The following is a 135,104-nucleotide window of genomic DNA, read 5'->3' on the forward strand; positions in this document are numbered from 1 at the left end:
AAAGCCCCTACCACTTAAACACAGTGTCAGTAATGTTAATCCATTATAGTTTGTTTCAAATTCAGTGCATACTTTCTCATAGTCTTGCTGTCCATTCTGTGTGCAAAAAAACAACCCACTGTTCATCCACAGCCCGGATCTTTAGGCTGTCTTTTGGTGTACAGCGAGCCCTTTCTTCATTGCATTGGACAAGCATTAGATTGAATTCTGCTGCTGAGTAGGAGACTGTAGAGGACCCACTTAGAACAAGGACAGCAGTTGTTTGTGCCCTCTGTTCCTGTACAAGCGCACTGAGGATTTTCCACATTCAAGCTACTCTTCAAGTCATTAATTTCATATATACTGTGGTCAAGTCCTGATGTGATTCACAAAAAAAAAAAAAAAACCTCTCTGCAGAATTGTTTCTTGTACTTCTACTTCGTACACTGTTCCAGGGTCGCTCTTGTGAGTATTTCCTAACATGTACTTCACATAGATTGTCTGATAACATGAGTTTTTAGGCCAAACTACATTATATTACGGAAACTGAACCAATTTCTAAAACCAGTTTTATTCACAACAAACTTACAAGCGGAGTGCTCTTACCCAAGACCTGCTCTGATAACTTGTGTATTGGAAAAGCAAATAAAAAACAGCTGCTGATTCTATGATTCTTTGTCATTTTTAATATTTTATGTTTTTGAACAATACTCAAGACAAGTACCCTATATCACCTATATTCTGTATCTATACCTAATTATGTGGTTAAAAAAGGGGGTTAACAAAGCACAACAGGAAGGTCCTTGGTGTTATATATTATATATGTTTCTTGAAATGGTTTTTAGTTTGCCTTTGGGTGTTGTCAGAAGTTAATTGGTTGTTACTTGCCTTCTTGTTGGTATGCAACAAACAGTCATAACTACTAATTCATAATGTCAAGATGCACAGAATTTCTTGACCAAGCTTTATTTTATTGTCATTTTTTTCTATTTTAATGTTATATTACTGTTAAATGCACAACATGGGTCAAAAACATACTGCATGTATTCTTGGTGGACTTTGAGCTTCAGGAGAAAGCAAGTGGACTTCTGTTGTTGTTGTTTTTTGGGGGTTTTTTTGGTCCTTGGACCAACCTCTCATCCAAAAGGGAACGCCTATGTGTTTATTCTTACCCTCAAATCAAGAGGCGAATGGCCTGCTGACAACACAACTCCTGAAGCTGGGAATGTTTGTGAAACCCCCTGGTGATGGATGACTTGAGGTGCTAATGGCGGCGAAACCGCCTGGGGAGCGACGTCAAGACCGCATCATAAATACCTGATTCGTGGTGTTGCACAGACTCTCTGTTTAAAGATGGCTGTTTAACACTGAAGGCTTGTTTGAGTGTTTTTCTACCTTAATGGCACTCAAAACGCTATACAGTGTTTCTCATTCAGCGGTAGCCATGGAGCTCCCACGCAAGGTTCTCTCTTGCCATTGTCACTTTAGTGTCTTGTGTAAGGAGGTTTTGCCATGTGGGGGTGCCGGAACCTTGGAATTACGGTGTCGACAAAACTATCTTCACAGCTTTGCACTAGAAGAGTTAATTGATAAGATTTTTTGGCGTTCATTTGAGCTGACAGAAAGTCCCATATTATCTAAGGGTGGACTTTGAAGGGCAAGGTTGAGGAGTTTCAGTGCAGGCTGATGTCCTCAGACCTGGAGAGCGAAGTCTCACCTGCTCAGACTGTCATGGGAGCAAATACAGTCTTTGAAGTGTTTGAAGAGCGTCTGGTATTGATCACTGTGTGCTGAGATTGCTTCTGTATGGTTTCAACAACAGGCTTTGTCTTTGTCGCATCAACACGGGGACTATACAGTTTGTCAAAAAATCCAATAAAGGCACTTTTTTTTTCTTAAGTATTCACCGAAGAGGCCTCACGTGTCGACATGCGTCAACACCAGAGGGCTGGCAGCTCCTGAAGAATCCCATCGTCATGCCTCGGCGGCCCCTTTACTGCCTTTATGTATCTGTTTGCTACCCCGAGGCGACAGGAATCGTCTGCGCTTAAACACAGAAGAAGAGAGGAGTCCTCGCCGTCTCAGATCCCTCCTCCCCGCCATCCCCTCGTCTCCGTCTCTCCGCATGCGGTTACTGCCACTGTTTGTCTAAATCATCAGAGGCGAGCTTGTCCTCTGTGAAGTATTAAACGCCACACTTCTTGCCCTCATCTTGTGGTGCTGCTGTTAAGTCTTACGGTTCTGACAGTCTCTTCATTCTGCAAGAGCGCACTCGGCCACACACTCCACCCATCCATGCACATGCAATCCACTGCTGGATTTACACTGGGCTTTAGTTCCCATAGTGGCAGGTGACTGTAAAATGCATGTTTCCTTATTTTTTTGTTAACTTGTAACTTCTAATTATTCCTAATGATGTTGTCGTGAAGATGGGGGTTAATTCAAGCTTTAGCCCATTTGACAAACTGAATAAATGGAGGCTGGTGTTTAACAGTCAAGGACTCCCAAGGACTTGAGATTTAAAGTTGTGTATAAAAGCCTCTAATGCTGGTTTTGACCACTCATTGTTTTCAACATTGGTGCTAACCAAACAAGTATACATTTCTCAACTAATTGGCCCCAAATGGCCCTGTACAATATCAATAAAATGTCAAATGATTCAAACCTACACGTTATCACCTTACAGTAACGCGATTGCTTCTAATCTAAAAGTAGAACATGTGTCTTTTGGTAAAACTAGATTTATTATATTAAATAACAGGCCCCACAGTCGGAAATCAATCTAACAGAGGTCGCACATCTTCCCTTACTGAGATTCCTGACTGAGTTCTACTTTTCTGTCTAAAATACCCTTTCAGGTGTTTGATTGGATTGAAGTCAGCTGACAGTCTTGGCAAAATCATCTTTTTTTTCTTCTTTAGTAACTCCTTTGTGATTTTGCCAGTCTGCTTTGGATCGCTATTCTGCTGCAGTTTTCTTCTGCCGCCAAGCTTCTGCAGACTGGGAGTCATCTTGTCAGCCAGTATTTTGGTGCATCCACAGACGTTCACGGTGCATCGATAAATTTCTTCTCCTCAACACCTTTTACACTCATGCAGCTACGTATCATCACCTCTGCAGGACGATGCGTTCACTGTGGTAGCCATGTTCATACCAAACATGCTGGACTCTGTATGTATCTTCGTTTTACAGAACCAAACTATGTGCTCCCATTGTTCATCTTTTTTTTCATGCTCTTTAGAAAAGTTTTAGCTTGCAGTTTTGTTCCAAAGCACAAACAAGGAGTTTTCTCTTGGGTGCCATCCATAGACGCTGACATCATGCATTGTCATTTACACTGCCACAGAAACTTTGATTTCCATTGATAACTCCCGTGCCAAGTCTGGAGCATTTGGCCATCTGTTTTTCAGAGCTACATTGTGCAAGTCTGTGGTGTCCGTTTAGGGCGACCACTTCAGTTCTAACGCAGGGGAAAAACTCAGGAGAACAGGTTGTCAACATGAGGGAAGTTAAACTGGGTGAGGAACAGGAGGGCAAACAGGCAACAAAGCAGGCAGGTATTCAGTAAGCTGAGTCACAAAAACAAACAGGAAGCACTGGGAAGATCAAGAGTATTTATACTCACCGGTGCTGGGAGGACAATCACACACAGGTGGAGCACATCAGGTGATCACACAGGTGGGAAAGCAGACAAAAACCAGGGAGTTTAAAGACGCCTTTAACGAGACAAGAGTACAACACACAACAGGAAATGCCAAAATAAAACAGGAAACAGCTTAAACAAGAGCATTAGCTTGACATCTGTAGACGTTCTTCAGTGTTGATCATGCTGTCTAAGCTGTCACAGACAATCCGGTTTCAACTGAAGCACTTGACCGAGCTAGATTGTGCAATTGTCACGCCGTCTGCGGCTTTATTTTAGGACAATGACCGATGATTAGTAGCGCTATGGCTCGTTCTATACCTCCTGATTACTGCTGTAAGCGTGTTTCAGCGGTTACAGATTTTCTAACTTGTAAATGTCAAAGGTGCATTCATTTCTGTTGCATTGAGTTTCTACTTTGGGGTCTGAATACAGCGTTTCTAAAGTTTTTGATGATTATTGTTCATAGGAGGAAATACCCTGCTGTTTAATTTAGGAAAAACATAATGCAATTAGTGAAAGGTGATAATGGAATTTTCAGAGAATATAATAGTTTTGCAAATTAGGAGACATTTAGACAACTATAGCATAAGCTTTTGCCATATTCAAGTGAAATTAATATAACAAACAATGAAATAGGATGGAGAATTATCAGTGAAATATTTATTCAACACTTTAAATGTCAGTAGAGGTACTGAAATAGTTCAGGAAGTGATAACGAGACTATTATTTTTGTCTGACCTGAAAATGACCTGAAACTTATAATTACACTGAATTTTCCATTTCACAAATTGTTCCCAAAATTGCGTTATTTGGACATTTTAATACATTTAATACCAATTATCTGGAATACAATTTGAGCAGAATCATACTTCTTATCTAAAGCCTCCAGACTGGCCGTGGTCCGGATGAAGAAATGACCAGCGACAGTGTCCGACATGTAGCACGCATGCTAATTCTGGAGGCCATGTGTGTCACATTGAGACGGCCACAGGTTGCAGGTGGAGCTGTAATCCCGCTGAACATTTGATTTGGCTTCACTCGGGCTGCGGTGACGTCCCCTCATCAGTCTCATGAAAGTCACCGAGTCAATCTGGGCCAAGCCACTGACTGAAGCTGATATATACTTCAGAGGTGTGGAGGATACCCCCGACCGCTGAGGGTTATGATGTGGGGAGAGGGAATAAATGATGACGATATCAAAGGGAGGCCTGTCTTCTGTGCAGCTCTCAGCCTGCCTCGTCCTCTGGCTCTGACTCCGCCGTTCGGTCCGGGTGCTGGCCGGCTTTCACTGACACGATGATGAGAAACACTGATTAAATTCATGCTGATTTAAAATGAACTTGACCTTGGTATCACAGAGCAGAAAGCTTTAATATCCATTTTTAGGCTTTTATAAATATCTACAATTAAATGTACACCCTTCAAGGAAAGCGACATCATCAGTCGATGACAAAATATGCTCGTCCTTGCTTTGCTGTGATCAAATACGACTTGCTTGTGAACTGCATGTATGCCTATACTTAGAATGATGCAAGGAAACGTTGAGGTAATTAAAAGGGGCGAGGAAAGATGAAGGTTAGGAGAAAATCTTTCATTTCGTGAATGCTGAGTAGGGTTGCAAGGTGGCGCAGTTAGTAGCATTGTTGCCTCGCAGCAAGAAGGTCACCGGTTTGCATCCCTGTGGGGGAGTTTGCATGTTCTCCCCGTGCAGCGTGGGTTCTCTCCGGGTTCTCCGGCTTCCTCCCACAAGTCCAAAAACATGTTGAGGTTAATTGGTGGTTCTAAACTGTCTGTAGGTGTGTAGGTTGTCTGTCTAAAAGTGTGGCCCTGCAATAGACTGGTGACCTGTCCAGGGTGTCCCCTGCCTTCACCCTAAGTCGGCTGGGATAGACTCCAGCCCCCCGCGACCCTAATGAGGATTAAGCGGTGTATAGAAAATGGATGGATGGATGGATGCAATGTTAAGTAAAATAATGTCCTTTATTTAACCACTGAGCATACTAATGTCCTAGAACCTCAATTAGACACTGATTTGATGCTTACATGGATGCAGTTTTACAGACAAGCATGTAAAAAAACAGCAGTATTGGTTGTTTCTTTTAAAAAAATACCCACTTTTTTTCTGTAATTACAGCTTGTAGAATCAAATGAGAAACTACACTGACTTTGGTGTGGCACCAAAAAAAGCTCAAAGTGAGGAGGTCAGGGTGGATGATTGGGTGCACAAAGCGTTGACAGGACAACAAATCCTCCAAAATTCAACAGTCAAATCTGTTCTCTGAAATACACAGAAGATCCACGAGAACCTCTTGCATATTTTATTGTCAGCCTATGAACTACTGCCTTCAGGTAGAAGTTACAGAGCCTGTAAATACGAGACCTGACGACTCAAACAACAGCTTAATCCAACCTCTTGACCTTATCATAAATGTGTTCATCATGCGTTTTGGGATCGTTTTTATCATCATGGTTAAAGTTTATTTTGATTGACATTAAAGCACATAGTTTGGAAACTATAATAAGAAGCCACCAGTAACTGTTAGCAGGAGAATTAGAACAAACTGAAAAGCATCACCCTGGTACTCTATTCAACAGCCCCAACCACCTACCTAAGGCCGTTTTATCACTCTTGAGCTGAATGGTGTTGATGAACACTGAACACGATTTTGAACTGATAAACTCCTGCAGTGCTGTAGAAATGGTGAAACACAACAGATTTCATTTGTTCACACACATAAGTGGGCGTTACAGTTCAGACACATATGAGAACCAGCAGAAAACTCTTTTGAGTGCAGATGCGAACTCATGGGGTCTTCAGCCGTTTATGATATATTTTCCATAAAAAAACATAAATATTGGTGCATGAACATTGTCGTAAAACATTTAAAGCCAATTTGTTGAAAAGATGAGGGTCCAATTTGATTTCATTCTAGATGAAGTGAGGAAAAACGACATCTCGTGTCAAGATCATGAATAGGTTTGACAGTAAGCGAACACTTTTTTTTCCCACTTTGGTGAAGGCAGCAAACTGTGGATAATCTTGAAATCAAATGACTTGTTGTGGAATTCCAACAAAAGTCCAAAAAGCAAGTTTACTAGTCCTTTAGCATTCTGCGTCTGACGTCCATATTTCTCATTGTTTTCAGCTGCAACTCAACAACTGGTTAAAGTGAATACTTATGTTGAAAAACTTCAAGCTGACTTTCCTTTAAATTAAGTTGCTTATTTGAGATGAGTGAAATGGTTTAAATTAGTGGCATTAATAAATTTATTGGTTATATTAATTTGGATAAACTTCATTCAGATACATGTTACATTTTGAAGCGATTCATCTGAATTGGTCGAACGATTCTCTTTATTTCAGTACAATTCTGTACCTAGCAGGTAGTCAGTGCATGTCAGCTAGTTCAGGTGCAGTAGTTTTCTACTTTCTGTTACCATTTCCTCTTTCCTTCTTTCCCCTCATCCCCTCTTTGTTTTTGAATAATGGGTGCCCGGGGGTCCCACAGCTCGCCCTTGAGGCTCCACATTGGATTAATCCGGCCCTGACAGGTCAGCTCCTGCCAACATTTGTCACCAGAAAGGCAGCATTTCAGCGTCCTGCAATGCAATCAAAGTAAGATTTTGCACAGCGGAGCTACAGGACTTTTGGTCTGTGAAGAGCAGGGCTTGCTGGTGCCACGTTCCACGCTTCCATGCCAGAGCTGCCACAACACAGCGGCTGGTTAAGGGTGATGGAGAGAATGCGGCAATCCATTGGCTGCAGGCTTAGTAAATTTCAGTCGGTGTAGTCCAATGGCAAGCAAGGGAGAGAGAGAGAGAGAGAGAGAGAGAGAGAGAGAGAGAGAGACCTGGTTTCTCTATCACTAATCTTGTCCGCGCAATACACTCGCTCTATGAGAGCAATTAGATTCAGCACCGTTTCCAGTGCCTCTGCAATGACTCATTGAAACATCTTCTGTGCTGATAAAGCCGCATCTCTATTCTCCCCCCACTGCTCACACACACACACACGCACGCACACACACACACGCACACACATCCGCTGGCAAACACACACAGAGCAGGACGTATAGTTGGAGCACGCAGGGACCCGACTGGCGCGTCTGACTTTGGATTTTGCGGAGCAGCACGCTGGACTTTATTGTGTTTTTTCCTATGTGGCGTGCGTTTCGCCTGAAGTCGGGACTTTACATTAAAGAGTCAGACGGTGGAGACACAGGCTGAGGTAAGTGCCGGCTGGATGCTGAGCCTTACAGCTTTTCCCCTCAAGCGAGAGAGAGAAAAAAAAAAATCTAAATTTATAGACAAGCGGCTGAATTTCTGTGCGTTTTTCAGGCGCTGACCCCCCTCCTCCTCCTCCTTTCCCTCCTCCTCCTCTTCCTCTTTTTTTGACGGCTTGTCCGGACGCGCTTCTGTCTTGCAACAGATCATAATCCACTGAGAATTCATCCACCAGACCATTAACCTAAACTGAATCAGAGCCATTTTGACAAAACACTTGCAAGCAGGAGGAGGTTTGGAGCTGAAAAGCTCCGCAGCAGCAGCAGCAGAGGCTTATTCTTGCGCACTTTCATCCATCTCCAGTTGAGATTTTGTGAATATTGATGCAAAAATAATCTGACGAAACAAGTGCAGTCACCAAAACAAGCAGTGGTGGTGATTATTTTTCTGTGCGTAATTCGGTGTTGGAGTGCGCAAACACAGGATGGTGCTTTAACCAAACTCGGTGCCAAAGCAACAGCTCGGTTAACTTTAATGCGTCAGGGAGGCAGAGAGGGAGAGAGGGAGAGAGAGAGAGGGAGAGGTGGTTGTCATCCAAACAGCACAAAGCACCTTTCCCCCCCTCCTGAAATCCAAAAGAAAGAAAAAAAAAGAAAAGAAAAAAAAACACATTTCACACATGCGTTTTCCCTCAACTCTTCCTCTGTGTGAGGTGCAGCAGGCATCTTCCAGCTGCACCTCTCTGCGCGCATCTCTAATCCAAGCAGCCACAAGATGGTGGTGTGGATATCTGGATGTGGGATTTTGCAAAAAAAAAAAAAGCAAAAAAAAAAGCAACGAGGTTGGAGGTAGTGGAGCGGAGGGCTGAGTGGGTTTCTTTTTTTTTTTTTAAATTTATTTGTACCTTGCATGAATTTTTACAGCTAAACCGCAGCTAATGTTGTGATTTTGCAGCTTGCATTCAGGCTGGGTGGCATTCAGACTCTCTCTGCAACAGAGGTTGGACTGCAGCTTCACACAGGCAACATGGGATGACCTTGTGTGGGTTGTCGTGCACGTATCACCTCCGAAATCTACCATCCAGAGTGGCTTGTGAGGGTTTTGGAACCCTTGAAGTTGGTGCAAATGGGCCCACGAGGCATGTCTTCACCTGAAAATAGCAGATCTATTAATATATTTGCAGGCGAGATGGGGGTGTTTGGAAGAAGAGTAGGTGCAGACTATAACACCTGATAGTCTTTTCCTAAAGAGCTAACCCTCCAGTTCAGCTGAGCTCACTCTGGGGTAAAGCAAAAGATGCCTTCCTTAGCCATCTTTAGCAGAGAGAGAGAGAGAGAGAGAAAAAAAAAAAGACCAGGCAGGTGCAAATTGTGGCAACACGTCTGAAGATTATAGTAAATCTCACCGACTTGCTGTCTGACAGTGATTGAGAGAGCTGGACAACTTCTAGGAACGGGCATGTTATTGGTTAAAGAAGCAGAATGCTCATGTATGACCGTCCAATCAAACAGTCATCCCCTTTCAATCATGTTTTCCCTCCCGGCTTGTGATTGTCCTGCAAGATTTTGCTTCCAATTTCCAGCTGCCCTGCTCATCCTGGATGAAACCTGATCTGGAAATGAAAGTCAAACATTAAAAACATGCACACGACATCGCTCCATAATCCACTCCTCCTGCATGCTCCGAATAATATCACAAATTCTTGCAAAAACAAAGAGAGGAGAAAAAAAATCATGTCAGGGGACTAATGCAGGAGATTGGTTTTATTCTTTTGTCGGAGAATAATCCGTGGGTGCCTTTTAAAAAATACAGTTTTGCCTCTCTTTTATTGTTTTCCTTTTTGATCTCATGCATGTTAATGCTGGCCCCAGTCTCCCCTGCTGTTTTTTTTTTTTTCTTCTTCTTTTTTTTTGGAGTGCACAAAAGGAAATTATTCAGTGGAGAAATAACAAATTGGAGCAAATGTTGGCGTATTAATGCATCACAACGAGAGGCATCTGTCCTTCTGCGCTGTGCTTTGCCTCCACAACGTTCCACTACGGCTCCTCATGTTGTGTTGCATCAACATGTTCACCTGACAGGCTGCTGTTTGCTGATCTGTCTAAACCATACGGACACATGACTTGCAGGTAGAAGCAGCAGGAGTTGTGCTGTGTGTGTGTAAGGTGGCGTTTAAATGAGGCTGACAAGATCCTTTTTAACTCAACGATTAGTTACCAGGTTTGTTAAATCACACAAGTGTTCAGCAGGTTTGCAGAAATGCTTTCAGAACGGTAATTCAGGGAACGTGTGTCGCCCACCCCTCAATTAATTGCAAGGTTGCACGGTGGAAAATCCAATTCACTGATTTTGTTAAACCTTTTAACATTGTTTTGATGGAAGGACGTGATTCAATAATGTTGGTAATTGCCTCAACTTACAATCGTGTGTAATTTAAACTCAAGTGTCTCTGGTGGTTGATTTAAAACTAAATTCCAGTTGAGGTTACTTATTGGAATTAGCTTGACAAGTTTTTTTTGGGGGGGAGGGGCATTTGAAGTCTCCTCCTTTATCTTAACATGACTGCACAGTTAAAACTGATAATTAAAAACGATAGAAGAAGAAAAGCAGGAAGAAAAATTCCCCAAACTCAGTGTAGTTTGTTGGTTGAACATAATTTCATTTGAAGTTGTCATAACTCAAAAAGAACGATGCAAATAGCCATGTTTACCCCCACTGGCTTGCTTTGTAGTTTCAGCTTTCATAATGTGCAGGTAGCACTGACTGATTAAATGCTTTTTCTTTATGACGTAAACATGTGCAAAAGATGACCTGAAATGCAATGAATGAGATTTTTTGCCTTGCATTCTCATCCAACATGCAAACATTTGTGCAGCGAGCTGTCAGCTGCCCTCAGATTAACTGGTGCTGATTTGGTGGAGACTGCAAGCTTACCCAGCATAATGTAGGAAAAGACATGTTTTTGTTAAGTTTAGAAGAATTTTTTGAATAGGACAATTAATAATACTTTGTTCAACCCTCTGAACCCCAAAGCTGTGGACTGTCAAATGGCTCTTTTAAAAAGTCCATTATTTATCAAAGCCAAAACTGTCAATACAGCAAAGATTGCTGGATTTTCAACTTTCCAACAGTCCTTGAACTACTCACTGGTGGTGCTTTGTTACACTGGAAAATTTAACCAACGTTAAAATCGTGATACGCCAAAATAATCACTTTATTCGAAGTCACTCATTTGAACATTTTCCCGATCCTGTAAATAGCTAAAGATGGATTTCTCTCGGCTGATCTGCAGACGGTGTTTACAGCAGATCGGAGACGAGCATTTGAAAGTAAAAATGTAGGCAGTCGAGGTGCAATAACATGTAGAGTTAACATTTTCTTTCCCAGTGTTGGTAACACTTGTACATGGCAATTCCACTTCTTTTCAGCTTTTGAAGAAGAAATTCAAACTAATTTTTCTTTTTCATGATTCAAGGCATTATAGACGTGACATACAGAACAGAAGACATTAGCAGGACTTCTTATTGCACTAAAGAGATGCAGATGAACAGCAGAGCAAATGCACTGCAATATTCATTCATCCCAAGTTATATTCTCGCACGATAATGTCGTGAACAACGTTATAGCACATCACAGATTCTCCTCTAATCGTGCAGGCCCAGCAGCCAAACTGAAAAGGAGGCACCTCTTCTGGAGGTCAAAATAACAGACTCAAGCAAACCTGACCGGCTTATGGTAAAACCGCCTCCACACAAACTGCTTTCGGACACATTTGTCCAAGCTTCTCGCGCGACGCTTCCTGCGGTTTAGGTTCCTGTTCAGACCAGAGGCTGGACCAGAGGTGAGCTTTGGCTGCTGTGACATTAAGGACAAACACAGTGTCCCATTACCTTCATGTTCTCACACGCTGCTACAGGGAGGCAACTTCTCCTCCGACGCTCACAGCGCATCGTTTAAATGCTCACAACTCAACTGGCACGGAGCGAGGAAGTTTGCTACTCCAGGGAAATGCTTCCAAGAAATGTTTCTTTCCACTTCAATTCATGGTAGATTGCTAAGAATTAGAAAGCTTTTCAAGTTCAGATTTCAGATTTTAGAATCAATCCCAGAGGTAGTGTTTGCCACTGGGCATTGGCGGGCCAACAGAAAATAACATTGACCCGCAACATGTGGAGAGTGTGATAGAATTGACACGCTGTTTGGTGAATGTGACTGCATTGGGCTGCATGACATTATAAATAACTGACATTGCGATGCTTTGTTTTTCTGCGATATATATCGTAGATAAAGGTATTGATATTCTAGAAGCATTGGGGTGCCGTAGGAAAGAGAACAGAAGATCAAAAATAATATAAGCAAAAATGACTTTCGGATGGCATTCAGATCTGGCTTTGTGGCATCCAGTTGGCAACACTTGCACAAATCTACTGACGGAGAACCTGGTTTTAGTCATCATCCTTTAAGTAGTCAGAATATTTCCATACAACTGATATGAGCTGCATGATTGTGGCCAAAAAGTCAATACTGAGGTCATGATTAGCCTTTTTTATCTCAAGTATTTATTGACTTTAGAGACAAATTGTACACACCTGCATCAAAATGAGACTTCGCCTGAAGTCAGAGCATCTCCTTGTGGCCAAATGTAAAGAAAATTGTGCACAAAACTCCTCACTTTTTGCACACCTGCTTATCAGAAGACACCGTAATGTACAGATGGTCTCCACAGGCTATCGTAGGCTCGGTTGCTTTGCACAGAGAAGCCTCTAGTCTCCACTCGGTAATGGAGCTCACACCAAAAATTGGTTTGAAAAAAAGTAAAATACGGCATTCTAATGTCACATTTGCCCAAGTTGAAATCAAGTGATTTCATCTACATGGACTGTTTTCTATGAGCAGAGTATTTAAAACATAAACTCATCATGTATCATATGTGAAGTCAAAAGTGTGCCGCCCTCCAACTGACCTTGCGTTGCTTTTTTTTTTCCCAGCCACGTCTTCATTTTCAGTGTTTGTCTCCCGTTTCATTCCGCTGTGCACATGTGGAGCCTGCAGGTCAACCAACTCAGTGTCTTGTAAATAATTTTAGGAAAAAAAAGAAGCTCTAAAACCAGAGTAAATAATGTTCTATTTTGTGAGATTTCATTTTGTTTGTGTTTGACTTCATTTGGCTTCACCCTTACTGTGTTTTTATGATATCGCAGCATCAGATTTCTACATAATGAAAACCTACGCTGTCCAATTTCAGCAGTCCTATAACGCAGAAAGCTCATTTTCATAAATTGCCATTTGTTATTAGTGCTGAATTGCAGGAGAAGAAACTCAACTTGGCTTTGCAGGGATTCTCTTCGAGTCTTTTCTCACCAGCTGGATAACAACTGTCCGTTGTTAATTATGCATCAAAGTTTCGCTGTGCCAAAAAACAAACAAACAAAATCATACATGCTTGGGATGATGTGCACGGACAGAAGTGAAGTTTTTATTACCTCGTTCCAGATCTTCGAACCTTAAAGGTTGGGAAAACAGCTGAGCCAATCAGACAGGTTCTTGCAAGTGCAGGAATAAGAGTAATTTAAACCAAAGTTGGCTTTTTGAGCAGATCGCAGCTCTCATTCGCGAGCTTTAGTGTTACGATACAAGTTGGTATTATCCACCTACATAGTCCTCAGCGAGCAGCTGTCTAATACCGAACATATCTGCAAGTGAACAGATGGAATGTTGCGTCACGTGAGATCAATTAGGGCAAAATGTAATATGGGCCGATATGAACATGATGTTTTCATCGGGAGAAAATGAAACGACGTCTCACGAAGAGAGTTAGAAATGCATTCAAATGGCTGCTGAAGAGGGAGTGAAGGGAGTGAATCTCATCAACAGTGGTGAAGGACGTCTCAGTCAAGAGAGACTCTGCATCTTAACTCATTCGTCGTGTTTGTGTAATACGTCAAAAGAGAAAGTGAGGACATTAGAGATGCTTTCAGATGGGAGCATAAGCCTGGTATTGATTTTTTTCCTCATGGCATCAATGCAGAAATGTTTTTTTTTTGGCTCTTTGTGTTGCATTGTTTGATCCAAATGATGCTTCTTGCCAAATAAAAGAGCACATAAACATGGAGTGTTGGAACATGCAAACAAAATGCATCATGTATGTTTCATGCATTTGCAGCTAATTATCAGCCGCAGCGGTTCAAAATGTCCGTGACATTTTATATTTAGGAGGACAAGGTGCCGCCGACGGGATCATTTTAGAGTGATTGAAATGCAAATGACAGCGAGCGCCTTCATTGACATTCATAAGACTTATCTCATATAATCATTAGGAGCGAGAACAATGTTCACAATCTCCCGTGTGCCTCTGCCAAGGAGAGCCTCATTCGCTGCATTCGGGCCGAGCGGTCTGAAGGACGGTTAATCATAAAGCGTCACATTATCGCAAACACTGTGCACTTTGTCGATTTATCACAGAAACATTTACAAGCGCATAACCTCAGTTAACAATGAGCAACAATTTCATTTCATTTCTCTGCATTCACCGCTTTTACTGCTTGATGATTTCTGTGCTTCCATGCGAGGCGGCTCCATTCTCCATATTGTAGTAAATTATATAACCACACTTGTAGGCAAACAATCAATGATGAACAGTGTGTGGCTGGACTCAAATATTTGCCTGCTAAAAAGCAAAATATTTGCTGTTAGTTCTATTAGAATTAGTGGAAATATACTTCCATTCTCATAGAGTCAAAGGTAAAAGACTACAAGGTGTTCCTCTATGATTGCTATAATATAATAAACATACATGAAGCTATGTAATAAATTAGTAACCATGTAATTCTTTCTTGTGTTCTTAGGACCTTTGTGATATTAACATGAACTCAAAGCGCTTAGAAGTTAATGTAGTTTCAAGAAAATCAGTTTTTCTTATTAATATGCAAATAAGCATAATGTAATCAGTGCAAAGAGGAGACGCTGAGGGTACATATGAGGATTTATTGTTCTTTTCTTCGGTTCCTGTGTTCAGTAACCCATGGCCATAATAACACTTTATAGAGACATTAGTAATATAGACTTACTGCAGGCTCATGGGGGCTGAAGAACAGGATTTCTTGCGTATTGGGGTGTTTATAACCAAATGGTGGTTTAAATTCTGCGATTAAAGGAGAAGTAAAGCTTGATTCTGTCAACAAATGCAATCGCCCAAATCAAATATATTTGTCCGTCCCAAAGCCATTCTTTAGTAATGAGGATGTAAATCTATGAAACAGCTCACATTTCAAATACGAGAAAATAGTCCATTTGTTGGGGACTATTTTCAAGGGCAGAGTAACCGACATTTTTAAAAACTGGAAAAATAAAGTATTTTATGGACTGATTCCAGTATTTCTGGTAGGGAGGCTGGCTCAAACTGGTCACACTGCCCCCAACCCTCAAGGATCCTAAAGGCTCCAAAGTCCACCATGCAATTAGTTTGTGGTATTTAATTAATTAAATGCGTTTCTGTATGCATCAATAAACACTCCCAACATTCTAAATTGAAATGACAGAGACCTAAGGGCATTTGTCATTTTACTATATGTGGTACTATGCTTATATGGTGCATTTTGCTTCATTCATTTGGGCTAAATAAAGTTACCAAACACACAAAACAAAATAATTACTTCCTTGCTGCAGGAGATTGTAAAGCCTCTGCTACTCATGAGTACCTCAGGGATCAGTCCTTGGTCCTTTATGGATCTGTATCTTTTCATTTGCCTCAATTTGAAAATTTGTTTTTGTTTTTATGCAGATGATTCCAAATTGTACTTTTCTGTTTCGATTGTCAGGCATCAAGGTCATGGTCAGTTCTTAGGAAGCCTCTTGTATGAGAAGTAAAACATCTTCAAGAGCAAAATAAAACAGTTGCTTTTACTACAGGAACATTGAAGAATGTCAAGTAAATGTGTAAAATATGTGTCTGCCTTGCAGGTGAATTAGAACTTTCCATTCCAAGAAGTGTTGTGCTAACTTTGCGGCTCTTCCTCATAATTATCGAGACTCGGGGGAAACAGCATTTAGCATTTGCTCCCTACAGTTTTCCAAAGAAAGCAGATTTTTACATGGACCCTTTTAATTTGTTTCCAGTCTGACCAAATAGAAACACAGTAATTGGCTTCCTGAAAAAGGATATTTTTCTGCTTTGGAAATAATTGTTGAACCAACCGTTGCTTCCTTACAAAGTCAACACAATAGGCCGTCGGCACTAATAATTTACTCGGAATTTTATTATAGTGGATGATTCATGCAAGAATCAGCTTTCTGTAGGAAGCTGTTCACAAGCTTCAAACTTTTTTTTAACCTGTTTTCCTGATTTTTCACAATGTCAGTTTAATAGTGTAAAGTTAACAGCCACATGAATGGAAAATATGCCAGGTTATAATGAATCGCCTTTAATCAGAGGTTTTCTTATCTTCCAATGTAAAGTCTCCTTGTAGAAATCGCTGTCGAACCTTTAATCCTAAGCATCACTTTTATTGTGCCTCTTCTTTCTTTGTAAAATTTTAAAAATTTGATTCTTTTATCTGCAAAAACCTTTGACGACTGCAATGAGAGAAATCGTCTATAGACTAAAGATATTTATGAGATAGGGAGTTCAACAGGAGAACTTACAATCTCAGTGTTTCTTCACTCACAATACAGCCCTGTTGGAGACTCCCAGCGTATCATCACCAAATCACTACAAATACCCTTAAAAGTGTCTTTTTTTTCATGTCCATGGTCAAATTCCGGAGCGTGATGTTCACTTCACAGTCAGTTTAATCAATACTTGAACAACTCTGTCCCAGAGCTGGTGACGCTTTGCGGAGCCGCTTCATTAGCAGTGTATCAGACCGTGACTTGGTGGACTCCCGACCATGTTTGTTGAGTTTCCACAACCCAGAAGGTTTCATTCACTGGATCGGGACGTGCGTTTACTGTATCATCTGTGAAACGTTCTCTGGGTTTTGCCACAGCGTCCGCGGAGACACTCGCTGACAAACCATGAACGTGTTACAGAATGTAGCCCTGACTTGGCTGTCGGTAGGTAATTTGAGCCACGTGTCATGTTCACGCCACACAACAGTGACACATTTTGTATGTATTGCACTCTACAGCTACAACACATCTCCTGTTGAATGTGACCTTACATGCTGAGGATTAAGTTGTTTTATTACATTGTAGTTTTTAACAGCGTGACTGAGAAAAATAAAACAGTGAATTTGTTGGAAACTGTTGCCAGCAGGACTGTTTATATCATACTGAGTCAAAATAAACTCAAGTTTATGTTCATAGCAATAAAAGACCATGTCACCCAGTGCAACATTGTGACTCACAGATGTGTATTTAATAGCTTTTGGACACCATTGGAGCTCTATGGCACAGAGGAGGAAGATCATTGTTGGTTTGGCTCTTCAGATGACATTTGCTGGCTAAATAAATAGACAATATAACCAGACTCTTTGCTGCAAATAATTTGGTCAACAAGTCCTTATGTAACAAAGCCCCCAAAGTTTTTATCAGCTTCTGTGAAGCCTGAAACATCAAGTGAAATTCATTTCCTTTTGTGTTGACAAAATAGAAACAAATTTAATCATTTTGACATGTGATTGTGTTTTACGTCATATTTGAAAAATCTGGCATTTACGGCAATTAAATAATCATGTTTGTTTTAGGAAAACAGACAAGCACATGTATCACATTTGGAACAACTCTAGGCAACCTGATTAATGCATCTATGTACAATGTATGAGAGCCAAGAAGTTGTCTGCATGAAAACTGATGAGAAAAACTCAATTATTAGCAGATAAACTGTTGAAACTTCCAAGGAATCATCATGAGAGCGCTTTGCATGTATGAATACGAATAAAACACACACATAAATCTGTCAGTTTCCATTTTAAATGCAGCATAAAGCACAAATGCATGCGTGCCGTCACTCAAATGTCAAATGATTCACTTTACGGTAATTGCATTACTTCTAAGTTGAGCAGGAGGGTATTTCCATTTAGATTTACTGTACTAAAAATTATTTATTTTAAAGATTCCTACGAGGAAATACCCGACAGTTCAGCTTAACAACAATGTAAAGGTGACGCAATTGAGAAACGTTTGACATTTAAGTGGTATTTCACAGAGGTTTACTCATTTCTGTTGCACACTGTTTATCTTAAGGTGACATTTAAATCTTAAATGCTGCTGCATCATATTTGATCCACATGTTTGCAAAACTATTTGACAATAATATAAGATGTGAAATTTTATCTCAACAGAAGTTGCTCCAACATGACCAATATTGAAATCCTAGTAATACTTCAAATGCTAAAGGTTCAAGGGGAGATGTTCCACCAGAGGGTTGAAGACGTGTTAGATTTTACACAGCAAGTTATTTTTAAGAAAGTGTTGATCATGTTGTTGACGTACAATTCTCGGAAACTCATGCATCAAATGCGATACAACTGATGAAGGGTTAAAATGAAACTGCAAAAATCACGTCAGCGCTTGCTTCTTCATGTTTATGTGCTTTCTTTTGCACAAAATGCAAACAAAACTGGACCCTGCTCAGGAAAACACCGCTCTGTGGTGCCAGTAGTACTTCTACATTGTCATATAATAATGCTTTAGTGACATATACAGCATTTTATTGATGTCGCATTATGTGTTGTACATCAATGATCAGGATCCTGCAATGCTTCCTAACAAATAGTAAGACTTTTTTTTTTCTGTGGACTCAACCAGTTCCTGCAGGTCACCACCTTAATACCTGATACAGTGTTAGGGTGGATTTTCAGCTGTGTGTCTGTACAGCCATTTTCTTGTCTCCGAGCTGATGTTTTCCCAGGCAGACAGGCCTACATGACAGATCCCTGCAGCTGCAGCCGCTAACAGCTTCCTCCTCTCTGTTCTATTTCACTAATCCTTGTTGGAAAGCTGTTTAGTTTAAAAATCTTACTTGCAAAGATTGGCGTGTACTTTGACTCTATTACCAGACTTCCACTCATTTATTCATGCGGTCTTTTCATTTATATTTGATATCAGAAAGGAGTCAGTGCTGGTCAGCATGAGATTTAATAATTGATTTGGCCTGACTTTCAGTGGCACCCAGTGCTATTTGAGTGAGAGGGTAATTAATCAACATTTTTGGATTGGAGCAGTCAGGCATGAGATTTTCTTCAACCAAACCACTTAAAATATGAAAAATACATAGTTAAAAATATCTCAAGACCTGAGGGCAGTGGAATGAGGCAGGAGCTCCAACAGGAAATTGAATTAACAAGTTGAATGCCATCTGGTTTTGACACAAATGTCCATGAGACGCCTCCAAACCCACAGAGATTTCTAATTCAGAGGGCTTTTCAAGACTGCAGAATGAACTTATTTCAACCCACCTCAATCCTCCACAGGCCTCCAATGTTGTCTGAGAGATTTTTTTTTTTCCTCCCCCTAGAACTCTACAAAACCTCTGATATTTAATCATGGTGCAAATTAGGAGATAATTCACTTGTTTTTCTGTGGCTTCAGCATTTAACTTGTAAGAATGGATTGTGAGCACCGGGTTGCCTTCAAAAACTCTTTAAAGAAACTCAGTCTGCAGCCAGGCGAGTGGTTCAGTGCACTTAGAGTACTCCTTTGAGCTAAATGCTGATGGCAGTAAGCCAACATGCCCACAGTGCTGATGTATAACAGGTGTACTGTTTAGCATATTAACTAAAGCAGTGGGCAAATGAATTTTAAGGAATCTGTACGATTATTTTTAGTCATAATGTGGGTGTCATGCTGTTACTTTTTTTAAACTAAAGTAAAAATACAATTTGAAAAAATGACTCACAATTTCTTCAAAGTAATCTGAATGCAGCCCACACAGACTTTTAATAAATGCTAGAGTAAAATTAACTTTAAGCAGTGACTCTTGAGAAAGTTCATTCCCAAATGTGTGATATAACTGGAAGTAGAAAAATCAGACTATCAACACATCCTTGGGGACTAGTGGTCTGGAGACAACGAAAGTCAAACGTTTCATGACAGTTCATCCATTAAAAACCGTATGTCAGTCTTGGGCTACCACTCAGTTATAAGTTAGAGGAACGCCAGAGTACATGGTCTTCATCTTAGGACCATGAATGTGCGTATAAAATGTATTAGCAATCCAGTATTTGCAATTATTCAGGTTGAATCAGAGAGGTGGACCAGTGAGTCCCCATGAACAGAGCTACAAACAATCTAGACATTCATGATTTCATAGTAATCGTGGTTGGATCAAATCCTGGATAGACAGCTAACAAAATGATTAAATCTGGTGTCAAACTACTGTGGAACATCTTGCATGTTGATAAATGGATTAACATACTTCCATCCATCCATTAGCTTTACCTGCCTTACCTTGTAGAGGGTCATATGAGGCGAGAGTCCACCCAAGCTGACATTGGGCGAACAGCAGGGTTGCCACCCCAATGCAGAGCTATAGCTTACCAAATAAATAGTAAGTGTGATACACTGGATAAACTCTGATCTGTTTTTGTTCTTCTTTTAGGATATCCCATCAAGCTGGATTCCAGATAACCTGAGCGTATCAGGTCTTCTGTTGGACAGGAGAGTGGTACAGCAGCCACCGATCTCCATGCAGGCTCTCGAGATGGGGAGCTCTGGGAAAGCTGCTTTGTTTGGCTGGTGCTCCTTTGCTCAGCTCGCAGCCTGAGGAGAAGCAGGAAGCGTCTTGGTGGAGGGGCGGGGAGGGGGGCGCCGAGGACCCGGTGGACGATAACCACAACCTGCCAAGCTCAGGCTTAGCACAGCAGGAGCATGTCAGTGCCCGGAGGCCCTTCATGGATGTGTCACTCCATGGCCAAGGCCAGCCTTCTGCTGTGGATGGGGCTGGTTTCCATCTGTGTGGCTGCTGTTCAAGCCCAGCAGTACCCGGTAGTCACCACCAATTATGGAAAATTGCGGGGAGTGAAAGTTACATTACCCAATGAGATACTTGGACCGGTGGAGCAGTATTTGGGAATCCCATATGCATTGTCCCCAACGGGGGAGCGGAGGTTCCAGCCTCCAGAGCCGCCCATGTCCTGGCCGGGCATCAGGAATGCTACTCAGTTTGCGCCAGTTTGTCCTCAGTTCTTAGAGGACCGCTTTTTACTCAATGATATGCTCCCTGTGTGGTTCACCGCCAACTTGGATACAGTGGTAACCTATGTGCAGGATCAGAGCGAGGACTGCCTTTACCTGAACATCTACGTCCCAACAGAGGACGGTAAGTCCAATGAGTCTATACCTTGTCTGCTTTTTGTCTTGTCTTCCGATATGTCTTTGTAATCCTCCCTCTTGTATTTCACTTTTTGCTTGTGGAAGTATTGCTTCGACGGTAGAAGTTTTAGGAGTGAAACTATGTAAAGAAAAAACAAAGAACTGGGACATAACTAGTGAAAAACAGTATTTGTGATTTCCAGTATGTGAACTTTTGCTCCCTCCGACTTCCACCGAAGAGTATTGATAGAATGATGACTGAACTCAACTCTGAGTTTCCTACTTCGCAGCAGTGTTCCAGCCGGCTCTGGCAGATTAGCAGGTCAGAGCTTTGCTCAGCTTTGACCGCACAGAAGTCGTCAACCAGTCAACCAGAAGAAACACACTTTGTTCATTCACTGTATTTAGTGCATTATCTCACCACCACACAACAAACCGCTCAGATCAATGTGTGTTTGTTTTCTGCACTGAAAATAGGACATCACATGTTTTTATGGAGGGTGACTGCAGGGGAAATTTTGTTGAACTAAATGCAGTGTGACCAAACATTCAAAGAAGAGAAAGTCAGAGCAGCAGCGGAGCGGTTAGTTAGGCATGACTCGGTTCCTGTGCTCGTGAAATGAGCGTCTGCAGGGCGTCAAAAGTTTCGAACAAACATTGAATTCAATCATAAAAGAGCCTTAAAAGATATTTTTTAATAGTCTTAAAAATTTCAGGTTCTTGAAGATGTTTCATCTTTCATCAGAGGCTCCTCCAGAGCTGAAGTTTCACCTCTTTTCACCTCTCATCCAAGAGGCTTTTTTGAACTGAAAAAGTTTCCTGGATGAGAAGTGAGACATCTTTAAGAACCTTAAGAGATTCTTCTTTACTGCTCCTATAGATTACCATGACCTGGATGACTGAGAATCTCCACAGTAGTCCTAAAAATGTTCTCTTGTCTGTTGTAGACGGTAACATAAATGTACCATCATTAGACCTGCAGCAAAAACTGCATGCTGCTGCAAGCTTTTCCGATTAGTATGGATTGGATTGGATTGGAGTATCAATTTAGCCAAAAAGAAAAAATCCATTTCTCAGTTGTGCTAATCAAATTAATTCTATGATTTGCAATGATTGTTACATACTGCTGAGAACTACTAAAAAAATACAATCTCCTTCAGTATCACAGCATTACCAACTCTTGTGATCCAATGTCAGACATCAGACAAATGTAGAATACCGCCGTTCTTCTTCGACTTTATTAAACAGCTGTAACATCACGCAGCAGGAGGATCGATACCATCTCCAAATTGAGAGGAGGGGCTGCGTGCACTTTACACTGGCGGCACAGCAGGTGACTTCCCTGATTGTTTCAATCATCTGATGCATCATTGTCATCATACGGAGGCTTATTAACCTAAATGCTTTTCAACAAGCCAGCAGCTGCAGACTCGTCTCTACAGTGAAATCACAGGGTGAATCCAGCACCATCAGTGCCGTTCTTATGCTTTTATTTGCAGCAAATGTTGTTTCTTCTGGACTTTTTTTTTTTCCTCTTGGCATATGAGGTGGATAATTGCAGGGCGTTTTCAATTTTGCTGCTTAAATGCAAGAATATTTGCAGTGGTGGCATTGCTGCATGCACCTATCTAATCACATAAGTGCATCAAAAATAGGGCAGCCTATGAAACACAACTTGTTCTATGCAGCCTAGAACCTAGTATAGATATGTTGAGACACCTGACTCTGAATTTCCACCAATGGAGTCAGTTAAATTTAGTTTCTGGCACAACTGAGTAGAACTACTTTCTATAAAAGAAATCTTGCTTTCTCACAAGTCCCAATATAACCTCTTGTGATAAATAATTCCAATCCATTTCATCACCACTCGTTTCCCATCATACTTTGGGCAGTATCCTTATAAGACTGATGTAAATTTTTTGCGACGTGGTATTAAAAGGGTTTAACTTGGTGAACCCTGCAGAAACCCTGGAAGGATATTCTAAGGGTTTTTTTTCTCAGGGAACAGTTAGAAATGAAGGAAACGTGAAGGTAGTGTTAACAACAACTTAAAGCAAGATCTGAAAACGAGAAGGCTTCATTGCAAAGTCTGACAAAACATACTTGCAAAAACAGGACAATTTATGCTCCGGACTGTATGTGTGCATAGCAAGGACAATATTTGCTGCAAATAATTCAAAAATAGGATGATGATAATTTGTCTGCATCTAAAATCTGTGTTGTTGGCTTACGAAAGAGTGAAAACTGATGAAACTGGGAATGTCTTCATCAAGATTTTTTTACTTTAGCACTTGTCAATCAAGTCTTTTAATATTCAGTATCTGCCAACAACGATCTGATACCATTTTTCTCAACAAGCATTGCAGATTCGTTGGTTGCTCCTCGAGGAGGTGGTCACTAGGACTATGGGCAAGCAAAGAGCATTGTGGGGATTTAGCCAGTAAAGGGCCACCATGACAGAGATATCTGTGACACTTAAGGACCTCCAGCCAGAGCTCATGTGTTTAATCGAAGTGGGGATGGACTAATTGTTAAGGCACTGTGCTTAATTTGTGTTACTAGCTCATCATAGCTTAGAATATTGGGGAAAAAATTCTAACTTTGCATCTCAAGTTATGCTTCTGTGTGACAGTGGATGCAAACAAAATATCCAACTTGGGTTCATGCTGATACAAATCAGTTAAGAAATGCCTTGATTGACCCCCAGTCCAGATCGTCAACATCTGCTCGACGCGTCCCGAGATGACATTTCAACTAATCTGCTGTCTGCTGATGGAAATCAAAACCCTGTCACTGACCCAGTGGTCTGGTCAGAACAGTGGGGTCCTTGTTAAAGTCACCCACAGCTCCACATCTAAAATTTTGACCGCATGAGCTAACCGACAGGGATTTTGTAGTAGCGATTATAGTAAACATGCAGGATGGTGTTGCAAAATAGCACCAGTTTCTGGGTCTGTGGGCTGTCATGTGTTGTCTGCTGTGTACTCTGCAGCAGATGGGCACATTAGATGCAACAGCAAACCTACAGAATGCAAAAGGAGTGAGCGCACCAATAGTGGTCAACATTTGAGATTTTCACCAGGTTCAGGCCTGCTGCTAAAACTGTTAAAGAGACATTGTTATGCACTGGATTGGCTAATTAATCAATCAACATTGAGATTATATTGAAAATGTGCTTAGAAATGATGCTGATGACAGCAGCTGGCATACTTCTGGTCAGATTTGTGTCAGATACTCCTTAATTGAAGTCCATATGAAAGTCAGTGGCAGTTTTTTTTTTCTCTTTCCATTTGTTCATATGTGCTCTAAATCATATAATGCTTGTGCCTCCTATCTTCGATTGACAGAACAGTGTTTTGTCAAGTTACAGCAAACACCAACACACCACTTGAAAAGCTGCAAGAAAAAGGAATATTTCTGACATTTCCCCAAAGTGCTTTTGTACATCGTTCTTTTTATTAATAAGGAAAAAAAACAAACAAAACAAAACATGGCAACATGAAAGAGCTCCTTTTATTTCAGATTTTGGTTGGACTTCATTAGACATAGTAGCTTTATACTGAAACACAAAAGCTGAGAAATTATTGGATTTATCAAGGAACAAACTGAAAATGTTTTTTTGTGGTGCAGTTTTATTTTCTTTTTTCAGTGCGTAATATGACACAAATAAAGTTGTTTCCTTGCGCAGTAATTACCTGGCAGCTCTTCAAAGATCCCTTGATTTTGCCATCAGTGAACAATGGTTTGTCCAAAAGAGAGCCTCTTGTCAAATCGCTGAGAGCTGTTCCAGTCGGCGCCCGCTTTGTGCTACAACTGATAAGAGCACTGTTAACCAAGAGTGATGTAAGATTAAAATCAAAGAAAGCACAGAATGTAAGGTTTTGTATTGCTCTTGGGCAAAAAGCTCATTTATAATGACTTGTTTTCCACACTCCCCTTTTATGAGTGAGCACTTGTGACTTGAAGTGGGTGTGAAACTTGTACCAGCCGAGCACTTAACCCATCCAGGTTCTGCAGCAGCTGCCACGGCCGCGACTCAATGCGTGTTCTTGTAAAAAGCACAGTGTGTTGGACGTAACCCGGAGTGGCTGGGGGTCACGACGGCTGAGCTGTTTGGGAGCGGGACGAACGCTGGAAGGACGGGGAGGCACATTAACGTGTGTGTCTGGCTGAGATCTTTGACAGCTCCGTGCTAAATTTAGTCTGAGCTCTTGAGTACATGGTAGATTAAAAAGTGCAGGAGAGGGATAATCTCACAATCCTGTGTCGGTGCACAGTTGGGAGCTTTTGTCAAATGATTCAGTATCTCTGACAAAAAAAAACAAAAAAAAAAGTTATTGTACTTAAATAGGACTGCATGAAGCACAATAAATCTGTGCACCCCAAATGTATAATACAGTTTGTTTTTGTGCCTTTTTTTATGTGCATTTGTCTCCCCTGTGTTGCACAGCTGTGGGTTTGCCTGATGACTCGAGAGAAAACTCGGCTTATAAAAGTCTGTCTGTCTTGATATAGTAGAGTCTTTTACCGGAATCGACTTTATTTGACAGTTAACTGAGGATTTCACTCATTTTAGAGCTGTGTCAAATTCTGTGGCATCAGTTTTAAATATGGCACAAAGAAGACCCTCTGCCTTTATTTTTTTGCTTTTGTTCAGTTAGTTTTGGGTTCAGACAGAAAAACAGCCTCTAGAAGTGGCATTTTTAATCTTAGAGGCAGGAATCCAAACACCCAACACCCGTTCCATGTTCGTCAGCTTTTTTGGAAAAAAAAATTTAAAAATTAAATTGTGCCGCAGAAAGTTTTTTGACACTGCCTTCTGTTTTTTTTGCTGTGAGTGCTTGCTTGTTGCAAATGAATGGGTCGAATTGTTGGTGTACTGTGGTGGAAGATGCATTGTTTGTATAGTTTCATTGCATTTTCATTCCTTTCATCTGTAAAGCACTTTGTGTTACATTTCATTCGTATGAAAAGTGCTATATAATCAAAATCTGACAGGCTGATTGATTGAAATATTAGATTCACCTGTACGCAGATGACACTACTTTATATGTGTGTTTTGCATTCAGGCTTTTTAAATCGTACATGTTGATTTTGTGCTGTGCAGGAAACTTAACTGATCTTAAATTACAGTTAAGACAGTAGCCTCTTAAAAAATGTTTGGTTTCTGGGATAATGATAAACTCTGCCATAGAAGAAACATATTAATGAGCTGAATTAAAAGCAAAAGTGGATTTTTAATAGAAATATAGGCATGCTCCTGCAACTACACATAAACCTCTTCATGCCATCTGTCATTCTGCCCTTAGATTCTAAGGGCAGATTCGCCAGTCTTTATGAGAAAGTTGTTGTTGGCAGTGTGAAGAAACATTATTTAAATGCATAGCACCTATTGCCAAACCTCCTGGTTATCTGACATGAACTTTTAGCTATAAATTGGTTTCACACAACAATGGTTCCCAGAATTGTGTCCTTGAAAATCATCATGTCCATGGTAAGGCTGGGAAACTGGCTTTTAATTATTTTAAGTTCAACATAAGTGGATGTGCAGAAGCTCTTAAAATTAGATAAACTATTACTTTTTAATTAATCTAAATCCACTTTAATTGAAATGGAAGAGTGTGAATACGTGTTTTCTTTGGATTGTAGGCGTCCTTTATGTCAATGTCCTTGGTTGGTTTTTCGTGTAATTTATAGATGAATGTGGTTGTTTTGTGCTTTATTTGGTTTATAAAGTGCGGTCAGAGCGTTTTTGATTCACAGGCTCTTTCTTTCAGAGTCAGAGAAGTGAAAAAGAAAGGTTGTTGAAGTAAGTAATGCTATGTAGGTGAGAAAAAAACCCTTTTAGCTGCTAGGAAACGAGGCATGAAACAATTCTGCATAAGTTCAAAATGCGTTGGACTGAAGCGGATCGAAACTCAGCCTCCTGATTTCCAAATTTTCTCTGTCTCCGTCAGCGTGACATCTCGCGATGAACAAACAAAACGTGGAAATGTCACCTTTGTTTCAACAGCTGTAGCATCAGACAGCACTGCCATCCACGCTGTCTCCAAACTGAGAGGGGTTCTGTGCACAACTTACGCAGGTGGCACAGCAGCGGTAACTTCATTACTTATTTATGTCTTCTGACGTGTCGCTGTGATCGTAGCCAACTTGAATGCTTTTGTGCACATCGAATGGCTGAGGTGTTGTTCTACAGTGAAATAATTGGAAAACAAAGCCAGCTTTTTAGTGATATTCAGCAAAAGTCCAAATAACCATTTCCTCTTGAGAATCCCAACATTTTTTAATTTAGTTTTTGGGCATATTAGTTGAATTATTACAGAATGTTTTATAGGTAACTTTGAGTTTTGCTGCTTAAATGCTGTCTTATTAGCAGGGGTGGTATTACTGCAAGAATGAAACCTATCGGATGGCCGCTAATAAATACAGCAACAGACAAATGACTTAATAATGACAATATACAGTTATGCTTCTACGGATACCTTACACACTCATTCATTATCGGAACACCGGCCCAAACCTTTTAGCCTTTCTGGCTCCATTGTGGACTCATGAGGTAATAATTTTAAGCTTCAACCACGATTTATTTCTGATCGCTTTAAACCAACGTCAAATGGTAGCTAGTGGATGTTTTATGAGCATGTAGGAAGGATACCAGACGAAACCAAGATAGATGCTGCGCTGCTGTATGTTGTGTCGGCCTCTGTGGTAAATTTTAGTTGGTGATGATGTTTAAAAGGGGAAGACTGATATTTGAACTAGACATCAAAAAAAAGAAGAAAAAATATGTTGCTTTTTGTTGTTGTCTTCTTTGAGTTTAACCAATCAGGAGCAGTTCCCCCCAAAATGTACCCGCAACCCCCTGCAGTAAAAAAAAAAAGCAAAAAAAACAAGGGTTGATTTGCCCCTTCCTGCTGTTAATTGGTACCTCGCTTTACAATGCAGCAACATCCCATCACCTTGTGAAAAAAAATGAGGGCAAACAATGTGCCAAGCTCCTTGGCTCGTTCCTGTGCATTTTTAATGAAATGCTGTACTATTCATTAAAGGGTTGTTGTTGAAAACATTGTACAGTGTGTCCTAAATACCAACTGTCCAACAACAAATGTGATTTTTTTTTCTTCTTCCATTTATCCAGCAGAGTTTTGAAAGGTTTTCATCGGACCAGATATTGTGGAACATGACACACTACATTAGTCCAGGCAGCGCTGTATCTCTGAGCTATTTTTTAATGGAATTTTGAAAGCAGTGGGAGCCAGCGTGCACTTGGAGATGAACTGAACTTGTTGGAAAATAGTGGCTTTAAACCACCTGATGTGGACTTCTGTTGTTGTCGTGTGAACTTAACACGCAACGCGAGGCTTACTCAACATCCTCGGCCTGGCAAATGGACCAAGCGGTACTTTGCCATCACATTATGTCCTGTTTTTGCAAATATAGAAACAAAAGTGTGGGGAGCAACGGATAAAAGAGTCATAATAATGTGCCTCCGCAGTCTAAGCTCAGCAGGCAGTGACATGTCTATCCCAGTTAGAGCTCCCCTCGCTGCCCATCATCTTTTTATCCCCCGAGTTGGCCTTTTCAGAAATCCAGTGTAATGTCAAAATATCCTGCCAGCTGAGGATCAGGGTAGGATTTATAGTTTTACTGCACCTCAAGTGGGTTGACACATTAAGCGACGGCTATTCTTTGTCATCTGATTTGAAGTTGAAAGAGGAAAATCCACTGCGGCCTGCGCTGAGCACGCTCAAACGACTGTATTGTCGTCGCCTTTTTAAGTTTCTCGCTAAATCCATTGGCCAAGCAGACAAGGTGCTGGCTGTCTGCAGCTGAAATGCCCCCAAAAGCTCTTTTCATTTGTGTGCATAAAGAGAAGGAAGAGGCTATGAGGGATATGGATGTAGCGTGGAAGAAAAAGAAAGAGAGGCTAGTTCGGTGTGTGTATGTGCGAGTGTTAAAGGCAGTAAAGCTGGCTTTATCTGCCTCTGCAGAAGACCGGGGAGGTGGCGTGCAGCTGTAGTGAATTAATCAGAGTAAAGATGTTTCCTCAGGGGGCTTTTCTCATAGAGCTAGACAATAGCACGACCGCCTCACCTCCATTTTTTAATTGTCGAAATCTTCCCCGCATTGGTTCCGTTTTACTGCTCAACACTCGGCTCGAATGTAAGACACGCCGTTAAAGGTTCCCTTCGTATGCCCTTCCACAGGCAACAGCTCAGTGTGTCAGCAGCAAGCCGTGATTTATTCCAAACTCTAAAGCCAAGGCATTTCTCAGCTTTTTTTCCTTTTTTTTTTTTGTGCTGTATCGGAGCAAGCTGTTCCTTAAATTAAAATACTCTTTGCGGCACTTTAAGCGCCGAAGATAAAATGAGATAAACTGGAGAGAAAATGGCTCTAAAGACGGCATTTTCCAAGCGGCTGCAGTTCAGTTTTATTTACTTGCATCTCAATGCCAAACTCATGAAGGGATGATGTAATTTTGCCGGGTGTAAAGTCAGCACTTCTGCTTTATTTGGTGGAGCCTGAGGTCCAATTCTGAGCTGCACTATGCATACTGACTGCTGCGTTTCGGGGAAATAAAATCAACTAACATAAGCTTTGCGAAGTTCTGCTGTTTAGTTATTTGTGGATGTTTTGTTGCTGTAAAAATGCTCATCAATTACAGGAAAAAGCAATCTAAAGTTCCCGTTTTCAGCATCAATCAGCTTCACTAGTACAAACTAATAAATTCACTTTACAAATAACTCTGACAAGGAAGTGAAGTGAGATACTTGAATTAACACTTCATCTGTTTACTGTTGTAACTGAAAGAAAAAAAAAATCTATTTTTAAAAGGACCGTTGCTTAGTTTTTACGTATGTGACATGAACTTTCCACAGTTTGTGAAAATATACTGATACTAATTAACAAAACCTGTAAGTGCTGTCATATAATTTCCAGTATTCATTTTCTTTATTTAGCTGCATGAAAAGATTACAGAAGGTCAGTAGCCACCGTTGAGAACACCACGTTTTTTCATTTACTTTTTGACATTTGTGTGCATTTCAAATCTTATATACCACCTATTGCAGCAAAATAGCATGTAAAATACTTAGAGTTCCACTGCAATGTTCAGTAGCCACAATCATTGCCTGGTTGCCATGCAGGATCCCATTATTAATGTAAATAAGACGAGATAAACACCCAATTCGAAAAGCCTGGAATCCCATAAACCAAACGTGGGATATCTCATCTTGTTGGTATCATTCATTAAACTGTTCATCACCATCACTTTAATCTCCTGGACGAGGCTATTAAGAGGGAGCAGAGGTGAGCAGCTCAGCATTGGTCACTTAGTAAATGGCAGGAATACTGGTATTTATTTATTTTATAATAATTTATTCCAGTGCAGGTCTGTAGCTCCAGGCTAATCATCTAAGATTGGAGACCGATGGGCTCTTGAGCTGCTCTTCAGCCTGCTGTAATCAAAAGTCTACACCAGCCATCTCCCCACATAGACGCCACAAAAGATCCACCAGAAAACAAGCACCAGGCCGCCACCAGGGGCCGTAACATCCCCTCAAGTAACAAATCCCATATCTTGTCCTCACATAATTACTTTGTTTAACATGATTAACTGTATTCCAGTTTCAAATAAGTCATAACTGAATAAATGCTCCTGGCTATGATGGTGTTGTTCTCGCTGCCAGTGCAACTCGGGCAGCTCGAGTGATGGTGGTTACATACTTAATCTGACAATCCCTTCACACCGGTTAGAATTATACAGCGATCCAGGCAAACAGTGTTATTGTAACGATGGCGAGGCTTAATCCCCCCGAGAAATCCAATCAAAGGTCAGGCTGCAGGTCGTCAATCTTTCCAACGCTGACCATGTAATCACCAAACAGTCAGCCGAGGATGGGAAATCCAGGATTCCAACACTGGTTGTAGAACTCTTATAATCCCACTGCCAAGGCAGAATAAGTAAACAAGTTATATACACTAAACAGACATAACCCTGTAATATTAGAAATCAGGGGACATTTAATTTGATACCATTCATTTCCACTGTCGAATGAAGGAACTGTAGCTTCGGCTCTTTGGCTACGGTCGTCTCCCATTATACTTTTGGAAACTCTAGGGACCTTAAATAACCCTGAACTCTGATAGCGAAGGACTCTAATGGGACAATATGGTTCTAAGAGGTCTGAAAGACACAATGGAGCTGGATAATTAAAGGCTTTTTATGTGAGGAGAAGTATGTTAAATTCTGGGAGTAGTATGATCTTGTTAGTTCCTGTTTTTTGAGAATGTCACTGCAATTATCCTGATAATATGGAATAAAAATAGTGCTGTCTAGTAAATGCATGGACTGGAAGTTTCTGATTTTAATATTATTGCGTTGATGAAAGAAGACGGTTCTACAGACTTGTTTTATGTGTGACTGAAAGGACATATCCTGGTCAAAAAAACTACAAGATTCCTCCCGATAGTGTTGAAGCCAAGATAATGCCATCCAGAGTGACTACATGGTTACGTAGTCAGTTTCTGTTTTGTTTTGTTTTATTTTAGGGTGTTTAGAACCAATTTTTATAACTTAAGTTGTATAAGTTGTCATCCAGGCCTTTGTGTCTTTAAGACATGCCTGAAGTTTGACTAATTGATTTGTTGCATCAGATAAATATAGCTGGGTGTCATCTGCATAGAAACGAATGCAGTGTAATAATATTGTCTAAGGGGTTTCCTATTTAACAAGATATTTTAAAATGCTTTAAATATGTCAGTCTTGGTTAAAAAGAATTTAGTAGAGGGAGCAGTAGTATGTAAATGTGTCCATGGATTTCATGTTTCAACCTTTTTCCTACCGTTTATTCATATGCAAGGCTTTCATTTGTTAATTTATTCATTGCATGTCGCTGAAAAAAAAGGTGGTTTTCAAGCTATTCAGAGAACGAAAGTGGCTGTTTTGCGACTCTACCCATCCGAGGCATTAATGCTAAAGGCAGCATTTACAAATACAAGAAATGTGGCCCTCTTTTCAGCTCTAAATGGATTTCCGGCGTTCAAAGTGCCTCTGCAAGGCAGATGGGGTTATGACAGGCTGTCATACGCAGGGAAAGGTGGAAGGAAATCACTTCAGGCTGGGTCACGGCAGACAGACAAAGAAGTGGTGTCTGTGTCGTAAACTCCTCTTCTCTCGGTGTGCTCAGTGTTGCATCAAAGGCGACAGATAAAACAACAGTCAGGAGGTGACATTTGGAGTCTGTGATCTTGTGACATGCAGCACTTGGTTGCCATCAAGCTGTCTTTAAGGTAATGCCGGAGACATACACAGCAGCAGTGAGTGATACGAATCAACATGGAAGCTGTGTGGGCGCGTTTTCATTTGGTTGTTTTTTGGGTTTGTTTGGGTTTTTTTTTTTTTTGCTCCACTTAACTCAAAACCCATTCCATCCATAAATCAGTACGTGCATAATTTGATATGTTTTCCTAATTGTGCTTCTCTAAGACTTTTTCTCTTGCACACTTCTCCCAGCTGTTATCATTAGCCATTTATTTTGTGCATTACTTTTACGCAGTTGCATTTCCATTTTTGTAGAAGATTGGGTTTATTAGTGCGATAGCTGTCAGTGTAAATCATTCTTAATTTTTTATTTTTATTATTGCACATTTCCACCAATAATTGAGAGCCCCCTTTATCTTGTTTTGCTCAATTAAAAACGGTTAACTGTTTCTGCTCTGGAGGTGCCTGTGCTGGGAAGAGGAAGTTATTAAAACACAAACTGCTGTCATTATTAGATGGTTGCAGAAGCTGCTTCAGGCTAAACTGGATGCAGCAGTGGAAAAACTGTAGCTACGAGTTCATTTTTTTCTTTTTTGGGGTACCAGACATGCTTGTAAATGCTGTCAGAAGTAGTCCCGCTCAGTCTTCTTGCATGCTTTTAAGTTCGACACAGCTATAATGTCATTAATCTGATTTCCTTGATTATTTATTTCACAATAATAGACATGAAATCAACACACAAAACATTGTTCAGAGTGCAAGAGGTGTTAGTAATACTGGAAAAATAATGACTCTACATACTATGGATATATTACTAGTTACATTTTTATCATGTTTCCATACTTGTCTTTGTACAGCCTGCAGTTCAGCCTACAAGTCCTGAAAAATGTTGTGTTTATGAATAGGGCCTGGTGCAACTGTATACTTTTGGCAAACTGTATGACTTTAAAAAGATTATTAAATGAAAGTGATTTTCATAAAGTATCACAATTTAAGCTTGGATTTATTTGAGTCCTCTGATGGAATGGCTCTTAGGAGATGACCATTTCAAAGACCGTCAGAAAGTTCAACATTTTCTGTTTCTGGCTGGTCAATGGTGAAGTTTTGATGATATTTGGTGAATTTTCATTCAATAATTCCTTGATTTAGTCAGTTAAGGAAATATTTTTTAAAAGAAAAAAAGTTACATAAATTTCTGATGTCCTCTTCTCAGTATTAATTGCCTACTGAGATAATTTATATTTTATACATACATGGTGTGTATTTTTTTGCCCATGGCTGTAACAGCTTTTCAAATCAATAACACACTTTGAGTTGCAAAGTTTTAGAAGCAGTCTATGTAGGTATCTAATAGGACAAGCTAAATTTAAATGTCAATATCTGCAGTATTGTGCACTTGTCAGTGGCTAATTTTTGTGGCTCATCCTGCTTTTCAGTTATTTTTAGTCACACATCACATTCATAGACTGTATAAAAGATGGACGTAGCAACTGCCGCTGAAAAATGAAGCCAACCCGGAAGTGTCAAAAACCTGCAATATCACTACGTCCACTAGCTGCTGGCTCCAAAAAACCCCGGCTCCCATAGACTGGAACTGGAAAAGAAGTGATCACAGATCATGAAATACCGCATTCCTCCAGCTCAGGATTGTTTTCTTATTAGTTTTCATAGTCAAATCCAGAGATCAGGTGGCCAATCTGGAAATAAATCAATACTGAATTTTTAAAAAATCCTCAACATTTTGCGGGGAAAGGGGCGTGGCTTGATTGACAGTCGGCAGCGACGATACAGACGAAGCGAGCAGAAGGTGGTAAATGTGGGCGGGGCAGAGAGGGCCCGCCTCTCAATCTGTCTGACCAATCGCTGCTCCTATGGCTCCGCCTCCCTCTGACGATTTTTGCGTCACTGGCTCCAAAAATCCAAGATGTCAACCAGGAAGTAGCAAAACCCTGGCTTCATTTTCTCAGTGCAGAAACCAACAAGTAGCTACATTTTTACAGTCAAGGATCATATTAAACTTAGAGGTACATTCAGTCTAGTTGTCTTTATAATTGTGTACCTGCCACTGACCTGCTCTCATGCTCACTGATGACAACATTTGTGGTTTTCCTATTCGAAAGCCATCACTGACTCACACTGCATCTCTACAGCGTCTCAGCCAATACATTAGGTTCAATGAGTTGCACGTCGAAGCTCTGACAAGCATCCGTGTGGTTTCTCTGGGCTGGCTCATGCTAGAACCACTGAGAAATATTGATTTCAGGAGGCTGGGGGGTGGGGGTGCATATTTATCCCCGTGTATGATTTATTGAGGATGTTTGTTGCGTGTACATCTGTGTGTGTGTGTGTGCGACCGGCCCGAGCAGATGTGGGTGTTCACGCTCGGCCGGGTTACACTAACATGGCACTAGCCCGTGTTTGTGCAGCTTGCTCTCGCAGTGAGCAGCTTTAATGTGCAAACACTGCACCATCCCGTCCATGCTGCTGCGTTATGGGCCTGTTGAGAGCGATTCTCCACTATTTGCTGATCAGAGGAGGCTTGCGTCGCGGAGGTGGCGGCGCGAGGAGACGCATATATAGCGGGCGACATTCTGAGCAGCGTAACAGCTCAAGGGCCGTTGGGCGGCATCCGTAATGGGCCTCGTTTTTTTTCCATTTGTATCGAGTCTGCCACTTGTGGTAATAACATCTTATTATTTCTCCCATTTTGAAGATACACTCTCTGGTTTAGTGAAAGCGCACAAAGTCATTTTCCGCAAGCTTATTGTTAATGTCGCGTAGCTTAGCACAGTTCACAGATTTGAGTTTGAAGACAACACTCAGTTACATGAGAGGAAACATGAGGATGGGTCAGAAATGGCATTTTGGCTCATTTATTTGCCTCAGAAAGCGACATTTTTGCTCACTGTGGACTAATTTTCACTGCGATATAAAGTCCTGCACCTCTATGGAAGCAGCACAACCAGGACTGGAGGCAGAAAGAGGTGAAAATGACTTTTTTTTTAGAATTGAGACCTTTATAATGTCAGAAATCCTAAAAAAAAATGAAGGCTGAATTTCTTTGATTATTTATTTTATTTTTTAAATAAACATTCAAACCTGGAATCATCTGCATCTGTGCAGCATTTTCCAAAGTAAAGTCAGTGTTACCTGTAATGGGGAAAAAAATAGTGGTTCTATATATTATCGATGTGTTGCTCGTTGTTTCCTGTCTGCTCTGTTTAAACACAGCCTGCAGTTCAACCCAGACGTTTCAGATTTTTTTCTCCTTGGCTGCAACAGAGGACAGTTTATTTGACTTCTTAGTTTTGTTTTCTGACAGAATCTGGTGGATATGTTTCATTTTTTTTCCTTTTTTTTTTTTTTATTTTTTGAATAACCACATAGAACAAAGTGATGAAATATCTTAATTTAATATTTTGACTTTTGGAATGGCACAGATGAGTAGTTCAAGGACCATTGCTAAAGTTTAAAAAAAAGGCAATGATTCTTTCTGTTTTTACAGTTTCTGGCTGATAAATAGTATATTTTTGTGATTTTGTAAGGATAACTTGACTTTCAAACCTACTTCAGGGTTTTGTGGTTTCGCTGGTTAACTTGTATCTTTATTGTTTAGTCTGTGCACAAAGTAGAAACGGCAGTTTGTAGTTTGAAGAGGAATTCTGGGACTACATCTTAGTGAAGCATAGTGGCTGATGCAGCTTCCTCATGCTTTTATGTTATGGTTGTCAGGTTTGGTAGTACTGTTCCACTACGGAGACCAAAACTAAAAGCTGTGGTCACTGATTGTATTTCTCTACCAACATTAATACTGCATTGTGGATGACTGTATGTAAGAAATCTGACTGGGAAATTCAGTCAAGCTTCAGACTCTAAAGATCAAACACTGCAACAGATACGTCCAACACCCAGCTTCTTTAAACACCACATATGGTGTGTAGGGAATGAATTCAGCGACAGTGTTCATCATGTCTAACTCCGTCCTGCAGAATGGACAACATCAGAAACACTTTTTAACTGATCATAAATGTGCGACTGAATTTGATTTGTTTGCAGCAGATGGAACTGTTGGGTCACAAACTGCTGTTCTGACCGTCCCAGGACGCTGTCGTTCATCACCTGGACCCTCTTGTTTTTCTCAAACAGCACCCCGAACCGTTTTTAATGCATATTTTTTTTCAGTCTTTTTGCTTTTTGACTGAAAAAAAACAAAACAGATGATCTTTTTTCTCCTCCTCTTTCTTTTAAATGTTTCCCCTCATTCTACTTTTCTCCTCAACACCAGGGACCAACACAAACAGACAAGGCGCAGATTTCAGCAGTAAAGGTGGCACTGAAACAGGTATTTTTCTATCTTTTTCCCCTCTTTTTGACCAACTAAATAAAAGCCTGACACTTGTGCATGACGGCAAACCTGTAGACCTTTTTTTTTTTGAAAGTCAGCCTCATTTGACTCCCCCTCCCTCACCCTCTCTTTTTTTGGGAGAGTCTCGGCAGACAGCTGCAAGGAGACGATCACATGACTGACGGAGGTTTAGTCTTTATTACAGCTGTGTTGCTGAGTTTTGGCAGCACAGATGCTCGCACGACAAACATTATTAAAAGGTAGAAAAGAAGACAACACATTACTTATGAAATCAATTTATTATTATTTTGTTGTGACTAGTAGATTGTTTGGTTACCTTAAGTTGTGTGGGCCTGTATTTTACTCATTAAAATTGTATATTGTTATTCAGTAGTTTCAAATCTTTACAGAAAAATTACAATTTTATGTTGTCATGTTTTAATTTTTATTTTTTTTACCAGCTCTTATTGCATTTTAATAGTACCTTAAAAAGGCAATTTGAAGAGGTGACTTTGTGGTGAATTTAGAAATATATATTATTAATATTTGTGGAGACACAGAGCACAAAAATTTACATAAATTCTATTTTAACGAAAATTTATAATTTTTTTGTTTTGTTTTGTTGACATTTACATACAGATGATCTGTTTTTGTTGTTGTAGTTTAGCAGTAAAAGATGTATTTGATAGCATTATATTTAAAAGAGCTAAAATCCAAGAATTTTTCAATTTCTTTTTTATTTTTTTTTTGCTTCTTTTAGCAATATAAAGTCCTGAATCTCTATGGAAACAACACAACCATGCTTAGAAATGGAACAGAACGATTGGTTTTGTGCAGTATACCAAGATTATGTGCCATAAATCCAAAGAAAAACTAATTTTTGATTATTTATTTTACAAAAAATGAAAAGAAAATGACCTGTTTTACTATTTTCCCAAGGTCCCACTATACCAATACTGGAAAAATAAAGAGAGAGAGAGCTCTACATGGAGATATTTTACTACTCAAATTATTAATTTGTTTCCGTACGCTCTGTGTAAACACTGCCTGCAGTCCAACTGAAAAAGTTTCAGAATTTTTGACTGTTAGTCGCAGGTGAGTTACTAATGGCATCCTCAGTCGCGTTGGCAAAGTGAGAATTTTTTGTCTTTAACAGAATTGAGTCAGCGCGAACAATTTATATATTAATTTTATTTAAACAAGATGATTTTGATGTAATTTCACAGATGTAAGGTTTCAGATGGACGTCGCAGACAAGTAGTCGGAAAGTCGACGACGAACATTTTCTTTCTGTCTTTAATATTTCTGGCTAATAAATGGAGTAAATTTGCTGATGTTTTTTTTAGGCAACATGTCCGTTGAACCTATGGAAGTAGAATTTATGTATAAGATTACTAACAAACTCTCAGCAGAAGGGAACAGTAATGTACCTAAAACAGCAATTGCTATTAACATTTTTAAAAAGCTCAACTCAGCTGCCTCCGGTCATGTGACCTCACTCCTACAAATCATAGCTGTTCGTTGAGAGTCTGCCTCCTTTTTTTTTTTTTTTGTACCCCCTCTTGAAGTGCACCTGAGCTCCTCTCAGCTCTTCATTTTTTGTGATTAACCTCTTTCCTCTTTGGAGCCGACGCGCTGTAAATCAGAGGACGTTTTTGGAGGGCACCTCTAAACAGGAACGAGGTCCCCGCAGTCCTTTCCTCACCTGTTTTTGCCAACTCCAGTGTGATCTGAAGTCAGCTCTGCATGTTATTTCGCCTCCTCTGATGAGCTAAAATTTTTAAACATGCCCCTGCCTTCCCCCTCTCTCTCTCTACATTTTTTTTTCCTTCCTCCATTGCTCGGTGAAGCATGAGCACTAACCCATGTTGTTTTGACAGTGGAAATTTGTTCATCAGTGGCTCAGAGAAAATGTCTGCCACGTCTTTTTTTCTCCTCCTCTTTCTTCTATTAACACCTCGCTCTTCTGCATGATAATAACCAAACGGCGCTGTGTTTTTTTTCCCCCCCTCACTGTGTTGGGGAATCTGTGGGGACCAGCGGATGGCTGGAGGTGGAAAAGCCATAGGAGGCGTTTTAGTAAAAGGGCACCGTTTGTTTTCTCGGCGAGAGACACGCGAGGGCCAGGAAAAGCAGTGACATTTCTGAATCGCATTATTATGGGCAGATTTTCCGTTTTTACAGTGTTGCTCAGAGAGTGATATCGGACACGACCCTCACCGTGCATCCTTTTGTGATTTACTGTCGCCGTGGCGGCTCTGTGCTGAGTGTTAACCGGAAAGCAGCCGTTAAGCTGAGGATTCATGCGCTGTTTGTGTGTTTTAATCATACAGTTTACAGTTCTGCTTCTTGATGTACGATTCAGTGTTTGACAGAACTTACTTCAGAGCTAAAAGAGGCAGCTATGTTGATTCCAGCAGCAACACAATATAAATGCAGCATACATTTGGAATAGGATGAAGTTCCATCCCCAATAAAATTCCAAATAGGGAAGTTTGTAAACTGGCTCTCACATACAAATACAGAAAAAGTGTTCCAGTTAATGCACTGTACAATACAGTTGCTTCAGAAAGCAGAAAACCTTCAATTTTTTGCATGTAATCTGTCTTGTTGATTCTTTTCCATCCATCCATCCATTATCTATACACTGCTTAATCTTCACCTATCCCAGCTGACTTAGGGTGAAGGCAGTGGACACCCTGGACAGGTCACCAGTCTATCACAGGGCTACACTTAGAGACAGACAACCAAGCACACTCACATTCACACCTACGGACAATTTAGAATCACCAATTAACCTCAGCATGTTTTTGGACTGTGTGAGGAAGCAGGAGAACCCGGAGAGAACCCACGCTGCACGGGGAGAACATGGAGACTCCACACAGAAAGATTCCGCACCGGGACGCGAACCGGCAACCGTCTTGCTGCGAGGCAACAGTGCTACCAACTGCACCACCCTGCAGCCCTTGATTCTTTTCTTAAAGGATAATATGGACTTTTTCCCCCATGTATACACTCAATAACCAGTAGCACCCATAGTAACAAAATGAAAACAAGTTTTTAAGTTTTTTTTTTTGCCCAATTATTAAACATCAAAAACCAGAATCTCTCAGAAGCAGAAGTATTCAAACCTTGAGCGCTTGGAAGCATTTAGGCTTCAAGTCGCTTTAACAAATCTGAGCAGACTGTTCTCAGTTTTCTGTCAGTATTTGGGAAATTTTGTGAGGAATTTACAATCTGCAACTAAAGCAGTGAAAATCTAACGTATCTGAGCTGAAATGAAAAGTTTAAGGTTTTAAAACGAAGACAATAGCTTTTTGCAAAAAATACAAGTGAGCTTCAGTACAATTTTTGTAAACTAAAAGATAGATTTTGTGGTTTCCCTCCATATGAACAAAAACCATAACAGCACAAACGTCTTTATTGGTTTGTTTCAGTCAAAATACCTAAAAAAAAAAAAAAAAATCTTAATTTTTGCAACATGTTCCTGGCACTCTGCATCTTATTAAATGCTTGCATCAGCCTCATGCTCAGCTGTGTTCTGCACGTCACCAGCCCGGAGAACCTCTCCACTCGTGCATTCGACTTCAAGAAGACGACAAGATGCGACGAAGTGATGCGAGCTGAGCGTGGCTCCGCGCTCGTTTGCGGAATTAAGCAACGTTGATGCAATTTGCAGGAGACAGTTTGACATCAACAAAAATAAATAAATAAAATTCTCCGCAAATGCAAGTCGCACTGGTGCTTTAAAATTTATGGTGTGATGAGGAGATGAAACTTTAATGAATCGTGATTGCAGGAATGACAGCAGACGAAGAGTAAACAGGACTGGAGAGAAAAATTTTTTTTATTTTTTTGGCTTTAAAATATAAATATATATAAATTAAAAACAGCTTTTTAGATAGAATCAGGATTAATAAATGAAGATATCAGATTTAAATAAAAAAGCAAACAGGGAGGGAACAGGGAGTTGAGGTTTTGTGTTCATTAAGCTTGAATTTGATGTGCAATGAAGTGGTAAACCATGAAAAGCAACATACTCTGATATTCCACTGACCCATCTGTGTATATATTATAGTCAGTGTTTTAATATTAGGTCCACAGATTTGATTATTTCACCATCTGATGAGTGTAAAACCTCTGATTCCTCGCCTTCAGTTTCTTCACCGAGTATAACTTTGCAGCAGTTTATGACCGTTTCTATTCGGTTCTCGATGATCTCACATAAATCCTGCGCTAAACTGCTTCGACTCTCGAAGTAATGAGCTGCTGTTGTGGTAGATCAGGTGCTAATTACATGCAAATTGAGAGCACGAATTTGAAAGAAAGACGTGGTGCAAATTTGCTCGGCGCCGTTATGTGGCTCGGGGCGATTTTCTTGCCATGTTGAAAATTGATGCCAATAGTGTGAGGCTATGCTATATTTTAGTTATTAACACCAAATGTACTGATCAGACTAGAGATATAAAAACACTCTGGTAGTTTTACATCACGATGCTTTCCTTCCCGACTCTTGGGGACTACTTTTATTGGTCGACACTTGGTGTGATAGTGGAGCTCAATGGCACACAGGAATAAGATAAAGGCTTTGATACAGACATTACTTGATCCATTTATTTCAGTTTTGAAGATAAAAATATAGACAATCACTTGACTTGTTCTTTAAGGTTTAATGGACACCAGGTTGTAACTATACTTTGTGCTAATAAATGTGTTGTTTCGTCTTGTTGTTGTTCTCAATACGTGATCATCAGTGATTGGATTGAATGATGAACATAAATAGGACAAACAACAAATATGAAAAAAATTACTCTACAAAATCCATAGCTGCATTCATGTTTTGTTTTTTGCTACTTGGGGATACATTACATGCAGATTTATTATTATAGCCTCATAAAACCAGGTGACATTTTCATATTTTTATATTTAGTAGATACAAAAAAAAATGGTAATTTTGGGGGAATATCATGATGGCAATTCATTTCTATCGTGTGTTGTAGATATTTAAATAAAAGCTGCTATTCCCTAATCAATAGCTGCCGACCATAGACGCAGAGAGAGTCTGCTTCCTGAAGGGGGGCTGGAACAACAGCAGCTCATTGGTTGAAATGAACCGCCTTTGCAGTATTTTGAGCAGAAAAACTGTAAGGGCATGTGAGACTTTGATTCATTTTGCTAAAAGGGCCACGATATGGAATTTTTAATCTACCTCAGAGATTGTTTTGTTGTTTAAATGTGAACCAAATTCGGTCTCCATCAGGAAATGACCCAGAAACCAGTTGGATACAGTGGAAACCATAATTTGTTTAGCCATGTACTGTGGTCACACTGGATAGGAAACACCAACATACGGTATATATGATTGGTAGACGGCACTGTGATGTTAAAATGTACTAAAAGCAGGTGTGGGAAAAAAGAGAATGTCCCCACTGGAATTGCAAAACAAATGCATTTGATTAGATATATTCTTACTGAGAGTGTGTAAGAAACACAGATACACAACAGAACATAAAGACTAACATGTGCACACTTAGAGAAAACGATTCTTCACGGTGAAAGGTCTGGATAAAGAGCATCTCCAGGCTCTACCTTGGTTTGCCTGTGTTTTCAAGGAAAGCACGCAGGATCGATGCACTCTGACTGTTTGAATATCTGCAGTGGCAATGAATTACTCGTGTAGCTCCCCCGTGGTTCCACCTATACCTCAGTGGCTGCTGCAGAGAAACCTCCCAGCACTGCAGACAACCTCTCAGACCTTATGTGCTGCTGCAACTCTCCCACATCACTTTATCGAGAAGTTTGCTCTCCGCCGCGAAATGAGCTTTCGCCATAAGTGCTGCCTTAAGAGAACTCTTCAAATCAAACATTCGCTCAATTGTAATTATTCAATTATGTCCCCAGAACAAGGAGTGTTACATCAGTGCTGGAGTAGCTTTTTATGATTTTACTGTAATTACCTTCCTCTTTTGAAGAGACACTAAAAAAGAACATTAGGGTGTGTTCAAAGCACAAGAGCTGCTTGTCTGCAGTAGTCTGTGTACGTAAAAGTTGAAGGAAAAACTAACATAAAGTATCTCAGAAAGCCTCCATGTTTCTTGTGTTGATTCTCTGGAGCTCTGCTGGGATGTTGAACACCATTCTTCCAAACGATATTCCCTCATTTTGATAATGGTGATGGAGAATCTCTAATAGATGTTCTACTAGATTAAAATCAGCAACCCCTTGTGCCCTGTGGATGGGGGAATTGTTGAAGACACCACTCCCATCAGGATAGAAATATTCCAACATAAGACAAAGTTAACCACTCAGAACATCTTTGTATTGATTTGGAGTGACCTTTCCCTCTAAGGGGTCAAGTGGATCCAAACCATGCCAGGAAAAATGCCTTAACAGAGTCATTACCTGTCTCTGTAGAGGTCAAGGGGTCAGGCTTTTCTTTTAATATAAACCCCTAAGAGATGAAGTTGATTGGTTGTCTTGTTACTGGGCCACGTTCTGCTTGGTTTTCTGCAGTAGTCTTGGCATTCATGTGGATGTTACTGTGACAACGAGTGAAACATTACCGCAAAAACTGCTCAAGAACACCTTGAGAAACTCAACAAAGATCCCAAACTGATGGAGCGTCTATGTGGGGAACAAATGGGGTCCAAGGAGGCTCCAACCCGCAACCCAAAGGACCTAAAGGATCTACTGGGATCTGTGGTTTCAATGCTGTAGGTGATCTTTGTGTGCAATATGCCAGATATTTAGAGGGCATAAAATGTGGTACTGGTAAGTCACATGTATGTACATATATCTTATATACCACATATACGCCTTCTATTCAGAGAAACTAAATTACAATGCAGATGATTATGGGTGATTATTCTGCCTTTGGCCTCCATCACATCATACCAAGCTCAGTTCTGATTGGATGGCAGATATGCATGTTATTCTAATGACAGAACACTATAATGGGACTCCTCCATGACCTAAATTAGCATGACATTAGTACACTGGTTGGGCAGAAACAGTTTAACAACTTAAAACTGGGGTTATATGTGCAACCTAAATTAATAAATCAATAACAGCACCTCCGTGAGAACCATGCAGCAAATGTAATCTCACACATGTTTGATAGTTTCTTGAATTTAGTCGTAGGAAGCAGATGAAAGAGAGCAGAGGAAAATGAAAGGGATGTTACTCAGAGCTAATTTTAGCTTCAATTAAGCTTTTCGTATGTGGGTCTGGGGGAAGTGTTCAGCGTGAAGATGAAGACCAAACCTGAACACAAAATGTCGAGATGTAAAGACTGGAGACATACATTTAGCAGAAAGCAGTGCGTTGCTCTGTTTGCGTAGGCTGAGCGAGTTCATGATTCAGTCTATATGTGTGACACAACTGACACTAATTTGTCTGAATTTAAATCTCCATGAACTACTTCTTCTAAGAATAGCCTGGCAATAGGAGCAGCAGGAACCCTATTTCATCATATTTAAAGCTAAAATTGACTCCATAAGCCTATTTTTTGGCAACTGGCCATGGTATAGTACCATCCAAATGCGATGTTTTTTAGTGGGAAAATGGCACCAAATGCAAAGTTTGTTCCATAATTTATATTATAAACACACTAGGTTAACTGGAGACATATTTTTAAAACAGATATGTACAAAATGAACACTTCTTCTTCTATGTCACATGTAGGAAAAGCTGACACTGTCCAAAATATTCATGTATTTCCTGATACGTTCACACAAGTTTTTTTTATGGAATATTTATACAGTAGTTGTTTAGCAGTTCTTGACAGGTTTGTGTTTGGCCCTGAGCCAGATAATGACTTTCTGCGAGTGTGCAGAGAGCAGGCTGGCTGTATTTTGGCATGTCAGTAGAACTGTATTGAACTGGAAGTCGTTTGCTGTCAGCGGTGATGGCGTTGATGGCGGCGGGGGCAGAGGCTGCGACGGGGATGCACTTTACGCCGCCTCCATTAACTGCCATTTGTATTTGTCTCGCTAACGTTCGCCGAGAGGCAATGGGGAAATTCAGACAGACCCCCTCGAACAAGCGCCCCGCTTCACCCTCCTGCACCATCCTCCCCCCCCACCAACCGCCCTCCTCACCCATATAAAGATGAGTAATGTGTTCAACGCAAGCAGCCAGTGGAAGAATATATTATCCCCCCGGCCCGGGTGGCAGTGATGAATGTCCAGGACGAACTCTGCTGCATACTCACCCAGGCAGCTCCACGGGCCCGAGAGAGCACAATGAGTGAGAGACACCCAGATAGTAAGAGAGAGAGAGAGAGAGAGAAGAGCACTTGAAGCAGTTTGATTTCTTTAGTTTTAAGTGCACTCCACACTGACAGGACTGGGACATGGTGCCCCGAGACCACCCTCTCTTTCCCCAGCTATAAAACATGGCTCTAAATCTGCAGGGGGTTCTCTCTGTTGGATCAAAGTGCCCTGAGTGGACTCCCCCCCCCCACTCCTCTCTCCTGACTTCTGACTCCACTACACCAAAAGAGATGGGTAGTAGCAGTCAATTTCCCTGTTTATTTGATGGAGAGCCAGCCGAATAGTTTTGTCTGAGCCCACAGAGGCCTGCAGCGACCATCAGATGCCTATCAGTTAGAGACTATGACAACTTAATGGCAGCGCTCTTGTTTTATGTGCATCTGCCTCTTCAAGGTTGTTTCCGCCGCCCACACTGTTCCACCGGGCCTCGGCTAATGTGGAACCGAATGACAAACAGGAACTTATTGACACCACCCCGCCGTCCTGCCTCCGCAATTAGCCGCCCCGTATTTAAGCCCAGCAAATCTGTCCGAGACGCGTCCGCCCCGTCCTCCCCATGGCTCGCCATCCAGACCCCTTCACCCGGCTCTTTTGCAGGTGAGGAGTTGTGAAATAGATGCAGAGGCATTAGCAAAAACCCGAGGCACCCACTCAGAGCGCGGCAGAGATTAATAACCTCTCACTGTGGGTTGCTTTCGAACTCCTTTGCCTCACTGTTTTCTTTTGCGGAGGAGGAGAATGATACACTCCTCCTGCCTCGCCTGCCCGGCTGTGCTGCTTTGTGCCAAGCCTACTGAGGTGAAACATATATAGTACAGTCGGCGCTCCATTTGTGCACCGCAGCCTACAGCAACTGGAAGAGAAACTAATAATTGGAACGGGCACCGGGCATCCTCTTTTAAACAAATTACACAGCACAGATTGGAGCTCTTTAAATAGTTTTTACCTGCACTGGAAGGTGTAGCTTCTGCTGTTTTCAAGAAACATTAACTTAATTCCCTCATCAGAGCTGGTGTTCAAATAATAGCAATTACTCAATTAAAGAGCTCGGTGGAATTACTTGCATTTAAAGGGATAATTTTGTTATTTTATACCTGGTTATATTTCCCTTTAATATAGCTAATGTGGCTCTGTGGGTCAAGCTGACTTTGCACAGAGACTTGGGGGAAGTGCACAAATTGAGAAAGAGCTCCCTGCAGCTTTGCAAAGATTGGGTTTTTTTTTTCATGAAATATTTTAACTGTTTGTTTTTGAGTCTGGCTAAAACACATACCTGAGCTGCCTGGAACAGCTGTCTTGCTAACTGCATTAGGGATTTCCATCCAGGGGGGTAGTTGCAGTCAGACCTAATCACCTGCATCCTTCAGTTTGAGGTTGTGGATAGTGTTCTGTTCAACATGTGGGGAAAGAAAAACAAGATACCCAGCAGATAATATTACTTGTAAAAACTTATCTTTGCAGCTGAAGTTTTCCAGACTGGAGATCCCCTTATATGTTGATTTTCGATAAGACTCGAAAAACAATTTTTCGGTGGCCTCAAGCAAAAAAAATAAAATGTTTTAGAAAGCTGCAGAGAGCTTTTTGTCCAGGTTCTTTTGTGCTGCTTTTCTTTGGCAATGGAGCAGGAGTGCAAAGTTAGTATAAGCTGTCAACACTGAGTCCAATTCTGTTTTAAGGGAAACACAACTTGTGTATTTTCCCACCTATGATGTCGTAGGTAAGGTTTCCACTTTTGAAGAGCCATGTGAGGATGAAAGTATAATTCATTGGTTGGACTTTCATCCAGGAGATGGGAACTTGGATCCTGTAAGGGACCATTAGTCTTAGTTTTGTTTGGTTTTCTGGTTTAGTTAATCCCCCAAACTATATGGTTTTGGATAATATTGATTTTTGGTTAATGCCTTAACAATAACAACATTTTAGAAGCTTGGTTAAATAAAGATATCGAAATAACTTCATCAGAAAAATATGCCTCCCTCGAAAGGAAATTAAGAACGAAGTTTAGTTGTGTAGTAATATAATGTTTATGGAGACAGGGTTCAAACCGTACGGCCACAATAGCTAATTTGTTGCAATCCTGCAATGTTGAAATGAACCAGAGTTGTTCTCTATCATTGTGGGAACAGCTCATTTCCTTTTTCTTACAGTCTGACGTTTTTCTGCACAGTAAAACATTAACACCTTTACCAGAGTTCAAAGGGGTTCAATCCATTAAATTACTATGGCGACAGTGACACATAATCAATGTGGCTATGCATGTAAAACAGAAGAAATTAAACTTGATGTGAAAACGGACCACTGGTTGCGAAACATTATGCGTCGTATGAACACATATTGATGTAAAAATGTGTATTTGAACCGACAAAGACATGAGATTACGTGCCCAGGTCATTTATTTAAGAAGGATGATCTTCGTAGCAGGTTTTATGTTTGTTCACAAAGATAGAAAAAAGCAAAAATCGGTGAATGAAAGCAGTAATTATACCCATGAGTCACAAGAAGCAAATGACGATAATTATGATAATGGCCACTGGCACATGCTAAGGTCTGGAATATGTTAGAAGCTAAGAGGACAGGTGGTTCTCAACATGTTGGACGTGGAGGAAATGGGCAGGTGTAAAGACCTTATGGCCATAGGAATTGGAGTGGAGCATCTCGACAAGGACAACAACAGCGTTGAGTCTGTGGTGTCCCACGCCTGAGCAGGTCAGAGGTGGATGGTTGTCTCATTACTAAGTTAGTGTTACCACCCAGCTGACTAGAGGGACTAAGGCTGAAGGGTGCTACTTGAATAGAATAAATAAACAGAACCAAAAAAGGACTTCTTCTTGAAGCTTCTTTAAATCTAACAACAAACATATCTTCAAAACCAAAAACCTTATTGCACTAACTGGAATACAGAGGAAGACGCACCCCTATCTATGACTTCCTAACAAAAAGATTTCAACGGTCAAATTGTCAAAGAGTCTTAACTAAATCCTGAACAAGACATCAGACTCAAGAGACACATGGATGAGCTGAACATCACACAAACGCTGCCCCAGGATCTTTTAAAGCCAGGTGTGGAGGCTGACAGGAGTATGGTCCAATCAGCTGTTAGCTCCAGAGAGGGGTAGGCGGGACGTTGAAGGCAGAACAACCAATGGGGCGCAGGATCTGGTGTACGAGGCTGTAGGTCATTACTGAGTGCAAGGAACACACAGGAGCTAAGTGTAGAGTTTTGCTGAACAAATGGAATCTGTGTTTAGTTCTCATAAACCGAAAAACAAAGTGAGAACAGATCAAAAAAAAAAAGAACAGGGTGGCCTCTCACGAATTTGTTATTAAAAATGACTTTATGTCTTGAATATAAGCTAGTTTAACTGAAGGCCTGGATCTCTGCAGTTGTACTAAATAAAGACAATTATAGCACAATGACTTTGCATTTCTCATACTGGCAGTAAAAATTGGCTACCTCTCCTTTCCGTTTGATATTTTTCTTTCTTTCCAGATTTCAAATGACATTTGAGAGACATCCAGGCACACTGGTTGCAATAATGGCTTCATTCAGCTGTTGGTTCCAGGCATCCAAAAACTGCAGGAGATGCTGTGGCTGAGTGAGGCCAGCACTGATACTGCCTTTAAGAGGTTTTTTAAAACTGAAAGGAGAAAAAAAAGAAAAAAATGACACCACGAAAAGTATCTGTGAGTCGGTCTCGGTAGAGTGCTCCGGAGAGTTTCATGTTCGAGACAGCTGAGGGCTCCAGATGATGAAGATGCTGCCGGCTGATTCATTGTGAACCTTGTTCATTCCGGGGATTTACATCGTCTCCTTCTCTCTTCTTTCATGCAAAGGACCCACTCCTAATTTATAATCACCTCCTACGCATGTACTAATCATCCCGCTTAATCACAACTGGAGAGCTTCATAAACAAGGTATTCATCTGGCCTAATTGCCATGATTCCTGTGCAAAGAACAAATGGAGGAGGCGGGAGAGAAGACAGATGTAGAGATTACAGGGTTAAAGCCATGAAATTCCAATCAGGGTCTGCTGGAGAATGTCAAACCATATCTCACCAACGCCAACAATCCTTCTTATGTGCTGTAGCATAGCAATAATGAATGCTAAATTAAGAAAAAAAAAATAAAAGGTCAGCCTAATTTCCCTGCTGTGCAGACACTAATGGTGTTTGCTTGTTGATTACATTGAGAGCAAATGTTGTCCGTCTGTTCTGAGTGTTCATGACGTTACTACTGCTCTTTACATTGATGAATTAGTGTAAGACAGTGATGGACGAATCTGTTAATGTCTACATTCAGTAATTCTAAGTGTAAAATCTTGTTGTATATAATGTACAACAGGAATTGGTACACTATTGTGCAAAACCATTCAAAGTGATTTCAAATTTCATCACCTCACTATAGTTGTATTATTTCTAAACTGAGCAGTCCCTCAATTGAAAAGCAACACTTTGTAAAGATGATGCTGAAAATAAAGACTGCAACACAAGTATGATAACTGACACTAAACTGACTACACATGTGATTTCCAGTCAGATTAATTGCATGAACATGGTTCCAAAATGACCTGTGAACTTCCTCACTGTTTGTCTTCATCATGGCGCCACGTGATATTTTCATGAACCGAAAAATCAGATTATAAAGGATAGATTGGAAGCTTGGGGAGCAACTTGAACTCGTTCTATGGCACTTATCCAAATTGTTTTCTCCTGACTAGATCCTTGCTAGTGTTGTATCCGCTCTCACATGTACGTCACTGTGGATAAAAGCGTCTCCAAAATGAAATTGCAGACTAAAAATCTGTCAAACAAAAGCTGCAGCAGTAATCAGGAGGTACAGAACGAACCATAGTACGTCCTAAAATAAATACTAAGAAATGAAAAGCACATTCTTTGGTCAAACGAGACCAAGGTACATTTATTCGGCTCAGATGGGATCCAGCATGTTTGGCATTAACCTGCTGAGAACTACCACAGTGAATGCATAGTCCTGGCAGTGAGGCAAAGAGGTGAGAGTGTGATATGAGATGCAAAAGTGCAAAAACTAGACTGTGAATACCTGTGGATACACCAAAACACCGGCAGCCAACTCAGCAGAAAAGGAATTTCCCTGCGTGACAACCATCCGAAGCATCCTGTCAACATCACACAAGACTTTTAAAGTGAAGAAAAGCAGGGGGGGTGTTACCAAGCTGAATTTAAGAGATTTTTTTTAATGAAATGTGTTTATTTGGAGCAGCAGATGTCTCATATCTCTACCAACAAAAATAAACATTTTAGAGAAAAACACCATTAAAGTGAAATGTTTTGACAATTTTCATATTTTCATGTCAGGAAAGTGTTTTGTAGGAAAGCTGAGGGTTTAATTACATAGATGCTTACTTAATGTCATTTTAAGGGTGATGTTTTAGACGTTCATTGAGGAGATTATTCAGATCTCACAAAGTTTAGTTTTCTTTCGAGTAATGCATCTTTACATCTCATTGATAACACCGTCATCTACCCAGCATCCTCATCCCTGCCTCATCAACCACAGCTTAGTTTCTTTAACCGTGTTCTCACCCCTGAACGCTGTCTGACCCAAATACAGGCCAAGAAAAAAAAACTGTGCCAGCGTATTTATTACGCTTCATCCTTGTACGCCACCATATTTCAGGCAGGAACATGTACTTTCTACTCCACTACATATATCTGCCAGATTTAGTTGCTTTTAAGATGGAGATTTTACATAATGGATAATACAACAAGCTTTTAAAACACAATGCAATGTTCAAGATTAAAGCAGCCAACCTTTTTGTCAGTGTGTAGCTTGGGTTCACATTTCAGATTCCAAATAGTGATTTTAGGCTTCTAATGCTGTTTTTTGTACTTTATTTTTGCAACAAATGTTCAAATAGTCTAATATATCAGCAAAACTTGCACATTTTTCACAGGTGACGAGTCCTTAGATTTATCTGTGGACCCATTTAAAGTAGTTTAAATGATCTCCACCTGCAGCAGCTAAAACAGCAACAGACACACTAATGCTTCACTAATAATAATCCAATGGTGTCATATTTAATAATATATCATCAGAAGGATCAAACCACAACTTTCACTTGCATACTTTAACTCAAGTGAGATTTCTCATGCAGAACTTTTACATGAAATGTAATACTCTTAAATTGCTGTCCTGGTGTTTTTACTTAAGCAAACCATCTGAATACTTCTTTTGCTGTAGTTCACTTTTGTTATTTACGCGTTAGAGTTTTTGTGCCACCTTTTAAATGTCTCATTCTCAAACAAAGAATGTTGATCGTATGACTGCAAGAGTGAACACAACATGCATTCATGCACTTCCAGCATCTGAGGAGCTGTAATGCTGTGGAACAATTTAAACCAATTATTGTGTTTTCAAAATCAGCAATTGGTGATCACTGATAGCACAAATGTGAAAACTAAATAGCTGCGATCAGGGATACACAATATTGGACGTCTGCTAATATCTGATGATTTGATATTTTTTCAACATCAGTTACTGATGCTGATACAGACACATGCATATATTTTTCCACATAATTGCAGGTCACTCTTCTACTTGTATTAGCATGTCATCATGGCTATTCTTAGAGCGATGAATCACTGGCAGATGCAGGCCTAAAAAAAACAGAGCTTTTTCACATTCACTTGGCAAAATAGAAAAGCTTCTTCAGCTTAGATGTGAAACATGTTTGTGACATTTTCGTTGTTTGGCCTGATGTTTCATTTTCAACTATTCATTCTCAGATGCAGACAACATGCTGGTATCATTGTGCATCCCAACTGCATGAAAACACTGTGTAACATAGACTTCTGCAGGAGTCTGATTCTGGTTCTGGTTGACTTCACAGGTTTGTTAAAAGTGAACAGCTATTACAGCGCCACACCTATGCCCACAGAATCAGGCGTTGTGGTACATAATCAATGTTCTCAGCACACTGGGCTGGTCAGGATAGGAGCTTTTAAAAGGGAAAGGGGAAATGGGTGCTGCAGCAGTGCACAGTGTCAGAATAGTAATGTGTTTGTTGAGCATTAAAGCGTGTAAAGCCATTCGGGTATACCCCAAACAAAATTATGAACCTGTAAATGAGCATTATATAGGCTCCTTAACCTGCCCATTCCGCTGCAGCAGGCTTCACACCATTAGTGAGCCGTGATTGAATTCATTAATAACATGTTTTATCTGTGCAACCTATTATTTTGTCCATAAAACCATTATACAAACGTACTTTGGTACTTCATGTACCTTGGGCCATGTTGTTTTTAATTTAAAAGACTGACATGTTCAATTGAGCCATTGTTGTTATATCCATTGTGGTGTGGGTCAACATTGGTTGAATATGTTTAGAATCAGTTTAATTTCCAAAAACAAGACTTTAGTTTGGTCAATGTAACAACAAGGCAAGTACTACTGTCAGTTTTGATCCAAAGACCAACCATGTGACAGTTTTTTGTTGGTTTAGGCATTAAAAAATGACGAGTATCCAAATTATTGAGGGTTCACCCGTCCAATTTGACCGAAATCCAAAAGGACGACTGAGGAAGCAAAACTAGACCAGGACACTGGCAGTGCAGGGACTCACAATCCAAATGTAGGAGACTTAAAAAATCTGTTTATCTCATGCTTTGGTGGTGTGTAATGCAAAACAAATGCGCAGTTAATTGAATGGCCACACAGTAAGCCTTTGGCCCTCGGGGCTCTCTTTCAGTTTACTTTACTAATCTGTGAATGAATCTGCCTGGTGCTTCATTTTTACAGCTTTTCCTGCAAGGACTTAGTGAAATTTATCATATTATGTATCTTATTTTATAATATAAATGCATCCCTACACTGTAAAAACCCAACATTTTTAAACACATTTAAATAACGTAGTGATTCAACAGATTTTTGATGTTTTGTTAAATTGTAGACAGTAAGTAGTAAAATCACAGTAAAAAGTAATGATTTACATGTGATTTAATTAATTTCTTTACCAATATGTGACCATTAATTTATTCTTTCTAACTGTATTTAAACAGTTTAGTTATCTTTCACCACTGACCTCAGACAAAAGAAAAAATCCAGATATTTTCCTGACTTATTTTCTTATCAAACCCAACATTAAAGTAGAGATATGGCACCAAAAATATTGTTTTTCCGTGCCCCATATTCCTGTCAAAATCCCAACTTGCGCTGAGTTCAATCTCACGACGCTTGACTCTTTACATCTCGTGCTCATTCGTCCGTCTTCTCTGCAGACATCCACGATGAGAACGGGCTGAAGCCGGTCATGGTTTACATCCACGGAGGCTCCTACATGGAGGGAACCGGCAACATGATCGACGGCAGCATCCTGGCCAGCTACGGGAACGTCATCGTCATCACAATCAACTACCGGCTCGGAGTTCTGGGTGAGTCCGTCGATCTGGGCCTTTGATTGGCTTCAGCGGCAGAAAGTGATTGATTTCATAACTGATTAGCTCTCATCGCTTGGAACAACATGTTTGGCATTGCGAGGTGGACAGCGGAAACCTTCTGAAGCTCTTTTTTATTACATTTTTGAATCTTTAAAGCCTTTAATTAAACTGCACTTAAAGTCTGAAGGCTACAACGGATTTTTGAACAGGATATTGTAGCAGAGCAAATACACAGAGAAACTAACCAGGCAGGTTAATCCATTTGCACTCATATTCTCACTTAGATATTTGATGCACCATTCTTGATTGCATGCATGGCTTGTGGGGTTTTTCCGCCTCCAGCTATCGTGCTTTTTGTTTTTCCTCTTTACAATCAGCCGCTAATGACCGCGTAGGAGGTATTTTACATTTTCTTGCATTCTTCTCTTTATGGCTGTGTTTCACTGCAGCCTTAAATGACCTCCGCAGCATAAGACAAGCGCATGCAAATTAAACAAAGATTTATTTATTTATAACACTTGTAGCCTTTTCAATTACTTTAATCATTGTGGAGAATCAAACATCAAGCAGCATCGGGGGGAAAAAAAATTAATAAATAAATAAAAACTCCTTGGAAAATTGATCCGTTGTGATCTGCGCCGGTATCTACTCCACAGGGCTGTGCATCATATTTTGTTCCCCCTCTGTAAGATGAAAGTAGTTTCTGGCTCACACAGGGATACTTTATCTCGTCTTTGACATAAAAGTTTGGCTTCTGAATGTCTGTTGCCCAAGAAAATGTCTGAGAGGAGGCTGATAGCATCGAATGTTTTGAGGGAAAGAGTTTTGAAATGTTAGCCACTCTATATTGAAATCCTTCTACAGGGAGCGCAGCTGTGGCCATTTTCTATCAGAACATTTCGGTGTGGCGGAAATGGTGGCTGAAAAGCACTTGTCGTGTTTCTCCGACAGCCTGTTTTGCCAACAGTTACCCCTAACTTGGCATGAAACAAAGCCACGTCTTTCTCTTCATAAAATCTCACATTAATGAACTGCCTGTGATGCCTAAATGGTGACTGCAAGTGAAGTTCGTCCCCTCGGGGGCAGATTCACTGAGCCGGAGCCAGAGCTGCGGATTTTTTTTGCATGAATATGGCGGGATATTTATGAACACAGGTGACATAAATGGGCGAAGATGCTGCTGAATTTATGAGCTGCTGAAAATTACGATCTGGTGCTGGACTGTTTAAGAGGACTCTTGTGCAAGCTTGAAAAGTGAAACCGTTTTTTCTCACATTTGCAAGATGAAAAGATAATATGTGGAAAGTATCGACCAAAAAATAAAGTCTACAGTCTAGCAGCAAATAAACCTCCAAGTCAGGTATGGTTAGTTTGAGGTGACCTTCTTTGTGAACTTTGTGGTTCCAACAAAATCACGTAATTTATCAGCAAAATTGCTCCATCCAGGAAAGAACTTCAAGTAATGCTGTTGTACTGTTTTGGGTGTTTTAATGTTGTGCAATGCTGCTTTTCTGTTCTTTCATACACACCTTGTATCTGGCCAGTCTGATTATGTTCTATAATCTATTGTGTCAGCCTCTAGCAGAGCACTTTCATGTGGTACCCATAATAATACAGGCGATTGGGATGCTGAAGGTTTGAAGGTTGAAAGTTTGAAAAGTCCTTTCTTTCTCTTTTAAATCTCCAAAATGGCACCATTTTCAGAGCCAGAAATGGTACAAAACAGAAAAAATAGTCTGGTTTCCAACTTTCCAATTCCCTTTGGATGGATCAAGCATAGCAGGCGATTTCTGTCGTGAAAATTGACCCCCAAAAATTACAAAAAAAGTAACCATTTGCACCAAAACCAAAGAATTCCGAGTGCAACCAAGAAGCTATGACAAAAAACAGGTGAATATTCAACTGAACTGCAGCCTGTGTAGGCCTGATGTAGTTAATTTTGCACAGTAATCGCAGTTATACAGTATATTATCCATGTCACCCGTCTACTGTGGTGACGCCTGGCAAGACATGGGTGGCAGTGACTGTAAATATATGTCATACTTTATAAGGTGTGTCCTGCCGTACACTCCGTAATTTATCTTACAATGTTTGGAAGACTTACAGGAGACAATAAATATGACAGAAAGGGGAGTAGCATTTATAGGCCGGGATATGAATGTTGTTGGCAGCAAAAAGGACCAGAGCCAACCATTCATAAAGTAATGTAGTCAATCCAAAATGGCTGCCACAAATCAGTTTATAGAGACACTGATGCAAAAATATGTCGATATAAAATGCTGCTTTATGGATATGTACCGCTAGACAAACTCGGCTCAATTTTGATTGATCCTTTTGCTGTTTTTGCTATTTTGGTGAAAAAGGCAGTTTTTATCATGAGGACCAAAGTAAACAGCACAAATTGAATAATACTTAAAAGGTGAATAAGCCTGTTTAAGTATTCAATCCTCAGCCAAAAGATGCATTTAAATTGGCTTTAAACAAATGGATGCTGATTGAGTTCGAGGCGAGAATGCCAGAATATTAGTCTGCAGAAGGTTTTTCTTCAGTTCATTAAAAACCTGAAGAGAAACTAAAGGATTTCTTTAATTTTAGAATGTCAGCGCCATTATGTTTGACCGTCCACTATGTTTACCCGTAAAACATCATGTGTAAAGAGCACCAAGCTGCCACGCCACACGCCTCAATCTGCTCCTTTATACGCTAAATACTGCAGCAACTTCCATTTTAGCACAGGCAGCATTTCATGTTTTATGTCTGGAATGCATCATGGGGCAAACACTGCTGTGTCACATTTTACGGTACGACCATTTATGACCCGACATACAGCCGAATATACTACACAAAGCTGCATAAATGACCTCGTCGGCATGTTTGATTATTTATTTTCATCACTTCATGCCTTTCTCCATTTGTTGGTAACTGACTTATCATTTCTTCCACCCCTCCACCCTCCAACTCACTTCATCCGACAGCATCCACGTGTTCTGCTCTGGACAGTAGCGGTTCTCGATGTCTCGGCACGGAAAAACAAGATCATTTTTAAGGCATTTTATTAATTTATTATTTGATGTGGGGAAAGAGAGTGCTGGAATGACTTGCTGCTCATGTGGTATGCACCGCAACCGCTCAACTATCAGATCACCCCAGACATGAACGTTATCTAATCATAGCTACAATGTGTGAATATGTCCATTGCTGATTAGCCTGTTGATTATTTTCTTCACTGATAAACTAGCTGTTTGCTCTAAAATGTCAGCAAATGATGAATCTCTCAAATTTCTTGTTTTATTCCACAACAGATAATCACTTTACCGTCATAGAGGATGAAAGAACACAAGTTATACAATAGTTGAGAACTAATTGCTAAAATCACTGTTGCAGCCATAGGCAAAATACATTTGTCTTCATCTCAGTGGAACTATTCTCATAATAATTTCAACATCAGCCTTGTTACAGAGCGACAGCAGAGATTCTGGTGTTAGATTTCTTTTCATGTCCATTGTTTGCAGCTTTAAAATCGGACGTGTGCTGCTTCCGTGTGGTTCACTGTCTGCTGAAGTGAAGCCACGCTAAGATCCTCTTGCACATGCTACCGCCGCTCTCTCTGCTCTCTCTCTGCTCGGCTGTGTGCTGCTGTGCTCTGCTTACCATTTGTTATAAGGCCGAGCTGTCTGCACCAGTCACTATATTTAGTTGCCTGAGAGCCGGGGGGAAAAGGTGTTCTGGAAAAGTGTGCACTGCGGAGAGGAAAAGAGAGATGAGCAGCGAGACAGAGTGAGAGAGAGAATGCAGATGAGGATACAGATAAAGACAACAGAGGAAGGAGGGTAGAACAGGAAGGGAATAAAACAGACTGGCAATGTAGACACGGAGATGTTATTAGGCTGCGGATTTTGATGTTAAAAAAAAACAAAAAAAAAACAACAACACACACTCGTCCCCAAATTACAATGTGTGTGTAGCTCTGACAGAAAAGACTGCTCCATCTCCGGTAATTGACACACTGTAGTTGCACCCTGTGAGCTCATATTGGATTCTTTTGTCATGCTCATCTCAGGGGTGAAGTCATCTGTGCCAGAAAAGTAAGAGAAAACTTAACGGCATTGAGCAGTGCAAATCCAACACTGGTGTCATTCTGGTCCTTTTGTTCTCATTAGGGGTGTAGTGCTAAAAGTGTGGACATGTGTTTTGACTGTTAATTTTATAGATTTCACATACAAAGAGTTCTTATTTCTGTATTCTGCTTGCCATCATTTCTGTGCTCACCACAGTGATCTGAATCCACAGCAAAACAACAGGCCTACCTTGATGACATGCTGAAGAGGTGCTGGTTGACATAAACCTCATTGACTCAATCGCCCTACAATCAGACTGGATTACCTTCTTGGCAAAATATGTCACTTTGCAATTGTGGCCTGAAGAGGACACATTTCTAAATAGAACTGAGCAGATGGGTCAGTAGGGGTCAACAGGAAACTTGGCGTCATAGGTCATTTAACTGCCAACATATTTTCAAAAGCTCAGCAACAAGCACATGGCATATCCTATACTGCCGATGCTTGACAGTGCAACCCTTCCGTTGGTTCCCCGGTGGAGGGCTTTTAATGTGAAAGTGCAGTTTAGAACACATTGCTCTAGAAATGTGTTCATTAAGTGCTGAAACTGATATGTCTGCGAGATGAAAACAAGAGGAAGTGGCGTGGGAGTGAAAAACAGTCGGTGAGCAGCGCTGAGCTAATCACAGCGAGGCATTTAAGACCAGAGATTTCTCTGTCGTTGCCTGCAGTCATGTTGATCCAGCTGTTTTACTGTCACACTTCGCTTTGGTTCGAGGGACAAGATCCGTCTACGTTGGCTGTGATCAGCCAAGTCAATATAACGAAGGTTAAGGATGACAACAATAATTTAACCAATTCAAAAAATATTAAGTGATAAGGCAGGCATGTCAGGAAATGTATTGCACATTAGCTGCAGTACCTAATTGTGCACCAAGAGGAGTATTTTACCATTGAATGAGACAGATTACAGCAGTTTGTAGTGAATCGGTGGTTACTTAGACTATGGGCAGTTCAGTGTTGGCAAGCAGAGAGCATTGTGGGGGTTTAACAAGCACCATGACAAAGACTTCTGTGGCGGTTAATGGGCTCCGACCAGAACTTAGGTATTCAAGATGAACCAAAGTCTACTATGACAGCAATTACATCTAACGTCCAATGATTTAAATAACTTAATTTGCATACAGAATAGTATCAACTGGACTTCCTTTTGTTTTTAACACATACATGGATATGGATTGATGCTAACTATCAGTTGAGAAAATAGTTTAAAATTTGCATTTCTATCCTTCATGCACAGCAGCATGGAGCCCAAGATTTGTGACCGTGAGGACTGTTTTCGCAGCAACAATCCTACAAGTGCTCAGAACATGTACATAGAACCAAATGCACATGTATAGAATGAACTCCCCCAAGTGGATCCAGTAGATAGAAAATCACAACAAAAGCTGTTTGACTGTATTATCCACTGCTGCCCATTTGCACATTTGCAGGGGAGTATTATCAACTCCTGGCTATTCCAAAAATGATCAAAGAGCTGAAGTGTGAGTGCAGCTAAGGTGGGAAATGCAAAAGTCTTTTTTTTTTTTTTGACCTGAATGTCTATTTCCAACCAGACTGCTCATGTTTCTTGACCAGATTTTTACTGAATGTTACATTGCCATGTTTCACATCTCAGCAATGACTCTACAATGATATCATAAATGATAGAGATCATGGTTAAAACATTTAAAAAAGAATCAGGACAGAATTCTTTCACACTAGGGGTGAGAGTTGAAGAAAAAAGCTTCTTACTAATATATTCAGAAAATGTCCATTCATCCTATAATGACCATTTCTGGCACAAGAACATCCAATGAGAATACAATGAGGATGGATGGGTTTGACAGAGCGAGAATGGCCTGCTAAATGTCCATAAACACAGCAGTCCCCTCATCACAGAATTCCTGGGTGTTGCACTTCAGATGATTCAAGCTGATATCTCCAGCTGCTGTTGGGGAGGTGCTAATGTGCGACGCTGCCCGGCACAGTAAGTGTGCGAACAGTGTGACACTGGGCTGAAGCGAGGCACTTTGTGTGAAGGGACAGTGCGCTCTGCAGGCCGAGCGGCCTCCAGTGGGGCCTGTGCCGGCAGGCTGATTGGAGAGGAGTGTGAGAAGTCATCAGACACTCATCAGCCCTCACCATTTTAACCTCACACACCCTGCTGGACAGCTGTCAGTGGCTGTATCGCTTACACTGTTTCCCTCAGCTCACATTGCTCTGGTTGAGTGAAAGGTACAACAGTAGCGCTGCATCCAGTACATTCACAGAGTGATACAGTGCAGATAAAACCAGCTAAACTTACTTTCTCTTTCTTGTTATTCGCAGAACAGTGTGTACCATCTCTCTGTGGCAAACATTAAACTGCAGCTGGAGACTGGCTTGTCCTGTTCAAAAGGCTGCATGACTCAGCTCAGACTGTAAAGAATAAGTCTGGCACCAGCATAGGGGCTTTTTATTTATTCAACCAACGGCAAGATGGATGTGGGAGTTGCTGGTGTTCTTAATAACAGGAAGATGAATTACTTACAAGTTACATTTTATTCAAGGTTAGCGAGAAATGTTTTTATCCCGAGATTTGTTTTAAAGTTTGAGCTTCCCCCAGGTAGGCCGAAAAATCTATTACAAGTTTAATTAAAAACATAATCTTTCAGTAAAAATGAAGTGTCTCTCCGGTCATTGATTAAACCCCCAAAACTCATCACTTTCCATCAAAGTTATATATTTCCCGTCTTCACCATGAGAATAAACCGTTCATGCTTTAAAATGGCTTCGATGTAACTGTAAACCATTGTCCCCGTCGCTCGCTCCACCCTCGTCTCCACTTCTAAAGAAAAACAACAATGTATAATAATATTGATACATGATGAAGCTCCAACTTGCAATTTGATAAGATTGATTGCTTCAGGGTTGCAAGGTAGCTCGGTGGTTAGCAACCGGTTCATGTCCCGGTGAGGACACCCGGGATCTTTCTGCATGGAGTTTGCATGTTCTCCCCGTGCAGCGTGGGTTCTCTCCGGGTTCTCCAGCTTCCTCCCACAATGTCCAAAAACATGTTGAGGTCAATTGGTGATTATAAATTGTCCGTAGGTGTGAATGTGAGTGTGCTTGGTTGTCTGTCTCTAAGTGTAGCCCTGTGATAGACTGGTGACCTGTCCAGGGTGTCCCCTGCCTTCACCCTGAGTCAGCTGGGATAGACTCCAGCCCCTCCGTGACCCTAGTGAGGATTAAGCGGTGTGTAGATAATGGATGGATGGATGGATGATTCCTTCGGGTTGTTATGTATGAAACCCAGCAAGTGGGAATGCTCAGGAATGGCTACTTGTTTAATAGATGTTATGTCCCCTATAAAAAACACAATAGAATGATTAAAAGCAACTATCCGCTTTGTTTCTAAGCCCAATCTTTTATTTAAATCAGCTGCTTAAAACATTCCAGCTCTTGCCACAGAGCATTTAGCATCACAGATGTCTCTGTCATGGTGCTTGTTGTGAGCCAAACTACAACAATTATATATATATTTTTGTGGTCTTTTAGAGCAGATACAGGAATGCATTTTATTTTCTTAATGCACTGCAGAGCTAAAGCATATACTCTGGGTTGATTTTAATAACTTTAATATATATTTCTTGGAAAACAGTATTTGGATTTCAGACTCAGCAGATACTAAATATTAAATGTCTGATTGAATTGGGGAACAAAAAACTTGCTACATCTCCATCTGAAACATTGATTTTAATTAGACAGGCTTTTGTTGCCTAAAAAACTAGGAACATGGACGTCATGGGCTTTGTGCATCCACCTCAACAGCCTCCCTATAACCTGTGTGTGGTCGTAAACAAAGCCTTTAACGCAGAGGTCATTGTCTACCTCCCCAGTTCAGGTTGGAAGTGGAACACTTTGGATGCAAGACGGCCTTAGTATGTTTCTGCAAGGACAGTATTAGAGAAGGACAGCAGTGTCAAAAATAGGCTCATTTGCTCTGCAGGATGGCCCACAGGTTGTATGTTGCACCGGAGCTGCAGAGGGTCATCAGTGAGTAAAGATCCTGGTTCCAGCAGTGGGGCGCTGGAGGTGCCAGGGTGAGGCCTGTTGGATAACACTGAGTGCTGTTTGGCCTCAGGAAGCTGTCACATGAGCCAGAGTGACAGTCAGCTTTCTTACTCTACACTGGGTTCTGTCAGAGGCACATGGCCCTCTCCATTTTCTCTCCTCCTCACCCCCCGCTGCCCATTGTGGCCGGACGTGAGGCGACTAGTGATGGCCGCCTGATGGAGATGTGTTGCTGCATTGCTCTCTGTTTGCTACGAGAGGGGGAAACAAACTGGTTTGACTCAGCTTACCCACCCTTTTAATCACATTATTGGTTCATTACAAACATGTGATTTTTGGATAATTAAAAAATTAAAATAATTAAATATATTCAGACAATTTGACATGAAAAAGTCTTTTTGGGGTAAATTCTTGTTTAAAAAGCAAAATTAAACTGTAGCTTTTCATACATCTTTACATCACAAGGTAGAAAAAGATGCAAAACCGCATTTAAAAATAAAGAGGAGAGTAGATTTATAGTGTTGAAGTGGAGTTAAAGGTGAGGTTCCAGCAGAGCCATTTTAGGAAATAAAGGATTGACAGATTCATCAGTGACTTTAAGATTCTGATTAGTAAGATTCATTCAGAAAGTCACAACTCTTTTTCATCTTTTCAGGATTGTTGAAAGATCATTTAGTTTAATGTTGCACAAAATCATAGTGACTCAAACATTTTTGGCTGTATGATGTGAATTTTGACGTTTTTACAGCATCAATGCAAGTTATTTTTTTAAAAAAGATCTTGTATCTATTGATTTATAACAGTACTTTTTCAGTCTTTTAGAAGATGCTGTAATTATTTTGCCACTATGACAAAATTCAAGCTAAATTATTGATGCTGAAGGCCTGTTGTGTAGCTTTACCTGATGAAAGTTTTGGTTGCCAGAGATAAAGACATGACACAGTAACAAAACAAAAACACACACACACACACACAACACAGTCTAAATTCTATAGATTGTATTTAAGGGATGGACATATCCTCCAGACAAGAAAAGTGGAACCAATGGCAACCTCTAATCAACCCCTTGACTCTCCTAAAACAGCATTTTTGTTAAAAGACAAATTTATATCATCCTTTTAAAGATCATTTGGTCCCTTTCTTTCTGAAGAATCGTATTTTCTATATCACTTCCAGGCTGTCACAGCCTGATAGGAAAAATACGACATCCTCCTCTGACACTGACACAGTAAAACTGCTTACTTTGGATGAGTCAGTGACCCTGAGAGGGAAATCTCTCACAAATGAGACAGATGTGAAGAAGATCTGAGAGAGAGGATGTCAGACTGCAGCTCACCAATCAGCTGGAATCACCTGGACTCGCCCTAACCTGTGAGATTATTAAATAAAAAAAAAGAAGACATCTTCTGGAAAACACGGGCATCTGCTCACTAACCTTGTCCTTCAAAGCAGTTGATAGATATCACAGTTATTCATAACGGGGGACAGCTTCAGGGAAGGGTGGAAGATACTGGCAGTAAAACTAAGACAAAGTGACATTGCATCACATTCATGGCTTTATCTCTGAATTAGATACATAAATATTGTATGCAATAGCAGCAAATACTGTAGACTTTCTTGTAACAACTGCATATATCAAGGTTTGGTATATGTTCTTTTGAGTATAAGATGAAACTGCAAGATTTTGATAACTTCAGAGAGCTTGTAGGGTCCATGCCTCAGTGGTTTGGAGCAGTTTTGGCAGCATGCAAAGTCTAAATAGTATATTATGAAGGAATAATGTGTTGGCTATGTGTTGTATAATAGTTCAAGTAGAAAAGAGTCAACACAGTGTGCCGGCGTACTAATCAATAGTCTTTTCAACAGCTGGAATTAGCCGACATGAAGTAGTGATACCAGCGTAAATAAGATTGCAAAAGCAAACCCTCTGGGCGTGCTGAATCAATGAAATGTTTGAATTTGGTGTTTATTTTGTATGAGGAGGAATGTGTTATTGCTTCTTTCGAAGTCTTGTTTAAGAATGACTTGGAGGAAGATATTTTTGCTGGAATCGCATGCTATTAGTGGAATACACAAGTAGCATGTTCCAGTGAACTCATAGACATTTATCAGCGGTTTTGAGAGACACAGTCCAACATTTCAGCAGTTGAAGACAGATGTTTTCCTCAGGAGTTAGTGGAGACCAAACCACAGTTAAAATGCAGTTGCACATGTAGGTAAGCGACTTTTCAGCCTGTAAGCTTGTAAGGTGGAAATATCTAAATGTTGTGCTCACAGCTTGTTTCTGCGGCTGCCTAGGAACCAAAAACAAATTGTCCTTATCTTGTCATGATTGACATTAGTTTCTTCTCCATTGGTTTTTGGTACAAAGGGTTAGTCGAGGACATTTCTAGCCCATCCATCCATCCATCCATCCATCCATCCATCCATCCATCCATCCATCCATTAAATCCATCCATTAAATCCATCCATCCATTCATCCATCCATCCATCCATCCATCCATCCATCCTCTTCTGCTCATCTGGGGTTGGGTTGCAGTGGCATCAGGCCAAGCAGCTCATTTTTAAGCTCCTCCTGGGGAATCCCAAGGTGTTCTCAGGCCAGGTGAGATATATACAATTCCTCTAGCAAATCCTGGCACTACCCTAAGGTCTCCACCCACTTGGACGTGCCTGGAGAGCCTTTAAAGAAAGGCGCTCTGAAGGCATCTAAAAAGGATGCTTGAATCACCTCAGCTGGCTTCAGCAACTCCACTCCAAGTTCTAAGGCTGTATCTGCATTCTTATGTCGAAAGCTGAGCCCATTCTACCCTACAGAGGAAACTCATTTTGGCTGCTTATAGCCAAGATCTTATTCTCTTCGTCACTACCCAGAGCTCCTGACCATAGATGAGGGTTAGAACGTGGATCGACTAGTAAATTTAGAACTTGGCTTTCCGGCCCAGCTCCCTCTTCATTCAGATGGCGCTGTGCAACACCCGCAATACTGCTGACGTCGTTCCAAACCATCTGTCCATCTTGAGCCATTTTACCCTCGCTCGTGAACTAGATCTCGAGACACCTCAACTCCTGCACTTGGGGCAGCAACTCACCAACCCAGAGGGAGCAATCCACCAGTTTCTGGCAGAGAACCACGGCCTCAGACTTGGAGGTGCTGACTCTCATCCCAGCTGCTTAGCATTACAAACCGCCCCAGTGTTTGCTGAAGGTCACATCCCGATGAAGCCAACAGAACCACATGATCTGTTAAAAAGCAGAAATGCAACTCAGAGGTTCCCCAACCAGACTCCCTTCTCACCCTTGTTCACGAATTTTACAAAAAGCGTTTTATGTCGGATAACTCTCATCTGACCTCTGTTATTATTTTCCTTTCTAGTGTTCCCTCATTTCCTTCTGCATTATTCTTTTCTATTTTGGTCTCTTAGCAGCCTCTCTAGTAGCCAGAGGGAAGGTACTCGGCTGCCCAGCAGCCTCCTCTTCCTCCTTCTTTATAACTCCTCCATCTCTGCAAGGACAGCCATGACTGTGAGGAGGTCATTACCACTCCAAAATCCACCCCACCCCCCGGTTGCGACAGCACGTGAGGCACGGGAGAGAAATGTGCCGTCACCATGGCCATCTCACGACAGTGGTCAGCAGTGGATATCCACTCCGGTCATGAGTCAGAGGATGACATGATGTCTTGTGACATGACACAGAAAGGCAGAGGGCTGCAGCTGCAGTTCAGATCCTGCTGCAAGTCGGAGAGAGAGAAAAAAATGCTTTGCAAAACATGCTTTTCGTCTTGGCCAGTATACATGATGAGGGTGAGGGGAGGAGGGTGAGTGGAGTCATCTGTCGCTTTGGCAAAACACTCATTTACATGACAAATGGTACTCTGTGTGTGTTTTTGACAATGTGTGCCACTGCCATGGTCCTGACTAATCAGTGGTGTACACCAGCTCTCATTTCATCCTCTCGATTTCACGTTACAGTGTCCTTCACACTGATTCAGGTCAGTAGGTTTGAGAAGAAGATCAACATTTTAGGGAAACACTCTTATTTGCTTTGTTTCTAACAGTGTGATGAAAAGATCAACAGTGTGTTTGTGCTGCAGTGCGGAGATGGAGTTGATTAGAACTACAGGCAGGAAGAAACAAAGAAAAACACCTGTAAACCTCATATTATATTTGATTTGTAAAAAGCTGAGACTCCAAATAGCCCATTTACAGCTACACTGGAAAAAAGGCAGGTTTTAAGATTTTTAGATGCATCTGATTAAAAGATTAAAAGAACCGAACCCAAGTCTAAAATCGTAAAATTTCATCCAGATCACATTATTCCTCGTTTAAAGAAATCACAAAAAATAAACCATTTGATGTAATCAGTTTGGATAAAAATAAATAAATTCAGCATTCGTTGCTGCAACTGATAATTCTGCTGTCAGATAAGACAAACAGTCCAGTAGCAAACTTCATAGCTGAACTGCAGGCTGTGTTTAAACAGCAGATGGCATGCAAAGTGTACATGTATATAAAATAAAGAATGAAAACAGTTCAATTTTTCTTTTTCTTCATTGATGTTGCACCCTTCTAAGCATGTCATACTACATTTAAGACATTTTACTTTCTTCCAGATATGGTCGGTCTGTTTTCATAAATGTCCAAGACTTTATTTTGAGTGAAAAATTAGCCCACAGTGAGTAAAAAAAAACACCTAGAGACTTCTTAAAATGTGAGTTGCTACATGACTTGAAGAATCACCTGAACAGGAGGAAAGTTTCAGCCCAGTTTGACCAGTTCATATGACATTTGTTTTTTAAGTGAAAGTTTCACTGCAAAATGTTGCTGAAATTTGAGATTTTAAACGACGTCAAGAACCATCAGATTTGACCTTTTTCACAGCATGGCCAGCTGATTCCTTAAATCGTCACAGTGACGTTGACCTTCGTGCCTGTAAACGGACTAAATCCAATCACGCCTGATATCAGTGGTGCTACACAGAAATACTCACACACACACACACAGGTACCAAACACACCGACGTGTCTGTTAATCTCTCTCCCTGAAAGGCAGCAAATTTCCCAAAATGGAGAACTTATTCATTGGCGCCTCTGTGAAGCCACTGACCCTCATTGCTTTGCAGGGGAGCACGTCTGTTTCTCTCTATGGAGCCATCTCTTACTTCACTCCATTTGCTTTTATAACTTTGTGGAAAGTTTCTTATATAACCTGAGCCGTCGTGTTTTCTAACCAAACCTGGCTTTTTAAAGGTCAGTGTTTGCTCAGCCCTTTGCTCAGCCTTCATTGTGATTCCAGACAAAAAGCAAACTATATTGATATTCATGTTGAAGTTGCGGATTCTCTCCCAAACTCCGCCGTCTGAACTAACCGGACGGAATAGGAAAATGTTGCGGCTAAATGTTGCTCCGAGGAGTCATTGACGGCTGAGGGAACATTTCAATTTTATTAGCTTTGGGAGCTGCTCTCCATACGGACTGTCAGCTACAGAATGCAACAGATGCACTGGAGGGATTTGGGAAGCATGAAAAAAAAAAAACCTCCAGATGGTTTTTCCCTGGGAGGAGATGGGCGTCTCAACCTGCACATGGACGCGGCTCTGCCTCGGCTAATAACAGCTGATAAAATGAGTGAAAGCAGGATGGTGTTAATGTTTTTTTTTTTCGGTCAGCAGTAGAGTAAATCTCCATGATCCGAGGCCGTGTTGTTTTCAATCTCTCTGGCCGGCCTTCTGATGACAGATGATGGGTGCAGCAGCAGAAACAGCCTCCCTCTGCCCTGCTTTCTCAGAGAATGTGTTAGATGAGTGTGATATACTTTGCTCCGAGACAGAAAAAAAAAAAGCTATTATAAGCAAAGGATAGTCAAGATAATTGCACGCCGCAAATGAATTTTCAGCAATTACAGTTTGGCGAGATGGCGGGCTCATTTCGGCTGAATTGAAAAGCAGCACTGCAGGTCTGGAGGATAATGAAAGGGACCAGTAAATAGCTCATTCGAATGGGTGCTTTGACAAAACAGAAATACAAAAAAAAAATATCCCCAAAAACATCTGAATTAGAGATGGCTAAGTGGAGCAGAATGACAGCAAAGATAGTCGCATTGGCTTTTAATCTCTGACAGCCGTGTGTCAGAGGGTTGATTTGTTATTCCGCAGCCTAAAGAGCTGGTGTCTTCATTGGGTTCCCAGTTACAGGCACTCATCGGACATCAGCACGGTCCATTTCCTCCACCGCCTCCCTGGAGTGCATGAGTCACTAACTCCGACCCTCACAACATTTTAGTTCAATCGCGAGCTTCAAATGGAGAATATCATAAAGATGGCCATATGCAATTTCCTCAAAAGGCTTTTTTTTTTTTGCCACACTATTGATAAGTGCTCTGTAAAACAGGCCTCTAACTGTGACATTGTCACTGCACCTTACTACTCAACCACTCATTTACACAATTTTCACTTAAACAGCAACATAATTTACTAGAACTTTGACTCTGAATGGAAATTCAAGACGTTAAACGCACCAAAGTAATAAATACAAATACAAGGGTTGTTTGTGGAGCTGTCAACAGTAGGTCACTTGTTCAAATCCTGACCAGCCGGAACTCTCTTTCCCCACTTTTCATATCTCTTTTAGCTGCCTAAGATATAAAATTAGGGATAAACACTTATTATTCGAGGGAATTTTGGTAAAAGCGTAGATCGACCACAAGAATAACAATGTTTTTAGATGTTGTTAATGTAAAAATACATTCATAGAACATCAATGTTCAACTTGAAATAATCTGTAACCTGGCTGCCCTTCAACCTTGGGTTAGAACACTTTTACTTGTTTGCACCATCTGAATTCCTTAAACTTTATACTTTAAGTTTAATCAACAAGTTTTTTTTTATCGTTAGCAATGAGACATTTAGTCCACCTGGTGGTGCGACCAGGTACTACAGCTAACCTCAAGTGGATTTTATTATTTTTTTATTTTTATTTTATTATTTATTTTTATTATTTTATTATTGAGTTTCCCTTCTGGGATAAATAAAGTATTTTTCATTTCATTTTTCATTTCATTTTCTTATAAGCATGTGTCCCGTCTTCTGTCATACCAGGTGGTTTCTTTCCAATCAGTTAAAATTTTAACCACAAATAATTGGGTTATTGATCACTTGTTAAAATCATTCGTATTAACTCTAAATTCCTACAAGAAAACAACTGAAGTGCAGATATTAAGTCCTGGTATTTTTGCAAAGGTAGGTAGCAAAGACCGCAGTTACTAACATCAGACAATTAATGTTCAGCAGGATTAGCATCAACTATTAATTTCAAATTTCTTGATAAAGTTTTTTCCACACAAGTCAACCTTATATTGGCACAGAGAAACCCATTAGGATTCATTGCCTGGGGACAATGAATGTCTGTGCAAAATTCGGAGTAGATATGTCATTAGAAAATGCAAAACATTCACCTGCTGGCAGTGCTGCAGTGGAAGTTATTCACTGAATTTGTTCCAAATTTTATGGCAATCTAGCCAAGTCTTGTTCTGTCAGAGTTGTTTTTTGTTTTTTAACTCCCCACTCTTGCCAAGTGCTTGCTTAAAGGGGAATTGGTGGGCTTCTTGCTGTAATATATAACACTGTGAAATCTGAGATGGTCAGTCGGGGCCAGAGTGGTGGACTGACATTTTTATCACTACGGATGCATTACTTGAGTAGATAAAAAAAATAAACCAATTACTAAACCAGCAAAGCAAAATAGCAAAACTTGGATGAGTATTGTTCATCTGATTACTCCTTTTGACTAATATATGTGTTTTACCTGTCCACGTGCCCAAATACCTTGACACATCTGCACACTAGTTTACATCTGTGAGCTGATGTAAAGGTCGTGCTGGAGAGAAACACACTTTAAAATTACAGCTGGAGACATTGAGAAGAATTGTGATTGGCTGCAGCTCCTCACACAGTATCTGTGGCCATTTTTTAATTGGACGTAAAGCAACAAACACTAAGCAAAGGCTGTCGTCTTGTTCATACAGACTAATACACAACAGATGGGCGCCTTGGATTGGTAGCCAATCAGGACGCCATCTTTATTCAGGTTACGGTTAACGAAAAGGGGACGGATTTGGAAAACAGTGTTTCTCTGTGTTCAGGAGGGAATTCAAAAGTATCATTTGTGCTTTTTTTAATGTCCGTCGAGTGCAATTCTTGCACCAAACTCCCCATCTTTGATCCTGTTGCCATTGAGCGGCCATATTCACCACTCACTTGCTTTCTTTGCTTTACTGTTTTGTTGTGATTGAGACAGGGCTTGGTAGTAGTAACACTACTGCATATGTATGGAAAGGACTATCCTACGCAAACTCCCTCAAAGTATAAAGTAGTATGGGCGCAAAAACGACACATCCGTAGTTGTCCTTATGCATGTTTGAATGGCAGTAGAATCAAGGCCTAACCAAGGGGACAAATGTTCACTTTTTATTTCTTGCAGATAGGTGACATTTGTCCTTTTTAGCAGTGATGTAATCCTTCTACAACATAAACTTTAGAACCTAGCTAAGGTGAAAAAGATGCTATGGCTCGTTTTTTTTTTATTCCAGTGACAGTTTAAAGTGACAGTTATACCCCTGTGTACCATATGAGAAAAGTTCCCAGACAGTGTACATCCCTGCACTGAGATCCGCCTCCCAGAATCCACTCTTCAAACTACAGACTTGTACTTCCACGTCCCAGCATCAAACCTATGCAATAGCAGGAACCAGCCATGGCAGGATTATTACAGGATTTTGCCCACAGGATCCTACAGTTCAATTTTTCTGCTACACTCACAGCCTACGTTCGAGACAATTTGTCATGGTTTTTAAATGTATGGACGTAATAATAACATGCTGATAGTGTCGTCAGACCAGAAAACACAGTATTTTGTCATTTTCTGGAGGATTAAATTCAGCTCAGGCTTTAGTCAGTTTGGCTTTAAAATACAAATTCATGCAGTGTGGCCAATACCCCAGACTGTTCATCGGTGTAGCAGCACAGTTGTATAACAATTCAATTCAAAGAACTTTATTTGTCCCCTGGGAAGGCATTTTAAGAAAATTTAAGGGAAAAAAAAGCTGATTTTGATTCTTTGATCTTATCAGAATAATACAAAAGCGTTCTTTTTTTCCAACACTTCCGCATTTATTTATTTTTTTTATCATCCAGACATGGCAGCTGATATGTCACGTTTATTTTCAAAGCACATTTATCTAAGATGTCGCCGAGTCCAGGCCTCAGCATCTGACTGACACCGGAGGTAAAAGCCTTTGTATGAAACCGTAAACAGCCGTGAAGAGAGATGACTGGCTCAACGGCTTTGTTCTAGATGACTCAAAGGTGTCTGTGAATACACAAGCGTCATTTTGAGGTTTAAAAATCACACTCAGTCTCCATTATGGATGAAGAGCAGGTTGTCGGCACAAAGACTCATTCAGCTCCTGCAGACACTTAGTACATCAAAGACAGCACTTCCCTACACCTGCAGAAAGGAAAAAGCTGCCGTCGGAGGATATTACTGAAGTTCTCTTATCTGCAGGCTGTCATATCCTGCATTAGGCCGGACGAGGAATGGAAATGAGAGCAATAGAGGGAAGGAGATGAGGATGGGCATTCCTTTTTTGTATTTGATCAGAAGCTAAAATGGGAGCGTAACAATGGCAGAGTGGACACAAGAGACTAAGAATACTTAGTAATTGGTAAAAATGTGATGTCTAAGTGAAACAGTTCTGCTCTGCGCTGTCGTGAAGTATGTTGATGCAAATGATTCACAATTATAAATTAAAAAATAAAATTAAGCTTTTCTGCGACATGAAAAAACGCAAGAATTCAGCCCTGATGGCTTGAAAAGAATTGATCACTGTAGAATGATTGGGGCATTTTTAGTTTTTTAGGGAAGTGCATCTGCATAGAAAACAAAAATTAAGGGAAAACTAAAAAGTGACTTAATCGTGTGTTTGCTTTGGATGGCATTTGACATGCGGCTATTACAGAGTTTTTAAAGGTCAAACAGGCTACTCACGTTGCCGTGTATGGTGGCAACAGTTGATACAAACTGCTAACCTGTTGCTCAATATCGACATTAACCTATCCGACACCTTTATTCATTGACATTACAGATATATTTTTTACTGCAATTTCACATTTAAACCGCAAATCTGCTTCAAAATATCAAACATATCCAGTGCTTCTAGGAGAGGCAAAGTTTAAATGAATCCACTTGCTAAACATCACCACAATTTGTCAACGTTCCCTAAACACCTCACATACAGGCTGCAGGAAAAACTAGCTGGGCAGCGAGAAGCCTCTACTCTCCACTCAGTTACTGCACGAGGCAGCTCAGACACATGTGAGAACATAAATCTCTATTGTCAGATTTGTGCATTTGAACTACATGGACTATCCATCCATCCATCATCTATACACCGCTTAATCCTCATTAGGGTCGCGGGGGGGCTGGAGTCTATCCCACCCTGGACAGGTCACCAGTCTATCACAGGGCCACACTTAGAGACAGACAACCAAGCACACTCACATTCACACCTACAGACAATTTAGAATCACCAATTAACCTCAGCATGTTTCTGGACTGTGGGAGGAAGCTGGAGAACCCAGAGAGAACCCACGCTGCACGGGGAGAACATGCAAACTCCACGCAGAAAGATCCCCCACCGGGACGCGAACCGGCAACCTTCTTGCTGCGAGGCAACAGTGCGCCACCCTGCAGCCCCTACATGGACTATTTTAAATCTAAATATTAAATCTTTTGGGTTTATTTTAACTGTAGGAGGCTGATCATGATTAAGATTCTGTTGAACATGCAGCACTACAATTGATCTCTGTTGCAACAAATTCTTCATTTTTGCTGTTTCTTGTCTGTTCTTTCGTGGTGCACATGTCGAGCCTGCAAATCCTCTGTGTTGCAAATAAGTCATTTTATTGCATTTCTATTGTTTGACTAATGCACAGTTAATGTTAAAACGATAACTCGTGCAGCCCTATTACAAACAAGATCTAGTTTTGGTGTTTTTCTTTTCTAAAACTGCTGTTCTGCACTGACATTCAGCTACCTGACCCCAGTCTGCATACCGGCTTAAAGGCATCAAGTCAAGGATGCAGGCTTGAAAAATACACTCATCGGTCCCAGATCCACCACCAGGACACATGTCAAGTTGGAGTCACCGGGTGTTCCACTACCACGCTTGTCTTCCAGGCACCCAGAGGCGGTTTGTTAGTTTATCGCCTTTTCTGAACACTCAGTTCTAAGCAGAAGCCAGCAGGCAGAAAAGTAAAAAGGGAAGAAAAAGCAGAAAAAAAAAATGAACTGATGCAACACATCTAACAAAGAGTTATGAATCGGATTAAGAAAGCTATATGCAGATATAATTAGAAGAAAGGAGTTTAAAAACTCTGCAATAAACTGTAATTAGAAAGCAATACGGGGAAAAAGGAGATAATGGTGCTTTTCATATTCTTTGGGAGATGGTTTATTGGAGAACATAAAGTAATGCACAATAAAACATATTGTGGAAATGAGCAAATACAACGGATCAATGTTCATTTTTGTATGATTGTATGCAGTATATAAATGTAATGTGACGAGAAATAAATCCGCCTCCCAAGAACTTTAGCTGCTCAAGATGCGAGGTTCTTCAGCAGGGGCAACTAAAGGGGGGCATGTCTCTGTTGCCCCCAGTGGAGTGATGTTCAACTCACTCGGAAGTACAGCGTACACACAGCCTGGAGCCACTTTCACAGAAGCAGTTTGCAAGCTTTGCAGTTTGCTTTGCACAATGTTTGCCACTTGCAAATAGCAGATAATTTTAAGAGTCCGGCAGGTCTGTCACCAGCGTGGGTCACAAGAAGAGTCGAAAATCGCAGCTTGTACGTTGCAAATTTGGTGAAATAAGTCTTTTACTGTGACCCCTAAGGTGCAGGATTTACTAGTGTGTGTGGGAGAGAGAAAAAAAAAAAAAAAAAGCAGGGAGAGACATAATGTGAGCAGGGCTAACAGCTGCAGCAGGGAGCTAACAACAGCTCTTTACAACTTGTAGCATACAAACAGATCAATACTTTGTGAATGAGCGTCCTCTCCAATTGGACGACGCGGCGCCTCGGTCGTTCACAGGTCGAAGTTCAATCACGAACGGAGCGGGATCGATTCAGGTTAATAAGCGCGTGCATCATCATCTCATCCTTCTTCCTCTTGAGTGCCTCAGGAGCTCCGGCCGCACCTTTTGGACGGGAATTTAATTGGGGCCACATGGGTTTGACGGACAAGACTCCCAGCCAACAGCAGCTCGGTCACGTCTTTTGTAATTATATGAATCCACTGCAATAAAAGATGAAGAGAAATGAGATCACAAACGTGTAAATTGCAACGTTTAACGACAAATTAAACCCTTGGATGAACTAAACACAGACTGATTGGCAGCGGCTCCGACACTGATGTGTTAAATATAGTATTCCTTTACGAGTCTGTTTGTGATGATTACATCCGATGATCAGGACTAACCCACTTTTGAATTAAGTTATTGAAACTGATTTACAGCAAATTAGATTTATTATTATTATTATTATTATTGGGCTGCAGGGTGGCACAGTTGGTAGCACTGTTGCCTCGCAGCAAGAAGGTTGCCGGTTCACGTCCCGGTGGGGGCACCGGAATCTTTCTGCATGGAGTCTCCATGTTCTCCCCATGCAGCGTGGGTTCTCTCCGGGTTCTCCGGCTTCCTCCCACACAGTCCAAAAACATGCTGAGGTTAATTGGTGATTCTAAATTGTCCGTAGGTGTGAATGTGAGTGTGCTTGGTTGTCTGTCTCTAAGTGTGGCCCTGTGATAGACTGGTGACCTGTCCAGGGTGTCCCCTGCCTTCACCCTAAGTCGGCTGGGATAGACTACAGCCCCCCCATGACCCTAATGAGGATTAAGCGGTGTATAGATAATGGATGGATGGATTTTTTTTTTTTTTTTTTTGCTCCTGTCACATTTTTTTCACTGCACTGCAATGTAAAAAAGTCCTGCAACTCTATGGACAACAATACAACCATAGTAAGAAGTAGAGTGAAATCAGAAATGTAAGTCATGAAAAGATAAAGAAAATTTGGAGATGCACAGAGAGGTTTCACTCAAACCGAAACCGATTTATGAAGAAAAAGTAGCAACAATGAGGTGCATGTTGTCAGTGTCAAACAAAGCAAACTAATGGGTGGCTGTCAAACAGAGATCTGGCTCAGCAGGCCGGCTTATATCTGACGCTGGCCAGGTGTAGCCGGTTAGCTGATGGCAAGCTCCGCCCAGCCAGAGACCTGCAAGAGAGACACACAAGACCAAGGCTCTTGAAAAAACATTTTCATTTCTTTGCATACTTGTCTCCTGTCTGCCTAAAAACCTCTGAATTTTTATAAAGTGACTGTCGGTCGCAGCTGAGTCACTCATAACTTTTTTGCTGCGCCAAGGACTTCAGAATTTTTTGGTGCATTTTGTACAAATGCTTTATTTTTTTTGCTAATTTCTAAACGAGACAAGTGGAATATCGTGACTTTGATGACATATTACGCATTTAATCTTAGATTTGGGTATGCTTTCTGAGAGAACGACACAAATGAGTCACAGATGAGTCGTTCGATGACCTTCAGGAAATAAAAAATCTGATGATTATGTTGTTGCTGTTTCTGGCCCCGATAAATGATCTCATTTCTAAATCCCAAAGGTTTTGGGTTTCAGAGGCTTAAATAAGATTTATACATACTAAAGCTCTATACTACTTACATTTTTAATGTTTCCATATTTATCTCCTCTCTTCTTTGTGTTCACACTGCCTGCAGTTCAGCTAAAAAGTCCCTGAACTTTTGTCATGTTGGTCACAGATAAGTCAGTAATGGCTTCACAATAGCGCTGATGGTCACAGAATGTTCTGTTTTTTGAAGAATCCTATTAGAGTGTACAGTTTACAGTCAATTTGTTAAACAAGACATTTAGAATAAAAGGATTTTTTATGAAATATCAAAATGTTAAGCTTAGATTTGATTAATTCCAAGACACCACGGAGGATCCTTTGCTGCTGTTTTAAATAAGACACGTAGAAGAGAGTCATTCTGATGAAACATCACACTTTTAATGTTAGATTTCATTGTGTTTTCTGATGCAAAAGTACAAATGAGTCATGATGAGTTGTTTGAACCAGAATCAGATGAGTCTTTCTGGCTCTGACAAATGGTCTAATTTTCAAACCTTCTCGCAGGTTTTGGGGGAAAGAAACATTTTTTGCAGAAGTGATTTCTCTGTGGTCATTAGTTCTATTAGGATCTTGCCCTCCTGAACCTTTTCTTCAAGGTCACAATCATAAAATAGCAATCAGCAAATTAGTTTGACAAGCATAACAAACTTCTTTTTAGACACTTCAGTCTGGCTGTATAGTTTCCACATGTTGCCAGTGGAGGTTCCAGAGCTGCCATGTTTAGCTGGATTCACTATTAAAGGCCGCAGACAGCAGCAACCAAGAGTTTATTGAGAAAGCTCTGGTGAATGTAGCCTGAACACATCCAGCGACCCAGGTTCACACCCACAGACAGCTCAGACACCAAAATAAAAGGTCACTTTCCAGAGCCATCCACCTGGAAGCCCACGCAAACAGCCAGACTCTTCGCCAGAACTGAACTGAGGGTTAAGAGGTAGATTTCTTTTTTCGTCCCTGCGAGACTGCCGGTAGAATGGCACTGCTTCGGCTGAGGCCTGCAGATATCCAACGTTATGCAACGCTGGAGTGTTCCAGCGCGGCGGCAGCAGCAGCAGCAGACCACCGGCATGCATCAGGCCTCCACCAAAGACGAGTGGGCTCATTTGCATGATATCTGTGGGGCAGAGCGTTCCCCAGATGCAAAGCTGATTAAAGAGCGATGTCGCTCAACAACTTGAGGGCAGAGAAAAAGAAGAGTGAGATGGCCGACCACCAAGCGGGCCGACGCTGCTTTGATGTTGCGAAGACACAAGCATGGGGGCGGCGGCTGCTGCTCCTCTGCCCGTCTGAATCCTAATGAATGTGCCTGATACGGAGCTCCTCCGCTCATATAACACAAGGTCTCCAGTCTAATAGCTACGCTGCTGTTCCACACGCACCGTGACCTTTATGCATTAGCACGTGGTGATTTGTTCTACATATATATGAAATAACTTTCCTCCCCGGAGAAAACCAGCTGGCAGCAAGACGCAAAATGGCTGAATTTAACTACTTAATCTGTGTTCAAATTGCAACTCTAATTGAGCTACAAGCTGCTTGTGTGTCTATTTTTAACACCAAACCCAGAGACCTGACAGTCCTCTGAGGAGTTATTTACCTCTCGCTGCATGATGGAGCTGTGATTTTATGAATGGGTCACATGCACAAAGGCGACCATTATTCCTGACACTGCTGGTGTTGCTACACCAAGAAAAGCAAAAGAAGAATGTGAGCTTCTAGTAAACGTTGCTGCACAAAGCAACGCAGGTTAGAAGATTGTAAAAGGTCTGCACTCGAACGGCCTCTCAACTCAACTAAGTACCTTTCAGTGTGTTTCTTATTTATCAGATCACACACCAATGGTGCTACAGCTGCAATGCAGGTTCGCTCCGGGTTCTCCGGCTTCCTCCCACAAGGCCAAAAACACGTTGAGGTTAATTGGTGATACTAAATTGTCTGTAGGTGTGTGAGTGTGCTTGGTTGTCTGTCTCTAAGTGTAGCCCTGTGATAGACTGGTGACCTGTCCAGGGTGTCCCCTGCCTTCACCCTAAGTCAGCTGGGATAGACTCCAGCCCCCCATGACCCTAATGAGGATTAAGCGGTGTATAGATGATGGATGGATGGATGGATTTAAACCTTAGATTATGTTAATTTCCACAATGGAGCAGCAATACATACTATTGAGTAGTTCATGAACTGTTGGGAATTTGAAAATCTTTCTGTTTTTACAGTTTCTGGCTCTGATACATGGTGTATTTCAGCAGTCACACATCACATTCAAACATTCATATGACTGTTTTCTGAACTGTGACCTCTGCAGAGGGAAGAAAACTACATATTTAAGAAAGATTGTGTTCTCAGCTACAGGAAACTAGTATTTATTGGTATAAAACAGGATATTAACCACCTTCACCACCCAGTTCAAATGTTTTTAGTCAATTAAATGGCAGTTATCATCACACACTCTACCTTCTTGTATCATCACTTCTGTTCGCTGATGAATGGAGAGTAACCCTGATAACATCACTGACTGAAAAAGTTAAAATCTCCAGTGGAGTTGACAGCATGGACGTTTGTATATTAACCCAAAACATGATCCTTTTTTAAACCAAGCAGTTTGGATGTCCAAACTTCACAGAGGTTAAAACAGAAATGGAAATAAAAGTCAAAACAAGACTTAACTAGAAAAATAATAATGTTAGAGTGGTCAAAAAATGTACTTAAATGCAAGTCTCTTGGGAGAAAGTCAGCTGGTTTATGCCGTCTCTATCTCTGGCCACTTTCGTTCCTCTTTGCAAAATCAAAGCTCCACTGCCATTGAATAAACTGATCACAGCCTACCGAGCCTCCTATTCGTCCATTTGCACAGAAATGATATTTAAAGCCCTAATAACATCCAAAACAGGTGCCTTAACCTCCCTCCCAAAATGTTTGGTGCTGCTCCGTGTTCATCTCGCCAGTTTTGCTTTTTGCTGCTGAGTAACAACAGCCATTTGGCTCCATTTATTTTGGGTGCAGATGCAAACCTAGTCTCTGGGCCCAAACAAAAATGGGCATAACCAGAGAATTTTTTTTTGTGACCAATTTTGATGACCTCGGGCACCGACACACAGCAGACCCAGCCAGCTGTATCTTGGCGCAGTAGAAGAGAAGCTAAATACATCATTAGAGAGGGGAATACAGGATCAGGGCGAGTGAACCGACTGCATGCCTCCTCTCAATCCCTTTAAAAAAAAAAACTGTAACAGGTGAAATGGAAGAAGGTCAAAGTCTCTCAGAGAGAAAAACAATCAATTTTCACAAAGCACTTGGAGGCTGCCAATTACATTCTGCTAACAAATAATAAAAACTAATTAATCTATTTAAATGCAGCTGTTCTTCTATTCCTCATCCTATTTGAAGACTTATTTATGTCCTTAAAGTCCAATAAACATTAAGGGGCCCTCCTCATACCCCTGATTGCTTATTATTTAGAGAAAGGTCAGTTCAAATTAAACACCGGTGTCTTTTTTTAAAAAAGTGATTCAGGGTTTTGGATAAGTCTCCTCACACTGATTATGGACACACTTATGTCCGTATCAATATTTAACGAAGCTGCTTCTCTTGTGCCGTTGTGTATCTACGCGTCACGCCGGTTCCGATGCGTTAAATGAACGCTTCGTTCAAACAAAGCAATAATGTAGCACCCGAGTGTAGCTGGGAGAACCGTTTAGGTGTGTTTAGTTGTGTAGTAACAAGAAGAGACAGAGATGAGGAAGAAAGAGCACCAGTCTTGTCTTGCATGTCTCCCAAAGTGATGCTGCTGTACCTTCATGACAGGAAGCTAAACACATTCGGTCACATATGGTGTACATCTGCACTTGTGCTAGAAAAATCGAGGCATTATCGTCTTTTTTAAGCAACTTCTTGGGTGCACAATATAGTAATCGGCCATCCTGCAATGAAAACTGCGTAGTATGAATAAAGAGATGTCTGGCATCATCGGTGGAAACAGTGTTTGCAGTTTGCATCGTCTTGTTTTTTTTAAACGCTAGACGATCAAACCATCACAAAAGTGTACGTCAAGGAACAAAGCCAATAAAAACGAGTGACCTGAGTTGCTGCATCAGGCATGTTGACTGATTCACATCATCAGCTTACGCGTTGAGCAACATATAAGAAGACCCAGTGAATTCAGTAGTTTTTCCAGTCTATACATTATCTAGTAAAGATGTCTGTTTACCAAATTCATCGCTATTAATGGTCAAATCCATCAGTTTTGCAACATATTTATTTACAAAAATGGCTTCATTAGGCTACTGGGTCACAGTTTATTATGTAATAGCCATTTTAAACGACAACACATTGAGACAATATGTTTCTTTAGGGAGTGTTATGTTGTTAAATATATAAGAATCAGAAATACTGTATTGATTCCTGAGTGGAAATTATTTTTTACAGTTGCTCCAATTCAAATTTGTAGAAATTTAAGCAGCACAAAAACAAATAGGAAGAAAACTAGAAGCACAAAAAGTAAAAACGTGCATTAGAGTGTAATAATAGTGTAATAAATCATATTAAAGTTTTATTTGTGTTATTGCACATTATTGGGTTTTATATATTAGTGACTGCTTGCAGGTGAAACACGAGTTCAGTGTGAGGAGTTGTATGACTTGATATCCACATCAAGCATAACATATATAAGCTGCAACATGATTAATATACATGAACTCTCCATCATTTGACGAGTGGTTATACAACACAAGACATGCATCACATGTTTGCACATAAACTACGGTTGGCGGTGGCTCAGCGGGTCAGGCTTTTGGCTACCGATCAGAAGGTCGGCGGTTCAAGCTGCCGCTTCTGGGCTCCTGAGCAAAGCCCCCCTAACCCTAACTGCTCCAGGGGTGCCATGGTGCGATTGATCCTTCACTCTGACTCCCACACACATGGTTGTATACGAACACTTCGCTGCAACACATAAGTCTTTTCATCTTTATCAGCAACGATACATCCACACATTATCCTCGCATTTGCCTCTTTGATGTTCGTTTTTGTTGCTTCCATCCTTCCCGGAAACCACAGTTTACTTGTTGACCACCAATGCAACTCTGGAGAGTGGCTCCTATGTTGCCATGGAGGGATGTGTCAGTAATTGATCTGTCAATTGGGAAAAGTTGTTTGTTCAGCTGCCAAGATTGAATGTTTCACTTTGCAAACCTCCGTAATCGGTGACACCTTGGTGAACATCATTGGAATTCAAACCCACTCCAGCTTGTTTTAATGAACTCTTAATGCATTGTGAATGTGTGTTTCTTTATTGGCATTCCACTTAATGCCACTGCTGAGATCTGAAACAGGAAAAAAAAACACCTCATACATTTAATTCTACCTGGATTCATCCCATATAAGCACAATCCGCTGCCTGAGATGAGTGATCTGTTCTGTGTCGGCGCCCAGAGGAGATCACCTGTCACTCCGCTCCACTTCGCTTCTGTTAATGCGTGATAATTACAAAAACCCAGGCAGCGGTGAAAATGCATTTAAGTCAACAGCTATAAAGGGCAAAAAGAAGAAGAAAACTAAAGATTATACAAAAGCTGCACATCCTCCCCCTCCGACTGTAACCGTGACAACTTCGGTGCATCTCAGAGACCCCCCATCCTGTCGATTGAGCTCCATTATGTAAGAGAACATCACTCGGAGCCGCTTTCTTCGACACGTGCGCTCCTCCGATGATTTCATGATTTCACAAAGAGCGTCACTCGTCTGTTTGCTCAGCATCGATTTCCTCATGTGTGTTTTTTCCTCGGCTTCGCGACCCACTTTTGTTGACTTGGAGCGCCGGCGATGGAACACGGCCCGTGAAAAGTCGGGGCAAAGACAACAAGGCGTCGCCGCGACATCAGCGGCCTCGGGAGTCAATTTGATATGATCACAGATATTGATTGTTTATTACATAGAATTTCTGCCCTCTCTCTCTCTCGCCTTCCACATAAAGCTGTCGGAACTTGAACAGTACACGGCCGCAATCTGATTCCCCCGACGTCGGGGTGGTGTTAAAGCAGCTCCGTGGGCTCGACACCACCAATAAATACAGGCTAATGCTTGGTTGAACAGAACGTCTGCTGCTCTTTTTTTTTCCCCCCCTTGTTCTGCGCTGAAGGTCAGTTTTCTCATCTCCCTTGATTGATTTTTCCGAACATCAGAACAGCCGAAGCATTTTACGGCGGAGTTTGACAGTAGATGCTGGCCGGTGCTGAGGTTTCATCTGAAAAATTCTGCGAACGTGATCTCGGTTGAGCTTCCTTTACTTGCCCGACAATCTTTATTAAGTGGTTCCTTCTTCACATATGAAGAAGATCCGTTTGTCCTGATTTTTTACTGCCGCTTCCAGCAGTTATATTTGTCCAAAACCAGCTCCTTTAGTGACTTTACTACTGTATGTCATTCAGGAGTGATTTGCAGAAAGTGCATCATCGCTGCAGCCCGGTGGTGTTTTTTTTTTATTACGTGTGGTCTGACAGCAACAGAGTGAAAGCTTCCCTGGCCGTGTGTTGCATTGTTAGCAGCATCGTGGTCAGCTGGCTGCTTCACGTGCATCTGGCAGCTTCGGTGGAGGTTGACCTGCTAGACCCTAATGGATTTGATAGCCAGGCTTTTTGGAGGACAGATGGTGTGTGGTGAGGTGACGGTGGCAGCGTTTGTGTAGCTTCCTGTGTGTGTGTGTGTGTGTGTGAGGGCAGCTGATGAACAAGGGGATTTAATGCCTCGTGACCCAGATCTAGCCTGAGCAGCGATGTGTATCCGCCGCTGTACGTATACACAATCTGCTTTTGCTGCACAAGCGCTGGTGGCAGTGAAGAAGAGAACGCAAAGAATAGCAGCGACTCTTAGAGCTCCTCCTCCCTCCATCACTGTCCCCCACCTGGACAAGCTGTCACTCCGATGGAGATCCCCCCACCTCCCCCTCTTTTCTCCTCTCCCCCCCCCTACATTACTCCCCAGCCTGTCCTCCCCACGCTCGGTGGATTCGCCGGCTTGATACCTGTGACAGCTCTGTCACACATCATACACCCCTGCAATGTGAACGCTGGAGTCCAAGGAGGAGGCCGAGCCCGGCTGGGGTCAGAGCAGGGAAAAGCTTGTTAAGCCTCACTGCCAGGTCTGCCTCGCATTTCCCACAAGCCTCGCATTTCCACCAGTTTTCTCTCTCTCTCGTCTCTTTTTGCCGTCTGCCGGTTTCTCCCAAATGACAAATGTAAAGTGTTTCAAATGACACCAAAGCTGCACCTCGCGTCTCCGTGTGAAGAGCGCTGCTGCAAGAAATATTCTGATCTTTTTTAAAGTTAAAGCGTCAACACCAATCTAAAAAAAAAGAAAAACTGTATTACAAGTTAAAAAAGCTGCATAAAAGAGGAACAAGAAGGGGACGGGAGAGAAAAGAAGGTTTGTTTTAGTCGAAATGTAGGAAGGAAGAAGAAAAGAACGTATAAAAAAGGAGAAGAAAGAATAGAGAAGGAATGAAGGACAGAAAGTAACTTTTTTATTCTTCCTGACGTACAAGAAGAAGGGATGTAGGGTAAAAATAAAGTTGGAAACGGTGTGAAACAGATGGATGTAAGAGGGAAGCTGAATAGAATCATACAAGGAATCACAATATAGGAAAAGAGGGAAAAAAATAGAGAAAAAAAAACAAGCAGGAGGATATGAAGGAAAGCAAAGATACCCTGAAAAAAAAAAACTTCTAAAATGAATAAAATAGTAATAAATAAATAAATAATGAAATAACAATAGTCATTACATAGTAATAAACATAATGCTTAGGTTCTAAAAAAAATTATGAAATACTGTAATGTTCAAAAACTGTTTAATTAACAGCAACTCTTATCTGTTGAATAATCCAGTTTTTCTAGCAAATTTAAATGCAGTGATAATTTAACAGTCTTGCGTTTTAAAACAACAAAAAAAACGTAACAGCTGTTTTTTTTTATGAGATATTATTTGTAATATCGGTGAAAAAAAACTGTCAGAAAATATATTTTTAATTTTTTAATCCTTATTATACATGTTTTTTTCTTTCAGATTCTGTCAAATATCTGAAAAAAAAAATATTATTCTTAATTAAAATACAGTGACAAGAATGTAACTTAGTAAAATAAGCAATAGCCTTTTAAAAAATAAAAAAAAAACAGTTTTTGATGGAGATTTTTATTGTTGTTTTTACAGTTAACGTGTAAATAAATACCTGTTGTCTGTGATTTTACTGGATACTATTTGTTATTAAGCAAAAGAGGGAAAATCTTGTACAAACACATCCAAAAAATGTCATTTTTTTTTACCATGTAGAATGAAAGACGAAGGGATAGAGGAGGGGAAAATAATGAATGGAAGGAGAAATGAGAAGATCAATGCGCAGAAGATGGAGGGAAGAAAGAAATGATGGGGGAAAACTAAATCTAATCTCATGCTGAATGTAAAATATGCTCGGTAACGAGCTCAGTAAAAGGAAATGTCCAACGCTGTCCTCATATACAAGGCTCTAATAAATGTACTTGCCACCTCCGATGCTGCGTGTGCACTTCTGACTTTAATCTGAATTCTCATTTTTGCTATTAATTCCTTTGCATCTTGATCAAAGAGGCACCTCTACATGTTAAAAAATGCTCACATACGTCTGCGCAGCAATAATCAAATCACTGCAAAATCGCCTCGTCGTCCTTCCGCGAGGATCCTGAAGGTCGGCTTTTATCCGCCCGGTATGACTAAGTGACTCCTTCACTCTGTTTAAAAAAGCCTGCTTCCCGGGGGCCATCTTGCACAGAAACATCTACATGTTTCATTTCGGAAACTTATTCCTCTCCGTGTGCCCTCATTCCGTCCTCTGCCGAATGCAGATCTGCCATGGCTGGCTAGGTTTCGGGAGCAATTTGGAAAACTAAGAGGGGGCTGACATCCCCGCTCGACTCAGCTGCATGACGGGCGGAGGGGGAGCATTGGTGAGTGTTATGAGGGGCAAAGGCAGAGAAAAGACAGAATACGTTGAAGGGGAACTCACCCTGTAGGCCGGTTTTCCTTCTTTTTCTTTCTTTTTTTATTATTGTCATGTACTAGGCAGGCACGTGGTTGCACATTTGACACGTCTTTCCTGGCTGTTGAGCAGCAGCTTTGTCAGAGATTCTGCATCAGGCCTGTCAGTCTCACATGTTGGGCCTGTGAAGACGAGGCTTTGATGATGCGAGAGCTGCAGCAGCTCTAGCCCTCGGCCTGCTGTCGCAGATGGAAGCTAAGGAGAGGAGGAGGAAATAAGGAAGTAGCCCTGACTCGGACTGACACATGGTCAGAGTCTGACTACTCCGCTGACATTTATGAAGTGACAAACACTCACGGAGCTACCAGGCCTTGGGATGTTGATCTCACACTCAGTGCTGGACGGTGATAAAACAAGTCTGCGCTTTGTTTTTCAAGGTGATCCGGCTTGTTCAAACTGATACTGAACTGTGGGTTTTATAACTCATCAAAAATAATATTTGCCCAAGCTCAAGAGCTTCCACGCTACTGCTGCTAGCAGTTAGTCAACCCTGTCTGTTAGAAATTCCTTCTATCCGTCCATCCTCTGCTTATCCAGGGTCAGGTTGTGGTGGCAGCAGGCTAAGCAGAGCATTCCAGACGTTCCTCTGCTCAGCAATGTTTTTCAGCTTGTCCTGGGTGATCCCAAAGCGTTCCCAGGCCAGATTAGATATGTATACCTACCGAAATATGTATACCCACTGAGATATGTATACGTCCCAGTGAGCTCAAAGGTCTTGATTTGCTGTGCAATCTACATTTCAACCCTCACCTATGGTCATGGGCTAAAGAATGTAAATGTGGATACAAGCAGCAAAAATATGTTTTCTTAGCTCAGAACTCGGACATCTCAGGGAGCTTAGAGTACACCGGAAAACTGTTAAGAACTATTACAACTGTAAAAAAATAACAGCAAATATCTTTTTTTTAAAAACTGATTTCAATCCAACAGAACACTGTATTCTATAGCCAAACAGTGTTCTCCCATTTATGTTTAAGATGAATGAACTGCAGCATAGTCAGCAGGAGGAGGTTGGGCCTGATGGTGGGTGTACAGAGGTTTTGGTTGAATGTAAATGGATTTTTAAATACATAATGTATCAATCAACTCCTCAGAATATGTTATCCAGTTGATATTATGCGGTCAGATGTTCACCAGAACTGGTTAAAAAGAAGTCAAAAAGATGTTCCAAGATTTTTTTTAGAAGTATGAGGTTTCCGCTGCTTGATTGTATAGATTTAGAAACATCATGTTGAGTAAAGATGTGATTGTTTCACTATTTTATGACATTTCAAAGAAGCCTGACAACAGTTTTGCTTTAGCTTTTATACTGTATAACTGACATCAATGTCTACAACAGAGACGACAACATATCACAACTTACAAATGTAATAGTTTTCCGACACCTTTCAAGGTATTTTTTGAGGCTTTAAATTTACATCTTCTCTTAAAACTTTTTAAAAACTGCAACCGTTCACTTTCAGCTGCCATACGATCACTCAGCTGCAACACCTGACTAATGAGCCATTTACATCCGCAGGAGTGATTTTTTTAAAATTAAGTTCTACATTTTGCTGGAACAGAATAGTGCATGTGGGAGTTCAGTCAGTCAGGGTCATGGAACAATATTACAGTTTAGATTTCATTTAATTCACTGTAGAGAAATCTTATAACTGAGGTCCACATCTGATACGCTAAAGAAAACCTTCAGCTTGTAATTTAAATCCTGTATTTGTGAGTAGTTTTCTGATAAAATAATTTTACAATTACAAAGAAAAGAATATTTTTTTTGCAATTAAAGGAAACGTATGTTCTGAATTTGAATTAATTTTCTCCAAATTATGAGACGGAGATCTCAGTTTTCTTGCAGACAATAAAAATAGATGTAAAGCAAAAATATTCATGATACCATATTTTTTTAATATCATGTTATTAGGAAGTAGTTTTCTCATTTTTAAGATTTCAGATTGGGAATTTTAGATTTTGTAACTGTAAAATAACAAACCAAAAATATGACATAATGTTCAGGAGAATTGTAACAGCGATTTTCTTTTTCTTTTTTTTCTACTTGTGATTATGACAAATAGATGTTATAATTATGAAACACAGATCTATTTTCTATACCCACTTATCCCTCTCAGGGCCTCAGTGGGCTTTAGTCCATCCCAGCTGACACAGAGGGAGAGATAATTATGAGAGGATGTGAAGTAGTTTTCTCTAAATTATGAAATGCAGTTCTTGTAATTACGGGGTGCTAGATCATAATTATAAGAAGCCACGAGTGCAAGAAAAACGTCTCTTGATTTTTCCCTTTCTTAATCAGCTGCAGTGCATGTTCTTAGTGTGATCATTAATGACACGCTCGCTGATTTTTGTTGTCGCATTTTACGCGGCGCTGCTCATAATCGCACACACACAAAAAAAAAAAAGTCTTCCTGTTGATGTTGTGGAACTATTTAAAAATTATGAACCCTGTTGGGAGAAATTTGAGGATTTGGAGCCGCTATTAGCACACTGCCAAGCATGCAAAGTGGGCAGCCGCCTCCGGGGGCCATAACTCACAGGTCCCACATTCATTGCGCGTCAGCTGGTTTGTGGTAATTGGATTAATTGCAAATTTGTTTTGGAATTTGTACCCGCTAAATGGAAGAGCCTCCAGCGAGTCCTGCATTACTACCTGGCCTGTATATCTGCATCAAAACTCCCCTCTTGACACATTTGTGGTCGCCAAATTTTCGCTTTTACTGTAAATGTTAAATCCTGAAAGTCTGAATCAGGGATGCGGGAGATGAATTTAGCAGTAAACAAGCTCGAAAAAAGTGGTGGATTTTTCCTTCCTGATGGTTGTTCAGAGAGGAGGTGAGCCAGTGGTCAGAGAGTACCAGTGAACAATGACAAATATTGGCTGTCAGGGCTGCTTCTATTGTTTAAGGAGGAGTAATAGCCAAAACCGCTTTCATTACATGCACAGCTACAGCTAATGAGACATTTCAAGTCGAGTTAAGTCACTCGCTTTATTTACTTACCGCACAATACCTTGCGTGCTGTAACGGCATCTTTTCCCCCCCATTTAAAATGCCTGCAGTGTGCACGGCTGCTTGTGCCCGTGAATTGTTTGTGCAGTTCTGCAAGCTGTGCAAATGTCTCCCCACGGATGTCAAATAGATTCTAATTAGCTCTGCAGAATTTAATGAACATACGCCGGTGGATGACTGGGGTAGCGCCCCGGCTGAATGGATGTGTAACCAATCGCACTTTTCCACAGCTGAGAGGGGCTCACTGCAGCAGAATATCTCCCCAGCACACACTCTCTCCCCTCTTTTTCCCCTCCTCGTACGTCCACGACTCTCTCTCTCTCTCTCTTCGTACGCCTCCCAGGAAGCATGAAGGCATTTCAGAACGTGTAGATGTTTGATTTCTGCTCAGATCCTCCTTCGTTTACCTCAAATAACCCATTTTGAGCCGATCAAGATAGTCGAATGTCGCAGATTGGTGGACACAGAAGTCATTTTAATACCTCGTATCCCCGGCGATCAGATTCCAATCACAGGGAAATGGATTCAACCCAAGCAGCACATGTAGCTGAATCTCCGAGAAGTTCTCATCCAAACAACCTCTGGAGGAACTCAGAGATTTGATCACATTAAAAACAAAAAAGATTCACCGCAACGCTCCACAGAGTTGAAACATATTTACACCTGCAATTTGATTTTCCTTCTCAACAAGTTTAAATTTTAAAGGGACATTCTGGCATGTTGGGAAATACACTTGTTTGCCATCTTGCACAGAGACGGACGAGGAGATCGATATTCATTTCATCGATATGAATCTAGCTTTAGCCCAAAAAAAGAAAGCTGATTGTGCAGGTTCAAGATTAACGTTTCTAGGTTTCAAACCAAGGAAAGAAAATATGTTTCCCGCATGTTCACAGGGGTGTACATACTTTAGCTTAATTAGCTTAGCATGAAGAGGAAATGCTGATTTTGCAAATTCAAGACTGATGTGCATGTCAAGTTCTGTAAAATTTGCAGGTTTGAGGTTCACCTTTTAACCAAACTACACGTCTTCCACTCATTTTGCCAGAAACATCTTTGTTTCTTTGAACAGTTTTCAATCTGTCTTCTGTGGGTCATCTAAATTTTCTTGGTGCAAACCTTTACTTTCACATAATGTCAACCAAAACCTCATCCAGGTCCTGGTAGTTCTAAGTGCTTCAGGAGAAGCTAAGTGGACTTTTTTTGTTCTTGATGACCTCTCATCCTTGAAGCTTGTTTAGTTCTGAGGATTCGAAAGGTCTTCAAGAACCCAAAAGAGAAGTCCACTTACCTTCTACTGACGCACTTTGATTGATATCAGAGATTGTGGCACAAGAACCCTCAGGGGAAAGTAAGTCAAGATGAAAGTGCAGGAGCCACTTTTGGGCCTTTTTGTCTCATTCTATAGTATGAAAAAAAGGGTTTATTTCTTCCAAGAACTTTACCGTTCCTCCTCGGATAGATTTGTGCGTCTGTGCCCAAAGCCGGTTCGTACCGAATCGCCAAATGAACTCTCTGTTGTTCGCTTTGATGCTGTGAAACAGACATCTCTCACTGTCAAAGCGAACAACAAGGAGAAGACTTGTGCCTTGTTATTGGGATACAAGTCACATCTCATCAAAGGCTTCCTCGCAAGAAACGAGAAAGAACCCAGACAACACATGTACGTTGCTTCAAAAATGTCCCCAAATAATTAAGGAGGGCAACATCTGTGTTTCACTGGAACAGCTAAGAGAAAAAATTCACAGAATGAAGTGTTGATGAGTCAATTCAAGCTGCTGTCAGAGCCCCTTTTTCTAATCAACCTTTCAGTCTATTGTTAGCTGTTTGTTCATTGAAAACTTGATCCGGCATGACCTTGACAATCATTTTTACTTTCTTTTTTCAGCATCAAAGTTCACGAAAACTCCTCGGTATGTTTGTGACAATCAGAAACTTCAACACTATTTTGCTGTACAATCTGCAGTAATCGGCAGCTTTCAGTGTCAAAATAGCATCAGACAGCTCACATGTACTTGAAAACTTACATAGAGAGTTCAAGCAGGGCTGCTGCTGCCACTAGCAATGAGGTCAGGACTGTTTTTGGTAATGAGGGGATTTGATGGCTGTGTTGAAGAGGAAATTTATAGAAAACAGAACTTAGGGTTTGTTAAAACAGAGCTAAATGTTTAAAAAAAAAAATTATTTCTCTTATAGATTTATACAAATAATTCTGTAGAATATATGTGCCTCCTGGTGTTCAATGGAAAGACATTTCTCTATGGAAGGATGCAAACAATGGGAGAAACGTTCATATTATCAGTGTTTACCTTCCAGTTTTATGGAATATGCACATGAAGCATTACAAAAAGCAAGATCAAGAATGGATACTTGGACATAGGGAGCCAGTTTTGCAGAATTTTAAATTTTTTTTAAAGACATAATGTTGAATGAGGGGCTGCAAAGTGGCGCAGTTGGTAGCACTGTTGCCTCACAGCAAGAAGGTTGCCGGTTCGCGTCCCGGTGGGGACACCGGAATCTTTCTGCGTGGAGTCTCCATGTTCTCCCCGTGCAGCGTGGGTTCTCTCCGGGTTCTCCGGCTTCCTCCCACAAAGTCCAAAAACATGTTGAGGTTAATTGGTGATTCTAAATTGTCCGTAGGTGTGAATGTGAGTGTGCTTGGTTGTCTGTCTCTAAGTGTAGCCCTGCGATAGACTGGTGACCTGTCCAGGGTGTCCCCTGCCTTCGCCCTAAGTCAGCTGGGATAGGCTCCAGCCCCCCCACGACCCTAGTGAGGATTAAGCGGTGTATAGATGATGGATGGATGGATGGATGCTAAATGAGCTAAACTAGTCTCTTTAATTATGCATGTACACAGTAATTTTCTTGGAACACAGTGCGATATCTCCAAAATCCACTGTTTAAGTTACAATTATTTTAAGTACTTGAGGCAATATCCAAACTGGAAACAGAAGGAGGAGTTAGTGGAGGTTCCTATTGGAATGAACGGAGTTCCAGTTAAGTTGCACGTGTACACAAAGCTATGTGAAAAAACAGTGGAAGGACAAATTTCCACGTCTGCTTGCTGGCAAGGGTATACATGAACGAAATGTTGCCATCCATCAGGTTCAAATGGTGCTTTAGGCAAATGCTTGTTATGAGGAATGTCTGTGTGAAAAGTAGTTGAAGTTGCGAACTTTGGAGGCGCTTTGATTTGTGCATGCTTTCTGTTGACAGTGTCCAAACACAGTGGGATAAAATCTCCAGAAACCCTGTGTTGTGTCCGTCCACTGTACTGTTTCTGTAGCTTTTTATGATCAAACAACAGCAGGAGAAAGACATCAACATGTACAGTTAATGGTGACCTTTATTATAAACAAACAAATGCTATTATTTTAATGAGGCTACTCAGATGACATCGTGGAGTTGCCAATCAGAGAGCTTTGGCGAAATAAGTACATAAAAAGCAGAGTCGTCAGGCAAAAAGTGACGCACATCCAGTAAAGGCACTGTTGTGGCCAATCAAGGACACTGAATGTCTTCTTTTTGACTCAGAAGAACTAAATTACCTAAAATACATATCCTGCCAAGCTATTAAATGTTAAAATGTCATACATCTACGTCTCTGCTGCGTTTTGCATTTCTTTTGCTTTTCTTTTTTTGATGATGCCTTCTGCTGTACCGTTTTTCATGACAAGTGCAGTTTTTGAATGGCTGAAGGATAATAATAGCAGTTGTTTTATGTCACAAAGGCTTCACAGAAAGTGATTTATCTTAGAATGTGGTCAGCAGACACCAGCGCGACACCTTTGTCTTCCACGGAAAGATTAATGGAAGGAACTCTCAATAAGAAAGTGAACAGGAGCTACGAAGGCGACGACAGCGGATATATTTTTACTGACTTTACGAGGATGCAGCCGTTGCATTTCTTGTGATTACATAGAACTTGGAGCAAATGTGCAGAGATCACTTCATGCCTTTGCTTTGTTTTGTGTCCTCACAGCCACCAGGGGTAAGGGATAAAGTAAAAATAGTGCCATTAAACTGGTAATTAGCTGCGTAATAAAGTCACAGCAAGACAAAACTGAAGAGCATGTGCTGTTGAACATGATTGATGATATTATTCAAGGCAGCACTGTGTCCCTGTGAGCTGGTTTTAATGGATTTGCGGGACTTATGGGATGTAAGGGGGAACTTGCTGCAGTAGTGTGTGCATGGAAATACATTTCTCACCTCCATTAGGAAAAAAATGACACCGGTTTTATCCTCTAAAATACCCTCAAATATGTCGAGTCTGTGGAGACAAGATGTAGCCTAGTCAACCACGGCTAATCTGCAGCTTAAGTGAAAAAAAAAAAGAAGGAGAAGAAGGTCCACATTTGTCTTTTTCAGTCATTATTTTAATGTCATTCTGACACGTTGCTCCGCTGTCATCCGAAATCTGCCACATGATGTGACCCTCAAACGCACCGGCGTGGGCTGACGCACTCTGACAGCTGTGGTGTGTTTGTTTCACTGCTGCACTGTCAGTCAGGGGAGGTTATGTTTAACACCAGGCGTGCCCCATGTGGGCTTTAATGCTTCCTTCCTAATTACAGACCGCAGCCGCGAGAAAATTGCCTAGATTGTGATTGTCTTCCCTTCACCTTCCCCCTCGTCCCTGTGATTGCGCTTAAAGCCAGCTCGACCCGGACTGTTGGCAAACTCATATCTGACGTACGGGAGGTTTGGACGTGGCTGCGGTTGAGCTCAGCCGACCTTGCTGAGCTTATCCCAAACCATTCCTCTCCCATCATTCCTTTTGATAATTAACATTTCATCTGTGAGCCGCGGGAGAGATTATCTTCTGGACAAAGAACACAGTTAACTACCATTACTGTCATGTTGTCAGTGTGCTCTGCTGCTCTCCATAGAAATGATAAAGGAGCTCTTCTGATCCCCCCCCCCTTCCCTGCAATATTAAAATGATAGATGAAGTGAAACTGTGCAAGTATTGCTGGTTTCACTTTATTTTCGGGACCTTCTGTTTCTCACTCTCACTCCCCTTTGCAACAGGAACCATCCGAACCGCAACCTATATGCTGAAAATAGCAAAATATAGACGAAAAATCTAGATATAAGGCTCATTTGCCATTTTAATGACATCTAACACTATTTCTCAGGGGCACCACTGCTACATCCTGGGCTGAGCACCACCCAAGATGACTTTTATTAGTTTAAACACACAAACCAAAGTGTTTTTTTCCCCATATAGCAGAATTACAAGTGCCAATCTCCAGGAAGCCAAGGCTTTTGGCTGCTCCCTGTACAATTAATTTACCACCGAGTGTGAATGTGCACTCAGAGGATGTTTCTTTGAGCTTTTATGGCCATACGATGATGTCTCACATTTAGTGGTGGCTGTTGCCAACCAGAAAAATATGTCCATCTCGCTATTAAATCACCTAAAATTCCCACAAATTCTGTAGCTTTTGATGAATTTTTTATTTTAGTAAGAAAGAGTTTCAAGTTGAAGTTAATTTCTTGACAAAAGTGTTCAACTAAGTTGTTGAAAAAGTGTGAACAAGTGAAAATTACCTCAACCTGTTCTTTTGAAAACCTGACACTGAAACACACAAAACAAATTCTAAAAATATCTTTTACATTTAGCTGAGGTGAAAAAGTTGCAACAAAAGCAGAATGCACAAAACTGCAGCGTACAATAGAAACAGACTTGGTGAATAAATAATGACATAGCGAAGAAAGTGACTTCAACCTTAACTGACAGATGAAAACATCAGATCTGCGTCGGGTGACGAGGAAACTGTAACCTTCAAAGCAATACATGAAACAAACAGAAAGGTCGTGCTTGTATCGCGTTTTGTCTATTCTTATTCGCCGTTTGAGCTTTGCCTTTCTGTCAGTTGCATCATCTCTTTTTGCCCTGCGCCTCGGCAATGGTTTAAACCTCTGAACCCCAAAAACCTACTGGCAGGTTTAAAAGGAATGCTGTCTTTAAAAAAAAATCACCAAAATGACACCATTCATCCGAACCTGACTCTGATAAGAGACCAAGTCGTTGGATTTTCAACTTTTCAATAGTCCTTGAACTACTCATCGGTGACGTCAATAGTTAACCAAATCTAAGGTTAAAACTACTAAAATTCTTGGCACAAAACATGAAAAACTCTACAGTCTTTGGAGCCTCCCTTTTATCCAAGTATTAATAACAGTCAGTGGGGCAACAAACTGATAAAACCTCATTGAAAATGCAGGATTTTGTGTGTTTTTGTAATGTTGTCACACAGGGATTGCAATCTGGGCTTTGGGAAGGTGTTTTTCTTTGTTTGTTTGTTTGTTTTTTTACTACTTTTTTTTTTGGAGGTTTGAGGTTCAGAGGATTAATGGCACCCAGATGGATAATTAGCTCCACCAGCTGTTTATTTGAGCAAATCAACTTGAAATACTGACATAACAGCAGTGGACGGGGTTAGGCATCCTTTTTCTTAAAATCTGATGAAGATTTTCAACACATTTGCATAAACTATAGTGAAATACTTCTCGGTATCTTGGGAGGAATCACTGGAGATAGATTGAAACCCAACATGGATGCTGAGATGCATTTTAGTTACTATCCCATTCTGTCTGGCTGTGTATGGGTACATGAACGGTTTTAACCTTTTTTACCGTGTTTTAGAAAATACCCTCTGCAGGGTCTGGCTGCATTTTCTAGTTTTTCTTCAATTAATTTGTGTGATTACAATCATCTATTTCCCAAAGCAGGACACCAGAAAAGCAAGTCTGAGTCTCAGTGTAATTGCTGAATGATCTTTAAGGGTGAGGCAGCAGTGATGGGTCACAGAATCACGTGGTATGACCAACTGGATTTCAATGCAACAGTTTCAAAGCCATCCATCCATCCATCCATCCATCCATCCATCCATTATCTATACACCGCTTAATCCTCACTAGGGTCATGGGGGGCTGGAGCCTATCCCAGCCGACTTAGGGCGAAGGCAAAGGACACCTGGACAGGTCGCCAGTCTATCGCAGGGCTACACTTAGAGACAGACAACCAAGCACACTCACATTCACACCTACGGACAATTTAGAATCACCAATTAACCTCAACATGTTTTTGGACTTGTGGGAGGAACATGCAAACTCCATGCAGAAAGATCCTAGGTGTCCTCACTGGGACGTGAACCAGCGACCTTCTTGCTGTGAGGCAACAGTGCTAACCACCAATCCACCGAGCCAACTCCGGTTTCAAAACTAATCTTTTCTTTATAACAGATAGCTATAGTGTCTGTCTGGGAGCCGTTTAAAAACGAGGTAGGACTTCCAATGTGGCTAATGCAGGTACAGATGCACTAATTTCAACATTTAGTTTCTCCAATACCTCATTTAGGGTATCTGTTAATTATGTTACCCAGTTCTATACCCAGTTCATTATATTTTTCACTCTAGTTCTAGCAACAGTTGCTCTAATTTGCTAAATAGGTCTTCATTGGAATCTCCTAGTTTGGAAATTTTAGTGCTATTTAGCAGAATTCCCAGAGGCGAGATGAAAATCAGTTAATTTTCCACATCCATATGTCGTTTGAGTCTATTCCATAGCCCTTGGCTTGGCCTTATCTTGTAAAAAGTCATACCTAGCTCTTCAGAAACATCCACATAAGCTTGTAGAACTGCATCTACTGTCTGATTCAAAACACGTGGATGAGGACACCATCCTTTTTGAATGCAGCCACACAGTTAGGCGTCTGAAGTGACTGTAAATGAAGTAAGTGAGTTAGCAGCCTGTCGTAACTGAATTAAACTCATTGTAGTTAGAAACCTCGATTTTATAATGACTTTAACTAAGAAACTGTATTTAATTTGGATCGACATGTCAGCTGATTTGCTTAAAGACCTCCTCCAGTGATTATTAACATATCCTCATTGTGTCTATGGAGATAAATATCCAGTCAATACCAACCTTGAGCATTCTAACCTTGAAACTGCACTGTACCTATGACAGCATCAAAACATGGATTCAGATGTTCAGGGTTTCATATGTAATGAACCAAAGTAGCCAACCCTGCCAACTTGCTGAATAGGACTAACTATCATTATTGTTCTTCAGAATTGGTTTCTGGCTGGAACATCAATCCCTGCATAGTGTTGGGTGTAGATGTAGTTCATAGAGCTGCACATTCTAAAGGAGGCGATAATGTAGAGGCACAGCTCAGCCATTATAAGGCAAGAAGGAATCATATTCATGAACAAAAAAAAACATCGAAATATGCAACTTTGATACACAGGGATGAGTTTTTAGAGGTTTAATTAATGCTTGGAGACGGACTTGGATTCCACTTTGTGTATTAAAATCACATAAATATCTGTCTTGAAATGACAAGTGTGAGTGAGGCTTGCCAAACTTTTCTTCCATCCTAATGCCAGAGTCAAAACAGACATGAAAATCATCCAACACTGCTGTCTTTTTAGTTGCCTCACATATATTGGATGCATGTCATAGAGGGATCTCTCAATGGCCAGCGTGAAAAGGAGGTTTGATTCCAGCAAAAACTGGCTCATTTGAGGTATTTTTTTTTTAAAGACAGACGTCCTTTCATGCTGTACAGTTACACTACTGTGATAAAAAATTATTCAATAAACACGATCTTAATTTACTTCTTCCAGCTTTTAGAGATATAAACAGCGATTTCCGCGTAAGTGATGTAATCGAGTTAAACACATGCGTTGACTCACATTGCTCTCCGGCCCGTGAATGCTTTGTGCTCAAAGCTCAAGCATTTGGCATTCTGCTGGGTCACCGTCTGTCCACGGAGCTGCGGTGCCATTTCACTCTCCGTCGTTCGTGTCACTCGCGCCGCTCCGCTGTCACCCGACGCAGCTACTTTCTCAACATTAAAACATGCTGTGGTATTTTGATAACACTCTGATGGTATTTTCGGGAAGAAAAAAAAAAAAATTGAATTCCAACTCAGATGTGTGCAGATGAAGCCAGCTCTGAACCAAACCGAGTCACTGTGCTCGGCTCTGGGAACACGTTTCCGCCATCAGGTGGAAGTCTCTCATGTCTCCAAAATGCCAACGTTTCATCGACTTGTTAAATCTGACCACATGGATTTTGGATCTCACCCAGTGGGGTTTTCAGGTTTGGAATAATGGAGCTCTGTTGGAATATTGATGTTGATAATGTATTATTATTTGGCGGCTGATGCTTCACTTTAGCATGAATGCTGACAAAACTAAAGAGAAAAAAAATACATATTTTCTCTCCTTGTTATTTTTTCTCATTTTCTCCCACCGTTGCACCACAACACGCAATAATTGCACATTTTCCCACTGAAATGCACTATGTGAGGGTGGAAAATTGGTGCGTGTGGTGGTGTAGAGCCTTGTAGATCAATACAACACTCACTGAGGATTTTAGTCTCCATCGTAATGATTTAAAAGGGGAGAAAGATTAAAGGATGATTGGCCAAAATTGACGTTTATTCGAACAAATGGGGTCTAAAAATGGTACATTTCTAATGATGCAGCAGTTACGCAGGTCAGCGAGGATGTGATCTGGAGATATGGAGGTGAGATGCATGGATTCATGCAGCAAGAGCCTCTGCTCATTACGAGTGCTGATATTTATCAAGCTTTTTCTTCCTTATACAATACAGTTGCATTATATCAGAGTCCCTCTAGAGCAAGTCTTACCACTGATTAACACCTCTGGGTAGTTACTTTGGATTAATAAGACGAGGTTTCTAGGGTATAACTGTAATTTCAATAGACACTGGAGCATGACAACTGCATCAAATCTAAATAAAACTGCTGAAAAACTTAAGTGACTTTGCTTTAAAATCTTTTCCCACGCTTGCATCAGTGCAGCAACTGAAACTGGCTCCATGTTTCCAGTCATACAACCACCATCGTTGCAGAATTCTGTCATAGATTTAGAGATAACATCTCAGACGATACCAGACGTACAGCGAATATGCATAAAATTCAGACACAACAGTATGTGCAAACAGCCTTAACCATGCAGTACAAAGTTCCCTGAGATGACTTGTGCTATACGAGTGCAACTGAGAATGTTGTAGGGCAACGGGAAGAACATCAGTGACACAAATAATCCAAAACAAAGGTGGTAAATGTGCAAAGAAAACAGCACCGATGGGTGCTGCGGAACAAAAGAACCAAATAAAACCAAATGGAGTTACAAAACTAGCTTAAACAAAATAACCAAAGCTAAATAAACTCCCTAGCCAAACCCAAAGACACAATAGCAGCAACAAGAGGCGAGCTGCTCACAACTAATCACCGACTGAGTTTTGCTCCAGATTTATATCCTGGTGTCAATGATTGCTGGAGTCTGATTGGAGGAGAGAAATGGGCGGTCATTCCAAATGGAAAAAACGCCATTCCAGGAAATTACATTGCTGTCTGAATGGTGACGTCAACATCCTAAACCTGCAGATATCGTTTTTATTCCACTTGTTGCAGCTTCTGGTCACAAATGTTCATATCATGCCGTACAAAAGTGCAATGCATTTCAAGATTAAAGCATTAATTATTAATTAAGATAGAAGAAGACGCACATTTATCAACATATGTGTGCTGCTGCCTTTAGGTAGCAGTTTAGATGAAGCTGTGGACATCACATCCTGCAGAAATCACTTCTGCTAGCTGATTTATAGATCAATGCAGACTGCTTTACCCGCCTCCTCGCTTCAAACGTTAATTTGTGATGCTGATTTAAACGTGTCTACTGGCTGGGGAGCGATTAATGCAAATGGTTTATGTGGCTTTTAAGCGTTATGCCGTCATCGCTGTGCAGTTTGCTCAGAGTATTTAGGTTCCTGTTTGCTGGTAAAGTCACCAAATCAGCAGCAGAGTGACACTGCACCAGAAATATGTGACTCTGAGATGCCTCTTCTCAGTGTTCAAGCACATAATCATAACACTTTAGTTAGAAATCAGGGTTATTCAACCCATGTACGCAGAAGAAAATTTGGGGTGACGTTTGAGAACATCCACTTTAATACATCTATCACCAAAAATATCACATTTTCAATCACTGCTCTCTTTAAAATAGCCATAAATGAGCCAGTGAGGTCGCTCATTAGACGCCCAGCCTCGGTGCCGTTGGTTGTGTCCACTCTGTGCTTTGTCACGACTGACCTACATTGAGCTCCCGGTCCATCAAGGCAGTATTAACACACATAGGGGAGGGATTAATGCCCCACAGTAGCGATTGCTGCTGATGGTGATGATGCCGGGCTTCCTCTGGGCTCAGTGGGAGATCACATTGTCGCTGACAGCACGGCGAAAACCTTATCATTGGCTAAAAATATAACAGCGACTATGTCATGTGTCCTTTTAGTCCAGGCATAAAATTATCGGCTAAAATAGGCTTTTGGCAGCGTTGGGGTATTATAGCAGAGCAGGGTATTTAGAACATCAACAATACAGATGCTCGTCTTGCTATTAAATTTGAAGTGCTGTATTGAGTATTTCAGTGCACAACAGATGCATCGACTGCGTTCAAAAGATGGATGTAACCGGAAAGAGTGAAGCACCTTAAACCTGCATTCTTTCCAACAGCCAGCAGGGGGCGACTCCTGCAGAAAGTCACATTTGATAGAGGTTTATAAGAAAAATAACCCGATTTTCACTTGGTTTTCTACCCCAGTCAGCATTTTCTTGATTCGTTAATGCTAGTTTCAAGATATTTTTGAATACAGCTTGGTGTTGATTCTGTAAAATATAGTTTCACATAGAGTAGAATAGACAGTAGAGCAAACCACTTCAATACCAGCATGCACAGAGTCCTCAAGTTCTGCATTGCTCTCATGTTACGCATAGTTTCAAAATGGAGACTCTACAATGGTGGTCCACGAACCAATGGGTGATATCATGGTTGCTATGTCTGTTTTTTACATATAGTTTATGGGTGGAACATGCTGCTGAGCTGAGAAAGACGGCAGCTGCATTGGTGGGCTGAAGTTAAAGCATGAATGGAGCAGAAACTGTCCATTAGTGATGCATGGGTCCGGGTTTTCTAATTCCCACTGCGGGGAAGGCATGAAGGTATAAAACAAAGTTTTGCCGTCAATGGTTGAGGCTCTGGGCTCTGAAGGTCAAAGGTTCAAACCGCCGTGTTGCTAAGCTGCCATTGTTGGGCCCTTGAGCAAGACCCTTACCGCTTAACCACTCCAGGGGCCCCTTATCATGGCTGACCCGACACTCTGACCCCGGCAAACTTCACAGTGCTGTGATGTATTTTTTGACAAATAAAGGCTTCTTTTGCTTTTTCTTCTTGTAAATTTCTATAACAGATATTACCATATTACTGTACGTTAACCTTATCTTGTTTTTGTTCAAACATACAGAATTCTCAAAGATGACTTCGGATTTGTATCCAAACTGGAAAGTGCAAAGCAGCAAACCCCATGTTTCTTATAAATACACAATTGTAGCATCTATATGTCTGCAAAAGATAGTTTTTCGAGATTCGGAGTTCTGCCTGAAAACATCAAATAGGATACAAAAGCAGCATTCATGCTAAATGAAGAACTACCACCATTTTTCTGACAGAGCAACTCGATTTATAACCATTTATTTAAATGTGCAGGATTTATAATTGTGCATTAATTTCAGGTAGATAGGACGCATTGGTTCAATCTTGCAGCCTCCTGTACTTTGCTAAAACTAAACCAAACTCCATTTCTGAGTGTCAGCTTTACATCGTTTGAGAATTTCCTTGATTATTATTATTATTATTTTTTTAAATTTTCATACAGTCTTCCTTCGCCACCATTTCCCCAAGTATTGTCACGGCATTACATTAACCAGGCACTTATCAAACATGCCTGTCAAGTGAAACTGCGAAAATTGACATCATTTGAATTCCATGTCAGCAGTCAAGCCGAAAGAGTGGGCAACATTTTCTTCATATAATTCACCCCAAAGTGTATTTTTAAATGCGTGCCATTAGAGTGTTTTTCCATTTCAGTATTGACAGCTCTCCTCTTTCTCCTCTTTCTGTGGTGGCTCTCTGATAGAAGCAGCGGGAGGGAAAACGTCCACTGGATTTGCAGGCAGCCCGGAATTAAGTTTTTTATTTTTCCTCTTACATTTAATGGACTGACATTCCTTTTGAAATCATGAACTTGAATGGCCGTCAGAGCGCCACCGCGGACCGCGCGGCACTTCCATCCATTTCTCACTGAGGAAGCGAACAAGGAGTTTGAGCAATTTGCAAGTTTGATTTCAGAATTTGTCTTGCATAAAAGACTGAAACATCATTTTTCAGACCAATATATTTAGTGTGTTTTGAAAGAGATAGACAGTTAGCTGCATGCTAATTTATCTATTTATGTTTTTTGTTTCATAAGATGTCCCACTTATGGATGCTAGTATAGAAGCAGTATATTAAATACACAAAAGCACAATTGTCAACAATCGATTGCCATCACCGCTTGTGGCCAAAGTGAACCCTCTCTGGCTGTAAGTTCCAGATCCTGCAGTTTCAAATTCTTCATATACCGATTTGATCATTCTGATTAGCCATCAGTCCTACTTGCATGAGCATATTTAGCCCCCAAAAAATGCCTGCATAATGTGTGTTTCTGCTCGTTTGACATTTAGGATTCTTTTCGAGGTCTCGTGTTTCCAAAGACGTGGTCTGTGATGTGTCTCTGGGCGGTGGGCTTAGTTACGTATGCGCTCTATTTTGGGGGACATAGTGCTTTGAAATGAAGCGTTGACTAATCTTCACACATCCCGGGGAGCGCCCGGTAGGCATGCTTCTCTCTTCGACTCCTTTGTAGTGACGGATGAGAAGGGGAAGAGAAAATAGGAGGCGAGAGGAGAAATGAGAGGGCGAGGAGGGGAAAGGTGGAGTGGAGAGGGGAGAGCAGCGCCAGGGCCTGTGGACATCCTACAGGGTGTATGAGGCTGCCAGAGGCCTTGTAATCCTCCCCCACCCCTGCCCTCCATCCCCTCTCTATCATCCCCTCCACCTCACCATGACAAACCGGATCTGCTCTCTATCAAAGAGCCACAGGCTACCTCTCCTCTTTTTTTCCTCCTTTCTTACCCAGCGGTCCTCATCCCATTTGTCATTTATACTGCCTCGGTCTTGGTCTGCTCACAGGGACAGGCTGTCGCTGCCAGGCTTGGCCGTCGAGCTCCTCCAGCCTGGCAAAGGAGGCAGCAACCAGTTCCCCCAATGGCAGCATTTAGAAAGCCACTTAATGGGTTTAGGCGCATTTGCTAATTTGTCAACAAGTTTCGGACGTGGAGCTCACTGCCAGGCTGGTTTGGTCTGGCACTTGACTGGAAGGGATGTCTACTGGCCAACCGGTTTCTGGAGCCACGGGTGAAATCAAATTCAAAGGGCTTTGCATACTTGACTGTTTGTGTGTTGACGCTTGGAGCAGCAGCGCTGAGTGGCTTGCAAACAGCTGATGTACAAATTATTTTTATTGTCCTGCATTTTAATGGAGATGAATTCAGATTTTCCAGCGCAGGAAGGGAGACACAACAAATAACTTTGTGTTTCTGCATTAATACGACCGTTGTGTAGGTGTTGTCCCCACATGCCATTCTGAGTATTTAGATCATGGTAAATATAGAACATGTGAACCCTTGGACTGAGTCAGTTTTATGTCCGTTTTGCATGGCACAAAGTTGCACTGAAGTAGTCTTTGTTGTACTGTTTTTTAAGTTTCATTTGCAACAAATCTAGTTGCCTCACAAGTGTTTTGAGTCCACAAGTGTCAAATGGGTGTTATAAACACACGACATGCATTGCCACCTGAATAACTTTGCTCCAGTGCCCTCTAGTTTAACCCAGTTTGGCCTCATATGATATAGTCTGACTTATTAAATGTAGACTGTGGGTATAAGCCTGCCAGTGGCAACAACAAACGAGGACGAGCTACTTACAAGGTGAAAATGGCAAGTTTAGAGATTTGGATCATCCAGTAAGACCGATCTTCTTGAGTCTGTTGGTAAATGGTTGTATAGATCTGGAAAGTTTTTCAAATTTTTCAAGCATTTTCCACCCAATTTGCAGGGGCTTTTTTATCCTACTAAGAAATACAAACAAGCCAGAGTGTTTTTCCACCTGTAGCAGAACGATAAAATGTGCAGTCAGACCATTCTACAGTGCTGTGTAAATAGGTCTGGCAAGCTGAAACGTCCACTGATACAATCTGCAGTGGCGTCTTTTGGCTCTTCTCTCTACCTCTTCATTGTTGCTTCTTGGGTCTGTTTTTATCAGAACAGCTTCTGTTTCTGAACCGTACAGTTCTCTTTTGAATGCATATTAATGTATAACTCTTTATCACTTAATGCATTTTCTATTTCATTGAAATTGTCTTAACATGCACAAATGGCTCCCAGCTTATTCCTTGTTTGTTTCAGTCACTTCTCTTCTGTAGTCTGAAAGCAGAAGGAATGCCACAGTTTTCCATCTGCGCTCTTGGAAGTAACAGATACCAAATACAGATCAGATAGTACAGTTTTTTTTTTTTTAAACCAGCGATAACAAGTCTGCAGAATCCAAAATATGCTTGTAAAACGTCTCCAAACTGCAAATGTGTTCATTCCAGCTTTGGAACTTTTTGGGCATAATCCCACTCTGTAGTGAATATTTGACAGAGGGATTATTTATTTTTTGTTTATCTGAGAAACAGTGTTTTTCCCTTTATATCAGGTTAACTGTGTATAAAACAGTGCAGTTTTACAGACGACAAAACATCCTGTATAAAAGGCTTGTAAAACTACAGTTAGATTTAGATGAGTGGGTGATTTTCTTTTATTCTGGACTTCCCTTCTGTCTGTAGAGGTGAATGTTTAGAAATGTCTCACAAGTATTAGTCTTTTATCTTTCTGTTTAACAGCTCTGATGGCCGCTGTAGTGTTTCTAACAGCATGTGTGTTCGGGACTATTTACAGCAGCTGATTAATGCACATTTGGTTCAGCTTTTCTGTGCAAACTGTGGCTATTTTCAATAGTACAACAAACACATTTGTCGTGGCTTTTTTTTTTTTTTTTTTTCAGTAAAAGCGAAATTGTGTGAGAAGATAACTCGATCTCATATACAATAATGAAGCTATTATACACTGAGAGCGGAGCCTTTTGTTTCCATGAAATACTGAAGATCAGTCAAATGAATTAATTCAAGGGCCACAATCTCATTTTAATTCCTCCACTTTAACTCTTTTAAACGTCGAAGGATGCAGGTTTGGGAGAGTTTAAGGTTTTAGACAACAGAAAAGTGGTCTCTGCACTTCGCAGATTGAATTAATTGCTACTGTTTTAAACTATCAATCTGCTTTAAACCGGTGCCAGAAACCTTTCAGAAGTAACGTTGAGATCTATTTTTGTGTTTTCATCAATCCAGGGTTTCTAAGCACAGGAGACCAGGCAGCCAAGGGCAACTACGGCCTGCTGGATCAAATTCAGGCTCTCAGGTGGATCAAAGAAAACATCCAGGCCTTCAAAGGAGACCCGAAGAGAGTGACCATTTTTGGCTCGGGCGCCGGAGCATCGTGCGTCAGCCTGCTCACCCTCTCGCATTACTCAGAAGGTACGTGTCCTGTCCCACAGTTACACCAAGATACGCTCACACGCGAGGGTCTTTTCATCATTTTGTCTTTTTTTTTTTTTTGCTATATATGTGCATCTGCCATAAAGCTGTGCTGCAGTAAAAAAAAAAAAAACATGATCACACTGAATCCTACAGCACTGGATCATTTTCTGGTGACAGAAAATGAATGTGTGGCTTAAAGGGAGGGTTCAACTTTAGTCTGGATCCACTCATAATTTACATTTAGCTGCAGAGGGTATATGTTTAGCCAAAAGCAAAGACAAGTAGCTATCAAATATGGTGATATAAGGTTTTTATGACTCTGTCTTTATGTTTTCAAGTCTCTTATACTGTTACTATTTTATGGGCGGTGTTATTTTTCATCTGGGAAAGGTGCTTTTTAGGTAAAACATGTAAGAAAATAAGTTTGTAGAGTTTAAGAAGAGAGGAATATTGAATTTAGATTGACTTAAATTCCATTTCTATGCTGCCCAAACATATAACTTTGCTGTACGGAGTAGATAATAATCCAATAAGTGCAAAAAACAACTTCCATGACTAATACTAACAAAATACTTAGTCTGGGATTTGTTTTATCGAATACAGTTTTTCCCATTGTTTTTTGATCGTGACTTTTAACAGCTACTCAATATAGTGCTGCAATACTTTCCTATACTTTTTGTTTCGACCCCTGAAAGTTGTAAATATGTCATTATTAAATGTATGGAAAATATCCAACACGTAGAAGATTCATGTTGTTTTGTTTTGCTGTTAGTCCTTCTGAAGGTCTGAGGTTTCTTTCTGTGCTCTGCCTGTGTTGCACAATAATATTACAGTGAGTGCACCGGCTGTGTTCAAATTTTTGTCTGTAAATCATCATAGGACCAAGACAAACCACTGAGCTACAGCCGGAGTGACACCGGTGTATCTTCTAGGTTATTTATACTCTAATCCGGGTGACCGATTCTTTAAATAGTCCAGGAGCAGAGATGCAGGTGCTGGTGAGGAGAAAAGTTCATCTAGAAAGTCCCCAAACACGACAGACTGTCCATGTTCAGCCCAATGGCAGCCTTTTTAACTAAATGGAGATATTCTTGCCGTTGTGAATTAGTTTGCAGATGCCAACAAAAGCAAGTAGATGTGCTGCTTGAGCACAGAGACACCAAGACATCGACTTCTTGCATTTTTGATCAACAATATGCTCTTATTTTGTAGGGATTGAATGCAATACTAACCTCACACATGTTGAAATAAATACATGCTAACAGGTAATTCTCATTGCTTGTTTGAATTGATCTTTTAGGCTGGGAAGCACAGTTTTGACAGTATTGTGGCCACTAACTTAGATACAGATTTGTTCAGATTTTTAATTGGGAAAGTTACTTAATTTGGTTTAAACTCCACAAAAAACACTCACACCACCTCGAGATGTATGCGCTAAATCAGTTCTTTCGCATCAGTTGCTCAAACAGCGTGCTTTGCTGCACTTCTTCAGATTACTCATAGCGTCATATTTGATCTCCCAAACATGCAATCTGTGGCCATCTGCATCGGAGGAGAAGGAACGAATGGGAGCAGATTCGGGATTATCATACTGTATTTACATCTTTATTTACATGCATTATTTATGGAAAATTTTAATCGAGCGGCCACAAGGTTGTCCCTGCTGCCTTTTCTGGATCTCTGAGCTCTTGGCTTTCACAAATGAATCGTTTCGTGTGAGTCAAAATTGTACGACTGACGAGAAAAATTGACCCATCTGTCAAAAAAATAAATAAAAAATGGGTCCTTAAAAGTGCTCCTGCAGTGTGAAAATGTCACCTAGATGTCTTTACCCTTTACATTCAAATAAATGTTCTAATGTTCTGCAGCAATCATAGCTGAGAGAGTGAACAAATGCCCTGCAAAGCGTTCTTATTATAGTGCAGAATGCATCCTCTGGAAAGGTAATGCTGTTTTTTTTTGCATTTGGTCAGTCGGCACTCTGTTTTAATGCAGACAGAAGTATCGCAGGCAACCTACCAAAGCTCATAAAACCTCCGTCACTCTGTATATACAGCTTTGAAGTTAACATCCGAGTTGAGGTTTAACTGATACTCCACATCTGACTAACAGCGGCAGCAGTAAAAGCTTGTACGCGGCTAACCAGGCCTTGTGGGACATGTCTGTGCTCAAAACATACTTTTCAAGTCGGCCTGGTTGAGTCACCACCACTGTGTGTTTGCATGAGTATAAATAGAACTCTCTGAAACAAAAAAAAAAAAAGAAAAGCAGAAAGAATACACATAACTCCAGAGTTCCTATTGTGGCCTAGTTGCTGATTGGCAGCCCATGAAGCTCCGCTAACAATGTTCCAGGATGTGGAAACTGCCTAAGGTGTCGTTGGTATAAATATCTTTTATGTTCTGGTTTGTCATTCATTCAACAGGGACACAAAGATGTAAAGTCAATATTCTGAATCAGCCTTTTATTTGCCATGAAATGTGTTTAGCTGGCATGAAAAAGATACACAGCTTCTTCAAATTCCTTTTGACTGGGCTTCTGTCAGTTATGTGAACTGTTTATCAGCAGAGTAGCACTGATTTGATCTCTCACACCGAACCGACCCACATTAAAAGTTTTTTGTTGTTCTTTTTTTATTTGCTGCAGCAAGCTAGTGCTACATGTTCTGCAAAATACAAGCATTTGCATTAAAAAAACAAGCTCACTGCTTCTTCATAGAGCCAATTAAATGTTCCTCGTAGACCCTCTGACCAACAAAAACCTGTTGTATAGGCACATTGTCTTTAAAGAATTACCAAAGTGATAATATATGTCAGACCCAGAAAGTGTAAATACAGACAGACTCTGCACATTTTCAACTTTTAAATGGTCCAAATCATTGGGACTCATTGAGACAAAAAAACTAAATTTTTTACCCTCTTTGGCACAACCAAGAAGCTATTAGTGACACAACTGCAACCAACAGTTACATCACAAACAATATATTTTTTCTGCTGAACCAGTCTGTCAAATAGGATACAAAGATATGAATGAATTCAGAATATTTCATCAAAAAAATGGCCAATAATAAACCATTGGCTCTAACTAGAATGAATGAAAAGCAAATAATTCTGCGCTTTCTGCTGCACCGGTCAAGTCATGAATGACTGCGACTAACAGTCATGCGACTTTTCAGCTGAACTGCAGGCTGTGTTTGCACAGAGCAGAGTGAAAACAAGCATGAAAACAAATTAAAAATGTAAGTTGTAAAATATCTACAGTATGTGCAGCCACCTTTTTTTGTCTCCAGTGTTGGTAACACCTGTGGGAACTTGGAAACATGCTGCACATGTTGAGTGAAGGTTTTTTTTTTTTTGCTAGATTCAAATTTTTTTTAGCTTTAATGCATAAAAAACTTGTCACTGTGACATGACTTGCAAGCTACAGTGTAAACTACTTTATTGGTTATGTTGTAGCTCAGTCTGTCAAACTTCCTTGTTAGTCCAAATCAAGATACCCCTCTTTTTGATTTTATTTTAATAACAAAAACAGCTAAAAATGAATTAAGAGTGACTTCAACTAATTGTGACTTCATTTATACACTGTAAAGGATCATTGGTGGAATCATATTGGTACTAGTTTAGTTCAATGTGTACTGGAGAGAAAAAAACAAAAAGTAAATTGCTGTATCCCTCTACCAAAAGCCCATCTACCATTAAAACATAATTGTTTCCATTAGCAAAAATATGCCCATTTCTAATGCTTTTTCCCAAAACAAATGTTATCTGATTTTCACCATGAAGCATGGGCACCTCCTCGCCAGCATTTTTTGGTGTGTGTGTGTGTGTATGTGTGTGGTACACTAACACCACTTCCAATCTCAGATCTGTTCCAGAAAGCCATCATCCAGAGTGGCACAGCCCTGTCCAGCTGGGCGGTCAATTACCAGCCTGCCAAGTACACGCGAGCCCTCGCTGAGAAGGTGGGCTGCAACATGTTGGACACCATCGACCTGGTGGAGTGCCTGCAGAAGAAGAACTACAAGGAGCTGATCGAGCAGTACATCACACCCGCCAAGTACCACATCGCGTTCGGGCCTGTGATTGACGGCGACGTGATCCCGGATGACCCTCAGATCCTCATGGAGCAAGGGGAGTTCCTCAACTACGACATCATGCTGGGGGTCAACCAAGGCGAAGGGTTCAAGTTTGTAGACGGGATCGTGGACAGCGAGGACGGCGTGTCGGCCAATGATTTTGACTTTGCTGTGTCGGACTTTGTGGACCATCTCTATGGCTACCCGGAGGGCAAAGACACTCTGCGTGAGACCATCAAATTCATGTACACCGACTGGGCGGATAAGGAGAACCCCGAGACCCGACGCAAGACCCTGGTGGCTCTGTTCACCGACCACCAGTGGGTGGCGCCAGCTGTGGCCACGGCTGACCTCCACGCTCAGTATGGCTCACCCACGTACTTCTACGCTTTCTACCACCACTGTCAGAGCGACATGAAGCCCAGCTGGGCTGACTCAGCCCACGGCGACGAAGTTCCATACGTGTTCGGGATCCCTATGATTGGCCCGACGGATCTCTTCAACTGCAACTTCTCCAAGAATGACGTGATGCTGAGTGCTGTTGTCATGACCTACTGGACTAACTTCGCTAAAACAGGGTGAGTCCTTTTCTTTTTTCTTTTTTACCATCACTTGTATGAGCATTTATTCTTATAGTACATGCGGTAAAATCTGTTTTTGCATCCAAAATTGCTCCTATTTCTTTTTAGATTTACCACTTGGTCACAGTGACACATGCGACATACATTGCTAGAATTAGTGTAACTTACTCTTTACACCCCCCTTTGTTTGAGGACATGCCAAACTAACAGCTGGACAAATGTGTTGCCTGGTGATGTAAATATGCAATGGAAGAAAAGCCTGGACTTCAAGTGAAGCATTTCAGGCAGGTTAGGACAACTGTGGTAGAAAATGGTTCCCTTTGGCCTGAACTTTAGGTTTGTACATTCATAGACACTAAACAAAAAATCAGCTGTATAACACACTGAAGAAAAGAAGAAATCAAAAGTCAAATATGTCCATATTGCATTTTCTTAACATTGTTTTGCATTTCGTCATCTCAAACTAGTGTTGGAGAACCTCCTGGGCATCAGGAGATTCTTTTTATTCCCTTGCCCCCCTAGTAAGTTAACTTGGCTCAACATATAAGCATCTATGATATGCATAAAGAGTAAAATGTTGAGGGGAAATGAGGTAACCACGTTTTGATGGTAGGTGAAACCACAAACTGCAGTTCCTTGAATGGCCACTAGAGGCTGGCTGCAAAAGCAAGTCAAGTCACTGTTGTCAATATGCACAAAGTACAACAAGTGGAGGGTTTTTTTCCCCAAAAAAAGATTTTACCCTACATGACGAGAAAAAGCTGTTTTTTCCAACAACTAAGTGTAGAAAAGTGGCATAGAAACACCATAAGAGTGAATAATTAAAGAAAAATATAGATGAAAACATCAGATCTGTGCGGTGCTCTAAGAACACTGCAGTGCCATAAAAACTACTTATAAAACATGCAGAAATGTCACATTTCCATCATCGTTTCTACATTCTTTGTCACAATTTGAGGTTGCACTGGTGCTCTTTTCATTGCGTCATCTCGTCTGCAGCGGTTCAGTGGCGCCAGCTGCAGAATTAGTGCCACCAGCTGTTGATCTTGACAAACCAACTCCTTACATTTGCATAACGGTTGTGAATTCAAATATGGAACGATTCACTTTTTCAGTGATCCTGACACAAAAATGTGTGTTACATATAAAGCACCATTAATGTACATCCAAGAGGTTTCGAACAAGACTTTCAAAGCCTGATGGGACGAGAAGTGAAACGTCTTCAAGTACCAAAAAGTCCAGAGGCCTTTTAATGAAACCTTTAGGATGACCATGACCTGGATAACTGAGAATCCACATGAACACGCTGTATGTCTGGCTGCAGGACAGTAGGAGAAGAAAAGACCCAATTTAATGGACTTTAGAGCTCAGTAGCTTGCATGAATATCGACAATACCATTTGTCTGTATGGAAGTATTGATTTATAATCATATGAATGAAGTCTGGATGAACGTGGTCTTGGACAGATCAGTGAGCTTCATGGGTATGTGGCCATGAAGTGTATAAATGTGTATATTTAGTTTCCCCAACTCCATGGCAGCATTGGACTTGTAGTTTTACACCACCTAAAGGAATGATGGGAACTTTGGGGCTTTTATGTCTGTGCTGTTTTATTCCCACATTCCAAAGAAAAAGGCAAGAACACGCACAATCCACACAGTTTGAATCCAAAGCTTTCTTCAGGTGAGGGGACGCTGTGCTTCGACAAGGTAATGAAAGTGACAAAATCCTGAATAATACAGTTTTATTTGCTTTTTGTCAGTAGTTGCACGTAAAACGTCGCATTTATACGGCTCACATTGCTCGTACGCTGTGTAGAAACCCTGATGAAACGACTAATTTAAGCGCGAAGTCTAACTTATTCGGAAAATAACATTATACTGTATTTGTGTGACAATTGTATCAGCCTGTTTTAATTTAGGCTCTTGTCTTAGTCAATTTCTAACAATTAAATTTACCTTTAATGCTTATCGTGAGCAAGTACTTGGTACTCCAAAGACAGATTTGGGGTTGGATATCAACAAAAAGTTTTTGCTGCGATTAGCGTTTTAATGATTAACTCGTGAGCAAAAGAGATCAAGTGGAGGTTAATAAAACAAGTCAAATCCTCCCCCGGTGCTGCAGCAGCGCTGGATTTGATGAAAGGATTTGCTAGCTGTTTATATTTGGATCACGTTTTTTGCTTCACACACACCTTGAGATTAGGTATCTGGGTGTTTGCAGCCCAGTCACACTGAAAATTCAGTCGAAGGTGAAAAAATAAAGTCTTGATCAGCTTCATAGGCTGTAGCGTTCAATCCCTCCGCCGCTCTCCATTTGGCTCTCATCCAGTTCATGCTTGATCAGCATGGGACCGGCTGCCTTACAGACATTTTGGGAAGATTCTTTTCTTTCTTGCTGTATTTTTTATTTATTTTTTTTCCCGTGTGTGACTCCAATAAAGCACCGGCTGAAAGCAAATTCATCACTGGGACTGTGGCCATTTTTCAACAAGTCTCCTCCACTCATTGCGAAGTCTCCCGTTGTGAATCACGGCAGATTGATGTTTTGAAACTTTCCCTGATGTCAGTACAAAAAGAAATGGATGGCTTGGATGTACACAGGAAATGATGGAATGGGACTGTGCTAATTCATGGACTTCCTGTGTCTGTAGCATGTGGAGTAGAAGCTTTATAAGATTTAAATGACAGAACACAAAAAAGTGCCATATTTAGATGGTAACTTTCTACTTTTTTTGGAGCATAAAGAAGGTCAAACACAGAGTTCATAGAAAACACAAAAACAACACTAGTTTATATGTGTGTAGGTCAAGTAAAACCACCGTTTGTCACTGTATATAGCACATTTAAAACAACCGACGCAGATCGAAGGCTTTTCAGCAGAGAAACAGGACTACCGTTGCAAATTTACCTGCCAAGCCTGGCTGAATTTGTCAGAAGATCTGTCATGAGAGCAGCATCCCTAAAATAATTCAATCATCCTTTTATTGATGGAGGCTCAGGGGAGAACAATGAGTGTAATATGGTGCGGTGAAACCTGTCAAATATGGGTTTTCTTAGGACTAATCTGGTGTTATTACTGAGTCACTGTTGAATAAATGTGAGATGGGCTTACATTAGGAACACTTACATAGGAATTAGTCATTTAAGATAGTTTCAAGAGGCTGAGCCACCTCAGATCAGATATTCCCAAAGATGTGAACAACATTATTCGGGATAATTCGGTGGCATGACATTTATGAACAAAGTTGCAACAAGCCGATGTGCTTGATTTTTGGATAAGATAAATATGTTGTCCCAGTCAGGTTAAAAGACCCGTCACTCTAGATCACGATCTTAGGACTCAATCACCCCAACGAGGATGTTGGAGAAGCAAACCAAGTGCTCAGTGGATGAGGAAGGCAAAGTACTTGGGAGTCCATGGACAGATTCCTGATCTCAGTTTCAGGTATAAGAACCAAAAAAAAAACAGGAAAGAGAATGAAGTTCTAAGACTAAAGACTAAACGGTCCCTGTCAGTGATGCTAGAATGACCTCTGAAAGGTCTGATTTGAGAGCCATCAGATGCAGAGAAGATTCAGCATCCAAGATTGATTTCACCTGAGTCACGAGCAACAGATCTTGATGGAGCTATCGGTAGAAAATGATTTATGCTGTGGTAACCTGGCAGCTGGAAGTCTATTTGAACTTTCACTCTGATTGACTAATTCAAATTTCAGAGCCAAGACTGTTGCATTAGTTTGGCCAGAGAACTGACGCTTTCAGTCAGGTTCCAGAGTCTGTAGTTCACTTTTTAACCGTGTTACTCTACGTTTTCTGTTTTTAAAGAGATGCAAGTGAAGAGGTTTGTCCACTTATGAAGAATCTAGTCATTTCAGAGGGAAGATGTCAGATCCAAATGAATTTTGTAGCCAGTTCTTTCAGTAATTTAGAAGTCTTTAGTAATACTGCATCGAGATGACACATGTATGTATGTTCATGGGAGATCTGTAGATCTGAAAATGGCCGAGGCATGATCAGTAGAGCTAATATCATGGTTCATGGTGAGGAGAAACAAACATGTTGTCAATAGAGAAAAAGTGTAGTATTCGTTGGGTTCCGTAGGCACAATGGATCAATAGTATTCCAATCAGAAATAAGTGTCCCTCGCTATGTCAAAAGCTTTTTCTCCTCTGGGTTGTATAGTTGCTGTAATCTGGAGTCCCAAGGATGATTGGTCTTGTCTTGGGTGGTATAAATGTCGGTAAGCTGTTGTATTGCAATCCCTTCTTCTACAATAGAGAGGAAGTACCAGGTAAACGCTGGGTTTTTGAATCAAGCTCTTGTAAAACTCTAGTTTTCAAATATGTGCTACTTGAGAGTCTGTGACACACTTGTCCACATGGCTTCCAGTCTTCCTAGCTGTAACTCCTTTTGGTGTCTTTGGATGCAAATGATCAAACATTAATTTCTGTCTTAAACCTTGTGATGACCTTCTCTTGACCTTGGCCTGCTCCCCACATTTCTCTTACGTTCCATTTTGCTCGATGCCTTCCTTCGGTTCCTGCTCCTCTGGCTCTCAAACCCTCCCTTCTTTCATCATTTTTGTTCCTACCACCAGCATCGCATCCATCTGGAGGACTTTCTCCAAGGCGGTTTTGCTTCTTCTTCTCATTCATTAATAATCTCCTCGTACTTCCTGAGCTGGTCTTGCTCAACCTGCTCCTGTGCTAATCTTCTAGAAGTCCGCAGTAAATTATTGATGCGATGTACTTAAGGCATAACTGAGCTATTTAGATTTGTTTTTTCTACTGGTGCTATGTTGCTAAATTTTTACTTCTGAAAACATCCTAGAAAGAGCGTACAGGTTGACTCTGGTTGGAGATTTCGGTTTGTCAGCTCATCAATTTTAGTTTGTGGCTATTTCACAAAACAAATGTTGCAGTTATATTTAGAACCAAACAAAGGATGAACAATTCCCCAGATGAACAGCGGGGATCAGTGATTGGTTTTCGCAGCTCATTCACCTTTCTGAGCAGCTGCACAACGGTAGAGGACATTCACTAAGACATATCAGCGAGACTCTGCAAGGAGATCTGTCTCAGAAGTTTTGTTGCAAATATAAAATCGCCAAACCTAACCAAAAAACAAAAAGCCACTGACATGGTTCCAATGCAGAGCAGTTGTCCACTTTTACAGATTCCAGCCTAAACAGTGACTTTAAGCTTCAGGACAATACAGTTAGTACACAAAGTGGTGGATTCAACTTTTTGAAGGCTGTTCTTTCACAAAAGACTAAAATCCTGGACATTCAGCTTCTGCACTTTGGATTTTGACCTCACATTTGTCTTTTGTGAGTCCCCAAACTAGAAGGAAGTGGCACTCTAAAGCTGGATTATTCTTTAAACCAATTGCAACTTCAGCAATGAGTTAATCGTCTGAACCCCGAGTAGGTTCTGGGCGTTTTTCGCTCCTGTCACACTTTTCCTCACTGTGGGCTCATTTTTCATTGAAAAAGTCCTGCAGCTCTATGGAAACAACACAACCATGAATACAAGTAGAGAGAACTCAAACTTGTATTTTGTGCAGTATGACAATTAGAATGCCATAAACTACCAAAAAATGAAAGTTGAGACAGCAGATGTTAGCAATACTGGGGAAGATAGTGATTATACCTTCCATAGATTAACTTTAATTTTAAGTTAAATCTCACATTTGAATTTGCTTCCTATCGACTTTGTGCAAACACAGCCTGAAGTTCAACCTAGTTCAGCTAAAATAAAGTCCCTACAGTTTGTTTTTTGTGTAAATCTTTAAATGCGACATGCAGATAAAGTGATTATAATGAAATATGACAGTTTTTAGCTTTTTAGCTTTGCTTAATTTTGCCAGCAGAGCATCGTGTCACAGAAGAGCAGTTCGATGACTGTTGCAAAGTTTCAAAAATCTACTAATTCTGTTCTGTAATTCTGTATATCCTTCACAACAAATAGCATTTCCTTTCAGTAAACATGCCTTTTAAATCCACTTGTAGGTTTTAGGTTTCAGAAAGTTTAAATAATTAAATAATAATAATAATGTTTTTGAATCATTGGACACAAATTGATATGTTTGTGGGCATTTCTTCAGGCTTCTGGAAACTTTCATAGACTACTCAGTGAATGAAAAGGCTAACCGTTAAGTCAAAAAAAGCAACTTAACGTATGTAATGTGCCGCTTTGACCTGGGTTTTTACGACAGAAAAAGTCTGTGGAAGCTGCTTTGTTCCTGGACACTTGGAGCTGCTCAGCTGTCAGACGGCACAAGGTAACAGCGAATACATTTAAGCTCATCCAAGTGCACGGAAGCATCTGTTGCACTTTTCTGTTGACACGCATTGCGACTGTGAATTCTCAATTTTTCACACACACACACACACACCTGCTCGAGTGAGAGGAGTGCAAATTTTGTAATGCGGCCTATGGCAACAGTCGCCGCATTAACAGACTCGCTGGAAACATATGCAAGCGACGCATTTTGCAGCTCGCTAGGTATGTAGGTATGGAAGACATTTACATTTTTTTTTTTTTGCAGATTTAGTGGCACAGGAGCGGCATATTGTCCCGGCATATGTTAGCACTGAGATGACAGACCTTAAGTAAAAACCCGCCACATGCTTGCAATGCCTTATGTGTGCGTCCATATGTAGCCACCAGTTGGAGGACAGACCGGCAGTATCTCTGTCCAACCTTTTTATGAGAAAACCAAATTAGATAATTAAGCAGGTGGAGCTTTGAACATATTATGTTTGCCCCAGACACCCTATAGAACTGCATAGCACAGAAAAATTTTCACTGGGTAGATTGAGCTATAATAAGGTCACCTTTTGGTAATTTCATTTTTTTTATTCACTGTATCCACTTTTTTTTTTTGCCTTCGTACTTGGAATAAAGCATAACACAAGTAATAATAAACCCCTTGGTTTGTGCATTAGGACTTTATTTCTGCTCCTCCAGTTCTGGCACACCTTTACTTAGGCTGGTGGAGGGTGGCTATTTAAGCTGATTGCAACATATAAAGGAGCCCATTCCTTGATTTCTTGAGATGCAGCTAAAAATTGGGTTGCTTCTCTAAATGAAGACTGTTTACTGTCTGCTTAAAGTGAGAAAAGGTAACATTTGGAAGAACAAACCGCCCGGTCCTCCACTTAGGTCCAATATTTGTTGATGTGTTAACTCTTTAATTTGCAATTTTGATTTGGAAAAAAACAAAAATGTGACTGACTCTGATTTGCATGAGGACGAGGAGGCTCATTTGATTTTAAAATGTTAAATTAGTAAAGCTGTTACTGTGGTTGGGATTTTTTGTTTATTTTTTTTAAGTGGAAATTTGAATAAAACACAGCTGGAGGCTTAAGGGGTTAAACTACTCTGTGAATATTTAGTTGTTTTATGTTTATAGATGTAAAAATATTTTTAAAAGTAGGATTTTTTTCAATTTAAATGACAGTTTTGTTTTTGTTTTTAGGGAAAGTTTTTAGGAAAGTGTTTGGAGAGGAAGTTCTGGGTACATTTGATTTTATGAATTGCCACTTTTAGCAAAAGAAAAAGGGATAAATTTATATTTAAAAAATACATAATTGGATCTTAGTCATAGTTTTCAGTCACGTTCATTTGCAAAAATCACCCAAGACAGTATATTTTCCTTTGAAAAGTGTCATCTGATTCCTATTAAATCACTCTCTCCATGTTGGATGACTCTCTGACTAACCTGTTTCTGTCTCATGATGCAAAAAACAAAAGTCCAGAATGAGTAAAATGCTTTTTTTTTTTTTTAACTTACAAGACACACTTCCAAGTGTACTCACCAAATACTACAAATATTTACTCATAAATAAATGTTTACATGTCCAGTCTAACAAGACAAATATGAGCTTCAAGTAAAGTTTTCAGCTTGTGATCTGTATATACATCTGTGAGCCAAAAGCATTGTAACAATAGAACCCACTAACCAGAAGTTACAAGTCACTGGGTTGAATAACTTTCTTGGTGCATGACCAGCAACAACATTTAAAGCCCCAGTCTAATAGTGTGCAGGCAGACAAAACAGTTCTGACCTGTTGGGGCACAGAAACAGGACCTCTGACGGCGTCTGGCATTGGGTTGTTGGCACCAGATCGTCTTCCAGGGGCTCGGGAACATTTTTAATGAGCTGTATTTATGCGTGTCATTCTACAAACCAAACACTAAATTTGTTCTGACTTGTTTAACTCTTCAGTGTTGTTTTTGTGGCACCGTTTTGGTTCTGGAACTGTTGGGTCAAAAAAAAAAATGAGCCAAATGTCCTCAGACCGATGCACTCTGACTCCCCACCACTAAACAGAATGTGGGCCTTGTGATTGGTTCTGTAGAAGCTGGCCATTAAAGCCAGCTGACACACTGACATGTTGGCATAAGAGCTGGAAAATGTACCAGGCCAGAGTGATGCTCATTCACCCCAGAATACCGTTCAATTTCTAGGAATCATCCAACAATAAGTGATATTTTATGGCTAATATTTAAATCCAGTGAAAGAAACCAATGAAATATTAAAGAACGTGTAAAATATAAAGCACTTGTAATTGATTTCTTGGATCAAATATGACCTGCAGCACAAAGCAAATGAAAAGACCAATGAAATGTTTTTAAGACGGGCAATTTAAAATGGTGAAATGGAAAAAAAAAAAAAAACAGACAAAGAGGACTCAGCAGATGGCATGTGTGTGTCTGTTTATTTCCCTCCGTGCCCTCCTTTGTTCTGCACAATCAGTGGAACAACCTTCCAAAAACCGTGATTACTTTGTTTCAGAACTCTTGGGTCAGCTTTGTCTCCCCAAAGACCTCCGTTGCTTGGACGAGCTCCTGCTTGGTGCCTGGTTAAGATCCTTTCAAACCAACAACAGCAGCCAAACAGGCTCAGTCGAGTTTCGCCAGTGATGACTCTGCAGGAGTCTTAACTCGGCTGATTCCTCTGACTCAATGCAGAGGATGCGGCACTGAACTGAACCCCAGATGATTTCCCCAGAAAAAGAACCAACGGTTTGCCTCACAGTGATTCCTCATATGTGGACGGGCTGTTTGTTGAGGCTGATCTCGGGACTGATATGCAATCCTTTTTCAAATAGGAAGCTTTTGGGGATGTTTGAACTGAGCGTTTGCTTCTTGGGAATGGTCGTCTCTGTTAGATGGACAAAGTATGAAAGGCTAAAAATAATGCATTGCTATATTGGTAATTCTGTGTCATCTGCACGATTAAGTAACGCTGGATCACGTTGCCATTTAAAACACCTTTTGATGCTACAGCTAAAACACTGTAGCAACACCAGCCACTTATAAATTATGACCAAGTACAAGACCAAAATAGCAGACACAGTGTGAGTCTTATTGCTTTATTCTACATGTGAACAAGAATGTGTATTTGCAACGAACATCCTTAGAAATAACCATATTAGCCAGTGACGCCAACAACTATCATAGTAATAATCATATTCATACTTCTCTATCAGTGTTTTTACTCATGAAATCATTTGTGCAATACTGTTATTTCCATCCAGAGGAATTAATTGGACAATTAGAATGAATATTTATGTATATTTTTGGTTAATTTAGTTTAAATTTTTCAACTGATATTCCTCAAATATTTGCACTGTCCCCTTTGCTGCAATAACGATGCAAATTTACAAATTAATGCAGGATTGTCATATAGCAAATTATGGAAAAGATGGATAGCCTCGAGTAATCTGTAAAAAAAATAAATAAATAAATAAAAACCTATTGTTAGTCTTAATGACCAAAATAAGAGCTTGAAAGTAAAGGTAGCGAACTGACACTGAAAAGGGCGTTTATATAGGGTTATGTAGGGTTTATATGGTTAAAGACATAAAAGCCATGGTTCATGGATTGTCATCGATCAGTGTTCTCAAATGGAAATGATGTGAAATTCAAAGAAGAATTCATCCATCCATCCATTATCTATACACCGCTTAATCCTCACCAGGGTCACGGGGGGCCGGAGCCTATCCCAGCTGACTTAGGGTGAAGACAGGGGACACCCTGGACAGGTCACCAGTCTATCACAGGGCTACACTTAGAGACAGACAACCAAGCACACTCACATTCACACCTACGGACAATTTAGAATCACCAATTAACCTCAACATGTTTTTGGACTGTGTGGGAGGAAGAACCCGGAGAGAACCCACGCTGCACGGGGAGAACATGCAAACTCCAGGCAGAAAGATTCCGGTGCCCCCACCGGGACACGAACTGACGACCTTCTTGCTGCGAGGCAACAGTGCTACCAACTGCACCTTGCAGCCCCATAGAAGAATCTTTTTCTAACAATGAAATGGATCATGTTTTCCCCCTTGTTTGAGTTTCCTGCGGTCTTTCATTATCCGTTGCACTGTGGGAACCATGTCATCAACAGGAAGGGACCTCAAGGCTGCATTCTAAGTACCTGATAAGTGGCGTTCAAACATGCTTTTAGGCTAATGTTTGTTATTAAAAGAAACATTTTTACCATATTTTTTTCCACTGCAGGACAACACTCCCTATTGGTGCAAGGCCTGACGCTTGGTAACATTAGAACTCTTGAAAATTGCACCAAAGACGGTCTATTTCTGTGCTGGATGTGGTGGTGTTAGGTCATATAACCCTTTTTAGAAACGTGAAAGTCGATTCCCAACTTTTAGAAATGTCTAACAAGCTGTTTGGAACCAATCGAGACTTTTCCTTTGTTATCCCTGTGGTATGAGTAGCAACAGAAAGTTAAGTGACAAAACATGAAATTCCCATTCATAGGCTGCACAGCACCCACTCACATACATCCAAAAAGCCACACAGCTGTCTGTAAGCGCACACAACCTGTTCAGTCACACACAAACACACCCACACTGAGGAGTACATCAGTGTTCTTGGTGGCTCCCAAGCTGCAATGTGTGACTCAAGATGAGTCCTTCCTATTGCGTACTGAGATACACAACACCTCCCACCCGTCAAACACACATTCAGAAGCACACAAACACTCCAGAGTGTCGGCTCCAAGGTTGTTGCCTCGCTTTCACTCCCCCTCACCTCTCCAAAGTTAATGAAATCGCTCCCACAAAGTCGCTGGAGAGGTAGCTCTTTCCCAAACTCCCCCCCCAAAAAAAATAAAAAAAAAAAAAAAAAAAAAACACAGCACGCTGGGTAACACTGAATATTAAGAAAATGTGACAACAGAGCTGGAAACGTGTCATTGGTGTATAAAAGACACAGAACATTTTGTCAGCTCATGCATTCAATTTCTGAGTCACCTCGAAATGCATTAGCTTTGAACAGAGGGAGCAGAAAAATAGATGAAAGGCTTTGAATCTAATGGACAGTTACATTGTTGAAATGTATTATCGTGCTGCTTTAAAATGGTGTGAAGGAAAAGCCAATTTGCAGACTCACATTAAAAACCTATTTTTTAATGCGGTCATTATGTTTTAAATGGTGATGAATGTGACTACAATATGTTTCTTGGTATTTTATGCTCCATTTATGCACGTTTGCAGTTAGCAAGATACCATATGTTGTTGATGTAGCACAAGATAACGTTAAAACTGCTGTCTCTCTTCTATTTTCCTCTTCCAGGGATCCAAACCAACCAGTCCCACAGGACACAAAATTTATCCACACGAAGCCCAACCGGTTTGAGGAGGTAGCCTGGACCAAGTACAACCCCAAAGACCAGCTTTACCTTCACATTGGTCTCAAACCTCGAGTGCGAGACCACTACCGAGCTACCAAGGTAGCGTTCTGGCTGGAACTAGTTCCGCACCTTCACAATATAAATGAGTTTTTTCAATATGTATCCACCACCACCAAGATACCGCCACAGGACACCACCCCCTACCCTTACACCAAGAGGTTCCCGGGTAAGAACAGCTGGCCGTCCACAACGCGCCACCCAGGGGTCCCTCCGGCCAACACCAAACAGACCACCGACCAGCGCAAGAGCGGCGACCTGACCGACGAGTCGACCGTCGTGATCGAGACCAAGCGGGACTACTCCACCGAGCTCAGCGTCACCATCGCCGTGGGGGCGTCGCTGCTCTTCCTCAACATCCTCGCCTTCGCCGCGCTCTACTACAAGAAAGACAAGCGGCGGCACGAGTCCAACCGCCGCGTCCCCACACCGCAGCGCAACTCCGCCCAAGCCAACGCCCCATCTGCCGCCAACGACGTGGCCCACCTGCAGAGCGAGGAACTGATGTCGCTGCAGATGAAGCAGCAGCAGCTGGAGCACGAGCACCACCACGAGTGTGAGTCGCTGCAAACCCACGACACGCTGCGACTCACCTGCCCGCCCGACTACACCCTCACCCTGCGCCGGTCGCCCGACGACATACCCCTGATGACGCCCAGCACCATCACCATGATCCCCAACTCTCTGGCTGGCATGCAGCCTCTGCACAACTTCAATACTTTTGGTGGCAGCCAGAACAGTACCAACCTGCCCCACGGCCACTCCACCACTCGGGTATAGCTCAGCTGGGACGGGATGGTGCCGGACTCCCTTCTGGATCCCACACAAGGCAAATATTGAGTGACTGACTGTGTTGAAGCACAGACTCCAAAGTCTCAGCAGATGTTATTTTGCTACCATGCCTTCTTGAAAAGTATATACAGTATAAAATGATCATAAACTCATGAAAATATTCAAAGTGAATGTTACTATAGTAAAAACTCTCTCCGGAGCGAAGCTTCATGGAAGGTTTTCGAGGAGTTTTACCAAAAGAAAAAGGCAACCGGTGGATGACTGTTACTGTAATATTCTTACAAATACAAAAATGAAAAGTTTCTGTGTTGACAAAAGGAGCCTTCGCGGAGGCTTTTGTGCCATAGATACACAATAGCTAAACAGTGGCAACGAGTTGTTGAAAAGCAACAATGGAAACATCATCTTTTCATGATCCTTCATGCATCAGACACCTGACTTGGGCACAGAATTCTACACCCCAGCCTGAAATGTATTTATGAAAACTTTGTAAAAAAGAGAAAAACAAAAAAGAAAAAACAAAAAAGGTATATAGATGTGCGTGGAAATTCAAAAAAAAAAAAAAAAAAAAAGGTTTTAAAAAAGAAAAACATTAAAAGAGCTCTTTTGATTATTATTCTTTTTTTTTTTTTTGGCTGAGATCTTTTTGAGTTCTTTTTCAGCTCGTGCTTTCTGTTGAGGTGTGTGTAAATATATACGAACATTCGTCATTCTTTTTCCGATTACAACCTGTGTTTCATTAGTTTTCCACAGATATGACCAAAATGCGAACACAATCCCATCCTCGGAGAGTTGCACACTGTGCGTCCTGCAGGTCATCACATACAGTACTGTCTCGTGCATTGCTTTGTGTCCACTCTTTAGACATTGCATGTCCAGGAAGAGCTTTACTCTGCATTTTCAGACGTCGTCTGAGAATGAGGACTGACTGAATCCCATCACCTGCTGTCATCCTGTTATGCTTTCGATAGTTTTTTCTTTGTGGGCTTTTTTCTGTCTTGCAATCTCAGCACTGCCTGAGCTTACAATGTGACCAGCAATGTATTATTTAGAAATAAAAAAGGCAGTGAATTCTTTTTGTATTAATATTAGTTGGATATGTTTGTAAAGAAATATATGTTAGATATTTCAAATTGTCATATGCTAGCAATATGTAAAGTATTGTGCCAGGCTTGTGATATTTTGGGTTACAAAAAGCAAGTGAATGAGTGTAAATATTAATGATATTAATTATTATAAAATTACAACACAGTAACCATTAACTCTCTTTCCGTTTTGCATCCTAGTACAACAACAACAACAACAAAAAATGGAAGTACATCAAGAAGATTTTAAGCTACATTTGTAAATTCTATAAAAAGATATATTCTTGGTCCCTAAACCAGTCAAGATAACAAGGGTTTTAATGTAGAGTTTTAAAATCCTTAGTTTGTCTTATATTTGTTTGCGGTTTTGCCTTAAGTGATAATAGAAATATTTCTGGCTGGACACCTGTATAAACTTTTTCTGCAACATTTTTAATAAAATATCACAGTATTTTCTAAAAAAAAGGAGAAAAAAAAAAAAAGAAATGTGGGAGGTTTAATTGGATTTGATTGGATGGTTTGTGTGTTTTGTGTGTGGTTGTTCGTCCTTGTGGGGAATTCTCTTGTCTGAATGATTTTGTTTTGCTAAACTGCAGCAAGAACCAGTCGGGTATAAGAGGTAAGGACTCTTCTAAGTGTGTTTTATTATGATTCTTGCCACTGTCCTGCTCTCAGCTTCTCCTGTATAATAGAAACACTGCTCACATTTACAAATGATTTCCAGCCAGGTCCATTCACTCTTTCTTTTTGATCATTTCGACACTGCAGTCGATGACACTCTCCTGCGCAGATATTCACAGGATTTTAGTGTGAAAAGTGAAAGTAAAATTACTTCTCAAACAAGTCAATAATAGCACAAAGAAAACAAGAGTGGAGTTATTCAGTGCACAAAAAAAAGTAAAAAAATGAGAGAATTTAACAAGGTTAAAATTACACACAAATACAACAGTTAGGAGAACAAAGGATACAATACGTAGAATAGAAAAAGGAGCAGAGCTGCAGTGAATACAGAAATGTTAAATGAACAGGGAGGTGACACAAAAAGTCCTTTATGAAAATGTTAATATGGAGTCAAAAACAGTGTATTAATTTATTCAGGTTCCCATCGTGTTACACTGAACTGATGACTTGTAGGACCCAGAGTAAATCATATCAGAAAGACTTTTAATGTAGATTAGTTAAAAGGGAGCTGCATGAGTTTTCTTTTTGTATCAAGCATCAAGTTGTAACCTGATGAGTTTGAGTTAATTTGTCTTATTTCACATCACAACATCAGTGTTAAGTATACAGGCTGCAGGTCTTCCAGTAAAGCCGAGAACGTTCCCACAACATTGGCTAACATTACTCACAACTTCTAATAATGTTTTAAAGAAAACGTATTAATCTAAGAGTGTTTTAAAGATATTGATCGTTTCATATAATGCTCCTATAATGTTTTAACTGAAACATTCGCAGGAGATTTAGAGGATGTTGTGTCAACAACATTAAAGAAACATTTGCCTGATGTTATCGGATGCTGCTGTAATGTCTTACATTAACAAAGACGGGACATTTTGCATACATTTATAGAACATTCTCCCATAAAACACCATTCTCACAATGCTACGTGATTGCAATGTCCTAAGAAAAACATTCTTAGACGACCATCTGCCTTAAAGAACATCATTCTGGGAGCTGAAAACATTACGAGAACTTTGCAGAACCTTCTTAGAATGTTTGTAGAACAAGAAGCTGGTCTACTTGTTGCTTTACGCAGGTGGATCTCTGAGCTAAAAGCTGAGTTTCATTGCTGCAAGTTATTAAAAGACGATAATGTGGAGGTCAGCCAGAGTTCAGTAATTACATGAGAGAAATGAGAAACTGCAGCAGGTTGGTTTCATCATTTCCTACTTGTTAGTGATTGCACACATGAACTAGAAGTAATAGAAGGTATTAAAAATTGATTTTAAACAGTGTTCCATTGGTAAAGAACTGCATTCTGAAGCTGAATTTACATAATAGTAATATCTGCTTCTTCAACTGGCCACAAATGACTTGAGACCAACTCATTTACTCACAGCAGCAGATGGCCGATTATATGATGTATTCAGTTTAATGTCATGTTCATTTGCACAGAACTGCTTCCTCTAATGCAACTACAGAGTCACATCCCTCCGAGTTCTAATTCCAAATGCTACTATTTTGTTGTTCTTTTGACTGTTGTTAAGCTCCTGCCGGCAGATGTTTCGTGATAACAAGTGAAATCTCAGAGAGGATAATTCCTCCCTTTTCCTGGCAGCTTCCCACCGATCAAAACAAGTTCATTCGAAATGTGAATTCAAACATTATTTGAAGACTTTGAGCGGCACAGTGGCGACGTGACTTTGAAACTCCTTCTCGCTCAGGAGGAAAGGAGCATTTAAGCCAAATTAGGCGTCATTTCGCGTGTGCGCCATCGTGGTAGATTGTTAAAATCTTACAGCTTTCCTATACTGTAATGGTACGATACGAACCCCCATTTCCAAGGACGCTAGATTGACTCCCTTTGCAGCGGTGCGGCTGCATGGTGCTTATTGAGTTAGACTCAATCAATACTGGCAATCTAGCACTTGAAACTTTTGAAACACTGAATTGCATCTGCAAACAGTTTGGGCTCTGCCAGCTAAGCTCTATTCTCTGACTGTTTCGGCCTTTTGTGATTTGCTGTTGTGCTCCGTAAGGGAAAACAAGATGCGCTTCTGAGTTGAATAGCAAAGTAGTGCTTCTGCCGTCGGTTGCAAGGCCTCCCTTGACACCCGCGTCCAGACTTTCAGCATCCTGTGTTCAGTAAAACTGTCTTGAAAGTGCCTCTCTCCTCCGCTACCTCCACCTTGCCTTCATTCTCTCTATTCAATCTATTGATCCCCGTTGCAACAAGGCAAGCAAATTAGCTTTTGACTTAAAACTGAAGTGACAGGGGGAAAATTGAAATCTTTAATAGTAATCTGCAGTTACTGAGGCGCAGTGGATGTCTCCATACAATCTCCTGTGACATTTGCAAAGCTCATATGTAAGTTTTCTTTATAAGACGGGGAGGGGGGGGACTTTCTTTCATTAGCAAAACTGTTTGATCCATAATATATGATCCGACGTCGTATAGATACCGCGATGAATATTTATTTTGTGTGCAAACAAAGCAGTGTGAATGCGCAGGCAAGCCTTTTAATTGGCGTGTTGTTTATGCTTAGGGTAATGGGGTGGAGGTGGAGGGTGGAGAGGAGCGATGCGAAGCCGGTAGGGGGTGGTGGGGTGCCGAATGTGAATACTGGAGACTCCAAGTTAATTAAGCTGGCAGCAGCGCTCCATCACTCAACCCGCCGTCCCACGACTGTCATTCAAGCGCGCCGCTCTCCAGGCAGCCATTATGGAGGCATATCGATCGCCACGGTGACAAGGTGGTGCGCCAAATAGGAGCGGGCATCGACGGAGGTTGTGTGTGTGCAGTTTGAGGTGTTTCTGCACCAAAAAAAAAAACCCACCCTGGCCAGCCGTAGAGAGAGAATTCCTCTGCTGTGTTCCTCAAACATGAATTAAAATGCAGGTAAACACCTCAGCAACGAAGCCAGTTGATTGCATTTCCCTCCCTGGGTAGCTGGAGCCTTAATAGATGAATATGAAATCTTCAGAGTCAATATATATGCAGTTAAGTGTTCAGGAAGCGAGGCAGCAGAAAATCCCCCCCTCGACATACTTTGGAAAATATTGTCATCAACTCACATTCAGCTCTTTGCAATAGTTTTAGTGAGGAAACCTGACCTGAGGAATTTTCTACATCACTTGTTGTCCATGTAAATGAGTGACTCAGAGGTGATGGCAGCAAAGGATCGTGGGATTCTTGCCAGCTGAATTGTCTAAATCCCCTGCCGCAGCAAGCGCCTCCACAAAATGTCTAAAAATGGCTGCCTGGTATTAATGAATCAAAAGTGTGTGCGTTTGGCTCCTTGTTTAGGTCTCTGGGAGGCAGCCATTACAATTTTCTTCTGCCATAAAGCTTCAGTGTCGCAGTTTATTTGTCGAATCCACAGATTTGTTCATGCTTTGTCATTTATCCAGGAACTTGATTAACATGGTGGGGGGGGGATCTGGGACTAAAACGAGCACTGGGACCCAGTTGATCCCCAATTCCTCCCACGCTCATCGTGCTACATACATTCTGCAGATGTTGGTTGCAAAAGTGGCAAATAATAAAGAGCAATAGATAAAAAAAGAAAAAAAAAATCTCTCTTTTTCCATTCGAGACTTTACAAGTGTCAGTCTGCTACATTTTAATTGCACAAAGATTCTTTCATTCCCAACAGGATTCCTCACAGTGTAAGTCCCCTTTCATTCATAATTGCAGCTCCAAAGAGCAAGAAGAGCCTTTGTGCTGATAACTTGAAATAAAAACGAAACCTTCTGATGTCTTTTATTTGGCGAAGAAAAAAACAAAACACCCACTGTTAAATATTTAGCCTGGTTTTGGTGCATTTCGGTCATTTCAGGCTTCGTCAGGCGTAAACGGCTTATTTCTGTTGTGTCCTCTCTGCTTTAGAAACAGACAAGGATTGAAACTAATGTACAGTATACAGCAGAAGTGAGTACAGCCCTGTTGCAATAGCTTTAAAATGTCAAAGGATTCACATTTCAGGACCCAAATTGTGCTACTTTTCAATAATTGCATTATTGCTAAGTTGGAAGATAGAGTATTTCCTGTTATTAACGATCGAAAGGAGAAACTTGAGAAAGGCTAGATTGAAAATTCAGGTCCAAACTCAGTGTGTAGACATCTGTGAACACACAAGCTGGAAAACCTGTCATCATTGAAACAAAATTGAGTGCACTTGTGATTTCCAATCATCCTACCTGCATGAACACGTTTATAAAATGACCTGTGAACACCAGAAGTTAGTCCGTTTTCGACTTGTGACCTCCGTCTCTGCATGTTTGCATCATGACACGACATTGGACAGAATTTCCAGAGGAAACAGACGAATTATGCTCCTTCCAAAGATGGAAAATTATGCTCGAATGTCTGTTACCAACCAGAAAGGCATAAAAACGGCCATTGATTAGTGCTGCAGTGGCTGATTCTATTGACAGCATCAAAGAAAAATCAAAACCCCAAAACTTGTTTCCTCATTGGCACAAAACTACAAGACTAAATGTTGCTAAAGAACATTAAATGATGAGGAAACATTCATAAGGGGAGGACACTCTTTGGTCAGATCAGACCAATATGAATGTGTTCAGTCGTGGTCCATCATATTTGGCAGGAGCCTAGTCAGACTACCACAGTTACTGCATAGTCCTGGCAGTGAAGCACGGATGAAGGACTGTGATAATTTATTGATTATCCCATAAATGCCGATGGAGATACCAAAAATACTGGCTCCCATTTCCAGAAGCTTGGACGAATAAGAATGAATCAACCCTGCCAACAAAAAGCAGCCGAAAGAAATAGTCTTTGAAAAATGGTGGACACTGCATCCATCATGCCGAGGAGGATTTAGTCTGTCTTAAAAATATACCCTATACCACATATTTGTTAATATCAGACACTGTTGTACTTGATATCCCGTCACTATTTCCAGAAAAAATAAATAAATAAATAAAAAATTGTACGTGATTGTTGAGTTGATTTAGGCACATAAACTGTTTGGGTGGAGTCAGGTTAAAAATCACTACTTTACCAACGAAACTATTGGGTTTGAGTATAATATAAGCGTTTTGAGAAAAGTTCAGGGACTTTCATCATCATGGTTTTGAAAAATGAATCAGATACGGTTGGGAAATGTTCTGTCTCCTGCATCAAAGTCAAACTGACGGGTGTTTGTTGAATCCTTTCTTTAAAAAAAAATAAAAAATCTGTGTGAATATAATACCATAAATACCTCTGAGGAAAGGGTAAAAGTGTGCACCATAATTCACATGTGTCCAATTCGTTGTGTCTCACCCCCTTTTTTCTGTCAACAGGCTGGTTATCCCACATTACAGATAACAATCCTTTATCCGAAAGACTTCAATAGCAGCGCACTGAATCATCGATGATGACACACTTCCAGCAGTGGAGGAAACACTGCCAGTCATCATAATCCAAACAGACATTATGTGTTTTCTAAACTGTGTTTTCATGAGCAATTGTGTGCAATTTAGTTGCTTAGCGATTTAGCAGACAGACAGGGTTGGTTTACCACCATGACAGTGTCATAGGAGATGATTAGGGATAATAGTTTTATACCTTGTGGAGACGGACGTAACAGAATGATTTTGCTCAATGTACATGCAGCCTGATGGCCCGTCCCATCCATTCACTTACTGGAAAAATATGTGCTTTTGTTATTTGCTGCACTGAAACAAGACTTCATTGTGTGGCTTCAATTTGCGCATAATGGAGCCGTCGTAGGTGAAGACGAGGGCATCTGTAGGAAGCATCTGGTCATCTCTAATGTCCCGTTTCTCTTCAGCCTCCCACTGTCTCATCAAAACGCCAAACGGATGCCATTCAATTAAAAGTGTTTACAGTCAACATTGTGAACCGGGAAAGCAAAGAAGGCAGGGATGGATGAGGGAGATTGCTTTTGGTTAGAGGAGGGATGCAGTGTAAATACACTGCTGAATGTGGCTGCCCGGCTGCTGAACAGATGTACTGCCATCTTGTGTAATAAGCTGTTGTTCAGTGGCTCTCATCCAACTTCAAGACCCATTTTCTGATGGCAGACATGTGGGAGTCAGATCAGAATTTCTCTGTTATTATTGTTAAACATTCTTTTTAGTTGTTTTTGCCACTTTTGTCTGGCCAAAGCAATTGCAGCCATATCTGTGTTAGTAGGAATATTTTTTTATCAAATGGTGCCAAAAGGTTTCAAATGCTTTTGAGTGAAAGGAAGGTTGAGCTCAAGGTAATAGAGGTAGAAAATGAAAGAAAAAAAAGAGAAAACAAACCAAGATCTCTAGTATAATGTAGGATTTTCAATCCAGTGGGAGCTTCTGGAGCAATAATAAAGGCTTTTTTGTGCTTTGGAGCAAGTTTTTGACCTAATATGAGCAAAATCTTTTCCTGTTTCTCATGTGAGTGATTTTTAATTGAGGCTGTGAGAGGATCTATTATTGGAAAGAAATCATTCTTAGTGACAGAAATATACAAGACAGTAATGCAAGACAGAATGCACCAATTGAAATGACTGCGATAAGTTTCCAAAGCAAGTCGGCCTCTAAGCAAGTCAACCTGCTTCATGAGAATCTGTGGAAGTATGTAATTTCTTCACGATATTTATCTGACAATTACAGGAACCAGCTACTTTCCAATCGACTGTTTTACACATTTAATACACCATCTAATTAAGAAGTTGACACTCACAGAAGGAGGTCATATTTGTTGTGAATTCACTACAGCTAAAAGTGCAGAATGCTCATTTTCAACTTTTCAAATTAGATGTCCATGCCAAAGCAAGAGCTGTGTTTCGTGTATTCTTGGCCCAAAGTCAAATTTGTTTGTGGTGGGTGTTGGATTCTGTCCAGGTTTGGCCCCTTGTCTCCAATCCTGTTTGTGATATTAACGGATTTCAAGGTGCAGACGGAGTGAGCAGAGTGTCCGGTTGAGAGTCTGGAGTTAAGGCTTGCTGCCACAATAAAGTACCTAAAAGTAGGTTTCGATACCAAACACAGAGTGCGCACACATATAGTGATGTGCGAACAGAAAAAGCTACAAAGCGTAGGTTGTAGTGAACATCCTTGAATGCGCTGGGTTATCGTCATTATCTCTGCTTTATAGTAGAGATTACAACTTTTGTTGAACCATGATCACAATCTGGTTTGTGTGGGAGGCATTTATTTAGCGAGCACATCAGAGATGGATGGATGTATGTTCTGGAGGGTTTTCCTTACCTCCATGAGAGCGCCTGAACAGTCTCCTGCCTTTCTTGCAGGAATCCTGTTAAATTTAATGCATCTTTTGCATAATCAAATTACACGTGCAGATTGTAAATCCATATTACTGAGCAGCAAATGCATGAAAAGTGAAATGACGGTGGAAATTATGGTAAAGCTTGAGGGGTTCTTTGCTGAAATGTCCCTCTGATTTGATTGGAAATTACATACCTCAGAGCATCACGTTGTAAACATAATGTTTGGGAGGCTGTTTACTGCCTGTACATTGCTGTTCATCGAATGCCAGCAGGGACGCAGTAAAGATTATTACGCATACTGTTATACAGCGAGTTTATGTGTTGCATGGTGTTTGGCTGTGTGGGAAAACAGAGGAGGGAGCGCGTCTCCCTCTGATGGAAACCATAGCATGTAGGACGTGGAGGTCAGTGCCGGATGATATTTTGCCCTGCTGCTCCGTCGGCAGATGAAACAGCACGGATGATTTATGGCGGCCGGCTGGATGGCAGCAGCGCAAAAGGGAGCAGTGTTTTCACTGGCCCCGGCAGACACAGTCGAAATTGGGTTACTCACAAAATGTAAAGGGTCTGTCTCAGACTAACAAATTTAATCATGGCCTTCCTCCCCTGCAGGTTGTTTTAATACTGCTGGATTACAGAGGTCTCTCATCTCTCGCCGTCTCTTTACGGCGAACACAGATGTAGTCCTGTCAATACGGCTGCAGCACAAACACTCTGGACTCTCCGAGGAGGCTGAGGATTGTTTTTCTGCTCAGCTTGGAACATAAATCACAAGTTTAAAGACACAAGCTGTGAATTAAATGTAAGAAAAAAAAAGGCAATCTCACCCACAACGTTCCATCTTTACTCAAAGCTAATCTAATGACATTCTTAATAGTGTGAGTGAACTTTTTAAAAAACACATTTCAAGGTATCTATTACACCTTTAGGAAAACCTAAATTTTTTTGTGGCCCTTTTTCGCAGAGGTCAGTGGTAAAACGCTGTATAGAAGGATTCCCCGTGATAGATTAAAAGGGCCGAAAAAGGCAAAAGTGTCATGCAGGAGGGCGCAACCTGGCAACCGCAAAAGTTGTTCTTATTAATAGGATGCAAAGTTCAGCAGAAAATCCTCCCTCCTCTTCTGGAAAGGTGTTATTGGAATCAGGCAGCAGGGATTTTTTTCCTATTCAGTTGCAAGCGCATTAGCGAGCTTCAACATGATATGTGGAGATAAGGTCCGGCTCCTCGCCTGATAATCACACTCAACTGCCATTTCATTACGCTTTATTTATTCAGTCTGACACTTCTTATTCGCTGATTTCTGTTTAGGAGTGGATGGTCCGCAGCAAGACTGGTGCTGCTCTGGAAAGTTTTCTGAATGTTAATTTTTAATGAATAATCGTCATATCTTTCATTTCTGTCGAATTGAATGCTAGAACATTCTCAGTTTTATTTCATTTCTGTGATTATTGTTTGCATTTGAAACTTTCAAAATCTGGAAAACAGTTCAGTAGCTGGTTAACGGGTCTCTTTCCATATATATATATATAGGTGAGAAAAAATCTGACAGTCTTTAGCCTGCGCGGTGACAGTAGCTGTTTAATGAAGTCGCAGAAAAGGAGCTGACATTCTACATTTGTTTTTGTCAGCATGAGTCACTGTCTGAAAGAGCATTTCATGAGTTGTGGGAGATTTGGCAAATGCTGCGATGCCGCGATACTGAAGGAGATGGATCTGAACTCCAGTGAGGTAAGATTTAAATGTCAGGAGGAGAAGCTCAACGCAGGTGAGCTCTGGCCCAGTTTAACCCTTAAACAGCGCTCATAGACTGTATTGGATTTTGTGGACAAAAACATGAGAACTACTGGATGTGTAAATAAGTTCACTGGTAACAAGGTCACCATATTGACCCAAAAGGTGATAATATTTTATATAACTGAGGTTGGCATGCAACAATCTTTACACTGAGTTCTATTGAAATCTCCACTGCAACCCTGATTATTGGTACTTTTGCTCATTCTGTGACTCCTGACTACTGGGTCACTGATCTTCCTGTATCATTTTCCATCTTTGTAAAGTCTTTTGATCTTTTTTTTTTTTCAATTTCTCCAGAAATTCTTTTCCATGTGGAGCCATGATGCAGACATGCAGCCTGTAGGTCCAAACCTGATAACCGTCTGTTGCTCATTTTATAATTGTGTTCATGCAATTAGGCTGATTGTGATCACAGGTGCACCCAATTTCACCGGTTTTCTACCTTGTGTGAATGTTTATTATTTGCTAATACCACCAAGATCTGAAGAAGAAGAGAAGAGAATTGCCTCAGTAGGTTTCTAAGTTTGGCATACCCTCCACCGCAGGAATGTCTTTTTTTTTTTTTTACCACAAGTTGAGTCGCTCACCATTACCCAAGTTCACCAGAAATCCCACAAGGAACTAGAAAGCGCCATGTGGTTTAACAGGAATCCCCGTCCCAAACTGACAATAACCAGAGCAGTAATGGAGACATTGCAATGAAGTGTCACATGGAGTCCGGTGAACTCATGTCTGGGTGTTCAAGTCATGTCAGAGACAGGAAATTGAAAAAAACAGATGTGGGCTTACAAGATGTGAATCACGATCACCTTTGTTGTGTTAGATCACTTCAGCCACTATTACTTCAATACAAATCAGGCTGTGATTAGAATCCTCTTGTTGTTGATTAATCGTGCGTTTATTTCATTATTTGTGTTGCATTGAGTTTCCACTATGGCGATTCTATTTTCAAAATGTTTGTTGCATTTATTTCCACTTCACCATGTCTGTTGCTATTTGTCTACACACACCCAGTAAGCCAGCTATCTGTGCAGATGAATACTGCACACAGCTGTGATTGATCTATTAATTTATTGTTTGTCCAACAGTGAGCACAACAACAGATTTATTTGAAAGTTTGTAGAGATTTGAGATATGAGCAGCAATTAAAGCTGTCTGGAATCAGGCTACCTGGTACCGAAGATGATGGATGAGGTTGAGGCCAAGTGTTTGTCATTAAAAAGCAAGTAAGCTGCAGTTAAATCTAATTCTACAAACTAAAACCACTGTAAGAGCAAAGATAATGATGGTATCCCCCCACAGGAGCATCTTTAATTCAAATAAGGTCTTTCTATAAACACACAATATGGTCGTTTTCAATGTAGTCCGTTCACTTTCTACTGCTGATTTACACTGAAAAAAGTGGTGTCCTCAGGGTGGAGGCGTGGATTAAACAAATATTAAAGTTCCCATGATGCCGCAGCGCAGACAATAGGAGAAGCCTGTCCTCAGAGGGTCAGAGCCAATGCAGAGCTAATATACACATGTTTTCAGAGGGATAATCAATGGAGACTGTGCTGGCTCTGTGCAAATACTCTCCCCCTGCAATAACGTGCGCTCTCACAAAGGGCAATCAGAACATCTGGCTTGGCAAAAAATAGCAGGGAGGAAATGTTTCAAGTGTTGCTCAGGAGATATGATAGGCCATAAAAGCACAGCATGAGGGTACCGCATGATTATAATCACAACATTATCGTATAGTTGAACGGAAGATGTGATTTATTGCAATGTATGTTTGCTTATGAGTCAAGTATGTATTTGAAATGTGATTGTAGTAATGTTCTTTTATTACCATGAACACACTCACAGTTTATTTTGACTTAGTCAGTATGTGCCATTTAAGATTGCTTTGTTCTGTTGACTCTGTAAAAAAAAAAAAAGAAAGAAAAAACTGTAGCACCGTACAGTAATTGCATTACACTACAACGTTGTCTCTATAACCACTGACTTCCTGCTTCACTGTCAGGACTACGCATGCAGGCTGACAACAAACATGCTGGACCTCATCTGAGCCCAACAAACTTTTCTGTCCTTCACATTGCCTGCGCTGTCACAGAAACTCAAATTTCCATTGATAACCTTTGTGGCAAGCCTGAAGTCTGTCTGGATTTTTATAAACCATCTAAGAGGTCCTTTCAGAAGATCAGATTAGTGGTACTATGGCTCGTTCTGTACTTCCTCAGTACTGCTGCAGCTGTGTTTTGACAGATTTTCATTTAGCTTCCGTTGTCCTTTTCCATCTTTGTGAAGACAAACAACCAGATTTTGAAACTGAACTGACAATTCTCTTTAATGTGGAGGCATGCTGCAGACATGCAGACAGGTATCACATATAGAGTTCTGAACCACAGGAATACTAAAGTTTGTTGTAATGGTCACATGTTGAACTTGTTTCTCAGTGACTACAGGTATATTTGTTTTTTGTTGCATTTATACTTTGAGTCCTGTCTTTTCAATGTAGTCTTTCTAAAGTATTAGTGGTTAATGCTCATAACATAATGTATGTGTACTGTATTCTTTGTTTCTACCTCTTCTCTCTCTGATTGCTCTGCCTCATCATGTTGTAGTATTTTCTTTTCCAACCTTCTCAGTGCTATTTTAAGATTACTCTAACCTCAAATTTTCCACACACCCCACCCTGCATCTTCAGACTCCACCAGAGAATCTCACGCCTCATCGGGATTACTCTCTGGCCAGTTCACCACTAGGAAACCACTCAGCTTATCAGGATTCTGCTCCAGCCAGTGCCTCCACGCCAAACCCCTCCATTACCTCTCTTGTTATTGAACTTCAAGGACTATCTCTTTCTAGGCTTCCCTCACCCATTCCCTTGCTTGTCACAGCAACCTGTTTTCATTATTGTGCCTCTGTCCATTGATCTGCTATAGGGTCCAGGATTCACATAGACCTGAACACATGGAGCATCTTGACCAAGGACACTTTGGCGCAAGGACAGTAGGAAATCATGCGACTTGTGGACAGTTCGCTCTGACACCTGAGCTAAAGCTGCTGCTGGAAATAATGAAACCAAAGATGAACAGTTGTATCAAATCAAATCAGGTTTATTGTCATTTTGCTGTACATACACAGTAGTACAGGCAACATGAGAGAGCGTTTCTTCAGGATTATTCAACCAGCAAGCTTTGCAGAATGCACGTCT

At 40.8% G+C, this 135,104-nt stretch overlaps 1 protein-coding gene across 8 annotated transcripts; it reads left to right on the forward strand.

Moving 5' to 3' along the window:
* The first annotated feature begins 20,656 nt into the window (after positions 1 to 20,656).
* Positions 20,657 to 121,112, forward strand: nlgn4xa (neuroligin 4 X-linked a). 8 transcript variants are annotated; one of them, XM_008284103.1, is made up of 8 exons: positions 20,760 to 21,111; positions 26,884 to 26,900; positions 40,483 to 40,500; positions 48,954 to 48,991; positions 53,268 to 53,394; positions 103,759 to 103,944; positions 107,811 to 108,600; positions 120,218 to 121,112. In XM_008284103.1, the coding sequence occupies exons 1-8, from the start codon at positions 20,918 to 20,920 to the stop codon at positions 121,110 to 121,112; spliced, it is 2,265 nt and encodes a 754-aa protein (XP_008282325.1). In that variant the 5' UTR covers positions 20,760 to 20,917. The 8 variants fall into 8 exon arrangements, with proteins under 8 accessions (XP_008282317.1, XP_008282318.1, XP_008282325.1 ...); XM_008284095.1 differs by lacking the exons at positions 26,884 to 26,900; positions 40,483 to 40,500; positions 48,954 to 48,991 and adding exons at positions 36,652 to 36,693; positions 38,124 to 38,132 and having other exon boundaries at positions 20,657 to 21,107; positions 53,242 to 53,394; XM_008284100.1 differs by lacking the exons at positions 26,884 to 26,900; positions 40,483 to 40,500; positions 48,954 to 48,991 and adding exons at positions 24,891 to 24,938; positions 43,868 to 43,889 and having other exon boundaries at positions 53,256 to 53,394.
* Positions 121,113 to 135,104: the final 13,992 nt, after the last annotated feature.

This window comes from Stegastes partitus, unplaced genomic scaffold, assembly GCF_000690725.1.
Source record: "Stegastes partitus isolate 25-593 unplaced genomic scaffold, Stegastes_partitus-1.0.2 Scaffold345, whole genome shotgun sequence".
NCBI lineage: Eukaryota > Metazoa > Chordata > Actinopteri > Pomacentridae > Stegastes > Stegastes partitus.

Coding starts and splice junctions, on each gene's coding strand:
- nlgn4xa (XM_008284095.1), top strand. CDS start 20,657: ATGTCAGTGCCCGGAGGCCCTTCATGGATGTGTCACTCCATGGCCAAG. Junction 21,108..36,651: donor CTACGTCCCAACAGAGGACG/GTAAGTCCAATG, acceptor CCTCAACACCAG/GGACCAACACAAACAGACAA. Junction 108,601..120,217: donor ACTAACTTCGCTAAAACAGG/GTGAGTCCTTTT, acceptor TTCCTCTTCCAG/GGATCCAAACCAACCAGTCC.